General features: G+C 32.7%; 7 protein-coding genes across 9 annotated transcripts; 2 read left to right on the top strand and 5 right to left on the bottom strand.

Annotated features, from left to right (window-relative positions):
- Positions 1–43,105: 43,105 nt before the first annotated feature.
- LOC135950217 (chitinase-like protein Idgf3) lies at positions 43,106–44,793 on the top strand. The gene is made up of 3 exons (XM_065499746.1): positions 43,106–43,267; positions 43,328–43,870; positions 44,037–44,793. The coding sequence occupies exons 1-3, from the start codon at positions 43,159–43,161 to the stop codon at positions 44,696–44,698; spliced, it is 1,314 nt and encodes a 437-aa protein (XP_065355818.1). The 5' UTR covers positions 43,106–43,158; the 3' UTR covers positions 44,699–44,793.
- A 13,284-nt stretch (positions 44,794–58,077) lies between these two features.
- LOC135951222 (chitinase-like protein Idgf3) lies at positions 58,078–59,633 on the top strand. Its single transcript, XM_065500828.1, has 3 exons — positions 58,078–58,206; positions 58,270–58,806; positions 58,870–59,633. Exons 1-3 carry the CDS (start codon positions 58,098–58,100, stop codon positions 59,577–59,579), a joined length of 1,356 nt encoding a protein of 451 aa, XP_065356900.1. The 5' UTR covers positions 58,078–58,097; the 3' UTR covers positions 59,580–59,633.
- Positions 59,634–65,283: 5,650 nt separating this feature from the next.
- On the bottom strand, positions 65,284–66,733 carry LOC135951384 (chitinase-like protein Idgf3). Its single transcript, XM_065501025.1, has 3 exons — positions 66,614–66,733; positions 65,993–66,550; positions 65,284–65,933 (listed from the first exon to the last, which is right to left on the bottom strand). Exons 1-3 carry the CDS (start codon positions 66,720–66,722, stop codon positions 65,290–65,292), a joined length of 1,311 nt encoding a protein of 436 aa, XP_065357097.1. The 5' UTR covers positions 66,723–66,733; the 3' UTR covers positions 65,284–65,289.
- Positions 66,734–73,468: 6,735 nt separating this feature from the next.
- Positions 73,469–75,069, bottom strand: LOC135951598 (chitinase-like protein Idgf3). Its single transcript, XM_065501281.1, has 3 exons — positions 74,887–75,069; positions 74,230–74,781; positions 73,469–74,162 (listed from the first exon to the last, which is right to left on the bottom strand). The coding sequence occupies exons 1-3, from the start codon at positions 74,993–74,995 to the stop codon at positions 73,528–73,530; spliced, it is 1,296 nt and encodes a 431-aa protein (XP_065357353.1). The 5' UTR covers positions 74,996–75,069; the 3' UTR covers positions 73,469–73,527.
- A 5,260-nt stretch (positions 75,070–80,329) lies between these two features.
- On the bottom strand, positions 80,330–82,133 carry LOC135950102 (chitinase-like protein Idgf3). Its single transcript, XM_065499615.1, has 3 exons — positions 81,941–82,133; positions 81,320–81,871; positions 80,330–81,248 (listed from the first exon to the last, which is right to left on the bottom strand). Exons 1-3 carry the CDS (start codon positions 82,047–82,049, stop codon positions 80,590–80,592), a joined length of 1,320 nt encoding a protein of 439 aa, XP_065355687.1. The 5' UTR covers positions 82,050–82,133; the 3' UTR covers positions 80,330–80,589.
- A 5,031-nt stretch (positions 82,134–87,164) lies between these two features.
- On the bottom strand, positions 87,165–109,060 carry Idgf2 (Imaginal disc growth factor 2). 3 transcript variants are annotated; one of them, XM_065502020.1, is made up of 5 exons: positions 108,848–109,031; positions 108,227–108,778; positions 91,388–91,945; positions 90,795–91,327; positions 87,165–87,360 (listed from the first exon to the last, which is right to left on the bottom strand). In XM_065502020.1, exons 1-5 carry the CDS (start codon positions 108,963–108,965, stop codon positions 87,241–87,243), a joined length of 1,881 nt encoding a protein of 626 aa, XP_065358092.1. In that variant the 5' UTR covers positions 108,966–109,031; the 3' UTR covers positions 87,165–87,240. The 3 variants fall into 3 exon arrangements, with proteins under 3 accessions (XP_065358092.1, XP_065358091.1, XP_065358090.1); XM_065502019.1 differs by lacking the exons at positions 108,227–108,778; positions 108,848–109,031 and adding an exon at positions 104,391–104,609; XM_065502018.1 differs by lacking the exons at positions 87,165–87,360; positions 90,795–91,327; positions 91,388–91,945 and adding an exon at positions 105,212–105,947 and having other exon boundaries at positions 108,848–109,060.
- A 6,300-nt stretch (positions 109,061–115,360) lies between these two features.
- Positions 115,361–118,384, bottom strand: LOC135952179 (chitinase-like protein Idgf1). The gene is made up of 3 exons (XM_065502016.1): positions 118,224–118,384; positions 117,635–118,159; positions 115,361–116,257 (listed from the first exon to the last, which is right to left on the bottom strand). Exons 1-3 carry the CDS (start codon positions 118,348–118,350, stop codon positions 115,527–115,529), a joined length of 1,383 nt encoding a protein of 460 aa, XP_065358088.1. The 5' UTR covers positions 118,351–118,384; the 3' UTR covers positions 115,361–115,526.
- Between the last annotated feature and the right edge of the window lie 25,795 nt (positions 118,385–144,179).

The following is a 144,179-nucleotide window of genomic DNA, read 5'->3' as shown; positions in this document are numbered from 1 at the left end:
CCCATTGTTTGCAATTATTTTAACAACATGCTCATCATAGAAGCCACGAGAACTATGGGAAACGCATAGCGAAAGCTTAAGTGAAGACATTCTCATGCAATCATATTTTATATTTTCAACCAAGCTCTACTGCTGATTAAGTATATCACAGTGAATGATCAATAATAAAGTCTTAACTGACCTGGGAAAGCCGGCTTTAATACAAAACAAGTAAGAAAGTATGGTCGGTCAAGCCCGACCATATAATACCCTACACTAAGTAAAAGAGCAAAACAAATTTTTCTTTTAAAATTTCAATAATTTATATTTTTGAGTGATTTTCGGGTTATATGGGGGCTATAACCAATTATGGACCGATCACCATGAAATTAGGTCGTGTTATTTATGTCTATATTAAAGTTAAATATGTTGAAGTTTGTGTGTTTACCAACATTTTTAAGCGATTTATGCACGTTAAAGTGATTTTCGGAAGCGAGTCTATATGGGAGCTATGACTAATTATGGATCGATCGTAACAAAATTTGGTGACATGAATTTTGAGTATATAAAACTTATTTGGAGCGGAATTTGTGGAAATACATATATAAATAACACATTTATGACCGATAAAGTCCAATTTCGGGAGGACATTTGTATGGGGGCTAGGTGAAATAGTGAACTGATTTCAGCCAGTTTCAATAGGCTTGGTCCTTGAGCCAAAAAATAATATGTACCAAATTTGATCGAAATATCTTCAAAATTGCGACCTGTACTCTGCGCACAAGGTTTACATGGACAGCCAGCCAGCCGACCAGACGGACGGACATCGTTTAATCGACTCAGAAAGTGATTCTAAGTCGATCGGTATACTTTAAGGTGGGTGTTAGACTAATATTTTTGGGCATTACAAACATCTCCACAAACGCATAATACCCTCCCCACTATGGTGGTGTAGGGTATAAACAGTTGTTATAGACGAACATGCGTGTACATTTGCTGCAATACCCTTCTGCTGAAACATTCTCAAAACAACGGTTGGACAATGGAAAAATTCCAATTCCCCAAGTCTTACAACCAACTGCAAAAATTCGGATTGGCTGATGATGTTAATAATCTGAATGATCAAATTCAATTGAAAATGCCTGGCGACACAATGAAATACAAATCGATTGACACAGTGATGAACGAAGCCGTCAATTATCGTACTGACTTTTTGAATTCATTTGAACCAGCCGGAATGCCAACACATGTATTAACATTGAAGATTGGATCACCGATAATGCTTTCCCGCCAAGATTGACCATAAAAAATATTCACCAAATTTATTTGTAGCAACAATCATCGGAGGCAGATTCAAAGGCGAAGATGTACTGATTCCACCCTTACCGATGATTTCCAACGAATTTCCATTTGAATTCAAGCGGCTCCAGTTCCCGTTTCGTCTTTCCTTTGCTATAACCATTAACACCATTGACTATTACTGGCTTACATTTGGAAAATTCATATTTTTCACAACGGTCAATTGTATTGCTCCCGAATTGGTTTTAAGATGAATTCATAAATGAGAAGCCGCAGAACAAAAGGAATTTTGTCGATTTTTTTTACAAATTGCTTTTTTGGTATTTTTATAATATTTGGGTTGAAATCTAAAAAGTACCTTTTGTTCTGAGGCTCCTCATTTTTAAATTCATCTTAAAGCCAATTCGAGAGCAATACAATTGACCGTTGACCGTATAATATCCCATTTTCCTTAAATACATTCGTTTCTTTTTTTAAGGTCATTGCATGGCACTGTACTTATAGATACATATCTGCTACAACTTTGTCATATGACCACCTCATCTGTCGTCATCTGACTACAGATAATAAGTGTTTCGGGTGCGAAGTCAGATCTGAGTAGTCCGTTCTTTAGTTTTTTCCGACACTGTATATTAAAATCTAGATCGAGATGCAATATAAAACAGATGATTTCTAAGGGCCAGCAATGCGGACCGTGTTCAGCTAGTTTTATCATGAAATACAAAATATCAGCTTTCTCAAAAAATCCAATTATCTTGGTGTATCCAATCCAATTATCTTGGTTGAGGACACTTGGTTTTTGTGGAAACGTATTGCTAAGAATTGTACGATACGATGTTTACACTTTTGGGAATATATGGGCTCTTAAACCGAATATTGTACACTGGATGTTCACACCGGTCACTAGATCAATCCTTGATACATCGTCGTCTATGCTGGTCTACTTAAGAGGTGGTAGAGACCAAAACTCACCTCTCTACTCTATTAAAAATGCAGAAATTAGTATGTTTTTCGAACATTTGGTGATGAGCTCTAGTACTCGAGCGATTCTGGAGACGATGCTGAACAGATTCGCCTTGATATTTTCATTAAAAACACTTATGCTAATCTATGCAATGGAAGAATCTGTGACGAGAAGATACATCCCTTTGGTGGCGATACACAGTGCGGCCAAAGGCACCTATGTCCGGCCAAAAGTCGAAAAAACAAGTTTTTAGTTGGGGGTTTTTTGTCATTGTGTTGGTTAAAGAAATGCTCTAGGAGATGAAAAATTATCATAGTAAGGTCCCTTGCCTCAAATGCCCTTCATAATTTCAGTTTGAATGAGGCCATCACACGAATGGCACACTACCTTAGGATAGATCGACTAGTAGGAGTTTCCGTTAAACACGTGTCAAAGTTTTTGTAATCAAGCAAATCAAACGAAACAAAATGGATTCTACAGCTGAAGGTAAGAACAATACGTAAAATCAAAATCTGAATGTAAATTTCTAAATAGTAAATTGTTAGAAAGAGATATGTAAGGACTATTTTTTATTTTTTATTTTTAAAACAAAATTGATGTGATTGAGTGAAACATTTTTTTCCTGCTTTTTCCTGCTCTCTAAGCTGTTGGAGGTTATAAGTCAAAGTATTATTTAACAAATAAAATAAAATTCAGTTGCAAGTATTTGCAAGTTGCCCTACGTTCGGCAAAAAAAAAATAATTTTTTTTGGTAACTGCCTTGAAAAATACTTTCTAGAGGGTTAATGACGCATTTTGTTTGGCTTGTAAGGTGGTATGCTTTGATGTACATGAAATAACATAAAATACAACACCACATTTATATATAAAATGCAGTAAACTCTCGAAAACGTGAACTAAGGTAGAGCTATACAAATACGTATGCATTTTAGTATGTAACATCGCCATATTGCATTTCACCATTGTAAATTTTCAATTATATACCCTAATAATATCAAAACAAAAACTTTTAATCAATTAGCAAATTCATTAAATTTTTTACAAGTTTTTTTCGTATGAAATGACGCCATATTAGGTCGGCCCCAGCGACCCCAAAAACCCCCATATACCAATTTGTGGATCATTTTGTACATTTTTCGACTTTTGGCCGGACAAAGGTGCCTTTGGCCACACTGTGCGATATCGGAAATGATCGGCTAATGGGTAGAGTCGGCATATCGCTTGTCACTGACATTTGTAGAATTCAATTTGGCCTCTATACCTAACTTTTTATAATACCATTAAGAATTAATTAGCAACCGCGTCGATGTAATGCATAGTCTCAAATAATGTTATGAAAACGAAAATGTATTGATTAAAATCCTATCGTTTTATGTAATTCAGATCAGCCTGATTTTTGTCCAAAATATTTTAATTAGTTGAATTTCAAAAAGTCAAATAGCCTTCTTACAAATATTTTTTCCGAATCAGTATTATCTGTTGGAAAGGTTCGTGATCATAATAGGCATACAAATTTTATTTATTTCACCATCTTCTCATCTTATTTACACACATCCGTCATTAATTTAGCCCTTTATTACACAAAGGAAGGTTCAATGTTACTGCGGAAGTAAATATTCCTTCCCGTTATTTTTTTTTTAAATTTGAGATTTCAGTTATATTTTAATAATCTTAATGTAAATGTATTCGCCCAATATAAAGCTTCTTTTTGGAGTTTTTGTAACAAAATTATAAAAAACTACATAATCACAAAATAATTTTCATGAGCACTAGCAAGTCACTTGCGGAAGAACCGAAACTTGCGGAAGTCTGCTTCCAGCTTGTAGTAGAGTTTCCTTTTTATACGACAGTATAAAAATGTCTTGAGATAAAATAAGATTGGCAACTGCCATCGCAGCATAATTAATTAAAAAGAAACAACAAATTCAATAAAAGAAACAAAAAGATGTTTTTGGGTGATAAATTGGGTGCTCCGACACGTAGATTTAAGTTTGCAAAATATTGTTACGAAATTGTACTTGAATTCAAATATAACGATTTGAATGGCTGATTTAAAAGTAGCATAATGCTTTCAAATAACAGTGCTGTAATAGCAAACTTTAACATATCTGTGGGCATTATTAAATAAAAGCTTTCAGTTGATTTGATCATAAGTTGGCAACGCTGTATTCGAATTCGAATATTCAGTTAAAGAACATTGTAGAAAGTACACCACAGATGGCGTATGTATTAGTAAGATCTAGAATATTCGAATTTTGACAGTTAAAGAACAATCTAGAGTGCAGATGGCAGTGTTATAAATAGTGGCAGAGGTTGCAGTCGTGAGTCAGTTTATCAGAGACGCTTTTCGAATAAACATCAACTGAGTGCCTTAAAGTGTGTCGTGTTTTTAAAGTAAATTCGTGTACATTATAAATTGTGACTGTATTTCTGCGAATTTACAAACGTGTATAAAAAACATTGAGTGACTATTTAATTCTGTTGTTGTTGTACATTTGAATAAATAAAGAGTTGTTACCAGCGTTTTGAAAAGGTTAAAACGTAACAATATATTACTTCAAGAATTTCGGACCGAAAATTCCATGCACTGAAAAATTTCTTGAGAATGTCTAATCATGATCTCGAATACATTTTATCTTTAATTCAAACATGTTTTCAAAAGCAGTATACTAAAACGAGATTGGCTATACCTCCAACAGGTCGGCTTTTAGTTACTTTTCGATTTTTGCAACAGGTAAGAAAAAAACAAGAAAAATATTTTTTAATTTTATTCTTATAGTCTTTTGAGGATTACTTTCTTGTTTTTCAATTTTTCACTACTTCAAACGAATTTATTTTTGTCCATTTTTATAAATTTGGAAAAGAACTAAAAAAATCAAAACAAAACTGAAAATAGAAGAGAATACCACAAACCGTTTACCCGACTTCTGCAAGTTTTCAAAACACTTGCAGTTCACAGTAAGTCGTTCAAGTTACTTCCAGCTAGCAACAAACAAGTGTTTCCAGATAATTGCTGATAGTAACTTCTACATGCCGTGACTTTTTGAAGGCGACTTGTAATACGTATTTGCACGACATAAAATTCTGGAAGTCACTTCTGGAAGCAACTTCCGCAAGAAAACTTGGTAGTGGAAACACGGCTTAAGATTGATGGTAGATGGAATTGAAAGTTATTAGCCTTTGAATTATCAATATCCTGTACGTAAATGAGATACATATGTATGTCTGAGAAGGTATCTGGAACATAAAATTCCTTAGAATACAATGGATAATATTTTACTCTTTACTTACCACCCCTATGAACCCCGAATATTGGGAAAAGGTTCCGGAATGGCGCAGCCAAAAATTTTCAACTTAACGACAATTTTATGAACTCTGGAACTGAGGAAAATCTCTCGAACACAATAGAACTGATACAACAACATTATTATTCTTGATCTCCGTAATCAGTGCTATCTGTTTAACATTTTACAAATAAACAAAAAGTAGAATTTCAAATCAAGTCCCTTGATGGAGAGTTTTCAGAAATTTATTCAATTTCCCAGTTACACCCTAAATTTCATAATGTTTGTTTCCTCATAAAACAAAAAAACATTTCCGTTTCTTAAACTCACGTGACTCAGATGTTGAATACAATATCTACATTCAATACATATGTACACCTTTTGGAATCACACAACACATTTGTAGTGTCGTCCGTCGTCAACTCTTTCAACCACTTTGTTACGTGCCAATATTTCACATTTATGTCAGCACTGATTGTGTTGCATGGATTGTTTGTTTTTTTGTGTTGCTTGCAGTATCTCTCGGTACGTTTGTTCCATCGTATGTTCATTTGTATGTACGAGTATTTACAAAATATTTAACATGATTCTATAAATTTTGTAAAATGCCATATGTTTTGTTGTAGTATGATGATGTAGTTGTAATTGTTGTTGTTATTTGTGGTGTTTCTATTGAATGCGATACGACTAGTACGTATGTATGTTGCTGTATGCAACTCGTTTAGTACACAGCAGCACAGCAGGTTGTCGTTTAAACATTCGTGCGCACGCGTACAACATCAAAACAAATTAATACTCGTACGATATTGAACTGATTATTTAATTTTCTGAATTGAAAAAAGGAACTGCAATAGTGTACGAGTACGTACGTACGAGTGAGTACTCATACACTCATTCTTACTGTAGTGTGATTTGGTTTCATTTGCTTTATGGCAAAATTAATTCTTTTTAGTTTTTGTTTCTCAACATTTTCTGGGTTCAGGTTAAACACACACGCACATCAATTATATTCCGTTTTTTGGCATTTTATCATTATTTTATTTCATCTCTTCGACAATTGTTACGAATCGATATATTTTCAATAACATATCTCGGCATGGCACGCAATATTAGTTGTTGAGTGTCAGTTTGAAATTGTTTTGTGTGTAAAAATTATGATTTCTTGTTTCTGTTTAGGGGAACTAAAAGGTTTAGCTATTGAGCTATTTACACATGAAGATGAGTGTTCTACAGATATTTATAGATGCTAGAGTAGTTGTAAATGTGAGTAATGGTTATCTGTGAAATTTTTGCAGAAAAATCTTTTGTAAATATCTTGATGTTTTGGAAACAAATACAGTTTCTTTGATCGAATGATTCAGCTTTATTGATCGATTTTTTCAGTTGTGTTGAGGTTACAAAATTGTGTTTCTTTCAAACTTTCTGTAGCTAGAACCGAAAAAAAAATCTGGGTAAACAATCGAATCATTTGATTGACACAGCGACACTGTTTTCTCTATTATTCCTTCTCGAAATCTATATACTATCTTTCAAACTGAGTTCATTCTCGAACATGTCAGCCATAGCTATGCATAGCAATGAACGAAGTCATCCCTTATCAGCCCAATTCTGAAAAGTTCTAACAGTCAATAAAGCTCGGTTTTTTATAACAACATACTGCCTTCTTCTGATTGAGTCATTGAGATTTTGGCCCACATCAACAACACTCGTAAGTCTGAATAACTTAGCCATGCCTCAGTTGTCAAATTTAGATCATAACTAAATTAATGTAATGTGAGCATTGGAAAGACAAACAGACGGTTCAAAATTCAAATGTTCACAGGTGTTAAACATATGTTCAAATCAATTTAACATTATCATGTGGGTAATTCAAAAATATTTCCAACAAAAAAAATGGAGTTTTAAATTTTTCTCTTGTTTGATTTTGTTAAAATTCAAATAATTTAAATGCCATATCGACCATATGGTTCATATATAGTCTTCTAAAGTTGGACATTTTTGTGAAAATTCACTATTGAATAACTTTGGAACGGGTCTTTGTGGTGTTTTTTGAAAGGATTCAGTTTCATCTTTCTATTGGGTGAATGACAATAGATGGCGTATCTTTTGAACGCGATTTTTGTTTTTAATAATTTATATGTCATTTTGAAGGCTACATATCTGTCATTCTCATTTAGTTATTGAACATTATAGTGTAAGCAACAAAGTTATTTTTTTGCTTGGAAAATGTATAATTTTGTACCAACGAATCGTCATATACGGGAAGTTTTGCTTTATTTTTTTAATTTGAAAAATTATGCTAAAGCACACCGAAGCTTAATGTGAATGTGTTCAATCAGTTTCAATTTGCGAGAGATGGCGTGTGTGGTTCAGAAGAGGTGATTTTGACATGGAAGACAAAGATCGCCCAGGCCAGCCAAAAATGTTTGAAGGCCCAGAATTGGAGACATTACCCCATGAAGATTGTTGTCAAACTAAACTAGAGATTGAAAAATCATTGGGAGTTACTCCAGCAGCCAACCAGCCGAATCGACACCATAGCCAAATATTCATGGCGCTAAGCTAATTCTCTGTATTTGGTGAGAGTATCTATTATGAGCTGTTAAAATTTGACCAGACCATGACAGGGAACCTGTACCGAGCGCAACTGATTCATTTGAGGCAAGTGTTGGCGGAAAAACTCTCAGAATACGCTGCCAGGCATGAAACCGTAATATTCCATCATGAGAACGCTTGGCCACATGTTGCAATACCTGTTAAAAATTATTTAGAATGAAATGTTTGGGAAGTTTGGTCTCACCTGCTTTATAGTCCAGACTACTACTCTCTTCGGGATAAGCTTCACTATGGAACAGAGTATCCGATATTGGCTTGATTCGTTCTTGGCCTCAAAAGATGACAATTTCGTTTGGCTTTGAATCCTTATGTAGCCAGAAAGATGACATTTGAAAAAATTCCGAATTTTTAAGTTATACACATAACACTGTCCTACAGCATTTTTGGAACAGACTAGCGACCCTATAATTCTGAAAGGGCATTTGGAACATGAAAAAAGGGCCATATTTTTTACGTTTTGTCCCAAAAAAGTCCCTATATTTATACCCTACACCACCATAGTGGGGAGGGTATAATGCGTTTGTGCAGATGTTTGTAACGCCCAAAAATATTAGTCTAAAGTATACCGATCGACTTAGAATCACTTTCTGAGTCGATTAAACGATGTCCGTCCGTCTGGTCGGCTGGCTGGCTGGCTGGCTGGCTGTCCATGTAAACCTTCTGCGCAGAGTACAGGTCGCAATTTTGAAGATATTTCGATCGAATTTGGTACATATTATTTTTTCGGCTCAAGCACCAAGCCTATTGAAACTGGCTGAAATCTGTCCATTATTTCACCTAGCCCCCATACAAATGTCCTCCCGAAATTGGACTTTATCGGTTTAATTTATATAGTTTTATATACACAAAATTCATGTCACCAAATTTTGTTACGATCGGTCCATAATTAGTCATAGCTCCCATATAGACCCGCTTCTGAAAATCACTTTAACGTGCATAAATCGCTTAAAAATGTTAGTATACTCACAAAATTCAACATAGTAAACTTTCATGTAGACATAAATCACACGACCTAATTTCATGGTGATCAGTCCATAACTAGACATAGCCCCCATATAAGGCCCACTTCCGAAAATCAATCAAAAATATAAATTATTGAAATTTTAAAAGAAAAATGTTTTTGCTCTTTTACTTAGTGTAGGGTGTTATATGGTCGGGCTTGACCGACCATACTTTCTTACTTGTTTTCTTATGTAGACAAAAATTTTGGCCATTTTTTCAAATTATTTTTTAGAAATCAAATATGGTCATTTTTTCATGTTCCAACTTTGGATGCGATAACTGTTAGCATGTTATTTTTATTGTTTTCGAAATTTTATATCAAATATAGATAATATTTAAAAAAAATTTGAACCTTCGTAGGCCCGCCATATCTAAAAAACCAAAAAAGATCGAGAAGAATTAAAAAAAAAAATTAATAAACCTAAATATCTCTTGAACTAAAAGAGATACATATTTACATATATTTTGAAAATTTGCTTATGGACTATTTATATTTTAAATTTCAGCTCATTCGGATCATACTTGGATTTTTGGAGATATTTTTAAAAGTTGTAAGACCCGATATGGCGTGTAATTTTGCTAATTCAGCGTAAAGGGCTCTATTTAAAACTTTTGTGTCTTTGGTGAACCCCAATGAAATTTTACGGCAAAAAGTTTCGTAGAATATTTTATTCCTTAAATGTCCTTTTTGAAAGGACTTTTTTCGATTTTCTCAAATAAGGGGTCAATTTGAGCCCTAAAGATAGGAGATAGGGGGTTAAGATCTTCCACAAAAATTATCCCCATAAAATTCCACAATATAACTCTGACAATAAGAATTCTCTCAGATATTAACTTACAACATTTTTTTCAGTTAGTATAATGTTACCTTCGATCAAAAAATTGAAACTTTGACCCACTATAAAAAAATTCAGACCAGCTGGGCTATAAGTTTATTCTACAAAAATGATCTACTCAATATGCCCTTTGAGAATTAGAGGGTCACTGTTCTGTTCCTATCAAAAAGTCTCAATTTGTTGGACAGTGTAATTAAATCAAATGCTGGCAAAAGTGTTCATTACAAAATAATTGGCAAATTTAATGGAATTTTTATAGGAATTTGGATTTTTAAATCACCATGATCTGTAAATTTAATCCGAGTAGCGTTTTTAAAACGAATCCGCAAATTTTTGTGTTCTGTAAATATTAATCACATAATTTACTAGAGTAAATCGAATCCGTAATGTGCCAGTTCGTAAGATTTTCGGAATACCAAATTTATTTGTTTTTGAAAACCATTCGGTTTTGAAATCGACTCGGATCACAAAACATGCTATGACGGGCTTCACGTATTATCTCTTATGCCTAGGGATATTCGTAATGGATTCATTTTTCATCGAAAGTAATGATTCGGTGCAAAAATTATTTTCTTTTCTAGCCCTCAAACATTATTTAGGACATTCAAAATTGTTTTTCAAGGTCTCTCGGCTTCAATTTGTATGGTACCCAATTTCCCTGCTTTTGGATGAATTTTGCTGCTCGCAAACGTTTAGCTGCTTGATTATCTCCCATTTCTCGCAAGTTGTAACCAATGGAACACATACACCAAACAACTTTGTTGTTTACACTATAATTTTCAATAACTAAGTGAGAATAAATAACACGCTTCAAATCCTAAAGGAGCTAGATTTTTTAATTTCGATCAGGGAGCGAATGTGTTGTTTGGTATATTCCAGGATTATACACCACATTATTATTATATACTTAAGCTGCGTTTCCGCATACACCGTAATCGGCATCGAAAACAAAATTCCATACATTTGCACCGAAAACTTCGTTTCAGAAATCGGCAACGAAAATTGGGAACGAAAGACACCGCTCAGTAACGAAAAACCTGTTATTTGGTGCCGGAACGAAAACAACTTCGAGTAGGTTGTTTTCGGAGCTTTAGGAATGAAATAATTTTAATTATTTTTTTATTTCAAATTTAAAGAAAATCAAAATGAATAAAAAAAATTAATTTTCTTTATTGGAGGAGGAAAAAATATGGATTTTGTCACAAATAATGAAATGCTATTTAATGTGCGACACCCAAAATTAAAAAATAATTTCGTTTCTGTTTTATGCCGCAACGCACCCAACTGAAACGAAAACAATTCAGAAACGAGACGGTGACGAACACCAACGTTTTTCAGTTTCAGTTTTCGTTATCGGCACCGATTACGGAGTATGCGGAAACCCAGCTTTAGCCTCTTATTTTCTATGATTTCAAATTGAAAATATAAATAATATTGATGTCATATTTATGTTTGGGAATCAGAAATGTAGTCAAAATTTCATAAATCGATTACTTTTCTCACCAACTTAGACAATATTACCCCCGTGTTTTTCTTTACCACAACAGAACAACTGCTACATTTTAATGTAGCATCGTAGTACGTTCGTTTTTATTAAGTTTCAGTTTTTTTATTGTATATGTTCTATTTTTTTTTTTTTGCAAATCATGTTATAATCTCAGCTGCTTAAAAAAGGATTTAGTTGATGTTGGTTTTTGTTTGTGTGTTAACTTCCTATAACTGGAAAAAAATCCAAACAGCAAATACACAATATTGCAAAGATTTTAAATTTATTCATATCTCAACTGTCAAATTAGCCAATCACGATGATGTATCACTTTCACACACACACAACATTTGTCAAAAAAGCAATAGGGAAAGAGTTGTTAATAAATGCAAGGGTTGTACGAGTAACGGTTTTCAAATCAAATATTTGAAATAGATTGAATGGATTTTTTAGCAGTATGTTCAACATTAACATTTCAAAATTGATTTTCACAGATTTACGTATGAAGGATTTCATAAGAAATTAAAAAAAACTACATATCGTCATCTACAATGCAAAATGACGTAACATCATTTGAAAAATGTTTAAAATGATGGGCAAAAAAAACTTTGCACAATGAAAAGTATCTCTGTTATAAACTTCATTTCTCCTATTTAAAACAAAATGAAACACACATTTCCAAATTAAGATTTTGTTTTTTTTTTGCATTTTAGGTGAACCAACTTTTGAAATCCATGTCTTCCAATCGGGAAAAAAATTTAATTTTTTTTAATTTGTTTTTCGAAAGATTGAATAAATAGATATCTAAACTATTTGGGACACATTTTGCTAAGAACAATAGGTAATATGTTACATGGTTGAGAAAAAACACCCGTTTGGCCAAAATGTCAAATTTTGACCCCCTCTAACTCAGAGAGTTCTTAACCGATCTTGTTGAAAAATAGTTTTCTATCTCTATGCCCTTTAAAAGTATTGGGTTAGTGTTTGCAGTGGCGATTCTGAGCGACTTGGTTTTGGTGATGTTGATCTTAAGCCCGACCTACTTGCAGCCAATCGAGTTGAATGCCATCCATTTGACATAAGGCATACGTCATCTGCACAGTCAAGGTCAGGTAGCCGTTGGTTCAGGTAACCATGGATCACATTTGTTGCCTCGTTGTTTGTCTGACGGAGAACTGTGTCCAGAACAGAGAGGAAAAGCACAGGTGACAGCGTACATCCTTGTCTCAGGTCGGTGTTAATTAGGGTATTCAATCGATTAACCGTTAATCGGTTAACCGATTAATTTTGGACGATTAACTGTTCGAATAATTTAAAATTGCCGATTTTCAAATAACAAATAAACCGATTAATTTGTATCGATTAACCGATTAACCGAAATTCCTTTTTTTGCACTTTAACATACATAAATTTTTGTATTTATTTTTCCGTTTAATTCAAATACAAATTTCAAATTAAAATTAGATATTTTTTTGAACATCCAATAAACATGTTTAGTGAGTATATCAACTGACATATTTAATTTACATGTATGTATTTGAAACTTTGTTTGTATTTACATGTATAGACGAAACTTTTTTTAAATGAGTCTTTTATCAGAACTAAACGAAACTATTAAAAGTATTCAAAATCTAAAACAATCCAAAAAGGACTCCAATGGTATAATTAAGGATTTTATATGCTTAGAAAAAAACTAAAAAAAGAACTGAAATATTGAATATTCTTTATCATACTTTTGATTTCTCCGACATATACAATCAGCGAGAGAGTTTTTTTCCAAGAAAAATTTTATTAAATCTAGAGAAAAAAATCGTTTAATTATTCGGTTAACCGAATAATTTTAAATTAACCGATTATTAACCGAATAAATCTAAACTCCGATTAATTATTTGCTCGATTAACCGATTAAACTAGAAAACCGATTAATTGAATACCCTAGTGTTAATATCAAAAGCCTTGCTTTCTTGGCCTTTGAAACGCGCTTTACATGGAGCGTTTCGGTATAGCTTCTTTATAAGGAATATAAGATGGTCAGGAATTCCAATATGTACCAGTGTAGACCATACTGCCTGTCTATTGATAGTATCTAATGCTCTTTCGAAGTTCACAAACACTAAGAAGAGCGGAGAGTTGTACTCTGCGGATTGTTCGATTATTTGGTCTACACATGATCGATTCTGTCTAAGTTCGCTCTGAAAAATTTTTTCAATGGTTGGCGAAATTCGGTCTAAGATGATCATTGTGATAACCTTCTGCATGGTGTTCAACAGAGTTATGCCTCTCCAGTTCCTACATTCGGTTAGGTCACCCATTTGGGTAGCATTCTTTCTACTACTTGATATCCACGCTTCTTTAACATGTGGCCATATATATGTTATGTAGTCAGGGCATGTTTTCAAGAACTCGGGTGGTATATTGTAGGGACCAGCAGCTTTACTGTTCTTGAACTAGTAGCAGCTCTTTTTATTTCTTCGATAGTCGGTGGTGTTGTGGAGATGTGTCTTCTTAGATTTCTGCTAATTTGTCGCTGAGAAGGTGGACTATGTGAGTCTGTGGAGACTCGAAGAATTCTTTCCATCGTCCTAGCTGGTTCTTATATTTGGTGTGGTGTCGAGTTTGGATCCGCTTAACTGCTTGATGGCATTTCAGGTCTCTCGTCTATTGCAGCTGCATATTAGGCCGAGCTAGCTATATTTTTTCTGATAGAGCCAGCGGTCAGCTCGAGCCATTTTCTTCAGCTGTTTTTCGGCGTTGTTGTAACGATGACTTATTTAATGGAAATTGGAGTTCTGCTGGGATTAGTTCCATTTTAATGACTTTCCTTTCTGGATTTTCTCCCATGTTGCGTCCCTGATTAATGGTGAGGTGTGTATTTTGCAGTTTTATTTTTTTCCAACTCGGTTGTTGTTGATGTGATTCCAACTCTGGCTGATGGTTTTTTATCAAGTATGTGGTGACCGCTGAATATGTTCGCTCCTCTGATTGTCTTACATTCATCAGGCAACTCAGCAACTTTCTGCTTATCATGAAGTGGTCTTCTGTTAAGTGAATTTCATAGACCATGGATCATAATACAGTTGATCATATTTAAGGAAATTATATTTAAATTTCTACATGCTTTCTGAAGACCAGGGAGCTACCTGGCCTCTTCAAATAAATGATTCTGAGTTGATATTTTCAAATAAAGTTGGCTGAAAAAATCACCTATATTTATCAGATCTTTTGGATACAACATATGGCGGGTCAAAATAATTTTTAAATAAATTAAATAAACTAACAAAGTCTAGACATTTATTATAGTTCTTAGAACTTAAACATACAATGTTTTGCATTCCATATAAATGTACTTTGTTTGGCAAATAAAATGTTTCCAAAAATTGTGCCATTTGGCGAATTTCTTTTGAATAACAATAAATCTAACAAATATTTTCTTTAATTTTATTAAGAAAAGCGAAACAAAATGCTATTAAAATTAGAACTATTTATACATAAATAAATTAGCTAGCTATTGTGTTAATTTTGAAATAAACGATTTTTATGATCTATTAGATCATGTTTTTACACAACAAAAATAAACAAATAATAAAAAGTCGTAAAAAAACGTTTATCTTGTTTTTTTTTTCTTCTCCCATTCTTAATCATGACGATACAAATGTTGCTACAAAATTTGTTTTTATTTGTTTATTTTAGTTCGACACAATGAGTTTTGTATAGTGTGGCAGCAGCAAGAGCAGAATCAACAGCAATAATAATAACTAAAATTCATACATACCAAAATAACACATGCACTAGCTGCTAATAACAACGAGGACAGTCTAAGAAATCCTTTTAATAATAAGATATTTCTTTATACACGTAATATTTTTTTTAATTTTTGTATTGCTACATCACCTCTAGGATTTTTATCCTGGGAATTCCCGGTAATTTTACTAATTTTTCACTACCCGATTCCAGGAATTTTTTATCGGGTATCCCGAGAATTAAAAACTGATGAAGATACAGAGAAAACAAGTTGGAACTCTAATTTTCTCACAAAAAATGTGAAGAGCTCTTTTTTACAGTTTTTCGCTTATATTCTCGGCAATTAGTTATTTGGGGTTTTTGGAATGTTAATCAAAACAGACATACGGACATCGCTCTATCGTCTTCGCGATATGAAAATGTGCAAAGTGCTATGTATATACGTCATACGTAAAATTAATGTTTTCATTAACATAATGGATCGAAAGCCCTTTTTTCAAAATTTCATAAATATTTAGAGCTCATTCATGGAGTATTTTTGGATAATTTTAATTGAATTTTTGTACAAAAATGAAATTAATTAAATTTTAAACAGGAACCGGAAATACTGCTTTCGGGACATCTAAATTTAGATCCTACTCACAACAAAATTTCCTTTTGATACCACAATGATATATTTAATTCAATTAAGACACTTTAGTGACACTTCGATAATAAAACTGGAAAAATCTGCATTTAAATAGCATTACAAGAAGAAATGGTATATATTTCATGCAAGTTTATCACCTCTTGGCACTAGTATCTTAAAACAATTGTTATATTGTACAGTTTTTAGTTTCGGTGGATTAATTCAAAACCGAGAATTTTAAAAATTTAAAAAAACTTAAAAAATTCAAAATTTTGTTACAAAAATCTCAAAAAACTCATTTTGATAATTTCTTTTTCTAAATTGACCGATGAACACGCTATGCTGCCGTTTATCCAATAAATTTGTGTTGGTAACAATGACAAGGTTGTACAAGATTCCTCATTTCTCACTTCCCCGATTAAATAGTATTGAATTAGTCCCCTCCACAATGTAGAAATTTAAGGGCAGACATTTTTCTCATTTTCTTTTGAACTAACTTAAACCTGCGTAATACACACTCTAACTCTTCAACCCCTCGCCAACAAACTTCGTCTCTCTGCCTTTCAATTTCTGCATTGTAAAAAGGGGATTTAACCCTATCGAATAGCGCAAAATACTTGGGAGTTATTCTGGATAGTAAACTATCCTGGAAACCTAATACCCTTTTAAGGACATCAAATGCCTTGACAACAATGTACAGTGAATGTCACTTAAAATCGTACACCATCGTAGTCAAATTTTATTCATTAGTTTTAGAAAGTTGATGTTTTGGAAATATTTTAAAATGCTATTTTTATATTGTGTGTGCTATTACCTATCAGAAAATTGGGTATACTTTTAATTGCCCTTATCCACATATAAAAAAATTGGTTAAGACTGTCAGTGTCCAGAATATCAACGCTTCATTTAAAATCGTAAAGGCACTAAAAAATAGCAAATGATACCCTAAAAAGTATTAGGATTATTTAATATTAAAATTTTTTTTAATTTTTAACGTTTTAATTATAATTTCATATAATTGTACGAATTTAAGTGAAATATGAATTTTGTGATGTTCTTTAATTTTCATCAATATTTTTTTAACGAATTGAGGTTTTGTTAACTTTTTTGTTGAAATACATATTTTTTGTTCCAATTAATAAAATGACTTTTAATTTTTTATATAATCACCTATAATTGCCTGTATAATTTCATAATATTTAAAAAAAAAATATGTTGTACGATTTTGAGTGACACTCACTGTATGTCTGCAAGAAAGCCATAGGTGGGGTATTAGACCCCAGTTTGTTAATTGTTTGTTACGGTCAGCAAGCCAATATTACTCTATGGAGTCTCTGTGTGGTGGAAGGCACTAGACAAAGGCTCAATTTGTATGCTATTCGAGATGGTCTTAAGGAGAATGGCAATCATGATAACAGGAGCTTTAAAAATGACTGCAACAAAGTCGCTCTTTACAATATTGAACTGGATCCCTGTGGATATAATGGCCAGGAAAATGGCATTCAATACATGTGATTGGTGCATGGAAACATGGTCCATATGGTCACGCCAGGAAGTATAAAGAATCTTCCGTATAATATTGATTACTGTATCTCTAGGCTCTTTCTATCAAGGAACTTCGGTTTATGCAGGAATTCGAAACTAAGCTGTATTTTAGAATTCCAAATGAATGCAGCATTATTCAAGCTGAAATATCGGTCATTAAAATGACGGCTAACTGCCACAAGTATAACAAGACATCGGACAGAGATATAAAATCTCTGACAAGTGTGAACACAATATCTAACTTAGTCCAGAAATGCCGGGCATTCTTAAACAGGATGTCGAGACATTCAACAGTCGTACTCATGTGGGTACGTGGACACGGAGATATTACGGGCAACTGTGTTGCTGATGCTTTGGCCAGTAAAGGTGCCATGTTGCCTGACGGAGACATAGACTTCCTATGCGGGATTCCGTTATCTAATTACAAGCTACAAATTAATAACTTTTACTATGAGCTCGCTCAGACAAGATGGGGCTGCGAATCCACATGTACCATTACCAGAATGATATGGCCCCGACTAAACCGAGGGCGGACAACTTATCTTCTTTTGCTGAAACACTCATAATTTAGTATTATAGAGGCGGTGATAACCGGTCACTGCACATTTGGCAACCATGCGAGAAGACTTGGCCTACCCTATAACGACTTCTGTAGATGTTGTCAAAATAAAGAGGAGTATGAGACCATTGTTCATCATCTTTGTCATTGTCCGGCATTAGGACATCTACGCTTAAGGTTTCTGGGATATCGTTCCTTAAATAGTCTTTCTAAGCTCTCGGACATGAGGCTAGAGTGCATCAATGCCTTTTATCAGGAACAGCAATTGATTAATCAGGCCAGATTTGGGAATCTCCGCGGACAGACCTAATATCCGTCAATAGACTGGTACATAATAATTTCCTCTCCTCTCTTTTTCGTACCTCCTTCCTCCTCACTTCTTAAACTTCTCCATTTATCTGACTGTCTATACCCTTCTATCTTTATTTTCAGATAACACAAAGGGACCTATTGCCTGGACCCAAGTGGGCTGCACTCTTTCCTGTCTCCACTTCGCAGCTGCTTGAGAACCTAACCTAAAAATTACAGGGCTTTAGAGTGTTTTGCAGACATTGTATTATGAATACGTAGTCCTCTTGATTTTGTGAATGAACACCAACCAACAAATCAAACTAATTTAGTAAATTTCATCTTTGATTTTTTAAATTTTATGAAAAGTTATTTCTAAAAAAATTATAATGAAAATATATGGAACATTTTTTTATAAAAAATACAAAGTTTCAGAATTCTATTGCAAAATTTGTGTATAATATGGCGATGTATAAAAGTCGATAATATAATAATAATAATATTTCTTCAATATTTCGATTTATAACAGTGTGCTAAATTCCGAAGGCCTACAAAAATGCCTTATATTTTTGTCCAATTGTTATATGAAAACGAATCACTGTGCGTAGTAACGTTATTTTTTTCTCCTAGATCCATTTTCTTTTCAAACTAATGAAATGTCTCGTTGTAAAGAAATTTGATTTACAAGGATTTGAAAAGGAGTAAAAAATTTGGAAAAAGATTGAAAATGTGAAAGATTTAAAATTTTTGCTTTGCAAATAATTCTAAGTCTGTCCTCGTACAGAGACATACAAACCTACATAAATACATGTCTACAAAAATATAAATATCTTATATAGACACACTCTCTTAGACATTTATCACCCACGATGGGTGGGCATATTAAGTCAAATGCATTTTAATCTCTCCTTTCATTTCGTTTACACTACAAATTAAAGTAACAACAACAATAAAAACTGTAACAACAACAGCAACAATTCAATGAGCTGCATTAAAATTAAATGCCATAAACAATTTTTATTATTGATGTTGTTTTCTTCATTAAAATGATTTTCGAATTTAATTTTTCTGCTTTTCTTTTAATTAAGCGCAATACAGAAAGAAGAGATGGGAGCACGATAACATATTTCAATATTTTATTATCCTGTTTCTACAATATATTTATGTGTGTTTGTGTGACTATTAATCTTTAGATATTTTGTTTAAATTTGTCGCGTCCGATTGTAAAACGTAACGAGAGAATTGATTCGTATTTAAGAATCGTTGTATGGCTGGTTGAGACAGACATATGTAATCAAAATGTATGAATGAGGGTGCCTGCAATGTTCATTTTGACGATGGTGGTGATGACGACGATGATGATGATGCCTCTCAACATTTGTTGCTAAAACCACAAAATCGGAAGAATTGCAAATACAAAAATTTTATATTGTTTTGATTTCTGTGCTCGTAAACATTTGTGAGGTCGGCCTATTTTAAAATAGAAATACGCTGATATTTGTTAAATGAAATAAATAGGAGGGTTGCTTGAAATTGACTTTAGATTCAAGTTTCGAATCCATATAATCTATCAGTCAGTTCGTTAACTGCCAGAAAGTTGGTCCGAATATATTATGTTTTGAGTTGGAAAATGTAAATGGATTTTATGAGCATATGTTGAAATCCTTGGTTGTATAGAAAGTATATTTTGAGAACTCAATAAAGCCGAAAAATTTAAAATATTTTTACAAAAATACATAGATATCCTCGATAAGGTAACACAACTTCCAGAAACTTTCCAAACAAGTTATCAAGAAATGTATAAATACGATTTGTAGAATTTAAATTTTAATATACAATAATTATATTCTGGACCCATATCGTCACTTTCCATTCTCAAGCATGTTTTTAGTTCAAATAAATCATACACGCCTCGTAATATCAACATAATTTCAATGAAATATTTAATTTTGTTAGGGTTTTTATTAGACATTCTTTTTTGGAAACAGCATATGCATGTAGATATCTATGTAAGTCGCTATAGACCAAAAGAATTTTTTTAAATCAAAAATTTAAATTCAAATATTTTATGTTTTTTTTATTAAACACCTTGTTAAATTGTTTGAGCTGTATACATTTTTCTGGCAGTAACTGTATTTATTTTCCATTGGTGTTGTCAGTTCTTATATGAAAAGAAAACATTGTGGTCAAAGTGTTTTATGATGTGTTTGAATATTTCAATATTTGTTTATTTAATTACACACGCAGAAATATACATTGAATTTTACATATTCTAGAATGAGTATAATAAAATATATATATATTTTTTGAAGTAAAGAAAAGTTTCATTGAAGACATTGCTACGGAAGATATTTAGATATTTATACGAGTAGCGGGCATAATTTTCTTGAAAATTAATTTAGGTAGGATGGTTTTCAATCACTCAAAAAAATTAAAATATGCACATAAAATATGCTCAAAAATAAATACACTATTAAATGAAATATTACCAAAAATATGCATTAATAGAAAATTATGCACTAAAACTAAAAAAAATATTTTAAAATACTTTAAAAAAATTTATAATATAATTTTAAAAAAACAAAATATTTAAATTTTGGCACAAGTTTTAGAATGTAAATTAGAGTGTCCCAAAAACTTTCTTTTTTTGGAATTTCGGAACGCATACCCTCTAATTTTTTTATATATATAAAACTATAGTTAAATATGAAATTTTGTCTTTCTATCATGATTGTAACCCGTGCCGACTTGCGATTTAGTTTTGTGGTGCATTTACAAGGGGGAAAAATGCAATTTTTTCAGTTTTTGTAAAATTTTTGCCATTAAATAATCACTTTTGCAATTTAATTTAAAAGAATCGATATGTGTACGTAATTGTCGTTCTAATAAGATATAAAAATTGGTTAAAAAATGTTAAAGTTATTAAAAAATCGACGGGCCATTAACGTGTCTCAGGCCACTAGAACAAGAAACGTAGGAACAAAATTAACATATTTTGAGAAATATTAAAATAAGAGCTTACTTTTACTTAAAATATATACATATTTACTTGTATATGAGTTTTTGTCTTCGTAGGATACCCTTAACCTATTCGCAGGTATGACCAAAAAAAAATATTTTTTTTAACGGCAGTTTCAAAACTCCAATTTCAAATTTTTAAAAATTTTGTTAAACAAATTTCAGAATTTGTTGATCATCACTTGGGGATTTATTGTCAACATAATAGGGAATAAAAATATGAAAAAGCTATGTCATACCTCCTATAGTTTTTCCGTACCTGCGATTTTCAAGAAAAACTAATTTTTTGTCCATATTTTGGCGAATGAGCCGAATTTCCTTACTGTTATGATTTGTAAGTAAAAGCTATTCAGAATATTATAGTCCATGTAATTTTAAATATAGTCTGAAAGTTTTACTAAAATCGGAAAACGTTAACCCTTAAATCGAGAAGGTCAAAGGTCTAATTTTTCAATATTTGGAATTTCTCATGGAAAAATAGCGAAATGTTATATATTTTTGGTCCGATTTTGATGAAACTCAAGAAAAGTATAACATGAAGTCTAGCACAAAAATGGTAATTAACCCTTAATAGCACTTGGGGTTAAAATTACCCCAAACTTCTAAAACCAATAGAAAATAGTCCATTACGTACACATATCTTTTAAAGTAAATTGCAACACCATTGTACTGTGTAAATTCAACACCATTGTGAGAGAATTATACACATCAAAAGTCTCGAAATTTTAACTATAAAATGTGGAATAAATATAGTTTGATACACGTAAATTCACTAACACACATTATTTTATAATTTTTTTCAACACATTTAGCACTTTTTCTTTTCCAAAGCACGTCCATTTTGCACAAACTAAAAAATATTTTTTTATTAATTTTGACGTTTAATTTTGTTTGTGGTAGGTTTTAAAATATAGAACAGAGTTTAAATTTTTGGTATTGAAAATAGAACAAAATTTAAATAAATTAAAATTTAAACATTTTTTAGAACATTTTTTAGAAAAGGCACCAACACATATACATTTTTGTTACTAACACATATTTAGATTTAGGTACTTTTTCACTAACACATGTATAGAGTTAGGTACTGCTGTCAAAGAGTTGGACTACTTGTTATACTTTGGATAAAAACATCATTAATAGTGCAAACTTTGAAATAATTTTTAAATGAAATTTTTATTTCTATCCACATTTTTTTACTTTTTTAATTGTATATTAAGGCGCAATAAGTTTTTATTAAATTAACAATGTGTGAAATATGCAATAAAAATTTTAAAATATTCAAATTATATGCACATAAAAGTAAAATATACAAAAATATGCACTTATAACAAAATATGCAAACATTAAATCCATGCCATTTTGTTCCAAATCATCTGATTTGGATAAGTTATTGGTCAAAATAGATTTTGGGTTACTGACTACAAACATGCTGTGTTGATTCTATTTTTATAATTTTTTTTTTTTTTGTGATAATTCCTATAGATAAATCCATACAAATACGGCACAGTGGGAAAATTTGTGACCACTCTATTAGAATACAAGCAAAGTTCACTACATCTGGTTTGTTAGCCAGTTAGAGCTCGTTACTTGTACAAAATTTTTTCTATTGGAAGTATGACATAAAAATGCGGAATTGTTTTGCTTTTATTTTGAAACATTTGTCTATATCGTTACCTAAAACGCAAAACACACTAACTAACCAAAATTTCAAAACCAATTTTTTGTTGGTTAGGACATTTTACATTTTAGGTAACGATATATAAAACATAAAAAATATTTCTACTTATGTGTGTTATAGACTCTGGAACCATCCAACCGATGACCACCAAACCTGTTTCATTAGAAAGGCAATTTTGTGAAGATGGTTTTTGACACCTAAAACACTACATTAGGTCCATTCGTGAAGTCGATTTTCATTTTGAAATTTTGGCACCTCTCCCGATGTGCCACTTAAATGGATCAAAACATGTAAAAAATAAGTGGACAGGGTTTTGGTACTTTTTGATTTTGTACTTTAAAGCTAAGTATTGTTCAAAATTTCATGCGAAATGCTGTCAAACTACATATGAAATATTTGGAATGAAATATTAGTAGTATTCTCTTCTTATTGTGAAAAACACGTGAAATAATCTGGTAACCTTATTTTTCAACTACGAAAGAATATAAGCAGCACTTCTTTTGAACGAAATTAAAACTAACAGCTGATCATTTGTTGCATATAAAATTTTTCCCATGAAAATTTTTTCGCAAATATGAACAGAGTACTAGGCTTAAGGGGATAAAACGGGTGAAAACCGGGGTTTGGTACTTTATTGTATCCCAAATTAAATTTAAATGTAATTGAGTCCTTCTAAAAATATATAAAATGGATGTTTACACTTTTTGGAACTTTGAATGGGTGTCATGTCACAGTGTCCATTGACATAATATCCATGAACATTATGTCACTCCAAAAGGTGACAATAATGTCCATGGACGTTTCACTTCGTTAGTGTCATAATGTCCATGTGTAATGTGTCGTAAAGTCCATGGAGGGACATAATGTCAATGTATTTAAAAAATAATTTAAGTATTTATGTTTTAATTTAACTTCTATCGAATTTATAGTTGTAAATTTAAAGTAGTAATAAGACGATAGCTTCGATTTTTAGTTATTATCTGAATTTTGTGGAGTTTAAGATTTAAAGTTTAAAAAAGTAAAAGAGTATAAATGGATAATGTAAAATATAAATATGAATTTAGGAATGAATTTGACAAAAAAAGAAAGTTCAATCAAAAATTTACGAACTTTCACTCCAACGAAATATTTTTTTTATCATTTATTTACAAGAAAAACTTTATTTAGCGAAGCCGCCTGCCGCGTTATATGGAGGAGAAAGTCCATAAGAGCTGCCGCAGGCTCGCCGCGCAGAAAAACTTTGTTTGCAAAGACAAGTATTTTTGCACTCAATAGCATGGCGAATAACTATTTGGTTTCGCTGAAAAAGGTTTTTCTTATTGGAGGCCTGCGGCCGCTCTTAGGGGCTTCTCCTCCATGGAAGGCTGCAGACGGCTTCGGTACATGAAGCTTTATAATTATATGAAAACATAAACTGTTACTGAGATCTTGATTTGCTAAAAAAAATTTAATAAAAATGAGTTTATCTAAAAAAAAATTTGGACATTATGACACATCGGCATCGTTACAGGAACATAGATCCGAACGACATCTGGTTTCAACAAGACGGCGCCACCTGCCACACTGCGCATGCAACATTCGATTTATTGCTGCAACGATTTAAAAACAAATTATCTCAGAAATTCTGATGTCAAATGGCCACTAACATCATTTCTATTTTTTGTGAAAAAGTGAGAAAAATTTATGGGAAATTTCATGAAAACAGTCTGTCATCAGAGCCTTGGGCCATTTGACATTTATTTTATTCCATATTTAATCGGAACATGTCTTCTTTACAATCCAATAAAAAATTACAACTATCTCCAAAAATGAATTCTTACAGAGATTCAAAGTAAAGAGATTCCAAGTTTTGACCATTGTTAGCTATGACCTTTTCATAAGAAATGGCAAAAGAAATGCTCATTTTTTGAGGCCAACTACGAATCAAGCCAATATCGTATATTTGTTCCAAAGTGAACGTATCCCATAGAGACAGTTCTGCATCGATCGAAACAAATAGTAGTCTTTTTAATACGTATTGCAACGTGTGGCCGAGCGTTGTCATTATGTAATACTGGTTCCATTTCCGTCCGCATATTTTGGGCGTATTTCGGAAAATGCTCACTTCAAACGAATTAGTTGAGTTCGCCACATTTTCCATGTAATGGTTTGGCCAGATAGGACCATTTGCTCCCACCAAATACAGAGCATTACCTTAGCTCTTCGGGTTATCGTAATTGATCTATTTTTCATCCCAAGTAATGATGCGGTGCAGAAACGATTTTCTTTTATAGCTTCAAGCATCTTTAGGGCATGCAAAATCCTACAAGGTCTCTCGGCTTCAATTCTTTTTGCACCCAATTTACCTTATTTTGGATGAATCCTGCGGCTTGCAAACATTTGAAATTGCAGCTTGAGTAACTCCCAATGATTTTGCAAGCCCTTGTTGAGTTTCACAACAATCTTCAAGGAGTAATGACTTCAATTCTTGGTCTTCAAACTTTTTTGGATGGCCTGGGTGGTCTTTGTCTTCCGTGTCAAAATCACCTCTTCTGAACTGCACAAACCATCTCTCGCAGGTTGAAATCAAAGGAGCACATTCACCATAAGCTTTGGTGAGCAATCCGTGTGCTTCTACGGTTATTTTATTCAAATTAAAGAAGTAAAGCAAAACTTCCCGCATATGACGATTCGTTGGTGCAAAATTCGACATTTTCGAAGAAAAAGGGACTTTGTTGTTTACATTTTAATGTTCAATAACTAAGTGAGAATAAATGACACTTTAAATGTACCCTTTAAAGTGACTTATAAATTATTAAAAACAAAAACCGCCTTCACAAGCTACGCCATCTATTGTAAATTCTGCATTTTTATGTTATACACACAATAAAAACATTCTCTCATTTCTAATAAGCTCCAAACCAATTAAAAGAGTTAAAATGGCGTGAAATAACTCAGTAAATGCTCAGTTGATTGAAGCAAACAATTATATTAGAGTGAAATAAATTTGAATTAAGAAAAAAAATATACCCATGATTTAGAACTTATAAAATAACTACAAGACACTTAGCTTATTTTCTGTTTAAAAATATGTCTAACAAAGATTCTAAATCCTCAACGCTTTCAACAACTTCACAAAATAAAATACCCCATGTCACACTTTCAACAGGTATCACACAGTAGGGACTCCACCGGAGCTAAACGCGAAAAATACAATTAACAAACCTTAGGGGAAAAAAAATGCAACAAATAAAATCAAAGTTAATGGACATAAAACAATAACTTAATTTAGTTTAGGCTGCTGGAAAAGTAATTCCCTACAAAACTTTTTTGCAGCTATGAAATTGTAAGCAAGTATTGCACCCAATGAATAAAAACGATTACAACTGGATGCAGTGCATAAAAAAAGAATATACCTGGTGGTATGTCAACAATGCTTGAAACGACACAGACGACACGTTTTAAAGTACATGAAATAAATAGTTTCTTATTTGAGTTCAAGTAACAAGTTAGTATTACATACATATTAAGCTGGTGATGAATTTCCAAGGAGTACCCTACTTGATCTGATAAATTGTCGATTTCCTATAAAACCCTTAACATAATAAATTCACTCGAGTTATTCAATCTTATCACTTCAGTCCTACGAAATAAATTAAGAGCCATTGCAACTTAAAAAAACACAAACTGCGAAGCATTTCGTTTGTCTGCAGATACACTCAGAGTGGCTGACGGGAATCGAACCCGCAAATCTCAGATTGATAGCCCAGTACACTATTGTGTAGTCCATCGGAGCACCCAACTAGTCTAAACTAGATTTGACAATGGCGTCTTAGCCAACTTAATGTGTCAAACTGACAAAACTCAGATTTTTTAGTAGATAACTACTACGAGTACTACTGCAGTCGTTTTGTAGGGTATTTATTCTTACAAAAACAATCGCACAACAGGTAAATTGTTGCAAGTACTTGCTTCAGCCACCAATCAACTTACATACATACTTGTTGCATTAAAATCCTACTATTTACCACAACAATAAACTGAGACAAAAAGCTCTAAGCGCCAATTACAAAAGTCTACAATCCTAAATAACCACCTTAAATTTTAGTTAAAAACCATTTGAAACTGCGAAAGGAGTGAAGGAAGGGAACAATTTGACAAAAAAACCAAAGTAAGATCTCGTAATTTTGCCAGAGATTAAGCAGCAGCTACAATTTTCTAACAAACCAAAAAAAAAATCAGTTTCAGTTAAAGTAGCCGACTTCAAAATGCTTTAGGTTTCTGATCTCTTTTTACATTTGCTCGCCAACAAAAGCCAAGTAGTTGGAATTATTTTCTGGCCGTGGGCGCCAATAATTCAAAAAACAGACAATTAATGTTTAGACAAAATAAAAAAAAACAACAGAAATACAAATCCAGTAGTTGTTTTGTTTGTTATTGCTTCTACTCTTGCTGTGAATTTATTTACGCTTTTCAGCAGAAAAAAACAGTTCTAAAAACAAATTCAGCTGCAATCGTAGTTTGTGTCTTTTGTCGTGGCTTTCAAACAACTTTGTATTGTAAGTGAGTGGAGGACTGGCTAAATTGAAATTAATTTGCAAGTATTTCGTTTAGTTTAATTAATTGGTTTTGGGTTAGTTTAGGCGTAGTTTTGTTTAATTTTTCAAACTACCCAAGCGAGGTATTGAAGTTAAAGGTGTCATAAGCTGAACAAAATATCAATGATTGAGATATTAAGTTGTAGATACTAAATACAAAGAATTGCTACATGTTTATAAAGAAATTTGAAATGATGAACTATGCTACTATGCGGTATATTGTGTTCTTTATAATGGAAAATATTGTTACGAAATTGTACTTGAATTCAAATATAACGATTTTAACAGCTGATTTAAAAGTAGCATAATGCTTTCAAATAGCAGTGCTGTAATAGCAAACTGTAACATATCTGTGGGCATTATTAACATTGAATAAAAGCTTTCAGTTGACCATTGATCGTAAGTATGGCAACGCTATTTGCTGCGACCATATATTCGAATTCGAATATTCAGTTAAAGAACATTGCAGAAAGTACACCACAGATGGCGTATATATTAGAAAGCTCTAGACAGTTAAAGAGCAATCTAGAATGCAGATGGCAGTGTTATAAATAGTGGCAGAGGTTGCAGTCGTTAGTGAGTTTATCAGAGACGCTATTTGAATAAACATCAACTGAGTGCCTTAAAGTGTGCTGTATTTTAAAGTGAATTCGTGTACATTATAAAGTGTGTCTGTATTTCTGCGAATTTATAAACGTGTATAAAAAACATTGAGTGACTATTTAATTCTGTTGTTGTTGTACATTTTAATAAATAAAGAGTTGTTACCATTTTCAAACTACTAAACGGCTTTTATTTGCAATCAAAAGTATCCGGTTTATTTAAAGGAAATAAACAAACGTTTTGAAAAGGTTAAAACGTAACAATATTAAGAAATAAATAAATTAAGTTGGAATTTTATTGTGGTAATCATTAAATTTTCAACATAAAAACTTTAATGTTCTTCTGAAGAATTCTTTTAAGTCATGAATATCCTCTCTACTAATAACTTCTGTAGGAGACAACACGCATACGTTAAAGGGAGGTTGCTGGAGGCAGCCTTGCATGACTTTGTGGAAACTATCGAGGGGACTCTTGAGAACGGAGTATGTTATGGCATCTTTCTTGGATGTGAACATATCCGCAATAGTCGATGCACTAGGTTACTTAGGTGTTGATCAGCGAACTGGACAGGACATATGCTTAAAGCAGGGCAATAAACTCATGGGTATTGGTAGGACAATAAAAGTTGTGACAGGGGCTACACCACAAGGTGCTGTCATCGCTTCGCTATTATGTAATCTTATCGTAAATAAAATCCTTTTCAGGCTCAGTAGAACAGCCACCAAAGTAGTTGCACATGCTGATGATGTTGTGCTCCTTATTTAAGGGATGTTTCTTCCCACAATAAGTGAACTCACGGACTCTGCTGTTACCGTTTTGCTACCATGGACCAGGGATAACGGTCTAGGTGTCTACCCTGTCAAATCTGAATTGGTTCTTTTTACCAGAAAATATAAAATTCTAGATTTAAGAGCTCCACGAATAAGCTTTCGTGGAAACGTAATGCAGAGAGTCGAATGAGGAAGGCATTATGTAATTTCCTCCGATGAACTGGGCATTTTGATATCTCTTCGATTGCCCAATACCTGTACGGTTTTCCAGGCAGAGATCTACGTTATCGATACAGCCGCGAGGGGAACCCGTGAACTGAATCTCGAAAATACGACTACACATACCTACTTGGACAGCCATGCATCAATCAAGCCTCTTTACTCCAACGTGATTAGGTCGAAATGTCTTCTCAATTGTATTCATTCCCTGGCACAACTAACACGAGGACATGAGGGCATTCGGTGAAATGAAGTATCTGCTGAATGCGCAACCAAAAGGAATATTCACACTCCCTTGGTGACCCTATCCAATTTAATAGATGAATTGGCGTTAAGAGAGAATCAAATTTTTTTGGAAATAAATCTGGCATTTCTAAACGGCCGATCGGGATAAAATTTTACGTGGATGTAGCCAAGCAGTATTCTAATTTAAGTCATTAAAATGGGCCATGGGGGCTCAAAGTAGGGTACCTTTGACATGTAAAATTTTTAAACACGTGCCATTTGAAAAAACATGCTTGTATGTGCTATTTATCTCGTATAATTTCCGAATTTTTTTTATCTTGGCCCCCGTTTTTAAAAATATAGGGCGTACTTTTGTACCGAACGGAATCGAGTTTTTCGATTTTTAATTTAAAAATTCTAAAAATAGTAGATTTTTGCTGTTTTTGAGGCGAAAAGGTGACTTAACTCTTTTTTATTAAAAAAAAAACTTTCTTCAAGAACTTATAACAATTTTATGTTTTTCTGTAAGGTATCTTTACGGAGAACATTTTGGTATAAAACCATGTCTTATTTTTCGAATATGTCGCACGCTACGCCCTTCGGTATTTGACCTATTATTTATAAAAATTTCAACTTGGGCCACACGTTCTAAAATCCTAAAGCAGGAATAAGAAAATGGAAAACAGTTTTGGAAACCTTGATGTGATCCCTATGTATCTCCAAAGTATTTTTCCTGGTCGAAGGAAATGTAAACCCTATGGGCAAAATTGTAAATAATACCCTTTTTGGAATTTTCGCTCCAATTTTTAGGAATTGCGGGAATCTCTTTGACCTTTTGACAAGTTTTTTTACATATATAGAATGACAAATTTAAAAAATGTTGAACATTTTATTGAGTTTGGTTTCAGTTTAGATTAGTTTGGAAGGGGTGTGCACTATGTGAACTTCCACTTGGAGACCGTAAGGTCAATTGCGATTTAAATCTATGACCCTGTTGCAGTTGCACATAATATGCTCTACTGTCTCTTGCTTCTCTACATCCCAACACACCCTACAGAAATCCCATTTACCTATGATGGCCCCAATGGAGCAATGATTATCACTTCTTCTACAAGGTGGTGCAAAAGTAATCCTCCTATCAGAAAATGCTATAAATTTTGCGATTGGACCCTAATGTCAGTTCTGTTTTGACATTTGTGTAGTAAACACATGCGAAATACACGTTAATAAACAATTTCACCAATAATCGGTCGGTGACTTTGGCACAACGTGAATTTCGTCGCAGATGAGTGATGAGGCCCATTTCCATCTTAGCGGGTACGTAAATAAGCAAAATTTACGCTTCTGGGGCACTGAAAATCCGCGTGTAACCCACGAAGAGCCATTACATCCGCTCAAAGTCACTGTATGGTGTGCTGTTTTCGCTGGATGAGTCATCGGACCTTTATTCTTCGAAGACGTCGCGGGCCAAACGGTTACTGTGAATGGTGAGCGCTACAGAGCAATGATTAACCAGTTCTTTTTGCCGCAACTTGATGAATTGGGATTGGAAAACATGTGGTTCCAACAGGACGGTGCAACGGCATACACTGCACGTGCCACAACAGATATGCTGAAGGATACATTTCCCGGCCGCCTAATCTCATTGGCCAGCAAGATCGCCTGATTTGACCGCTCCAGACTTCTTTTTGTGGGGTTTTTTGAAGTCGCGGGTTTATGTCAACAAGCCTCAGACTCTTGCAGCTCTTAAAGACAATATCCGTCAAGAATGTGAGGACCTATCGCCGGAAGTTTTGGCCAAAGTGATGGAAAATGCCATAAAAAGGGCTCAAATGACAATCAACTGTGGCGGCGGCCATTTACATGAAATCATATTCTCGACTTGATGTAAAAAAAATTAAAAGACCAAATAAAAATAATCCACAAGAAGAATCAAAGTTTTTAATTTTTTTTTTTAATTACAGCCAAAAAACATCGTAAGTTTACTTTTGCGCCACATTGTAGAATTCTGAGCCTACACCTATCCAACTCAATCAGTGTTTTGGTTGCATTTGCATTCAGTTTTCAACAAAATGCACTGGACGCTTTGAAATCCGTCCCAGGATTGGTTGGTGGAGTCACAGTATCTTTAAAATATTAGCCTGTAGTGGTGACCCCCGCTCCCTAGTACCATGATCTGAATTAGAACCATGTCTGGCAAGTTCATGTGCTACCTAATTTCCCTGTATATCACAGTGCCCCGGTACCCAACACAATCTTATCTAAAATCATCCAGTAAGCTGGAATATACCAAATGACATTTCAGAGCCTTAAGTGCCGCCTGACTGGGTACGTATATAATCACTACAGACCCCACATTGACGTGTGCCTTTATCAACTCTGTGGCTTTCCAGATCGTGAAGATCTCTGCCTGGAAAGTTAAAATAGCATTAACGGAAAGCCATTAAAATTTTGTTCTTGCTAACTATGCCCCACAAAAAATGGAGAATATTATTATATTAAGGGGCGAACATTTTAGACCGCTCTCCTTAGACTAACTAATATTGTTAACTTCTCATAACCGTTTAATGACCATAGCCTTTATCGTCAAGAATTATGGGATCGGAATATATAATATTTCTCAACATAGAACTGATAAAAATACTCCCTTTACATTATCGTATTCCAATTATTCCCATAAAACATGATCAGTTTATTTTAAACTGTCACGCACCTTAACTGAGTTTAACCTTTGCTTTTTTTTATTTTTTACATTTTATCTGATAACACTGTTTAAACTTTTGATTTTGAAATATTTTTAAACAAATTAATCCTTTATATTCCTTTAGTTTAGTTTTTGTTTGTTTTTAATTTTCTGCAGAAAACTTACTTACAATACAACTTAAAAAAAAAGAAAAAAATGCTTCTTACTACTGATTTCCCATCAGATATGGTCGAAATGTCTGCATTAACTTTGCATGATCTTATTAAGCTCGCCTTTAATGATTGTGTCTTTACTCCCAGTGTGTGTTTGTAGCTGGCTGCGAATGTGTGCCCCATTTGGGTTCACTGGTACAATTGAGCCATAATGGAATCCCAGGTATGTCATTAGGCTTACAAAATACAAAAGTGAGATACAATTTTTCTTGTGTGTTTGTTTAAATTCATAAGTAAGTAAATTAACTAAACTAAACAGTTTAAGTATTGAACATCTACGAGTAATCGTACGTACGTTTATAAATCCGTAAGGGGACAAATATTGAACAATACTATTTCAGTAGGATTGCCAAATTTTGTTGTTGATTTAGATTTGAGGGATTTAGGTTTGCTATAGACTCTTTCAACGGCATACACGATTACCGCACATGGTTTGATAAGCTGCATGTTTTCTAAACTCAAAGATCGTCCAATTAAGCGAAGCGTAAGAGATCGTATGTGAAGCTCGGCCAACCAGCCGAATCGACGTTAAAGCTAAATATCATGGCGCTAAGGAAATTCTCTGTATTTGGTGGGAGCAAAGGGTCCTATTATGAGCTGCTGAAATCTGACCAGACCATATATGGCGGATTATTCCCAAGACTCTTGTGAATTTCTATATAATCCTTTAAATTTCCGTTTTTTTGGCAACACTGTCACCAAACTGATTACGAGTGTACAAAAATTTTAGTTTACTGAAAAATCGAAAAACATGTTGTAAACAAGATGTAGCACATTATTGTCTGTTTTAACGATCGATTTTTGTTGTTGTTATGCTGTGGGTTTCTTGAGATTTTTTTTTTATTTCTTTTTTACAGATCTTAAAGGATTCTCACTCACAGTGAGACACTGGCGCTATAAAAAGAAGAAAAATACAATAATTGTCTATAGATATAAAACAAGCCATAATACAATCATGTAAACTACAACAACTGCAATGACGACAAACATACAATACAACAACGAATATTCGTATATCTGACATAATAAGCCTTTTTTTGTTTGGTTGACCAGACAAATATCTCAGATTGCCATGTATGTAGAATGTCGATGATCGGGTGAGTGCATGTATGGGATGCGATCGAGCAAGCGAGTGATCAGTTTTGTTGCAATGTTGGAAAGCGTTGAAAGTTTTCAACAAAACAGTTTGTTGTCGCTTTGGTGTGCAGCTAGCTAGCCAACAACATACATACAAACATAGTGTACAATTGATTTCGATGTCGTTTTAGTATGGGTTGCATTTTTAAAGATCATCTCATTAAGTTTAACATAAAAATTGTTGTGTTGCATGCAAGATTTTTTGTTGTTGTTATTATTGGCACTGTTTTGGCACAGGAGATGTAGGCACCAAACCAACAATAACATTAAGAAGTATTTAAAGGATCTTTATTTTGGTTTGAGAAGAAGATGAACAAAAATAAAACTACAAATAAAAGATGCATTCATCGATGCTAAAGATCAATTTTTCGATACTTACTTAGTTTAACATGAGTCACACACAGTCAGGATTGTATGAATAGATTTGTTTTTTTTGTGTGTTAGCTATAACTTGAACAGAGTTGGGAAATAATATTTTGTGGTGTACAGAGCGTTAGCCTAGAAGCATATGTCTAGAAGGGATCTAATTGAAATAGAGTGGACATTTTTCCTTTTCGACATACATACATACGACTCCTGTGTTACGAGAATTGCTCAAAAGGACCGTTCCTTTTTGAATTTCCGGTTCTTAACTGAAAGGGCAACACTGTTTCAGTCAAGAAACTCCTGTGAAAATTTTAACAACCTGTGTCATTTAGTTTATGTTGGACAGCCATTGATAGTAGACTATATCATGACTTGAGTATCAAATAAAGGCTAAGCTTAAATACCATGGGAATTCTTCATTGTGGCCGAACAAGTACGAAAGATGCCAAAGTTGTGGTCTATAAACCCGAAATAATTGAAAAATCACGATATGGTGTTGGCCGATCGGAGATTGAAAGTGCAAGAGATTGTGGAAGACATCGGCATCTCACATGGCTCAGTGGTTTCAATTTTGAATGATATCCTGGGTATGAAAAAGCTTTCAGCAAGATGACTGCCACGTTTGCTTACAATTAGGTGCACCAATGTGTACACACATGTTCAGTTTCCATGGCAAAAATTAGGCTACGAAATGCTCCCTCTTTCACCCTATTCTCCAGATTTAGCGACGAGTAACTATTGCCTGTTTCCAAACCTGAACTACTTTTTAGGACGAGAGTAATTTGACTCCAACGATGAAATCATCTCAGAAAAATACAAATTTTGATGACCTAAAAATTGGTATGTTTAGTTAACCCTTCACTATTGATGGGTTAACGTTGTACTATTGATTAAAACTATGGGAGTATATTTAGACTATAATATACTGAAAGAGTTTTATTGAAAAATAATAACTATATAGAACATTAAAAAATTTCAAAGTAAGAAAGGCCATATGATACCCTACAGCGAAAAGAGTTTTATTTAAAATTTATATAGAATTTATTTGTATTGTATTAGGATACCAATATTTTTAAGAAATTTATGCTAGTTAAGTGATTTTCATTTTGCAATATGGGTAACAACCATCGTTCTTCGATAGGATCAGGGAGCAGGTCATTGATATTACCGTGGTAGAAAACACTGACTCAGTTAGAATTCTTGATTGGAAAGTATCACTCGAGTGCTCATTCTCCGATCACCAAAGGATAGTTTATACGATACAGCTTACACTTAATAAGGAAAAACCCTTTAGAAATCCTAGGAAAACCGACTGGTACCTAGGAAATTCCGGCAACCATGGTTGAATCCTAGACCAATGCAGCTAAGGAAGGAATATAGAAAACTTTTTAATAAGGCGAAGAGGGACGAATACTTGTTAAGGTGGGACGATTATCATAAAAGCTTTAACACTTTCAAGAGGAAAACCAGACGCGCAAAGAAGGAATATTGGGAGCGTTTCTGTGAGGAACTGGAGAATACCACGGAAGCATTGCGTCTACGAAAGGTACTATCCAAAGATCCTGGAGTCCTGATGAAACCGGATGGTAACTTTACTGAAAGTAGTACCGAAACTTTGGAACTGCTTATGGAGACACACTTTGCGGGTAGCAGGGATGCTGAAAATGAGGGCTCCGCTTCGGAGCATCTTGCAGCTTCTCAAATCCACATAAGTGAATTTGTTAGCTCCATTGTTAGCGTGGAGAAAATTACGTGGGAGGTGTCATACACTTTTGGTTCAAAGACAGAAAGAGGCATGGGCTCAGGAATTTTCTCAGATGTACTAGACCTTCTGTTATCTCTTCGATTACCCGATACCTGCACGGTTTTCCAGGCAGAGATCTATGCTATCGATATTGCCGCGAGAAGAATCCGGGAACTTAATCTGAAAAATTCGACCATACATAACTACTTGGACAGCCTTTCATCAACCAAGGCTCTTAACTCCAACGTTATTAAGTCGAAATGTTTTCTCAATTGTATCAAATCATTGGCACAACTGACACAATATTACGTCGAGTTGATATGGGTTCCAGGACATGAGGGCATCCGGGGAAATGAAGTATCTGATGAATGCACAACCAACGGGTCATCCCTAGACGTATCTTTCGATACGATGGGATATTCACACTCCCTTGGTGACCGTATCGAAATTGATAGATGAATGGACTTTGAGCGAGACGGAACTCAGGTGGTCAAATATCATCACTTGTAGAATATCCAGAATGCTCTGGCCCAGTCTGACAGAGCATAGAACTAGGACTCTTTTGTCTCTTAGTAGGAATTCGATTAGGCTTCTTATGAGTATAATCACTGGGCACCGCATGATTGGATACATGTAGGAACGTATGGGTTACCCACGTTATAACTTTATAACGCATTATAGCTATTGTAGAAGTTGTTTGGATGAGGAATAGAGCATATACTACTATATCTTGGTAGAGCTCTTTTCCATGATGTAAATATGATCAGATTTATTAGAGATACCGGCTGGTTCCCACGGGGACCACAGGAATCACATAGTCAACGAAATTAGGTAGGGAAACTATTCTCACTTTATGTATGAATTCTCAGCATAAGGAAATAGTGTTTCTAAGTGTACCACAATGGGCCACAAGGGCTCCGAGTTAACTCGCTAACTTGCGAGCAACCCACGTAACCTAACCTAAGTGATTTTAAGAAGTGCGCCTTATATGAAAGCTACGGTTAATTATTAGATGATCATCACAAATCATGTATGTAAGTTAATTGGTAATCGGATAGTTGATTTCAACATACAGACGGATATACGAACATGTCTATATCGCTATCTATGTATATCGATCCGGAATATACAGTGAGCCTCAAAAGTGAGTAAACAGCAGCGAATTTTTGGAGTTTTTAAGATCATGAAAATCATTATAGTCCGACTTAAATCTAAATTTTTCACAACCAAAGATATTATTCAAGCCAATCTCTATCAAACCGAAACTTTAAAATTTTAATCGATGCATAAATTTTAGAATTTTCATTATCTTAAAAAATATCCAATAATTTTTGGTGTATACTCACTTTTGCGGCTCACTGTATATACATATATGATGGTCGCAAATGAAGAATTTAAGAAAATTTCAAAAACAGATTCTTATTGCACTCGCTAACACCTACTAGAAAAATAGTATCACTTCCGAGGTATTGATAAATTTGTTGTTGTTCGCTTTTGGGAAAGCTAAAGATACTATACAAATAAAACTATTGAGCGAATGAGAATTACAGACACTCAAACATTACCTTTGAAAATATCATAGCCCAGACAAACACGACCATTGAGATGGACCAACGAAATCGTAGTCTAGCCAATGCAGTGGAAAAAGGGGCAGACCCGCTAACACCAGCAAAAGACATTTCGAAGCAAGACAGACAATATCTGGACCGACTGAAATGTTTGAAATGGAAGGAGCCATTTGTTTCACCCTGGAACCATTTGTACATACCAAATTTAATATTTTGTTTACTTTTTACCTTATTTGTCACAATTGTAGCCTCTGAAAGGCTACAATGAAATTATTTCCCACGGACCTCCAATTAAACTGAAATCCCCAACGTTGGTCATACCTGTTGCAAAAATGAAAACACATTCAGGCAGACTTACGAGTATGTGATGACAAATATGTGCGCCACCGTACACGACATTACTTAAGTACTTTTTATCGTACTTATTTGCCTTCTTTAGAAGCTGAAAACCAAAATTAAACAAAAACCAAAAAAAGGAAAAAAAACAATATATTTTTAAATAAGTTGTTATTGTTTGTTTTTAGCTGTTTAAAGGCTCATTATGTTGTTGAATTTTTGTCTCCTTCTCTGTTTGTTGATGTTGCTGCTGCAACTTCAATGTTCATTTAAACAGATGAAGTGTTGCTGATTGCATGCCATTGTTGCTGCTGTTGTGATTTAGCAAATGTTTTTTTGTTGTTTTTGGGAGGGAATTTCAGTACGTGAAGTAGGAAAGCAGTAATCGTGGTCAAAAAATGTTTTTGGTAACGCACGTTAGTTAAAATTTTGTATTTAATGATATTTTTTTTTTGGAGATTTTCTTAAACTTTTTTTTAGTCTTGGTGACTTTATTGTTTAACATTACATTAGCAATAAGCAAAAGATTTCACTTAAGAGATCCATTAAGTTAAGATTAAATCTAAGAGATTTAAAAGTTTTATTTTTTGTTTTTTGAGAAGATTTGTATTTTAAAATAAAATTTTTTCAATATTTGATGGCATTAACTATATTGATTCATCCCAAAATAAGAATACTATTTGAACATTTTTTATTTATGTATGTGTTCTATAGTTCTATCAAAATAATTAATTGTTTCAGATCATTTAACATTATTACACACAATTCACATAACAAATATTATAACTTTAAATGAATTGGAATTTATAAATTAACCCCCATATGCATAAACAATTTTTATACCCTACACCACCATAGTGAGGAGGGTATTATGCGTTTGTGCAGATGTTTGTAACGCCCAAAAATATTAGTCTAACCTTAAAGTATACCGATCGACTTAGAATCACTTTCTGAGTCGATTAAACGATGTCCGTCCGTCCGGTCGGCTGGCTGGCTGTCCATGTAAACCTTGTGCGCAGAGTACAAGTCGCAATTTTGAAGATATTTCGATAAAATTTGGTACATATTATTTTTTTGGCCCAGGACCAAGCCTATTGAAACTGGCTGAAATCGGTCCATTATTTCATCTAGCCCCCATACAAATGTCCTTCCGAAATTGGACTTTATCGGTCATAAATGTTTAATTTATAAATGTATCTGCACAAATTGTGCTACAAATAACTTTTATATATACAAAATTCATGTCACCAAATTTTGTTACGATCGGTCCATAATTAGTCATAGCTTCCATATAGACCCGCTTCCGAAAATCACTTTAACGTGCATAAATCGCTTAAAAATGTTGGTGTACTCACAAAATTCAACATAGTAAACTTTCATATAGACACAAATCACACGACCTAATTTCATGGTGATCGGTCCATAATTGCTCATAGCCCCCATATAAGGCCCACTTCCAAAAATCACTCAAAAATATAAATTATTGAAATTTTAAAAAAAAATGTTTTTGCTCTTTTACTTAGTGTAGGGTATTATATGGTCGGGCTTGACCGACCATACTTTCTTACTTGTTAAATTTATCAAAGGTTTATAAAACAAAATTTCCATACAAAATTTTATTTATAAAAAATTTATTTATATGAGGCTAAATTTATAATACGTTAAAAGTTTTAAATGAAACTGTTGAAATCGGTCCATTATTTCACGTAGCCCCCATACAAATATACTCTGGACTACATGTTGTTAGAAATGAATAGTTTTTTGGCTAAAAATATAGTTTGAAATCAATCGAAATTCACCATACCTTTTCAAATCTATCGATTTTTTTTAGATCTATTCAAATAAAGTCAGTCATCCTTACAAACATTATACTACCCTGATCCATTTTTTTTGCATAATAAACAATTAAGAAAGTACAGTCGGTCAAATCCGACCATATGATACCCTATAACGAGTATATATGTATAAACAATCTATATATAAATAAAAATCAAATATCGTTTGTTGGTAACGGCTGGACCGATTTGGAAAACTTTTTTTTAAATGTTCATCAGAGTCCGTCATATTTTTTTACGGAAAGAAAAATTGATCACGCCCACCTTTTTCGATTTATTTTTAAATGTTCGTAGTAATCCGATTTAAGTTTTTACTGAAAAATTTACCACTTTTTTCGATTTATATAAAATCGGAATACGGCAGCACCGATTTGGATATTTTTTTAAATGTTCACAATAGTCCACAAAAATTTTTTACAGAAAGAAAAATTGTCCACGCCCACTTATCAAATACATCTGCAAATATGTAACCAAAGGCTGTGAGAATTCCAACGATGAAGTCACTCAATTTCGAATGGGCCGCTATGTTAGCATTAACGAAGCAAAAGACATCCAACTGTTGTTCATTTAGCCGTACATCTGAAAAATTATCAAAAAGTGTAATTTACTAATGAGAATGTATTACAATATGTATTAGTCACATTGGGTAATTTCTTTTGCATGTGTGTTTTTATGATGTGTGGATATAATTCTCATTTGGTTAAAAATATTTTATATACAAGTAGTTTTGGTTTTGTCAAAGGCTTACAAAAATATGTGAATTGTCTTATAAACAGATAATAGCATTTTTTAATGTTTTTCTTTTCTTTTTTATTTGTAGTATTTTCTTATTTTTATTTTTAATAAATTTTTTATTGGTGCTATACCAATTTTGATTAAAAATATTATTTAAAACAGACAAACTTTTCACTGAATCAGTAAAACTAAGAAATTCCAGAAAAACAGAATCAGTGAAATTTTTGTCTGTTTTAAACAAATATTTGTTCGAAATTGTGTGTAAATTCAAACAAAATTTTTATTCAATATCATATTTTTTTAATTGAAAAAATATTGTTTTTTTTTCAATTAAATTTTTGCAAAATTTTGTGTTTGAATTTACAAATTTTGTGATAGGTCCTAATTCAAACAATATTTTGTCTGGGTGAATTTCTTGATTGAATCAGAAATTTAATTCTTTCTGTGTATAAACGACAAAAAAAAAGATCCATGTCTCCCAGTTTTGCCCAAAGTCATGCAATTTATTTTAAAGTGCATGACTTTTTTGGTCTTTTATCACGTAGTGGTGTCCGTATATGGTTATTTTTTTCGCGTTGCACTGTGCAATTATCTCAACTTCCTGCTTCCCATCAAAACGACTGATTTGTGAAGCAAATACAAAGATGCCATGTTATGATATTTTGCATCAAATGCGTATTAGAACATCAAATCCAAATTTGCAACTGCTTGATGAAGTCGAAAAACGCACAAGTGCGTTGCACAAAATTACAATTGGCTTTGCAGCGAATAACAATGATGTCGACGAATTGAATTTTAAGATTCATAGTCAAATTGCTGTCGACTTATTGACGTACAAATCGTTAGTTCCCAAGATGATGTCGGCAACTATCCAAGCGAGTTTTTAAACTCGATGAAATTACCAGGATTATAGCCTCACAATCTCCAACTGAAAGTCGGATCGATAATCATAATGTTACGAAATATAAACTAACGTCTTTCTAATGGCATCCGACTTGCATTAAAAAACTAGATGAATAACGTCATACAGTGGTATGAGAAAAAAAGAGGGAAATAAATCTGTAACTTCTAAACCCTTTGTCCAATTTGAATGAAATTGAAAGGGCACCAGGTCCATTCAAAAAATGCCTATTTTTTATGTAAAATTGAATTTTAGAGCAAAAATTCTTAAAGCGCATAGTCGACATCAAATTATAATAATCTATTTTAGATGGCCCAATATGTTCTTAATTATTTTGTAAAGGCTTCCAATAACCTCGCCCTTAGTATGGATATTATAGCCAAAAAACAAAAAAAACCATTTTTGGAATTTTTCAATACTTTTTTGGGAATTGCGGGATTTCAGATTACAAATTTCAAAATTTGTTTTCATTTTTCCATTTTCAATAAAAAAATCTATATAAGTGTAAAATTTCATTACAAAATATTCATAAATAAAAATTTTATTTCAATTTGAAAAATTTGTATCTATGCCAAAACTTTTTAATTAGCATTTTTTGTCATATTTTTCAAAAAAGTATTCCATGAACTTTTTTATTGTCAAAAGATATACTTTATTGGAAAGTAGACAAAATCTTCTATCCATTGATATATAACATGTCTACCTTATATTTTTTACGTGGAAAATTAATTAGGGAAAACTTAACAACTCGCGGATAATTTACCTAACATCATAAAAAAGCATGTTGCCTACATAACAAAATTTATATGAATGTAAATAACAGTGCTAGGTAAATTCTCAGCGAGTTGTTAAGTTTTCCCTAATTTATTTGACAAGTAAAAAACATAAGGTTGACATGTTATACATCAATGGATAGAGGATTTTATCTACTTATCAAAAATGTATATAACTTTTGACAATTAAAAAATTCATGGAATACTTTTTTGAAAAATATGACAAAAAAAGATTTTTATTGAAATTTGCATTGATACAAATTTTTCAAATTGAAATAAAATTTTTATTTATGAATATTTTGTAATGAAATTTTACACTTATATAGATTTATTTATTGAAAATAGAAAAATTAAAACAAATTTTGAAATTTGTAATCAGGAATCCCGCAATTCCCAAAAAGTATTGAAAAATTCCAAAAATGGGATTTTTTCGTTTTTTGGCTATAGTATCCATACTAGGGGCGGGGTTATCGGAACCCTTTAAAAAATAATTAAGAACATATTAGATCATCTAAAATAGATTATTATAATTTGATATCGACTATGCGATTTGAGAATTTTTGCTCTAAAGTTGAATTTTACATAAAAAATAGGCATTTTTTGAATGGACCTGGTCCCCTCGGTATCAAAAATTATAATTGTTTTTTCATTTAAAATATTTGATGTAAAGTTAGCTTTTCAAAAAGTACAAATTCATTATACAGCCTCTTACAAATTTTTTAGATAACTTAAAAAGAATAAAAGTACTTTTTTCCCCAAAAAATAGCGAAAAATCCCCTTTTTTTATTTTTTTAAGTTCAAATGCATGTAACTGTGGACTCAGTCATGATTTTTAACCAATTCTTTCTTTATTTGATATATACATCTGTTGCTAATCCTATAAAAAAGAGTGGAGAAAATCGGTAAATATTTGGAACCGCGGTCATCAAAAAACTGGAGTAGGGTGGGTAAAAATGTTGAAAATTTAATTTTCAAATGAGAATATCTCCTAAGCTATAAAAGATAATTGATAGCTATAATAATTGATTCTATATAAGTGTTTAGAAGTTACAGATTTATTTCCATCTTTTTTTTTCTCATACCACTGTGCACCGTCGATATGGACTACCAGCCAGCTAGATGGTCAGACGGACGGATGGACAGACTTCTTTAACTGGACTCAAAAAGTTTTTCTGAGTCGATGGATATACTTAGGCCACGTTAGGCTAATACTTCAGCACAAAAGCATAATACCCTTTCCACTATAGTGGGCGTAGGGTATAAAAACGCGTTTGCGGTTGGTCATTTATTTCAGTATTTAAGAGCAATTGTAAATATAAACATATATCAAGAGAAATCAAGATTTTCTGTAGAAAAGTTCATTAGTAAAACCACAAAATTGTTTTCACCACAATTACTGACAAATTATGTATAAATTTATAGCAAACATATTTACTATAAAGGTTGTGTAAAAAGAAAATAAGTTAGTTTCTGCTGACTTTCAATAAAGACACAACTTGTTTAGTAAAACTAAATAAAAATAATAATAATATGAAACTATATTATTATTTAGTGGCGATTTTTATCGCCTGTCAACTTCCCTGGACCAAAGCCAGCAAAATGGTGTGTTATTATGACACCACTGGAGCTGTCAGAGAAGGTTAGTTTTCCAAAAATAAACTACTATAACTAATATAATAAATAAAATGTTTTTTAATAGGTCCTGCCAAGTTCACTCCCAAAGATATGGAAACAGCTTTACAGTTCTGTTCCTATGTAATTTACAGTTACAACGTTATTGCGCCCAAAACAGTTGTTGACTCATCTCTGTTACAACGACAGCAACAGGAGTTTCTTAATGTGGCCAAAATCAAAACTAAATTTCCAAATGTTAAATTTCTATTTAGTTTAAGTGGTCACAAAGATTTGGCAGATACCGGAAGTTTTCTGAAATTCCTAGAAGCCGATCATAAAGCTCAAAATACGTTTGTCACTTCTGTCGTTGAGATATTGCGTAAATATAAATTTGATGGCTTGAGTTTGGATCTTCCACTACCAACAGAGAAGCCCAAAAGAGTGCAATCATATTATGCTGCCATAGTGTCTGGTATTAAGAATTTATTTGCCTCAAACTCGCCGGAGGATGCAAAGGCATCAGAGCATAAGAAGCAGCTGACCGATTTGATAGCTCAACTGAGTGCGGCGTTGAAGGTGCACAATTTAATGTTGAGTCTAACGGTTATGCCGAATGTTAAGTCAAAATGTAAGTAGAAAGAACTCAGATAGGTCTCCTTGGGGGTAGGGACCAGTTTTAGTTCGAACACTTTATATGAAAGTGTCTTGACTTTCACAAGTCACGTTCTAAACAATTGACACAAGTTTCCCACAGGGTTCATCTATTCATTAGATTACCTACCCTTTCTTTTCAGCATATTTCGATACTAAAAGCATTATAAAGAATCTGGACTTTGTTATACTCTCAGCATTTGATTTCTATACCCCGGAACGTAATCCCGAAATAGCCGACTATGTGGCACCCATTCATGCTCCCATTAAAACCGGTAATCGTTTGCCACAAGCTAATGTCGATCAGTTAGTAGAAGAGTGGTTAAAAACTCTAAAAGTACCAGCCCAGAAATTAATTGTTGGTATACCGGCTTATGGACGTTCTTGGAAAATGAGTAATGAATCGAAACCATCGGGACTACCACCTGTTTCATTTACACAAGGACCTGGTCCCGCTGGAAATCAAACACATCTGCCTGGTTTTCTATCATGGCCTGAGGTATGCGTACAGATTCCAAAAGCCTCGAGCAAAGTAAATACTTTAGTTACCGCTTTACGTTCTGTTATTGATCCAACTAAAAAATATGGTAATTATGCCTATCGTGCGGCAGATAAAAATGGTAATGCTGGTCTTTGGATTAGTTACGAGGATCCCTCGACAGTTGCCGCCAAGGCTGAGTATGCTAAACATCACAATTTAGGGGGCGTGGCTTTGTTTGACATCACTTTGGATGATTTACGTGGCCGTTGTAATGGTGACACATTTCCAATGCTGAGATCAATTGTAGCTAAGTTATTGCAGTGAGCTTGTATCTTGTGGTTTTGTTTTTTTTTGTATTCATTTATAAAGTGTAGAAATTTATTAATTAAATAAAAATAATCACAATGGTCAGAAAATAATTGATTTTTTTTTAACCACAAACTAGCTTTTCTCATTTAATAATCATCAATATTATATGCGAATCGATTGTTGTGCATTTTATATAAAAACATTTACATATCTGGTTGACCCGACTTGGTTAGTTTTACGATTTCTAAACGAAGCACAGTTGCTCATTTGCGTTTTTCATCGGCCAAAACTCTGTAACTTTTGAACCGATAGATATATTTTAGAAACTTTTGGTGGACAGATAACTTCTTGAATTTTTCTCCAGTTTTAATTTCATTAAAATCGGTTCAGCAGTTGTTGCGCAATTAAAGTTGAACTTTTAATTTTTTATAGCATTTAGTATGAAAATGCAAATTTTTTGTTTTTTGAATCAGCTATACTTATTAAAAAAGTTATCAGCAGATAAAAACAAGTAAGGAAGTATGTTCGGCCAAGCTCGACTATATAATACCCTACACTATACTTTATTTTCGTGAATGATTTTCGGAAGCGGGTCTTATATGGGAGTTATGACTAATTATGGACCGATCGCCATGAAATTAGGTCGTGTGTTTACGTCTATATGAATGTTATTTCTATTGAATTTTATGTTTATACCAACAGTTTTAAGAGATTTATGCTCGTTAAAGTGATTTTCAGAAGCGGGTCTTATATGGGAGCTATGACTAATAATGGACCGATCATCATAGAATTAGGTGACATTAATTCAGTTTATATAAAACTTATTTGGAGCAAAATTTGTGTAGATACATATATAAATTAACCATTTACTACCGATAAAGTATAACTTCGGGAGAACATTTGTATGGGTGCTAGGTGAAATAGTAGACCGATTTCAGAAATTTTCAATAGACTTCGTCCTCGGGCCGAAAAAAATTTATGTACCAAATTTTATCGCAATATCTTCAGAATTGCGACTTGTACTTTGCGCCAGTCATATGAACAAATAAAATAAAAATAGAACAAAAATTTGGGAGTAATTTCATTCAAATGAAAAAAGTGTTCAACAAACAGGTCAAAACAGGTCAACAAGTATATATCAGGTATAAACAGTACAATGACAAATCATATCAGCTCTTAAAGACTATTGTCCTACCAATATAACAAAAGAAAAATAGTCCAATTATCTATAATAGTTTGAGAGTAATGATAATTTACTTCTGATCAAATTTACAAAAATCACATTTTATAAAATTACATAAAATATTTGACTTTAACAGCATGCCACACTGAAAAAACCATGATAAAAATATAGAAGGTAGTTTCAATCAAAATTTTTTTTTTCAAATAAGGTTTTTTGAAGTTTCCTTATTTTGTGAGCATTATAAAAAGCGTTGCCATATTCCTAAAAATGATTTTTATTTTAGAGAAATTTTTTACAAAAAATGTGTAATTTATAATTTAGTATGTAAATAAAAATGTATTAAGTATGTTGTGTTGGAAGTTAATGATTCAATTCCTAACATTCGCTATATAATTTGGGCTACCTGACAAAGAATTTTCATTAAATTTTAAAAAAATTTAATTTAAACGTTCCAAAAGGCTTAAAAAACTGGTGTTCTGTTTGTATAATCCACCCTCTGACAAGTTTTACATACATCCAGCCACTGTTGTCGTTTGTTAGGTAATGTAGGGACTTTATAAAAATTTACATTTGAATTTTTGCAAAAATATTTGGTATTTTCGCAGTTGGGGAAAATGCAACTCATGTTTGTTAAATCTTAAAATAATGTTCACAAATTAGCTTTGAAATATTTGAAAATGAAAATCTTACCTTTGATCCCAATTTGATAGTAAATATTTTTTATATTTTTTTTAATATTCTTCAAATTAATGAAAATTATGTATTAATTTTTTCACAAACTTCAAAGAATATATGGGAAAATTTTTAATTAATATGGTATTACTATTTTAACGAAAACGTCAAAATCCTTAAGCATGTCAGACGTAGAATTTTAAAAAATAAAGAGAGAATGAAACTACCTTCTATTTTTCTACTATGGAAAAAACTATTTCTTAAACCGATTCAATTCAAATATATATCACATATTGAACTGGTTTCAATTATTTTATAATTGAATCAAGTATTCATGTGCTCAAAAACAAAATTTTCTGATATTTTCTATTGAATTTTGAGTTTTGAATTTGATAATTTTGACAATTGAATATACAATTTTCGTTATTGGTTGAAATTTAAACACAAAAATTATTGAATAGATAATTTTCGTAATTGAAAACACATTTTTGTTATTTTTTGTGTTTTTAATTACGAAAATTATCTATTCAATAATTTTTGTGTTTAAATTTCAACCAATAACGAAAATTGTATATTCAATTGTCAAAATTAAGTAGGCACCTGAAAGACGTAGTATCATTTTCAAACACTCATTTCATAGGCTGATCAATTATCTATCATATGCTTTTTAAATTTTTTGATTATCTCAATTCGTTCAAAAGTTATGATTTTTGCAACGAAAACACTCAAATGACATCACTGCACAGTGGTTTAGAAACTTTTTTTTTGGAAATAATTCGGTATCTTGGGAACTATTGGAGATGTGTGTTTTCGAGTTGATTTACGTTTGTTCAGCTTTCTTGGTCCAATGGGGCCAGTGCGTAGCCCCTCAAAGTTGGTCACCTCGGGTCTCAAATTTTTTAAAAAATCGTAAAAAATCCATTTATGACCCGAATGAGCTGAAATGTAAATGGTCCTTGAGCAGATCTACAATTTCAGGTTTACTGATTTATTATACCCTTCAGCTTCGTGAGAAGGGTATATATAAGTTTGTCATTCCGTTTGTAATTTCTACATTTTTCATTTCCGACCCTATAAAGTATATATATTCTGGATCCTTATAGATAGCGGAGTCGATTAAGCCATGTCTGTCTGTCTGTCTGTCTGTCTGTCTGTCTGTCTGTCTGTCTGTCTGTCTGTCTGTCTGTCTGTCTGTCTGTCTGTCTGTCTGTCTGTCTGTCTGTCTGTCTGTCTGTCTGTCTGTCTGTCTGTCTGTCTGTCTGTCTGTCTGTCTGTCTGTCTGTCTGTCTGTCTGTCTGTCTGTCTGTCTGTCTGTCTGTCTGTCTGTCTGTCTGTCTGTCTGTCTGTCTGTCTGTCTGTCTGTCTGTCTGTCTGTCTGTCTGTCTGTCTGTCTGTCTGTCTGTCTGTCTGTCTGTCTGTCTGTCTGTCTGTCTGTCTGTCTGTCTGTCTGTCTGTCTGTCTGTCTGTCTGTCTGTCTGTCTGTCTGTCTGTCTGTCTGTCTGTCTGTCTGTCTGTCTGTCTGTCTGTCTGTCTGTCTGTCTGTCTGTCTGTCTGTCTGTCTGTCTGTCTGTCTGTCTGTCTGTCTGTCTGTCTGTCTGTCTGTCTGTCTGTCTGTCTGTCTGTCTGTCTGTCTGTCTGTCTGTCTGTCTGTCTGTCTGTCTGTCTGTCTGTCTGTCTGTCTGTCTGTCTGTCTGTCTGTCTGTCTGTCTGTCTGTCTGTCTGTCTGTCTGTCTGTCTGTCTGTCTGTCTGTCTGTCTGTCTGTCTGTCTGTCTGTCTGTCTGTCTGTCTGTCTGTCTGTCTGTCTGTCTGTCTGTCTGTCTGTCTGTCTGTCTGTCTGTCTGTCTGTCTGTCTGTCTGTCTGTCTGTCTGTCTGTCTGTCTGTCTGTCTGTCTGTCTGTCTGTCTGTCTGTCTGTCTGTCTGTCTGTCTGTCTGTCTGTCTGTCTGTCTGTCTGTCTGTCTGTCTGTCTGTCTGTCTGTCTGTCTGTCTGTCTGTCTGTCTGTCTGTCTGTCTGTATGTCTGTCTGTCTGTCTGTCTGTCTGTCTGTCTGTCTGTCTGTATGTCTGTCTGTCTGTCTGTCTGTCTGTCTGTCTGTCTGTCTGTCTGTCTGTATGTCTGTATGTCTGTCTGTCTGTCTGTCTGTCTGTCTGTCTGTCTGTCTGTCTGTATGTCTGTCTGTCTGTCTGTCTGTCTGTCTGTCTGTCTGTCTGTCTGTCTGTCTGTCTGTCTGTCTGTCTGTCTGTCTGTCTGTCTGTCTGTCTGTCTGTCTGTCTGTCTGTCTGTCTGTCTGTCTGTCTGTCTGTCTGTCTGTCTGTCTGTCTGTCTGTCTGTCTGTCTGTCTGTCTGTCTGTCTGTCTGTCTGTCTGTCTGTCTGTCTGTCTGTCTGTCTGTCTGTCTGTCTGTCTGTCTGTCTGTCTGTCTGTCTGTCTGTCTGTCTGTCTGTCTGTCTGTCTGTCTGTCTGTCTGTCTGTCTGTCTGTCTGTCTGTCTGTCTGTCTGTCTGTATGTCTGTCTGTCTGTCTGTCTGTCTGTCTGTCTGTCTGTCTGTCTGTCTGTCTGTCTGTCTGTCTGTCTGTCTGTCTGTCTGTCTGTCTGTCTGTCTGTCTGTCTGTCTGTCTGTCTGTCTGTCTGTCTGTCTGTCTGTCTGTCTGTCTGTCTGTCTGTCTGTCTGTCTGTCTGTCTGTCTGTCTGTCTGTCTGTCTGGAGGAGAGTGGGGAACAGGCTAGAATGTCTTGCTGTTACTGGCTTCATGAATTCTACTCCTCAGGCCAGTCTTGAGACAATATACTCAATATCTACACTAAGTTGTCTCTGCTAAGTCTTTTCTGAGATAGTTCAGACAGACAATAAGTTAATATTGGGTCTGCGACCAGATTATATAGAACCTGCAGCGAACGTTGATAGGTTTTGGCTACGTTGATAGTGTAGGCATGATAGGGCAAATAGAAAAGGACTTAGGGGAAAAAAATGTGTCATTCCGTGCCTAACATATCGAAACTTCGGACCAAAATTTAGAACCAATGTCTGTCTGTCTGTCTGTCTGTCTGTTGAAATCAATTTTCTGAAGGCCCCAGATATCTCCGGGATCCAAATCTTCAACAATTCTGTCAGACATACTTTCGAGAATTTTGCTATTTACAATCAGCAAAATCCGTCCATAAATAACGGAGATATGAGCAAAAATCCGAGACAACCTCTGAAAATTTCATCAAAAAACACAATGTATTGCATGCTTTGACGAAACAGCAACAAAACGTATGGTTGGATGTGCAAGCTTTGCGTATTTTGTTTTTTTTTGTGTTTTGTTTCTTTTGGCGTTGTTGTTGTTTTTTATACAACTAAACGTTTGTTTGGTTGTGTGTTGGTTTTTTTGACAAAAAATTAACAAATCGTATGTTTGAATGTGCATGCTTTGCGTATTTTGTTTTTCTTTTGGCGTTGTTGTTGTTTTTTATACAATTAAACGTATGTTTGGATGTGTCTTGGTTTCATTGGCTTGCGTATTTTGTTTTTTCTTTTGGTGTTTTGTTTCGTTTGGCGTTGTTGTGGTTTTTTGTGTTCTTGATAAATTTAGGATGCTGTACGCTGAAAGTGGGCAATGTACATACATATATACTAATTATAAAAAATAATAATGCATCCACAACAAAGGTGAAGGGTATATAAGATTCGGCATAGCCGAATATAACACTCTTACTTGTTTTTTTTTAATTTTGCTCGATTTTTTTATTGTTTTTTAGATATGGCGGGTCTACGGAGGATCGAAATATATTTTTAAAATATCAGCTATATTGTCGATATTGATATTTTAGTAAAATTAAATAATTTTATAAAATTTGAATTAATGTAAAATTTTAACAATTAAAGATAACATAACAGAATTTAGAACAAATATACACTAAAATGTCCTTAAATTAATGGCATTCGAATTTTTGAAATTTTTTATTTTCAAATACTGAAATTCCTAAAACGGGGAAAATGTGTTCAAACTGAGTTTTTTTAGAAAAACTGTGACGTTATTTACCATGTGATAGTAAAAATACTTAGTACGTATTTAAAAAAATATGGGGTTATACAAATATAGAGCTTCTTCGTGGATCGGTGCTTTGCCTTTTTAGAATTTTTTACTCAAACCGAAATTTTTTTTTTTTTAATTGGCCAAGTTTGGATAGGACTGGGGGTGGTATGTCCGTTTAAGTGAGCCAGGTTTTTCTTTACACGCTTTTGCATTAAGTTATCTTTCCGGATCATATAAAAATTATATATAGTCCCGAAGAAATTTTTTTTCTACAAAAGAAAAAATATATGGGCTTTTTTGGGGAAAAACGTAAAAAATGCGGTCCTTTATTTTATTTAGAATTTTTTCGCCAAAATAGCTGATATTTTATAAATAAATTTCGACCCTCCGTAGGCCCGCCATATCTAAAAAACCATAAAAAGATCGAGCAAAATTAAAAAAAAATAAATCAATAAACCTGAATATCTCTTCAACTAATAGAGACACTTTTAAGCGTATTTTTTGTATATCTTCTCAAGGACTATTTATATTCAAAATTTCAGCTCATTCGGATCATAAAAGGATTTTTGGCGATTTTTTTTAAAAATTTGAGACCCGAGGTGACCAACTTAGAGGGGCTACGTACTTGCCCCCATTAGCGCTAGGAAGCTGAACCATCGTAAATCAACTCGAAACACCTCAGCTCAAACCATGTGAAATTTCATTCCCTTTAGTTAGTTCTTTTAGGCACTATCCTGTTAGACGGACAAGCTAGTTCGTCTTAGAATTTTAAAAGGACCCAATATAAATATGTCTGCGTGGAATGACGATATAATTATATATTGGGGGTATATTTTTGATGGAGAGTAATGTTTTTTTCCAGTTGTTGGCCGTACTATATATTTGATGATTATTTTGGTTCAATTTAATTTCAATAACGAAATTTATTTTTGTATGCTTTTGCTTATCTGTTTAATATTTTGGTTCGAAAACGATATTTCTGAAAATATTTATTTACGGCCGATCTTCATAAAATGCGGTATGGAATTTTATCTTGATTTTAGGATGTGAACTTTATATGGGGGTAATGCTCAACAGTAGATCAATCCAAACCTAATATTATTTTGTGAATTCTTTTAAATGGAACTTATTTTTGCCGTATTTTGTATGGATACTTCAATTCTATAGAAATTAATTTACAAACAAACTTAAATTAAAATTGTTTGGGAGGTTGTCCCACATTTTAGTCCATAACTATGGTTACATTAGTCCTTTCCCATAGGCTCTATCGTGGTCTTCAACATACACACAGACGGACATGGCTAGATCGTCTTAGATTTTTATAGGGATACAGAATTTGGTTCTAAATTTTGGTCCGAAGTTTCGATATGTTAGGCACGGAATGACACATTTTTTTCCCCTAAGTCCTTTTCTATTTGCCCTATCATGCCTACACTAATTATAAATGACCTATCAACGTTCGCTGCAGGTTCTATATAATCTGGTCGCAGACCCAATATTAACTTATTGTCTGTCTGAACTATCTCAGAAAAGACTTAGCAGAGACAACTTAGTGTAGATATTGAGTATATTGTCTCAAGACTGGCCTGAGGAGTAGAATTCATGAAGCCAGTAACAGCAAGACATTCTAGCCTGTTCCCCACTCTCCTCCAGACAAGAGTACCATAGGTCAGAATAGGACTGTTGATCCCATGCAATGTATGGTTTGAGACCACAGCTCTTCATTAGACTTTCAGCATAACGGTTCCACGAGAACATAGAGTCTAAAATTACGACTAGATGTTTGGCTTCTTTCGAAAATTTCAAAATGGTACCATCTAATCGTAAATTTATATCTTCCGGTAAAGAGTACCAATTGAACCTTTCCAGGTTGACCCAAGATCGTTTTCTGAGGCCAATGTTAATAGAAAGTTGAAAATGGTAAGAATTGGTCAATGATTTATACCAGTCCACATACAAATATCTTCCCGGAATATGGCTCTATGGTTAATGAATATCTATATAGTAGCTGTCTCCATATAGAATTCAGCATATATAAGTTATATCTAACAAGAAATCACTAAACTAAATTTTATTTGGATATGTCCATATTTTATTATCCTCCATTTTCCTCATTTCGTTTGTAACGTACTGAAATATATTATGAGTCCTTATATCCATCTGCTGGGATTTATTTCACGGTACCCAATCCGATCTCATTATGAAATTTTGTGTACTGAATCTTTAGATATAACTTGTACTTTCTTAATATCCGAAAAACTCTCCAATGAATAACTTATTGCCATTCTGTTCTGTATTTTGAAAGTTTTGAAGCTGTTATTATATTCGTCGCAGTTTTTAAGTTTCTTACAACGAGAAAAAATTAAATAATTGAAAACATATTTTAAGAAAATAGTGTATTTTAACTAGAGATGCTAAACGGGGAATCCCGTTCCCATAAGCGTAGCTAGACTATTATTCTGTAGTAAAAATAAACAATTTTTTTTATGAAAAAAAAAATAATTTTTTATTAAAACTAAACTAAAATCATAGAGAAACATAGAGCGGAAGCTAGAAAAAAACTCAAACAAAAAAATTACTCAAAATAATCACACATACGAGTGTTGTTTTTGTTTTCACATAGTTTTTTCTACTAATACATTCTCACCACTTAGGTTTCTGACAACTGAGTTAGGTGTTTGACATGAGATTTTTCGCTCTATGTTTATTCTAAAAAATTATAAACTATTCTATGACTAAAATATCACAAAAATTCAGTTTGATAACATAACTACTTCATTTTCAATATTTAAAACTGCTAATTTATTTTATAAAATATTTTTATAATTTTTTTTTTTATATTTAATGGGGTTTTTTACAAATATTATTATAAATAAAAAATTGAGTTGAAAAAAAACTGCTAACTTTAAAATCGTTCCTACGCATAGCTGAGAAACTTCTTTCGCAACTAGCTGAAGTAATAGTAAGGCTTATTGCCACTTGTAAAAGTATATAAATGCTTGGAGAGATATTGTTGTCAATTTTGGATTTTATCATATCAAAGTTTAATTGTTTTTCGCTGAATATGTGTTTCAACTAGTACTAGTGCGTCAGCTTTCATAGAATCAGAATCAATTTGCAAAACATTTTTGTAATTAATAATGAATTCATCGGCGCCATCCAAATCTAATTTAAAGAAATTGTTAACAGCTTTAGGTAATGGAATGTTTTGGAATCGGTATTCGATATTAAAAATTGTGCTATCTATTACTGGAATACATATATTTAACCTCCAATTACAGCGTTTTATACTGTTCTGGTTTCGAAAACTGAACGCATAAAGACTCTATGCTAAGAATGTTTGCGCTGATGATAAGTGTGAACACGATTCCACAATAACTAAGTTTAGCCTGTCGGATAAACAATGAACCAAAATGGCTTGCGGATTTGACTCCTTTATCTTAGCTTGTAAACCGTTTTTAAAACCAAACATTACATGTGCTCCGTTGTACGATTGGCATTGGAATATTTTTTAACTTTTTGGGTTCCAAAACCCCATGATTAATGTTCTAGGGCACTGGAATCTCTTAACGGAACAATCTACAAATCCAAAAAATCTTTCTGCGAATTTCCAAATTTTTATCTGGGGTGGGCAGATGCGAGTCTGGGGTGGTTTTGACCACCCAGCCCCCACCTATCTACGCCAATGCCCGTTCCCGATTTAGCATCTCGGGATTTTCCAAATCCCGTTTTTCATAAATAAATAAGGGAAATTGTCATTTTTGTGCCTTTTTCATGCATTTTGACATTCTACATGCCCGAATATTGCAAAGTGATGTTTAGCAAAGTTGTTAACCTCAACTTCTACAATAAAGTTAATGGTATTTTTGATTTTCCTTGAGTGGGGCTTTAGAAAATCAATTCTTCACCTTTTCTTGTATGTTGTCTAACAAAATTCAATTTAAATCCTCTTCAAATTAAACTGATTTTATCTCAGATGAAGAGCTCGAACAAAATTTCTTATAATTTTCGGGATTTTAGATTTTTCGAAAATCTTTACCAAATCCCGAAATCCCGAATTTTAACATATTGCTCTGTTTTGTATCGAAATCTAATTTTTCATGAAAAGTGGACTTAGCACATTTGATCACTGTTATTTAATATATTTAAGTCGAGTTTTATTTCTGTACCAACCATCTTGTATAAGTAATAATGGAATCTTATTATAACTGTGAATAAATACAATGAATCAGATGTAGCCATTAATATAGTTTTTATTTTCCGTATTTTAATGTGTCAACACCATTCATATTGAGTGAAACCATATGCGTTTTACATTCAGCATGTAACATTTATAAATATTCACCCAAGGCCATATGAAAATATTTCAGTCTATGTATGTATATGGGAAAATCTGAAATAAAAATTTATGTTTTTAAAATGGCGCTACGAACTAAGTACCCAAACCGCAAATGAATTAAGGCCCCAACATTTTATATAGAAAAAACCAACAACTAAATTTAGGGACTTAGTTCATTTTTTGGGGATTTATTTCATTTCTAATGATACACCCCACAGGAGAAAACCTGTAAGCAAAAAGTTTTTAGTATGCGAAGACGGTTTTTTTTTTTAATTTGGTTGGGGGTTTAGTTCCTTTGGTTGGGGATTTATTTCATTTAGAACTTTTGGGTTTTAATTCATAATGAATTAAGGGTTTTAATTTTATTAATTAATTAAATTATTTTAAAATTTATTTTGATCGTAAAACGTCAAGTGTGTACTAGTCTACATATGTAATTCGGTAGCTCGTGAAGGATTGGAGATAATGCCATTCCACATAGTCAGTGCTGAGGTGTTTTTGAATTGCTTTGTATTTACGGGGGCTCTTAGTTGGAATGAAGACAATTTGGTCACTTAATTTTAGTGTATGACATAAAAATGCGTGATTTTTTTTTAAATTTTGAGTTTTTTTTGTTAAAATATTTGTACAATATAAATTTGTTAAATGTATTGGCCATTGCACAGTGGTATGAGAAAAAAAAAAAAGCTGGATATAAATCTGTAATTTCTAAACCCTTAGTCCTATTTGAATGAAATTTCACATGCGCAAAGAAGAAGTGTTGTCGAGTTTAAGTTTTGAATGGGCCCTCCGCATGGGCCCTCCAGGGGTGCGCCAGGGTTCCCCAAAGTAGGAAATTATCAATTATCTCTTATACCTAGGAGATATTCGTATTTGAAAATTAAATTTTCAAAATTTATACCTACCCTACTCCAGTTTTTTGATAACAGCGGGTCCAAATATTTCCCGATTTTCTCTTTTTCGTTTTAAAAATTGAACATACTCGAGGTGTCCTAATTTGGGGAACCCTGATCGCACCCCTGGAGGCCCCATGCGGTCAAAATTCAAAACTTAAGCTCAAAAACACATCTACTTTGCGCATGTGAAATTTCATTCAAATCGGACTAAGGGTTTATAAGTTACAGATTTGTTTCCCTCTTTTTTTTCTCATACCACTGTGCATTGTTGGCTATGACCTTTTCGAATCTTTCTGGCAACATATGGTATCTGAGCCAAAAGAACTGATAATCTTTTGATACCAAGAACGAATCAAGCCAATATTGGATACTCTGTTCCAAAGTGAAGCATATCCCAAAGAGAGCAGTCGGACAGTGCACGGTCTGAACTATAAAGTGGGCGAGGCAAAACTTCCCAACCACTTCATTCTAAATACATTCAGGTCTCGTTTTATGCGAAAGATGCGTTCCAAAAAAAATCAACAAAAATATATTTATTTAATTTACTTAAACAATAAAAAAAAGTACGTTAAAAAAAATAAACAAAAATATTTATAATTACAGAAAAAGTGAAAATGATCCAGCTAACACATTTTTTAAAGAAATTCTGTAAATATGCTTGATTAATCTGAATCACTGAATAATTGTCTGCATCGGTTTGGAATTGGTTCAACGTCACTTTCATCACTAGATGATATAATCATATTGTCATCATATGGTACACAGGGAAAACATATTCGTGATAGCAACCGAATTTGTTACCAATCGAATGATTCGGTTGCACACATCGAATTTTTCGATTCTATCAACAGAAAGTCAGTTGATAAAGGAGAATTTCGGTTGAAGCAACCAAAATTTTGTTACCCCTTCTAAAATATTGTAGCCACAACTGCAAAATTCGGTTACAATGGTAGAATCATTCGATTGGCAACAAATTCGGTTGCTATCACAAATCTGTTTTCTCTATGTAAAATATCATTTTCTTCACTAGAATTAATCTAGTGAATAGGGGACGAAATCGAAGAATTTTTAGGAGCTTCAATTGCTTCTTTTCTTGAATGTTTAAGATGCTTATGCAACTCTTGATATCCGAAAACAGATTAGTCAGTCCGCGATGAATCTTTAATTCTTTTTCCGTATCGGAATCTATATTAAGAATTTGATTTTGTAAAAAACAAACTATAGCCATTATATCAGTGATGCAAAATTAGTTTAATTTAAAAATGGTAAAAAGAAGCATTAAAAAATAATTCAAAAAAAAAAAAATTTATTTAAAAATCGCATAAATTTGAATCCGCATAAAACGAGACCTGAGTGTACTAAAATGTGGCATAGCTTTGTCATGATGGAATGTTACGGTTTCATGCCTGGCCGCATATTGTGGGTGTTTTTCGGCAATTGCTCGCTTTAAACGAATCAGTTGCGTTCGGTACATGTTGCCTGTGATGGTCTGGTCAGATTTCAGTAGCTCTTTTGCATCACATCGTCTTTCAAGGTCCCTCGGCTTCAATTCGTTGCTTGAGATTTGACTTTTACAACAGTCTTCATGGAGTAATGTCTCCAATTCTTGGTATTCACAAATTGCTGGCTGGTCTGGACGATCTTTGTCAAAATTACCATTCGACATTATCGAAGCAAAAAAATGTTGTTGTTAACACTGTTACCCAAAACTAAATATATAAGATATTTTTGGAACATATCTTAAACCGTTCGAATTTTGTACTTTTCTTCATGAAATTTCATATTTTTTTGGTAAATGTTTGGATAAATTTTGTTCTTAAAAATGTAATTCCTCTAGTCCTATTGAAATAAAATAAAATTCAACACAAATAAGTTTCATATGTATATAAATCATGGCACCTAATTTTATGACGACCCATCCATAATAAGTCATAGCTCCCATAAAAGGGCCACTTCCGAAAATTACTTTAAAAATAATAAAATTACATACATATATAACCGCTACTTAAAATGGCTATAATTTATAACTCATTCGCCAAAGTGATGCATGACGACATCGAAAAAGGAATTACATTTTAAAATAAAACTCTTTACTGTTACTCATATGCATATCATATGTACGGGCATGACCGACTATACTTTCATGATTTGGTTTTGATTATGTGATTAAGAGTGTGAGATTCAGCACAGTCGATTATAGTATTGCAATTTATTTTATACTTTGAATAATAATACAATTTTGTAAAAGTAGAAAAATCATTTAGTCTTCTCTAGATATTTGCTGTAAAAGTTATTAGAAAGAAGATAATGAAATATTTTGTTTGTACTACACTTGTTCTATTTGCAATATTTTTGTCATGGACACAAGGCTTTAAATTGGTCTGTTATTATGATATAACCAGTTCAGGTAGAGTGGGTATGTAACATTGATGTTCATTCTGTATAAATGCTATTATTAGCTATTTTTTTTTAATGATAGGTCCTGCAAAATTAACCTCTAAAGAAATGGAACTTGCTTTAAGTTTTTGTACCCACATTGTTTACAATTATGTGACGATAACAAATGAATTGTGCCTGACAGTTCAAGCACCCGAGCGGCAAAAGGAGTTGGCCAATGTGATAAATTTCAAAAAGAAATATCCGAAAGTTAAGTTTCTTTTCAGCATTAGCGGTGCAAATAATTGGAAAACTACAAATAGTTTTTTTGAAATCTTGGAACATGGACGCGCCAAGAAAATGTTTATTAAATCTATTATAGAGATCTTAACTAAATATAAATTTGATGGCATAAGTTTGGATATCCCCTTACTCACACAGCAGCCAATACAGACTTGCACATATTTCGGTAAGATGTGGCAAAAAGTTATACATTTTTTTAAAAGAAAGCCTGAGAAAGATTCTAAAGCTATGGAACACAAAAATCAGCTAACAACTTTGATACAGCAAATCAGCTCACATTTGAGGGAACGCAATGCTATATTGGCTTTAAACGTATTGCCCAATGTTGATTTCAAAAGTGAGTTGTATATTATGTCCTGTTTCTATAGTTATGTATATAGTTCTACCCTAATGTTTTCAGAATATTATGATATCGCTGAGATTATAAAAAATTTGGACTTTGTAATACTCTCAGCCTTTGATTTTTATACACCTAAACGTAATCCCAAAGAGGCTGATCTCATGGCACCCACAAAACCTTTGGAGACAAATGACAATTATCTACCTTTGGGAAATCTTTATAAATACGGGAATTCGAAACAAGTATCGCGCTTCAATTACAATCGTTTGCCTTTAACAAATATTAAAGATCTTTATAAATACTGGCATTCACAAGATGTACCACGCCACAAAATCGTTATTGGTGTTGCTGCGTATGGTCGTGCCTGGAAAATGACAAAAGACTCTAATATAAATGGTGTCCCACCGATTTTCTATACCGATGGTCCGGCTGCCGCTGGTCCACAAACACAAAGGCCTGGTTTCCTGTCGTGGCCGGAAATATGTGAAAAGTTGTTAAGAGATCCTAAGTTAAGACGTGTTACTGATCGTAAAGCTAAATCTGGAGTCTACGCTTTTCGACCAGCTGATAGTAGAGGTAATTATGGCATTTGGATTAGTTATGAGGATCATATAACGGCTGCTGCTAAAGCAGAGTATATACGCAATCACAACTTGGGTGGTGTGGCCTTATTCGATTTGAGTTTGGATGATATCCATGGTGTGTGTGGTGGCGAAAAGTTCCCCATATTGAGATCGATTAATTTTAGATTATCTAGATCTCTTACCTAAGACTTATTTATGGTAGAAATTTTATAATAAAAACTACTTAATGTTTTATTTAAATATTTACTAATTCACACTTAATCGTGGTTTATTTGTATAATTTATTTTTACTTACCGAATAAAAATGTTTCATTTTATTAATATTGCTTGTATTTTATGAACGAATACTTGCTAAATCAAGAAAGAGTATTAATTATACTATTTATATGCCGAACCTTATATACCCACCAATATTAAAATTCGGTCACCAATTTTTGTACATTTATCTGATTCATCTTATACTTTGATTCAAAGCTATTTACCGGTTCAAGCTATTTTTTATTATTTTTTAATTCATAATTTAGCAATTATAACTATTTTCTGTTGTCTAGGTCTGTTCGTTTAAGTCTTACAGGATTTTAATCTCATTGTAATAAAGTAGCGTATTTGAAATCGTTTGACGATTTCCTGTAAAACAGGTTTATTTAATATTTTTAGCGGAATATACTATTTTTGCAACCTCACTTGTTCTACGGGCGCCACTGCGGGTTGCACAGTGGTATGAGAATAAAAAAAGATGGAAATAAATCTGTAACTTCTAAACTCTTACGCCGAATGCAATTTCACATGCCCAAAGAGGAAGTGTAGTCGAATTTAAGTTTTGAATTTGGACCTCATGAGCCCACCAGGAGGGGGACCAGGGGTTCCCAAAGTAGGACACCTCGGGTATGTTCAATTTTTAAAATGATCCTATTTCATCGTTTGTGTTCCGATTTCAAAAAAATTACACACATAGTATCTCCTCATCGAGCACTACATAAAACAAGTGCTATCAATTATCTCTTATTCGCATTTGAAAATTTAATTTTCAACATTTTTACCCACCCTACTCCAGTGTTTTGGTGACCACGGTTCCAAATATTCCCCGATTTTATCCATTTTTCTTTTATAGGATTAACAATAGATCTATATATCAAATAAGGAAAGAGGTGTGTAAAAATCCAAAGTTACATGCATTTGAATTTAAAAAAATTAAAAAATGCGATTTTTCGCAATTTTTTTTGGGAAAAAAGTACTTTTATTCTTTTTAAGTTATCTAAAAAATTTCTAAGAGAATGTATAATGCATTTGTACTTTTTGAAAAGCTAACTTTACGCCAAATATTTTAAATGAAAAAAACATTTATAATTTTTGATACCGACGGGACCAGGTCCATTCAAAAAATGCCTATTTCTTATGTAAAATTCAAATTTAGGGTAAAAATTCTCAAATCGCATACTTGATATCAAAACATAGTAACCTATTTTAGATGGCCCAATAAATTCTTAATTATTTTGTAAAGGGTTCCGATAATCCCGCCCCTGGTATGGATATTATAGCCAAAAAACGAAAAAATCCCATTTTTGGGTTTTTTCAAGATTTTTTTTGAGAATTGCGGGATACTTGATAACAAATTTCAAAATTTGTTTTTATTTTTCCATTTTAAATAGAAAAATCTACATAACTGTGAAATTTCATTAAAAAATTTCAGAAATAAAAATTTTATTTCAATTTGAAAAATTTTTATCTATGCAAAATTCAATAAAAAGCATTTTTTGTCATATTTTTCAAAAAAGTATTCCATGAATTTTTTAATTGTCAAAAGTTATATACATTTTTGAAAAGTAGACAAAATCCTCTAGCCATTGATGTATAACATGTCTACCTTATGTTTTTTACGTGTCAAATAAATTCGGGAAAACTAAACAACTCGCTGAGAATTTACCTAACATAGAAATTCATTAAAAAGCATGTTGCCTACATAACAACATTTTTATGAATGTAAATAACAGTGCTAGGTAAGTTAAAGTTATTTAGGTTGAATTTGATATAGTTAAAGTGATTTTCGGAAGCGGGTCTATATGGAAGCTATGAATAATTATGGACCGATCGTTACAAAATTTGGTGAAATAAATTTCGTATATATAAAACTTATTTGGAAATTTATGGAGATACATATATAAATCAAACACTTATGACCGATAAAGTCCAATTTCGGGAGGACATTTGTATGGGGGCTAGGTGAAATAATAGACCGATTTCAGCCAGTTTCAATAGGCTTCGTCCTTGGGCCAAAAAAATTATATGTACCATATTTTATCGAAATATCTTCAAAATTGCGACCTGTACTCTGCGCACAAGGATTACATGGACAGCCAGCCAACCAGCCAGCCAGGCGGACACCGTTTAATTCAGAAAGTGATTCTAAGTCGATCGGTATACTTTAAGGTGGGTGTTAGACCCACCGTTACACACATCTGCACAAACGCATAATACCCTCCCCACTATGGTGGTGTAGGGAATCGGTATCGGTCCATTATTTCACCTAGCCCCCATACAAATGTCCTTTATTGGACTTTATCGGTCATAATTGATTAGTTTATGTATGTATCTACACAAATTTCGCTCCAAATAAGTTTTATATATACAAAATTCATGTCACCAAATTTTGTTACGATCGGCCCATAATTAGTCATAGCTCCTATATAGACCCGCTTCCGAAAATCACTTTAACGTGCTTAAATCACTTAAAAATTTTGGTATATACACACAATTCAACATAAATAACTTTCATATAGACATAAATCACACGACCTAATTTTATGGTGATCGATCCATAATTGGTCATAGCTCCCATATAAGGCCCACTTCAGAAAATTATTCACGAATATAAATTATTGATATTTTAAAAGAAAAATATTTTTACTCATTTACTTGGTGTAGGGTATTATATGGTCGGGCTTGACCGACCATACTTTCTTACTTGTTTTTTTAGGTAATTTGGAATCAAAAACATCACGCACCAACACTAATTTCTAAAATAAACCAAACTTTTTTTCTCTGAAAAATTATATAAATAATTTCATAATTTTTGTTGCAAGTGTGAGGAATACTTCCCTTATTTAAAATAATCTTTTAAAGTATGTTCGCAGTTATTATTAAAATAAAATATATTGTATTTCAAAATAATTGAAAATATTTCATGAAAAACTTTAGTGCGTTTGGTGCGTGAACTTTTTTAACAGCCGCGAAAAAATAATACCGTGGTTTTTTATATTTTTTAATGCTCTATTCGACTATGCTATGCCAATATGCATATTTGCAAAAATAGTCAATAGTTATATGGCTAATGCAGCCCAATTCGATATTAGTCCTGAGGATGTTAATAGAGTAATTAGAAATAAATTAGACTTGTAAAAATCACCGGGATATGATTTAATAACGCCATCAATGATTAAGAACCTACCAAATGTGGCAATAATTGTGCTATCTATATTGTTTAATGCGATCTTGAAACTAGGAATTTATCAAAAAAATTGGAAAATTTCTCAAATAATAATGATACCTAAACCGGGTAAAGATTTAACCCTGCCATCTTCTTATAGACCTATTAGCCTACTCCCTTGTTTGTCGAAGCTATTCGAGAAAATATTCCAGGAAAAGATAATACCTTTTTTGAATGATGGAAACATTATCCCAGTACACCAATTTGGTTTCCGTGAACATCATGGCATCATTGAACAGGTCAATCGTTTAACTGGAGAGATTAGAAAATCTTTTGAATTAAAGAAATATTGTTCTGCCTTTTTTTTATACGTTGCTCAGGCTTTTGACAAGGTATGGCATAAAGGTCTAGTACATGAAATCAAATGTTTACTACCACTATGTACTCATAAATTGCTGGAGTCTTATTTATCGAATAGACTTTTCAGAGTTAAGTACAATGATTATGTGACGAGAAAATACAAGATTGGAGCTGGCGTTCCACAGGGAAGTGTACTAGGACCTACGCTATATTTGATTTACACCTCCGACCTCCCTACGTGCGATAAACTAACAATTTCAACATTTGCTGATGATACCGCCATTATTAGCTCAGACGAAAACCCACTCATGGCATCTAGTCACCTACAGAATTACCTCGTACGTGTGGAGTCATGGTTGAAAAACTGGCGAATAAATTTAAATGAGCTGAAAAGTAAACATGTTACGTTCGCTCTAAGGAGAGGAAATTGCCCACCTGTCACACTCAACAACGTTAATATACCGCAGTCTGATTATGTCACCTACCTTGGTATTCATCTAGATAGACGGCTTACTTGGCGCCGACACATAGAAACCAAGAGACTTGACATGAAGTTAAAAGCCTCTAGCTTTCATTGGTTAATCAGTGACCAATCAAAATTAAGCCTTGAATATAAAGTCATCCTGTATAAGACCGTTTTAAAACCAATTTGGACATATGGAATTCAATTATGGGGAATGGCTAGCAACAGCAGTATTGATCTTATACAGAGGGCATAATCTAAAATTCTTAGGACCATGATGGGAGCACCATGGTACATAAGAAATGAAAACATCCACAGAGACATAGAAGTGACATTGGTAAAGGAAGAGTTCAAGAAAGTCCGTGAGAAATATATTGTGAAGCTGCGAAACCATCCCAATACGCTTGCATGGCAACTTGTGCAGACCCAAACCCGATCCAGGGTCCATAGAGCAGATCTACCACCCCGCTGAGATGAGTGACAGTTTGCCATTATGGCTCTCTTGTTGAAGAGCAAATAGTTTTAATTTTAGTTATAAGATTTAAATACTTATTGTAAGGTCGAAACAGACAGATTCAATAAATCAATAAAGCGTTAAAAAAAATAGTTATATCCCTAATGTAATATGTAATAAATTTATTTATTAACAAAACTCTACATTCAGTTTAAAGTGTAAAAAAGCTTGTCAAAAGTTCAAAGGGAATTCCTAAAAATTGGAGTGAAAATCTCAAAAATGGTATTTTTTACAATTTTGCCCATAGGGTCCACATTTCCTTCGGGACTGGGAAAATACTTTGGGATAAATAGGGAACACATCAAGGTTTCCAAAGCTACTTTCGGTTTTCTGATCCCGGCTTTGGGATTTTAGAACATGTGGCCCAAAGTTGAAATTTTGATAAAAAAATAGGTCAAATTACAAAGGACGCAGGGGCGACATATTCCACAAATAGGACATGTTTTTTATATCGGAATATTCTCTACAAAAATACCTTACAGAAAAACATAAAATTGTTATATATTCTTAAAGAAAGTTTTTTTTTTTAATAAAAAAAGTGTTGAGTCACCTTTTCGCCCAAAAATGAGCAAAATTCGACTATTTTTTTTAATTGAAAATCGTTTATTTTTGGATCTATAATTGATATTGCTCTGAAATCTCTTGTATATTATAAGTAATTTAGTTGTCTAACTAACAAAAAAATTCAAATCCACAAGTACGTCCTATATTTTTAAAAAAGTGGAACAAGTTATGGCCAAATTTAAAAATTTCAATTTTGAAATGCCTACAACACGGAGTTTGTAAGAGATAAATACACGCATCCAAAAATATAAAAATCTTTGAAATCGGATGGAAACAAAAAAATGGAACGTGTGTAAAAATTTGACATGTCGAAGGAACCCAACTTTGAGCCACCATAGCGCAGCTCCTGGAAATTTCGTAGGACCTATTTTAATAATTTATAATCAAATACTCCTTGGCTAGGCTCACGTAAAATTTTATCCCAATCGGTCCAGCCGTTTAGAAATGCCAAATTAATTTCCAAAAAATTGTGGTTCTGCCTCACTATGCGGTTATTGAAAAGCACCAAATCCAGCCTACAAAGTGCTGAAATTTAATTTAATGAAACGAAACCACCATTCTACAGTTGTACTTATAAAAACGTATATTTAATATATCTTAACATCGGAAATGTATCACCATTACATAGGCCATGAAAATCGTCCAAACTTACATCGTACAAAGCGATGCCACCCAAATGACGACGTTTCACATAGGCAGCTTTGACGGCTGCAATCCTAGGATCATCATAACTCACCCACATGCCATATTCACCATTGGCATCAGCAGCACGAAAAGCATAAGTCACAAAATCCTTATGAGGATCTAAAACGCTGAGCAAGGGGGCCTGCGGACCGGTTTTATTGACATTTAGAGCATTTGGTAGCATCGGACAAATTTCTGTCCAAGTAAAGATCCCGGGTAGTTTTGTTATATAGCCAGCTGGAGCAGGACCATTAGCAGCTAATATCTTGGGATAGCCATCCGTTCTAGAAGCGGTAGTAATTTTCCAAGCACGGCCCACATTGATTTTGTTGTGTGAAATACGCTGGGAAAGCCAATAATTCACCTGATAGTCCACACTATGCTGAACATTACGATTGCCCTGCACGGGTAGGGAATACAAAGGAGCAGTATAGGTAGCCTCTGAAGGACTTAACTCGGGTGTGGTAAAATCAAATGTTTGCAGATTAATGAAATCCAAATTTGATATTAAAGCAGATGCATTGAAATACTCTGAAACATACAATTAATATAGTTTAAAATTAATTCATGTATAGAATTTGCAGACTTACGGGAAGCATTTACATTGGGCAACACCGTCAAGCTCAACATTAGATCATGTGGCTTAAAAGCCTTCTTAAGATTTTGTACTAATACGGAGAACTGAGTTCTATGATCTTCTTCTTTGTTGTCCGTTTCATTAAGTCTATTTGCAAATAGTTTTCTCAACGATTTCCAGGGGGCATTTATGATTCCTTTAACATTGTTATTATTACGCGGAAATTGGAATGCCAAATCTAGACCATCAAATTTATAACTACGCAACAAATATAGTGCAGATTCTATGAACGATTTCTGTGTTTCAGCACCGGCTTCCAATAGCTCTATGTATTTATTATTTAAATCCAAATCTATATCTTTATCGCCTCCCACACTGAGTAGAAATTTTATGTGCGGGTATTTTTCCTTTAGAGCAGTAACTTCTGAAAAGTGCCGCCTCTCTATATCACGTGCTGCATTGAGGCTGCTCATTTGCAAAGATAGGGTGTTGATGCCGGCATAGCCATAAATGACATGAGTGCAAAATTCTAGGGCTTTGTCCAAATCCGCTAAAGAGAAGTGAGCAAAACCTGTAAAGAAAATTCGTTTAGTTTTCTAATTAGAAAAAGTTATTTAGAATGAATAATACATACCTTGTCTATCCTCACTGCTAGCATCATAATAACAAATAATATTGTGCTGCACTGCCAGTGTTAGTTGTCCAAATTGTAGAATTAAATATATTATTAAAAGAAATTTCATGTTTTGTTTTATTTTTTGAGTGGAGAAATGTGTATTTCTTCTTGGACTTTAAAAACTAAACTGAACTGTTTATATTCATATGTATTAAATGTGCTCTTAAATCTGAATACAAAAACTTATCAGTTTTATATTGTACATACACTATGTCGTTGTCTTTAGAACGATTATTATTTTTTAGCTGATTAAAATCTCACATGCCACCAAATATATAAAAGAGAAATTTTTGGTAAAAATAACGACAAAACTGATTAAATTCAGTCAAACCAAGTGGACAGTTCAACACATTTTGAGTGGATATACTGCCATAATATGTAAGAGATTTATAACAGTTTTTGTAGAAGGACTGGTCGATCTCTCTCTGTTTTAAGATTTAATGTCAAAATGTCTATCAAAGTACTATAAAGTCCCACCGTTACTTATAAAATTCTTATTATGGAAATAGTTTCGTGGTTCGTGAGCCATTATAGATATGTATGTATGTTAATAAAGGTTTACACAATCATAGATGAATTGTTCCTGCATTGAATTGTATTTGCAAGGTTTCATAGTTGGAATGGTGGCTAGTGGGTGACTCGCCAAATTTGACTTCTTCGCACATTGAAAATTAGGGTGATCGGCCCGGTTTTTATACCCTTCACCATGAGTGGCAAGGGTATATATAAATTTGTCATTCCGTTTGTAATTTCCACATTTTTCATTTGCGACCCCATAAAGTATATATATTCTGGATCGTTATAGATAGCGGAATCGATATAGCCATGTCCGTCTGTGTGTTGAAATCAACTTTCCGAAGCCCCAAATATTTTATATACACGATTCATACATCAATATCTCCGAAATTCTTCCGGCTCGGTCGCTATTTAAAATCGAGAAAATCGGTCCACAAATGGCTGAGATATAAGGAAAAAACTAGGACAGCCTCGATTTATGACCTATTTTTGACCTATATCTGGATTACTAAATCATTAATATAGGCAATATGGATATCTAATAATAGATATTTCAAAGACCTGTGCAACGACGTATATAAGACCATAGTCATTTGGAAATCGGAAAAAATATTTTTTAACCCGAATTTTTTTTTCATCAAAAAATTCTTTTTTGTCATAAATTCTTTTTCCAAAAAAATTAATTAAAGAAATTAAAAAAAAAAATTTTGAAAAAACTTTTTTTAAAAAAAATTAAAAAACAATTTGGAAAAAAAAAATTTTTTTTAAAAAATTTTAAAACATTAAAAAAAATTTTTGATTTTGTTTAAATAAAAATATTTTTAAGTATAATTTGGTGAAGGGTATATAAGATTCGGCACAGCCGAATATAGCTCTCTTACTTGTTTTGGTTAAGTCGGTTTTTTGTAAAGCCATGTAAACTGTGTTTTATTCCTAAGAGATTATTTTAGTCTTCATAAGGGGTTAAAATTTACTGTTAACGATCTTCGGGTCAAATTTGACCCAAATAGAAAAAATATTTTTTTTGTAAATATTTTTTTTAAAAACCTAACGTAGTTGTTGACATTTTAAATTAAATAAAATTAAATTTTAATTTCAAAATGGGTCAAATTTGACTCGAAGTCCTTGTGAAGGTTAAAAAAGTAATCAAAATTAGAATTTAAGTCTTATTTTATGTTATTAGAATACATGTTTATTCTTTATCATAATTATATGATCTCTTTTTTTTGTTATGTTTTTCCATGAACTTAGTTTTGTTTTAAAATAAATAAATAAAACTTTTTTTCTTCTTATTTCTATGAAACCGAAAACCGGTTTCTAAAAAATGTCGAAGAATCTATCACCGTAGTTTAAATAGATCTACAAAATATTGCACATATTTTGTATATTGAATTGTTTTTCTAGCCTCCACCACCATAAGTGGTGGATGATAGTATAATAAGTTTGTAATTCCATGTTTAAGATCGAGAAATATTCATTTAAGACCCAACAAAGTATATATATTTCTTGATCCTTATGAAATCCTTAGTCGATTGTGCTATGTTCGTCTTAAAGTCTGTGTAAATTCTGGACCAAAATATGAGACAGCCTCCTAATGAGAGACAACTTCCAAATGAGAGCCAACCTACAAATCTGATATTTTTCACATATTTATACCCTACACCACCATAGTGGGGAGGGTATAATGCGTTTGTGCAGATGTTTGTAACGCCCAAAAATATTAGTCTAATACCCACCTTTAAGTATACCGATCGACTTAGAATCAATTGCTGAGTCGATTAAAAGATGTCCGTCTGACTGGCTGGCTGTTCATGTAAACCTTGTGCGCAGAGTACAGATATATGGATAAAAGTTGGTACATATAATTTTTTCGGCCCAAGGACGGAGCCTATTGAAAATGGCTGAAATCGGTCTACACAAAATTCGTTCCAGATAAGTTTTATATATACGAAATTTATTTCACCAAATTTTGTAAAGATCGGTCCATAATTAGTCATAGCTCCCATATAGACCCGCTTCCGAAAATCACTTTAACGTGCATAAATCTCTTAAAAATGTTGGTATACACACAAAATTCAACATAAATAACTTTCATATAGACATAAATCACACAACCTAATTTCATGGTGATCGGTTCATAATTGATCATAGCTCCCATATAAGGCCCACTTCCGAAAATCACTCACGAATATAAATTATTGATATTTTAAAACAAACATGTTTTTACTCATTTACTTAGTGTAGGATATTAAATGGTCGGACTTGACCATACTTTCTTACTTGTTCTTTTTGCAATTTTGTTTAAACATATTGCAGATAATAGCATGAAATTACACACCTTGTTTTTATGACAAAAAAACAAATTTTGATGAACATATTGTAGTATGCATCAGTCCACAATTTCTCCTAACCACCAAACCAATCTCTTCATGGAATATGGATGGTACAATGGTACATAAATACATATTCAGTTAAAATAAGTTTCATGTAAAAATAAATAACGAGACTATGTTTTCGGTGGATTCGGCATCTTAAGCCATCACAGATTCAGTTATATTTATGCAAACATCATTCTTCCCCTATAATGTCCACTTCCGAAAATCAACTAAATACGGCACAAACAATTCTTAAATATATATAAAAATCACCAAACATAATTTTATGAAGATGGGCCAATTAATCTTCATAAGTATCTTACAAATAGTGGTATCTATCCAAAGTTTTACACAAATCAGTTTTATATATGCAACAATCTGACTTCAGGATTTTATGAATTTCGGTAAACCTAAATATCTCTTGAACCAAAAGAGATAACCTACATATATAAGATCTTTCAAGGACAATTTAAACTTTAAATTTCAGCTCCCTCGGATCATGAATGGATTTTTGGCGATTTTTTTAAAAAATTTCAGACCCGAGATAACCAACTTTGAAAAGCTGAACTGTAAATCGACTGGAAAATAACTATATCCAATACTTGCGAAATAAAAATAGTCTGTGACACATAAAACAACCTGTGAATCCGAAATCTTAGGCATTAATCCTTGACCTCTCAAGAGTTTTTTCATTAATTTGATATCTGTACTCACAATTTCTAACTTACAGATTAAATCCAAAATACATAAATTAAAGTCACAAGATTGTGAAAATTTGTAGAGCTTATAAATAACACGGTGCTACGATGGAAAAAAACTTGGAAAACGACCTAGCGTGGGTTATAGGCCTTGCTGAGAACATTACAAATTATGTCAAAAATTTCAGGAACACCCTCAAATTCAGAAGTTATTCTGAACAAACCGTTTTCAGTGATGTTCGTCAACTTATTTCGTCAACTTATCGACCTATAACTCTGTCAGTTTTTGTCCAACAGCATATTTATGTCATATTTTGCGTTTTTAGAGCATATTTTACTGTTTAATAGCATATTTTGAGTTTATCAAAAACAAATTTTGTCTTACTTATTTTTCGCTGTTGTGTTACAGGTTTTTACTTCCTTTGTTTAAAATTCAAAATTGAAAAAAGATGGCTTTTCACCAAAAAAAAATTTAAAAAACATAAATTTTTTTTTAAAATTTAAAATAACAATTCGAAAAAATTTTTTATCCAAAATTGAAAAAACTGAAAAAAAATTTTTGTTCACCTAAAAATATTTAAATTTTTTTATTTTGAAGTATAATTAGGTGAAGGGTATATAAGATTCGGCACAGCCGAATATAGCTCTCTTACTTGTTTTAATATAAAATAAGCACTATTTTAATAATAGCTCCATCTAAATATCAAATTTTAGTTCTAATTCAAACTTAACCGTTCTAAGTGTTAAAGAAATATTGTCTTTTAAATTTGCTCCTGTAACATCAGTTGATGTCGAAAGAATATTTTCTATATTTAAAAATGTTTTCAGATCCAATAGACAACGATTTTTATTTGAAAATTTAAGTAAATTTTTTTTGGTTAAAAATTATGTAAAAGTTTGTTTTTTTAAGAGCATATTTTTTAAATTTTAAGAGCATATTTTAAAGTTTTTACTGCATATTTAAAGCGCCTAAAACCCTTTTTTTAGAGTATATTTCCGGTTTCCCTGTTAATAACTTTTGCAAATATAAACCGATTTTAAAAAGTAATATCTCGTTTTTGTCTATATAAAATTGTCATTAAAACACTGTGCAAAAAAATAGGTTTTCATAGAAAGTAATTAAAATAACTATTGTTTAATTTGAAAAATTACGAAAAAAATAAAATAAAATTTTAAACTTTTTATAACAACTTAAACAATTTCTTGAAATATACATTGTATGCATACATAAAATGAAAGTCTAATTTTTTGCCTATCCATACTTGTTTAAAAGTTTGAAGTCGGTCTAAAAAACTACAACTCACCCTAAACAGTTTTTTCAAAATTACTCAAAATTTTGAGGGTATTTAAAATTCTTTGAAAACGATTTTATTGTGTCCTCATCTAGGCCTTAACCCCCATTAGGTCGCTTTTCAAGTTTTGACAAAAAGTGTCATTTTGTAGCAGAGTGTAATTATAGTAATATTTATTGGCTGAAAATTATATGGTGATTTACAAATGAAAACAAAATTTAACGCTTTTTAAAAATTTTCACTTATTTTAATAAACTAGCATAACCCGGTGCACTTCGCTACCCCTACCCTAGTAAAATTAATAAAATATGAATGGAAATACGAAAATAACTAACTAATTCTGTGTGGGAGATACCACTCCACTGCTCTGATCCCACCCACTTTTGAACCTTTTATGTAAATATCAATCTTTACTTTAACTTTCCTTTATAAGGGAGAGGTAATTCCTACCAAGCCGATCAGTCTTAGCTAAACTTCGAAAAGGGAACAGGAATAAATTCATTTTTAGCTAACCTCCGTAGAATGGCAATAAATTGCTTGATACAGAGTTTAAATACTTTTAGAATTATAGTTAGTTCTCCAGATATTCAAAATTAATTATTCACTTTGTGCCACAACCACTAATGCAATCCCGACTATTTTCAGTCAATCTGTGTAAAATGGTAAGAGAGCTATGCGGACAAAGTTTGAAGAACCTTGTTATTATTACTTTGTATGGTACGTGACTCACCTCCTTTTCCCACCCCTCCCATTTTGGGTGCTATTCCCTCTAACCTAATTCCGGCTATATTCAGCTAAACTCCGCACAGTAATAAGAAATTAATTCGCTAAAAGTTTAAACACCTTTACAATTATAGTTCTACAGATATTCGAAATGAATTATATACTTTTTAAAGGGTAAGCCACGCACACTATTCCAATCCCGAACAATTTCAGCGAAACTATGCAAAATTATAAAAGAGCCATTTAGACTAAGTTTGAATAATCTTGCAATTATAGTTCACAAAATATTTAGAAATATCTATTTACTTTGTATGGGAGGCAACTTACTATTTTTTCCGACCCGTCTCATTTTTGATTAAACTTCATGCAGTGATAAGTAATTGATTCGTATAAAGTTTGAAAACCGTCACAATTATATTTCTGCACATATTAAAAAATAACTATTTACACATGCATAACATAACAGCATAACAATATGCATAAACAGTTTTTAAATTTGTCAAAGGTTTATAAAAGAAATTTTGAATGGAAATTTTGTTTAATTTAAAAAATAAGAATAACACCTTCAAAATATATTTTTTTAAGTGACTTTAAATTACTAAAGTCTTCTTCTTTGTTTTCTATAACAACTCTCACTTAAAACAGAGCAAAATCAATACAGTTTAATTGTTTCTCTTATTTATTTACTACAACAAATTGGATAAACACGCATTGCTTTGTTCACTTTTTAGCTTAATGTTCACATGTACACGTTTTTGCATATGTGTTAGTAACATCTTTAAACGCTTATAACTCCTAAAAAACTGAACCGATTTCAATAACATATATATTCTGCACTTCTGTGAATAAATCCCTTTAAAATGGTATATTTCTTGCCCAAATTGAATGTATAATTTGAGCGTAAAAGGGGTCTAAAGAAATCAACTTGCCTATTAATATTATGATGATGATTGTGTGCTCGCATTAGACAATTTGCAACAATTTAAATTAGTTCTAAATACCCTGAAATTATACTGTAAAGTATAGTGGAAATTGGGCTACATTTGTCCCCAGTTCCCATACAAATGACTTGAACATTCATAATTATCTTGTTAAACCTCCAATGTTGAAATTGTTCATTCCCGCATTCAATATTCTGAAAGTCTCACGTCTATTAATATTCCAAACAGTTCATTTGTATTTTTTGTGATTCCAAAAAAAAAATTAAAATTGTTAAATAAAATTTTATTCACTTTATTCAATGCAAATCAAATTTTTTGGCCAAACATTTATAATTTATATTTAATAGCCCTCAATATGGGAAACTTATCCCCAGTGCACTGACCGCGAAAATCATCCATACTCAAATCAAATAAAGCCACACCACCCAAACCTTTAGAGGTGACATAAGCCGCTTTAGTGGCCGCTACTTCAGGATCATCATAGCTAACCCAGGTACCATGTTCACCATCCTTATCAGCAGCATGGAATGCATAAGTACCGTGTTTTTTGGTGGGATCAGCAAAACGACGCAAAACATATTCACCTTTGGGTTGCAATTTTAAGCAGATTTCGGGATAACTTAAAAGGCCAGAAACTTTTGTTTGGGGACCGGCCTCAGCAGCACCCTCAGTGGAGGCAATAATGGGGAAACCCTCAGTTTTGGAGTCCAAAGTCATTTTCCAAGCACGACCATAAGCAGCAATGCCCACATTGATTTTAGTTTTAGGGAAACGTTCGGAGGTCCAATGCTCGACTTGTTGATCTACATTATAGTGAGGCTGGCGATTACCCTCTAATGTGGGTGCATACAAAGGGGCGGTATAGTCTGCTTCATGAGGATTACGTTCGGGTGTGGTGAAATCAAATGCAGCCAAATTAACAAAATCCAATTGATTAATTAAAGCGGGAACATTAAAATACCCTGATTGAAAAAAGAAATTGAAAGTTTTAAAAGATGTGCCTATTTTTATCTAAACTTTCTAACTTACATGATGAATTTACATTGGGCAGTACGGTTAAACTCAATAACAAATCATTCTCAGCAAATGATGTTTTCAGATTCTTGACCAATTCGGTAAATTGCTGTTTATGTTCGTCGGCATTTTTATCAACTACATAGTCACCGGTAAATAGTTTTTTCGTAGATTTCCAAGTCATGCCAAAAGATGAGTGAACTTTACGTGGCTTGTTTTGTGGCAATTGGAAGGCCAAATCCAAGCCATCGAAATTTAAACTTCTCACCAAATATTTAGCTGAATCAATGAAATTTTGTTGTTTTTCTTGGCCACCCTCCAACAATTGTATATATTTGTCAGAACCACCCAGATCTTTGTCACCACCCACACTCAATAAGAACTTAACATATGGATACTTCTCCTTTAAATAGGTAACCTTAAGGAAATGTCTACCCTTGACATCACGAGCATTATTTAAGGAAGCCAAACGGAAAGTTTCTGGATTGAGACCCACATAACCGTACACCAAATGAGTGCAAAAAGTCAAAGCTGTTTCTAAATTGTCAAGTGACAATTTGGCTAAACCTAAGAGAGAATGTATTCAAATTGATAACAATGAAAAATAAACAAAATCAATTAGCATTATAAATACATACATATTTATATAGATATTTCCAACTATTTATTTACCTTCTCTCTCCACACTGGAAGCATCGTAGAAACAAACCGTGTATGGCCCTAAAGCGTTTGCTAAATGACACAATATTAGTGTCACACTTAAATTTAAAAATAATTTCATTATTTTGTTTTGTGTTTAGCTCTAACAATTTCCAAGATGTTGCTCTCACTTCGTTTGATAGTCAACTGAATCGTTTTTGAGTCTCTATTCCAAAGTTTATTTATTAGTAATTTAGCAAAACTGACTGATAAGATGTCTTATTTTTTTGGCTACAGGTCACACATTTTTAATATATGTATGTAAACAGTAAAACTGATTTAAGTTTAAAGCTAAATAATAGAAACTTTGCAGAGCTTTTGGAGAACTTAAATAGATACTTATTTTTTCATAAACGCATTTTACAAATTTCATGTGGATAAAAGAGCTGCAACGAAAAGTTGTGGTGAATTTTAGTTGGCAAAATATTGTAGTTTTTTATACCCTACACCACCTTAGTTATGTAGATAAATCCCATCTACCTTTTAGTGTACCCATTTCTCTCGAAATCAGTTCTTCATTCATTGTTATACATGAGTAGTGACATGTTTGTAATAACAACAATTCATTTGAGACCTTATTCTGGATCCTTATATGTAGGTTATCAATATAACAATTTTCGCCTGTCCATGTAACCATTTGTGATTTTGTTCGCATCAATATATCTGAAATATTCAATTCAATAACCAAAATCAGTCCATATATCGAATTCTGAGTTCTGTACCTAGAAAATATGTATATAAACAAGTAAGCGATCAATATCGTCCCCTCAATAAAACAATAGTGTATCATTTTTTTGCCATTTCCAAATAATTGAGTTTAGAATTTTTGTGTTAGTATACATCTGGAAGAAAAGTAATATTTCAATTGATATTTCAATTGATTTTGACCACATATAGAATCAGTTATATAGATTCTTATTATGCAATAATGGTGTATATGCTTATACACTATTGCTTTATTGAGGGGACGATATTTGGCTGTGCCGAATCTTATATACACCAAAGTATACTTTAAAATACAAACTTTATATATTTTAGGTAAACAAAATTTAAATAAATGTTTTTTTTTTCGAAATTGTTTTTATTTTTTTTTTATTTAAAAAAAAAATGTATTTATTTATTAGAAAAAAAAAATCGGGTTCAAAAATATTTTTCTCGATTTAGGCCCAACTTATATATCGAGCCCTTAGCGCCAAATTATCGTAAGCGACATTTTTAAAATTTTAGTTTTATTGCAGAAATTAAAATTTTATGGACCGACTGATGTTTTAGCGTTCTCAGAATAACAAAATTGTTAATAACATCAAAAATATAGGGGGTAAGATTTAATCGTAAGTCAATGTTTATATTTCACAGTGAACAAATTTTATCGTAAGCGACACACAGTGGTATAGAAAAAAAAGAGGGAAATAAATCTGTAACTTCTAAATGTTTAGATTAGTTTGAATGAAATTTCACATGCGCAAAGAAGAAATGTTGTCGAGTTTAAGTTTTGAACGTGGAGCTCATGGGCCCACCAGGGGCGCGACCAAGGGCTCTCAAAGTAGGACACCTCGGGTATGTTACATTACATTACATATAGCATCTTCTCATCGAGCACTACAAAAAACCTCGTTGTAGCTATCAATTATCTATTATAGCTTAGGAGATATTCGCATTTGAAAATTAAACTTTCAACATTTTTACCCACCCTAGTCCAGTTTTTTGATAACAGCGTATCTAAATATTTCCCGATTTCCTCCAGTTTTCCTTTATTGGACTAAGAACATATGTATGTGTCAAATGGAAAAAGAATTGTTTAAAATTAATGACTAAGTCCAAAGTTATATGGATTTGAATTTAAAAAATTTTAAAAAGGCGATTTTTCGCTAATTTTTTGGGAAAAAAGAACTTTTTTTCTTTTTGAGTTATAGCAAAAAATTTCTAAGAGGATGTATAAGGAATTTCTACTTTCTGAAAGCTAAGTTCTCATAAAATATTTTAAAGGAAAACTAATTTCAAAATTGTTGTTACCGAGCGGACCAGGTCCTTTCAAAAAACACCTATTTTTTATGTAAAATAAAGTTTTAGGGCAAAATTTCTCAAATCGCGTATCCGATATCAAAATATAATAACCGCTTATAGGTGGCTCAATATGTTTCTAATTATTTTGTAAAGGGTCCCGATAACCCCGACCCTGGTATGGATAGCCAAAAAACTAAAAATTAAAATTTTTTGAATTTTTCGACACTTTTTTGGGAATTGCGGGTTTGCTGATAATAAATTTCAAAATTCGTTTTTATTTTTACATTTTAAATAGAAAAATCTACATAACTGTAGATTTTATTAAAAACTATTTATAAATAAAAATTTAATTTCAATTCGAAAAATTGTTATCTATGCAAAAATTCAATAAAAAACATTTTTGTCATATTTTTCTATAAAGTATTCCATGAATTTTTTATTGTTATAAATGTTTTTGAAAAATAGATAAATAGCTTGAACGAAATTATATTATATCGCATCATAACATTTTTAATTCTACGTATAAATTTCAAAATAATCAAAAAAAATCTTCTCCTGTAAAATTTGTGTGTTTGTCGCTTACAATAATTTGGCGCTAAGGGCTCGATATATCGTTATATATATAACCTTACATATATCGTTGCAATGGACTTTGAAATATCTATCATTAGATATCCATATTGTCTATATTAATGATAATAAACGAATAGGCGAAAAATCGACTTTTCCAGCAATTTGCATCAAAATGAGCCAATTTCGTATTTTTTTTTTACACAAAAACTTGTTGGCAATCAATTTTGTTATCCATGCAAATATTTTTCTTTATACTCACAACCAAAAATATGCAAATTATATTTGGTTTGTCATTGCGTTCAAAATATCGGTCATAGACCCAGAAAAGTTTATATATTTATGACTAGGGGGCGGATTTATATGCAAATGCATGTTTTTTCTCGAACGTCCAAATACAATGTAGACTAATTATCTATCCGAATCGCACATTTATCTGTAAAATGGCATCGATTTGTTAGTGCATATTTTATTGATAATGCATATTTTGTTATATTTTACTTCAAAATGCATATTTATTGACATTTCAAAACATTTTGCTTCAAAAAAGTTTAGATTTTTTCAAAGTATTAAAAATTCATTAAATGTATCGAAAACATTCATAATTGTTTTCATTGCAATTCCGATTTAAAAGTGATTTCGTTATTTAAAGATTTTGTAACTCCACATACTCATTTATTGCTCCTTACAAGCATTTTCCAGCAGTGACCCAAAATATATAAATTGGAGTCAGCCAAGATATTAGTGACAATTTGTGTCTATAAGGACTACATTTACTACTTCCTTAACTGCTTGGTTATTACGAAATCAAAAATAAGGTTGTATGCTACTTTACATCACGATCAAAATATTGACCATTAAAGTATTCATACCAAGATATAATTAATATATCCATCGTTTTCTCAGAAGAACAATTATAATATTAAAACTTTAGCTATTTAATTCCTGGTATAATTTAAAAATTCCTAACTGCTGGGAACAATGTTGTATTATTTTTTGGACATTGCGCGATTCATAGTTAATTATGTTATGTTTCTGCACAAAAATATAAGTGCATATTTTTTAAATTTTTAGGTCACTATATTTTCCAATAATAAATGTATGAAAATCCGACCCCTATTTATGATCCTAATAAAACTCTTGAGCAATATTCGCCTAAATGCATATAGGGAAGGTCCTAGATTGATGAAATTTTGATGAGAAACAGTAAAAATGAATAAAATAATCCATTATAAATTGTTTGAACAAAATGTCTGTCTAACACTAATTAAAAAAATATTTTTTTTCATGCATAAATTACGACTCCAAACAAGTAAGAGTGTTATATTCGAATCTTATATGCGCAGTACCAATATAAACCGGAAGTGGACTATGACCAATTATGAGCCGATCTTCTAAAAATCAGTGTGACAATCGATACCACACATTTCTGATCAATAAAAAATATTTGAGGAAAATCTCATCCCCTAAGTCCTTAACTGTAGGCCCTATCGTGCCTTCAACAGATGGACGGAAATAGCTAGATAGTCTTAAAATTTTATTACAACCCAGAATATAAATTCTTATGAATAATTCAACAAATGAATGTCAAAATCAATCTTTTTCGTGATGGGTGTAATAACATTAATATTGTTGAATTGCTAATGTATTCTGACAGAAATGAGAAAATCTGTTATATTAATAATACATTTTTATGCAAAATGTGCAAAAAAAATCCATATTTACACGTAATATTACAACTAAGGAAGTTATTTAGCCCCCCATATAAAAGTCACAACAGGAGAGTACTTTTTTGCTCAGAAATATCTTAAATATTCCAGAATGTTAATGAAGGACTTCATGTCAAGTGAATCAACTTTTGAAATCGATGTCTTCCGATCGTGATGAAATTTGCACCAAGTTTAGTTCTATTGGATAGTAATTCACACAATTTTTCTGAGTTAGAGGGGGTTAACATTTTACATTTTGGCCAAGCAGGTGTTTTTCTCATCCATGTAATTTTTTACCTATTGTTCTAAGCAAAATGTGTCCCAAATATTTTAGATAGCTAGTTCTTCAATCTTTCAAAAAAAAATAAAAAATGTTAAATTTTTTTTTCCGAAATCAAAGCTTCTTTGACTTTTTTCAAAATGAGCCCTTTTTTCCCAAAATAAAGCTTAGATATTTTCCTTGAAGACCTATTTGGTCGCTTAGTGGGATGCAAGTTGGATATCTATCAAAATAAATGTTTTGAAACTCATCACATACAATTTTTGACTTTTTTTTGCAAAATCAAAAATTTTGTTGACTATTTTTTTCAAAAGTTAGTTGGCTTTACAATAACAAATCAGAGGTTTATTTCCAGTATACCATTTTGAACCGAAAATTCTATGTGACTGTAAAGTTAATTCAAAATCCAGGCCTTGGAGGGTACAGTTTTGGAATTGAAAGCTTTTAATCACTCTGCGCCAGATCACGCAACTAACCCAAACATACATGTTCTCTCATGGATAGATACTTGTTTTAAATTAATTGATAAACTGATATCATTTTCCAACAATAGAAGATGTTAAATAAAGTCATATTTTCACAAGACAAGATGTTAGTGCATTTAAAACAATTGAGACAAATCAGACCCGGAGGCTGATTTCGCACCCTAACAGCGAAAAAACAATATATTAATGAAAATCAGTAATATAGAGTGTTTAGAGCATTATATACAAATTTATTACAGCTCTATAGTCAATTATAAGCCGATCTTCCCAAAATTCAGGAGATTTTTTTTTTGCAATGACATTCAATCTACCCTTATTTAGTTATTAAAAACCTTAAATTTTAAACAATCACAAATGATATTTATCAATTTTAATTATAAATTGTTAACGTGTTTTTATTTATTAATTTATGTACAAAAAGTTTTTTTAATTTCTAAGAAGTTTAATTCCTATTAACATTTCTTATAATTTCTAAGAATTCATGTAAAAGTTGTTTGTTATAGATGAATGCGATATGCTTTTTTGTTAAAATTTAGCAAAAGCTTTAAACTTCAAACTTGGTTCACATTTTAAGTGATATCATTTTTTGTTTAGCTTTAACAATATTTTATAAATAACAAACAGATATTTACAATAATCTATATTTAATGGCTCTTAACATGGGGAATTTATCGCCCGTACACTGGCCATTGAAATCATCTAGACTTAAATCGAACAAAGCAACACCTCCCAAACCACGAGTCTTGGCATAGGCAGCCTTAGTGGAAGCAGTATCGGGATCCTCATAACTCACCCACATGCCATGTTCACCATTCTCATCGGCGGGACGGAAAGCATAAGTACCGTATTTCTTGGTGGGATCAGCAACACGACGTAAAGGAGCATCTGCACCCGTTCTGCCGACATTGGAGGGGTTAGGTAATTTTAAACAAACTTCAGCCCAGTCCAAAAGACCGCCTTGTTTTGTTTGTGGTCCGGGATCAGCAGCACCATTTGTGTTTGAGACAATGGGAAAACCTTCAGCATTTGAATCTGATGTCGTTTTCCAAGCACGACCGTAACTGGCAACGCCAACATTAAGTTTGTTATGAGGGAAACGCTGGGAAATCCAATAGTCAACTTGGTAATCAACATTGTAATGAGGCTGGCGATTGCCTTCCAAAGCAATGGGATAAAGAGGGGCGGTATAATCAGCTTCTTCGGGATTGCGTGAAGGAGTGGTGAAATCAAAGGCAGCCAAATTAACAAAATCCAAATGACCCGCCAATGCTGGAGCATTAAAGTACCCTGAAACAAAGATTTTTTGCAATTTCAATAAACAAATTTTTAAATAACTCAATTAGATTTCAATAACTTACAAGTAGAATTCACATTTGGCAAAACGGTTAAAGAGATCATCAGATTATTCGAATTAAATATTGATTTTAAAGTGCTGACGAAATTGGTAAATTGTTCCTTATGTTCATCAGCTTTTTCGTCCACCACAAAGTCACCAGTGAATAGTTTCTTGAAAGATTTCCAAGCACTACCAGTACTAGAGTGTACCTTGCGTGGTTTATTACGGGGCAATTGGAATGACAAGTCCAAACCATCAAAATTATAACTACGCAATAGATCACGAGCTGATTCAGCGAATATTCTATGTTTCTCAGCATCACCTTCCAACAGTTGCACATATTTTTCGGGGCTTTCAAAATCTTTGTCGCCTCCAACACTCAACAGGAATTTAATATGAGGGAATTTCTCCTTTAAATCTGTGACAGTGGCAAAATGACGTCTCTGCAGGTCACGTTGTGTATTCAAACTTTTTAATTGGAAATTCTCGGAATTAATGCCAGCATAACCGTAGATTAAATGGGTGCAAAATTGTAGAGCAATTTCAAAATCTGCTGTTGAAAACTTAGCTAAACCTGAAAATACATTAACAATAAATTCATTACCATCGACTTTTGGGGTTTTATAAATGTAAACTAATTTACCATCTCTATCGACACTGGATGCATCATAAAAGCACACCATATTGGGACCCAAAGCCATTGCCAGCTGACACACGGCCAGTGCCAAAAACACACTCAAACAAAATTTCATTATCTTTTCTGTTCACTTCACTGCTTATTGCGTTCAATTGTAACTCGAGTTGTGATTTCAATCACTGTTTAACTGAAACTAAATTAATTATTGCGATTGCCAGTCAACTCGGTCTGGTTTATATGACAAGTTATCAGTACGTTTTTTATTTCGTTCTGTGTTTTGATTTCTATGAGGTCAAACATTTGTTGAAATGTGCTGTGCGGGGTTTGACGGGGGATTTTCTATGCGAACACAAAAGATTTGTTGTGATTTGTGTGTGTAGACAATTGAAACGTAAATAAGTAAACAAACAAATAGACTTTTAGAGAATTTTAAATGTAAGCTGAGCTTTTGGGAATATTAATGTGAGGAATAAACTCAGAGAGTTAAAGCTTCATTAATACAACACTCGCATTTAAATGTAAATCACCAAACCCGTTCTATATGAACAACGTCTACATACATATATATTTTTGAATTATTATCGATTTAAAATTGCAATAAAATTGTACAATAAAATCATGCTTATCGATCTGAAGAATACTAAAATATTTATTAGAAATTATAGAATTTGGTTTGACAAGTTTTTTATAACCAAATTTTATTATAACTACTAATTACAGCATACTGCTACGACGTCTTGCTTCCCCATTATAAACAGCAGCTAAAAGTATTATCTAGTCATAGTCTAGTCATAGTCTAGTCATAGTCTAGTCATAGTCTAGTCATAGTCTAGTCATAGTCTAGTCATAGTCTAGTCATAGTCTAGTCATAGTCTAGTCATAGTCTAGTCATAGTCTAGTCATAGTCTAGTCATAGTCTAGTCATAGTCTAGTCATAGTCTAGTCATAGTCTAGTCATAGTCTAGTCATAGTCTAGTCATAGTCTAGTCATAGTCTAGTCATAGTCTAGTCATAGTCTAGTCATAGTCTAGTCATAGTCTAGTCATAGTCTAGTCATAGTCTAGTCATAGTCTAGTCATAATCTAGTCATAGTCTAGTCATAGTCTAGTCATAGTCTAGTCATAATCTAGTCATAGTCTAGTCATAGTCTAGTCATAGTCTAGTCATAGTCTAGTCATAGTCTAGTCATAGTCTAGTCATAGTCTAGTCATAGTCTAGTCATAGTCTAGTCATAGTCTAGTCATAGTCTAGTCATAGTCTAGTCATAGTCTAGTCATAGTCTAGTCATAGTCTAGTCATAGTCTAGTCATAGTCTAGTCATAGTCTAGTCATAGTCTAGTCATAGTCTAGTCATAGTCTAGTCATAGTCTAGTCATAGTCTAGTCATAGTCTAGTCATAGTCTAGTCATAGTCTAGTCATAGTCTAGTCATAGTCTAGTCATAGTCTAGTCATAGTCTAGTCATAGTCTAGTCATAGTCTAGTCATAGTCTAGTCATAGTCTAGTCATAGTCTAGTCATAGTCTAGTCATAGTCTAGTCATAGTCTAGTCATAGTCTAGTCATAGTCTAGTCATAGTCTAGTCATAGTCTAGTCATAGTCTAGTCATAGTCTAGTCATAGTCTAGTCATAGTCTAGTCATAGTCTAGTCATAGTCTAGTCATAGTCTAGTCATAGTCTAGTCATAGTCTAGTCATAGTCTAGTCATAGTCTAGTCATAGTCTAGTCATAGTCTAGTCATAGTCTAGTCATAGTCTAGTCATAGTCTAGTCATAGTCTAGTCATAGTCTAGTCATAGTCTAGTCATAGTCTAGTCATAGTCTAGTCATAGTCTAGTCATAGTCTAGTCATAGTCTAGTCATAGTCTAGTCATAGTCTAGTCATAGTCTAGTCATAGTCTAGTCATAGTCTAGTCATAGTCTAGTCATAGTCTAGTCATAGTCTAGTCATAGTCTAGTCATAGTCTAGTCATAGTCTAGTCATAGTCTAGTCATAGTCTAGTCATAGTCTAGTCATAGTCTAGTCATAGTCTAGTCATAGTCTAGTCATAGTCTAGTCATAGTCTAGTCATAGTCTAGTCATAGTCTAGTCATAGTCTAGTCATAGTCTAGTCATAGTCTAGTCATAGTCTAGTCATAGTCTAGTCATAGTCTAGTCATAGTCTAGTCATAGTCTAGTCATAGTCTAGTCATAGTCTAGTCATAGTCTAGTCATAGTCTAGTCATAGTCTAGTCATAGTCTAGTCATAGTCTAGTCATAGTCTAGTCATAGTCTAGTCATAGTCTAGTCATAGTCTAGTCATAGTCTAGTCATAGTCTAGTCATAGTCTAGTCATAGTCTAGTCATAGTCTAGTCATAGTCTAGTCATAGTCTAGTCATAGTCTAGTCATAGTCTAGTCATAGTCTAGTCATAGTCTAGTCATAGTCTAGTCATAGTCTAGTCATAGTCTAGTCATAGTCTAGTCATAGTCTAGTCATAGTCTAGTCATAGTCTAGTCATAGTCTAGTCATAGTCTAGTCATAGTCTAGTCATAGTCTAGTCATAGTCTAGTCATAGTCTAGTCATAGTCTAGTCATAGTCTAGTCATAGTCTAGTCATAGTCTAGTCATAGTCTAGTCATAGTCTAGTCATAGTCTAGTCATAGTCTAGTCATAGTCTAGTCATAGTCTAGTCATAGTCTAGTCATAGTCTAGTCATAGTCTAGTCATAGTCTAGTCATAGTCTAGTCATAGTCTAGTCATAGTCTAGTCATAGTCTAGTCATAGTCTAGTCATAGTCTAGTCATAGTCTAGTCATAGTCTAGTCATAGTCTAGTCATAGTCTAGTCATAGTCTAGTCATAGTCTAGTCATAGTCTAGTCATAGTCTAGTCATAGTCTAGTCATAGTCTAGTCATAGTCTAGTCATAGTCTAGTCATAGTCTAGTCATAGTCTAGTCATAGTCTAGTCATAGTCTAGTCATAGTCTAGTCATAGTCTAGTCATAGTCTAGTCATAGTCTAGTCATAGTCTAGTCATAGTCTAGTCATAGTCTAGTCATAGTCTAGTCATAGTCTAGTCATAGTCTAGTCATAGTCTAGTCATAGTCTAGTCATAGTCTAGTCATAGTCTAGTCATAGTCTAGTCATAGTCTAGTCATAGTCTAGTCATAGTCTAGTCATAGTCTAGTCATAGTCTAGTCATAGTCTAGTCATAGTCTAGTCATAGTCTAGTCATAGTCTAGTCATAGTCTAGTCATAGTCTAGTCATAGTCTAGTCATAGTCTAGTCATAGTCTAGTCATAGTCTAGTCATAGTCTAGTCATAGTCTAGTCATAGTCTAGTCATAGTCTAGTCATAGTCTAGTCATAGTCTAGTCATAGTCTAGTCATAGTCTAGTCATAGTCTAGTCATAGTCTAGTCATAGTCTAGTCATAGTCTAGTCATAGTCTAGTCATAGTCTAGTCATAGTCTAGTCATAGTCTAGTCATAGTCTAGTCATAGTCTAGTCATAGTCTAGTCATAGTCTAGTCATAGTCTAGTCATAGTCTAGTCATAGTCTAGTCATAGTCTAGTCATAGTCTAGTCATAGTCTAGTCATAGTCTAGTCATAGTCTAGTCATAGTCTAGTCATAGTCTAGTCATAGTCTAGTCATAGTCTAGTCATAGTCTAGTCATAGTCTAGTCATAGTCTAGTCATAGTCTAGTCATAGTCTAGTCATAGTCTAGTCATAGTCTAGTCATAGTCTAGTCATAGTCTAGTCATAGTCTAGTCATAGTCTAGTCATAGTCTAGTCATAGTCTAGTCATAGTCTAGTCATAGTCTAGTCATAGTCTAGTCATAGTCTAGTCATAGTCTAGTCATAGTCTAGTCATAGTCTAGTCATAGTCTAGTCATAGTCTAGTCATAGTCTAGTCATAGTCTAGTCATAGTCTAGTCATAGTCTAGTCATAGTCTAGTCATAGTCTAGTCATAGTCTAGTCATAGTCTAGTCATAGTCTAGTCATAGTCTAGTCATAGTCTAGTCATAGTCTAGTCATAGTCTAGTCATAGTCTAGTCATAGTCTAGTCATAGTCTAGTCATAGTCTAGTCATAGTCTAGTCATAGTCTAGTCATAGTCTAGTCATAGTCTAGTCATAGTCTAGTCATAGTCTAGTCATAGTCTAGTCATAGTCTAGTCATAGTCTAGTCATAGTCTAGTCATAGTCTAGTCATAGTCTAGTCATAGTCTAGTCATAGTCTAGTCATAGTCTAGTCATAGTCTAGTCATAGTCTAGTCATAGTCTAGTCATAGTCTAGTCATAGTCTAGTCATAGTCTAGTCATAGTCTAGTCATAGTCTAGTCATAGTCTAGTCATAGTCTAGTCATAGTCTAGTCATAGTCTAGTCATAGTCTAGTCATAGTCTAGTCATAGTCTAGTCATAGTCTAGTCATAGTCTAGTCATAGTCTAGTCATAGTCTAGTCATAGTCTAGTCATAGTCTAGTCATAGTCTAGTCATAGTCTAGTCATAGTCTAGTCATAGTCTAGTCATAGTCTAGTCATAGTCTAGTCATAGTCTAGTCATAGTCTAGTCATAGTCTAGTCATAGTCTAGTCATAGTCTAGTCATAGTCTAGTCATAGTCTAGTCATAGTCTAGTCATAGTCTAGTCATAGTCTAGTCATAGTCTAGTCATAGTCTAGTCATAGTCTAGTCATAGTCTAGTCATAGTCTAGTCATAGTCTAGTCATAGTCTAGTCATAGTCTAGTCATAGTCTAGTCATAGTCTAGTCATAGTCTAGTCATAGTCTAGTCATAGTCTAGTCATAGTCTAGTCATAGTCTAGTCATAGTCTAGTCATAGTCTAGTCATAGTCTAGTCATAGTCTTGTCATAGTCTAGTCATAGTCTAGTCATAGTCTAGTCATAGTCTAGTCATAGTCTAGTCATAGTCTAGTCATAGTCTAGTCATAGTCTTGTCATAGTCTAGTCATAGTCTAGTCATAGTCTAGTCATAGTCTAGTCATAGTCTAGTCATAGTCTAGTCATAGTCTTGTCATAGTCTAGTCATAGTCTAGTCATAGTCTAGTCATAGTCTAGTCATAGTCTAGTCATAGTCTAGTCATAGTCTTGTCATAGTCTAGTCATAGTCTAGTCATAGTCTAGTCATAGTCTAGTCATAGTCTAGTCATAGTCTAGTCATAGTCTTGTCAAAGTCTTGTCAAAGTCTAGTCATAATCTAGTCATAGTCTAGTCATGGTAGTAAAAAAACATTATTTCAAATTAAACATTAAACTTTTCATCTTTATTAACACATTTACTGACACATATTCAGAATAATTTAAGCGATTACAAACGATATTTGACTGCTCTCAGCAAAGGATATTTATCACCCGTACACAAACCACGGAAATCATCATAACTTAAGTCAAACAGTGACATTCCACCCAAGCCTTTACTGCGTACATATATATATATAGTTCCTTTTATTTATACATATAAATGAATTGATATTATACATATCGGATAAATGTATAAAAGTTCATGTTGAACATAGGGCGTCCGTAAATTCTCTCCATTTGGAACGATCATTGGCTAGAGCTTTGACTTGGATCCACGACTTGTTGCAGCTTTCGACTTCTCTTCTTACCATCCTCACCCAAGTGTTTCGTGGGCGTCCAGGCAGGCGGTGACCTTGCGGATTCCAATCGAGTGCCTCTCTGCTAATTTCATTGCATGGTCTTCGTAGAATATGGCCAATCCAAGACCATTTTCGACGTTTAATTTCTAGCTCGATCGGTACACATTTGGCCATGTACAAAAGTTGTTGGTTAGTCACCCAATGTGGCCAGAATATGCGGAGAATTTGTCTAAGGCAACGATTCACAAATGTTTGCAACTTTTGGAGTGTGGTTTGCGTTGTGCTCCATGTAGTGCAGCTGTAGAGTAATACGGATTTTACACTGCAATTAAATATCCTAATTTTTGTAGGAATAGATATATTGTTCGCTCGCCAAACTTTGTTTAGCGAATGAAATGCGACTCTGGCTTTGTTGATGCGGTCCGTTATGTCCATACCAGAACCGCCATCCTTCGAAATGCGACTACCCAAATAGCAAAAAGAGTCAACATCCTCAATTGTAGTTCCATGTAGTGAAAGAGGAGTTGAGTTGATGGTGCCAATCCGCATGAGTTTCGTCTTGTTTACGTTTATCTTAAGACCAACTTTCCTTGCGTTCTTATCAAGGCATAAAAGTTTTTGTTGTATATCCTCGAATCTGTGGGTAAACAAACATATATCATCCGCATAGTCTATATCGTTTAGACGTTCGCTTAGATTCCAGCGTATACCATGAGGAGCATCGATGTTTGTTTGTTCCATTACCCCATCTAGGAGGATTAGGAATAATGTGGGAGACAAAACGCAACCTTGTCTAACACCTGCGGTGTGTTGAAATGAGCGACTTTCGTTTCCATCGAACCTCACTTTAGATTCAGCCCCATTATAAAGCTCGCGGATCAGGACAACAATCTTTTCTGGTATACCTTGGCTCCTAAGGGCCGCCCATATGGCAGGTCTGTATACGGTATCAAAGGCGCGTTCAAAGTCAACAAATAGCATATACAAGTGACTATTGTACTCTTGAGACTGCTCGATTATGATGCGGATGGTGTTAATGTGGTCTGCACATGATCTTCTGGGTCTAAAACCGGCTTGCTCCCGGCGTAATAGTGGTTCTATAATTGGCGTGATCCTTTGTAATAGGAGCAGAGCAAATATTTTGTTGATGACATTTAGTAAAGTTATTCCGCGCCAATTTTTGCAATAGCTGAGATCGCCTTTCTTAGGAATAGTTACAATCACTCCAGCCTTCCAGCTCTCTGGTATTTGATTGTTCAGCCATGCATATTGTAGAAGCGGTGTAAGTGCTTCGGCAACAGGTGCAGCCCCATATTTTAGCAGTTCAGCTTGCACAGCGTCGGGGCCTGCGGCTTTAGAGTCCTTTAATTTCAGCAATATCGACTGTATTTCGTGGTATGTTGGGGGAGATGTTGATATATCTCTCCGCGGATTGCGGCGACGAGAAAGCCAAGGGCAATTATTGACATTAAAATCTGTATCATTCGGAGTAGGGGCAGAACTGAAAAATTCCTGCCAACGTTGTAGTTTTTCCTCGGGTGATGTCAGATCGATGTTATTCTCGTCCTTAAGCATTGTGGTGTTTTTTATGTTCTTGCCGCCAAGATGTTTTATTGCCGTGTAAACACCGCGCATGTTGCCAATGTTTGCTGCTTGTTCTGCTTCCTCAGCTATACTATTATAGTGTCGCTCACGGTCAGCACGTACCAGGGCCTTTACGGTTTTTGCTGATTGTCGATAGTTTCCCTTGGCCACCATTTTTGCGTCCGCTGTTCTCGTTCGAGTTGCGATATTGTTAAGGCGCCTTCGATTTGCGATTTCAGCCCAAGACTCTTCGCTAATCCATGGTTTATGGTTTCCCTTTCTAACTCCAAGAATCGCTTTAGCAGTCTGAAAACAGCTGTTTGTAATCGTAGACCACGAGTGCCTCTCACTACTTCGGAGTGAACCACTGATGGCAGAACAGTAACGTGCGGCCACTTCCGGGTTACGAAGACGTGACGAATTATATTTAATGGGACCCTTTTGCAGATTTACTGATGCTGGGCGTAGTCTGAAAGTTCCTACCAGTAGTTTGTGATCGCTGGCTATATCTGCACCGCGCATAGTTCTCACATCTAATAGGCACCCCAGGAACAGTTTGCTGACCACTATGTGGTCAATTTGGTTGAACGTAAAGCCATCAGGGGATTCCCAGGTATATTTGTGAATATTTTTGTGGATGAATTTCGTACCGCCTATAAACAAACGATGTCTAGCACACAAGTCCACTAATCTTTCGCCATTTTCATTTCTGATATCGCCCAGTCCTTGGGACCCCATAACAGACTGGAGATTTTCGTTGTCACAGCCTACCTTAGCATTAAAGTCTCCGAGCAAGATCTTGATATCGCCACTTGGGATCGCTTGAATAACCGCTTCAAGTTGACTATAAAAGACATCTTTAGCGTCATCATCGCCTACCTCCGTTGGCGCGTAGCACTGTATCACAGATATTTTGCGAAACTTTGAGTGGAAACGTGCAGAGATGATACGGTCACATACTGCTGTATAGTGTATGAGTGCCTTGCTCGCCATTGTGGAGAGTATTAGACCAACGCCGTTTATACGTTTATCGCTGTGGCCAGAAAATATGAAGGTACTGCCATTTTCTGTGCGCGTGGAACCGTTGTTCAACCATCTAACTTCACTTAGTCCGAGAATATCGATGTTGTAGTTGCACATTTCTCTGCAAACTTGTTCAAGCCTTGATGGATCCGTAAGAGTTTGAACGTTCCATGTTCCAATCTTTATCCGTTGTTTAAAGCCAAATTTCGTCATCGTGGTGGGGGATCGTGTTGAATTTATTGTAGACGTTTCAGTAATAAGAGTTTTTTTTTCCGGGAGAGGGATATTAACCCGCAGCCCAACCTGCTTGAAGGCGAGGGACCTGAAATAAGTATTCCTTGGCATTGGTTATTAAATGGCGCCAATATTTCGCCATGACGATTGGAGCCTCTACGGCACTCAGAACTTAAAGTTACACGTTGCCAGGCGTGTCCATCTGAGACCCTCTTCTCCAATCCGCTGATTTGTCCGCCACTGCTTATTTAATTCGCAGTTACCCTCCATACTACATGGTAGGGTTCTCCGCTATCCGCAACCTGCGGAGGCGTCCCTTAGCACATCAGCTATGCTTTCCGAAATGATTCTTTTATATTTATATCTACGTAGGAAAAAAAAATCCCGACGAAGGAGAAATATAAAAAAATCTGCGTACATAACTGGCCTTATTCGAAGCAGATTCAGTATCTTCGTAACTGATCCAAATGCCATTTTCACCACTGTCATCAACTGGACGATAAGCATAAGAACCATAACGTTTGGTGGGATCACCAACACGTCTGAGAGGAGCATCGGCACCCTTAAGGAAAGCATTGGCAGGATTGGGAAGTTTTGCACAAATTTCTGGCCAGCTCAAAAGGCCGACAGTTTGACTTTGCATGCCAGCCTCAGCTCCACCTTCTGTTTTCGGTATGACCGGGACACCAGTAGATCCGGAATCTGAAGTTAGTTTCCAAGCACGGCCATATGTAGCCATGCCCAAGATAATTTTATGAGCAGGACATTGATTTTGCAACCAGTACGAGACTTGGAAATCGGCATTATAGTGAGGTAAACGATTTTGGTCATATAGTTCATACAGTGGGGCAGTGTAATCGGCTTCTTTGGGATTGCGTTCGGGTGTAACAAAATCGAAAGCGGCCAAGTTAACAAAGTCTACCATGCTGGAAACAGCCGGTACATCAAAGTACCCTATATTAAGAATAAACATTACATTTACATTTTTATATTAGAAATTGTTAAATAACTTACAGGTCGAATTAACATTGGGGAGAACAGTTAAAGTCAGCAATAAGCCATCAGGTTTTAGAGCGTTTCTCAAATCTCTCACCAACGTTGTAAACTGTTCCTTGTGCATATCCGCATTGGGATCCACAATAAAGTCACCAGTAAAGACTTTCTTAAACTTTTTCCATACAGAGCCAATGTCTGAATGAACTTTGCGTGGTTTATTCTTGGGAAACTGGAAAGCTAAATCGATGCCATCAAAACCATATGAACGTACCATTGAATAGGCGGTATTTATAAAGGCTGTCTGTTTGACACGTTCACCCTCCAATAATTCAATATATTTATTTGCATGATCGGCATCAATATCTTTGTCACCACCAATACTGAGTAAAATCTTTAAATGGGGAAATTTCCTTTTTAAAGCGGTTATTTCAGAGAATTGATGCCGGTGTACATCCAAATCTTCGTGTAAACTGTAGACCTGATAGAGATCGGGTTTGATGCCCAAATAACCATAAACCAAATGTGAACAGAATTGCAAAGCTATTTCTAGATCGGGATTTAACATTTTGCCCAAACCTGTTTAGAAAAGAGAACAGAAATGTTGTAGGTGATGAATTTATAAATAAATAATTAAGTTGTTAGATTAAAACATTTTAATTAACACTATTAAGTTTGATAAATTGCGTTGGAAAACATTTAAAATGCAAAACACTGTGACATCATTGGATAATAGTGTGGCAAATTTAGCGTTTTTATATTGGATTGAGGTTTTTTTTAAATAGCGAAATTAGAAAAAAAAATCTGCTGCATGCGTTTAATGAGATTAATTCTTTTGGCAAGACAAGTGATAGTTGCTTTTATTTTATGTTTAATGAGAACAAAAATTGATTTTAAAAATTAAGTAAAAATGGCATAACATGTGTTCTTTTGTTTAAAATGAATTGGACAGTTGTACAAACATTTAGTATATTTAAAGTGGACCTACTTTGTTTAGAAATATTTACCCATATGGATGGCCAAGCCAACCTTTAAGAGTACGTATTGCTTTACTGAAAATATAAAGTTTGTTTTAAAGTTTAAAGTGTTTTGCTGCAAATTGTACATTATCATTATTATAATTGGATCTAATTCATTCAACTCAAGTGAAAATAAATCTTAATAAGCGTTTAAAACTATTGCAGCATTATTAGCATATTTATGACTGCTCAAACAGTATTCCGTGGGGACATTTATATGCGAGCTAGATGTTGCCCATTTTCAATACCAAACAAACCTTACCAACAGAGAGTATTTGTGGAAAGTGTCAGCCAGTTAGATTCTTTCGTTTGGGCCCTATCGTGTTTTCAACGGACGGACGGGATCGTCTAAGAATCTTATGAGGACCCTGAATATATACTTTTTGGTTCTATGATCAATATTTTGAATGACATGATCAATATATCCCCCTTTTTATGGTGGTGGATATACAAAAGGGTTCCCTTCACATTGAGAGATATATATGTTAATAGTATGATGAGCTAAGAGAAATACTTAAACGTTCAAAATCACATTAATGAAATAGAAGCAAAATCAAGCAGTTGACAACACTGCAAACCATACAAACGATGTAAACAAATGTTTAGCGTTTTAAACACTTAAATATCATTAAAATTATACATATAATGCCTGTAAAAACTTGAGTATTGTATGATCGTATCTACAAATTAACATCTAAATTTGTCTCTGAATCTCTTTTCTTTATTATTTCCGATGATCTCTTACAAGCTCAAGCGACAACTTGATCGTTAAATATTCATTTAATAGTTGTCATGATTTATTGTTGATTGTTCGAGGGAAAAAAGCGATACTCTAAGCAATTTAAATGAGTCTAAGTAGATACAAGTTTTATTTCCGACTTTGTGACTCATTTAAAACAGTTTTTTCTACAAACGTATCAAATGCTGATCATGTGCCAAGCATCGTGTTCATATTCTCATTGAAGTACGAGAATTTCAATTAAATTTTAATAACATTTAATTATTCAATTTGTTGATGTTTTAACACACTATCAACCACAAAATATGTTTATATTATTCACTATATTTATTTATTTATAAGTATTTATTTAGTTTGTTTAGTTTACTTTTAGCTTAGTTTGCTTATTCAGTCTGTTTTTACTTTCATTGTTGTGAGTGAGATCGTTTAGTGGGGGGACTTTTTGTTATTTAAATTCAGTATTTCTCTAGAATTTTATAGTAGTCTCCTCCATCAAGCTTTATTTATTTGTATTTATATATTTGTTGTTATTGTAAGTTGAACAACAAATTGATAAGCTACTGACCTGTGTTATTCGTAGTTCATTGTATGCTTTGTATTGTTCTACATACTTGACTACACTGGGTAACAAATAAAAACCCCATTTTCAAATTAAAAAGAAAATCCCCAATATATAGACAAACAAATTCATTTTGTATTTGCAAAAAATTATATTTTCAGAATATTACCTATAAAATTGGCCATATAGTATGTAAGGAGTGAGATCGAAAAATTCTTAACATACATATATGTTTATAAAAAAGAAACCACTAAACTTACAGCTTTAATTTTTTTTTTATTTGATTGAAATTATTATTACAATTTACAAAAAAAATTATTTTTATAGTTTTAATCACTAGTGATGAAATTTTGAACCTTTTTCGGAAACCCTTCCATTAACGTTTTTATAGTGCTTTCTGTCACTTTGCTCGAACATGTAGTCCATCTCCGTTTAAAATCTACCACACTTTTGGACACCTTTTTTGTACTCTTCAATTCTCTTTTAACAAGAGCCCAATATCTCTCCACTGGCCTTAGCTCCGGGCAGTTTGGAGGATTTGCCTCTCTTGGTACAAATACCACATTATTGTTCTTGTACCACTCAAGGGCTTGTTTGCCATAGTGACAGGATGCCAAGTCAGGCCAAAAATAAGTGGACACATTATGAAGTCTTATGAATGGAAGCAGCCTTTTTTGTAAACATTCCTTGATGTAAATTTCGGTATTTATAGAGCCCGTTGTAACAAATGAGTGGCTTCTTTTGCCGCAACTGCATATTGCTTGCCATACCAAGAACTTTCTGGGAAATTTTGTCTGCTTTTGGGTCCCAAACTTTTCTTCAACATTCCCTCGAGCATCAGCAACATAAAATTTTTGACCTGGAAGTTGCGAAAAATCTGCCAGAACATACGTTTCGTCATCCATTATACAGCAAGAATATTTTTTTATAAAACTTGACTTCAATTTCCGTGCTCTGTTTTTGGCCTCTAAATTTTTAGTAGCGTTCCTGTCAGGAACTTTTTGAGCCTTGTATGTTTTTAAACCTGCATTAGCTTTAACTTTTCGTACCAAATAGTCCGAGCACTGAGCTAACCGGGCTGCTTTCCTACCGGATGTGTTGGGAGCTCTTTTGAAAATGCGTTCTATTTTTTTGGCTTTAGAAACATCATGTGGACCATTCCTTCTACCTGAACCAGGTTTTCTATCAACTGACAAGTTCTCCCGGTACTGTTTAATAACATTGGAAACAGTTTGACGGCAGACCTTTGTATGCTTGGCCAACTTTTTGTAAGACCAAGTTGGGTTTTGTTGAAAATATTTAATAATTTCAGTACGCACTTTTTTCTGGTCACTCATTTTAATCAGATTAACAAAAAAATTAATATAATTGACATTACACATAATAACTGACATGTTTTTCAAAGGTAACTTGATCAAAAAAAAATTCAAATAATACTTGGGTTAAAAAATGTAATGAAAAACGTGTGTTAAGAATTTTTCGATCTCACTCCTTATTATCAGCTCTCTATATATATTTCAAGTAGTAGATTGAATTTATTCGTTTGTGCACACAAAATTAGTCGAGTAATGCTTATACGAGTATTTTGTAGGTTGCCTAATTTCCTGAACTTTCTGAGGGTATTATGGGTTCGTGCTGATGTTTGTAATGCCCAAAAATATTAGTCTAACACCCACATTAAAGTTTATCGATCGATTCGGAATCACTTTCTGAGCTATTTAAACGATGTCTGTCCGTTCGTCCATCTCACTGGCTTACTATCCATGAACAACTTGTGCGCAAATTACAGGTCGCAATTTTGAAAATATTTCGATCAATTGGAAAATTACCTTTTTAGTAATATTTTTAGAATTCCGTTCACTATTTCAAAATTGATAAATTGTGTTTAATTTATTTATAAAATGTATACAAAATTTAGTTTTCAATAAATATTTTACTGTCTGTAAAGTAAACTAAAATAGTACTTTTTTAAAGGAAAAATAGTACCTTTTAAGTTCTAGTTTCTAAAATTCGTTAAATGATGAAAATTTATAAATTTTTTTTTAAAAAAATAAATAAGTACTATTAAGTACTATTTTCAAAAAATTGGTAAATGATGCAAAATTTATAAAAGTTGTTTAATTTCTTTATAAAATGTATAATAAAAATAAATTTTTGGCAAATTAATAATAAGAAAGTACTTTTTTAGTAAAATTTCATAATTTTTTTTATTATTTCATTGCAAACCATTTTTTTTTTGGTAAAAAAATAATGGTGAAGAAACCAAAATATGATTGAAAAAAATATAACTTCCTCTAAATCAAATGTAATTGATAAAATTTAATGGAGACTAAAAAAAGTACTTTTTTACTACTATTTTAAATAATTCTTTAAATTTTGTAAAATTTATGAAATTTTAAAATATTATTTTTAAATGCAAAAAATAGGATATATTTGACAAAATGTATCCATTAAATTAAAAAACTACTTGTTTAGTACTTTTTTCAAAAATTCATTAAATGATAAAAAATTTATAAATTTTGCTTAATTTCTTTATAAAATGATAAAAAAAAAAATTTTTAGCAAAAATTCAAAAAGTACTTTTTAGTACTACATATTTTCAATATTTCGTAAATGTTTAATTTTTATATATATCTACACAGCTTTCACTTAATATTATTATGATCAGTCGGTCCATAGATAGCCATAACTCCCATATCAGGCCAGCTTCCGAAAATAACTGTAGTAAGCATAAATTTCTTCAAAATGGTAATATACACATACAATTCAACAGAAATAAATTTCATATAAACATAAATCAAACTGCATAATTTAATGGCGATCGGTCCAAAATTATTCATAGCTCAAATATAAGACCCGCATCAGAAAATCATTCTCTATAATAATTTATTGAAATTTTAAAAGAAAAATATGTTGTGCATTTCTTTAAGAACTTAAAATTTCAAATTGTATTAAGTCGACTTACTTAAAAAATAAATTTTACTGGAACCGAATTCGTGATTGAAACAGCTATCGTATCGAATAACAAGGTGTGGTCGTTTGGAAATTCCAATTTTTGACTCTGTCAGATAGAAATTTTGATTTAGTTTCTCATTTTTTGAAAAAAACATGGTAACTCCATATATTCTTAAAAAACTGAAAAATTAGAAGTTTAAAATAGAACAAATTCGGGTCTTTGCACTGTGGTTCCAAATCAAAATCTAGGTGGACAAAATTATGAAAATCGGTATCTTCAAAATTTGGAAAAACTAAGTTTTTTCGGAAGCTGACAATCTGCTCTCCTCCAATACAAATGGGTTTTTCAATTGGACTTTTCATTTTCTCGACAGAAGCGCCAGAAGTTCAACAAATTTTGAATCATATTTTCGTTAATTATACCCTTCAGCTTCGTGAGAAGTTTGTCATTCCGTTTGTAATTTCTACATTTTTCATTTCCGACCCTATAAAGTATATATATTCTGGATCCTTATAGATAGCGGAGTCGATTATGCCATGTCCGTCTGTCTGTCTGACCGTCTGTCTGTTGAAATCAATTTTCTGAAGACCCCAGATATCTTCCGGATCCAAATCTTCAATAATTCTGTCAGACATGCTTTCAAGAATTTTGCTATTTAAAATCAGCAAAATCGGTCCACAAATGGCTGAGAGATGAGGAAAAAACCAAGACAACCTCGATTTTTGACCTATTTTTGACCTATATCTGGACTACTAAGGCATTAATAAAGACAATATGGATATCATCTAATGATAGATATTTCAAAGTCATTTGCAACGTATATAAGACCATAGTAACTTGGACCTACAATGGGTCAAAATCGGAAAAAAAAATTTTAACCCGATTTTTTTTTTTTTAAAAAAAAAAATTTAAGACAAAAAACAAATTTTACAATTTAAACAAAAAATTTTAAAAATTTAAAAAAAAAAAGTTTTAAATTTAAAATAACAATCGAAAAAAAATTTTTTCCAAAAAATTTAATTTTGATTACCTAAAAATATTTAAAATTTTAAGGTATAATTTGGTGAAGGGTATATAAGATTCGGCACAGCCGAATATAGCACTCTTACTTGTTTTTTTCTAAGAATGTAATATAGCTTGCCAAAAAAAAGACCGTCGAAGCCCGTCCAAGGACTATATACATCAGTTAAAGAAACTTCTGGGGAATGTCTTTGTAGAAAAATTGTAGCCGCCAGCACCCGCCGAAATACTTTTTTTTTAATTTTTACGGAATGGAATTTTTAGAAATATTTCTTTATTTATTATTGATTTTTATATATCTAGACCCTACTGTAACTTGAAATATAGTAAATACAGATCTTTTTTAAAATTTAGTTTCAGAAAGACATGAAAACGTATTTTTTTAATTTTTTATTAATGTTTTTTATATGTATATCTAGACCCTACTGTAACTTGAAAAAAAGTTTATATTGATCTTTTAAAGATTTTTTTGGAATCGGAGATACCAATTCTATATAAAAAGATCGCCAAATAATTTTGTCCACCTAGATTTTGATTTGGAACCACAGTGTTTTGGGGTAAAATTTTGAACCTAAAACAAGCAAAACAAGTATATACCCTTCACCAAATTATACTTAAAAATATTTTTAATTTGTATTTAAACAAAATTAAATTTTTTTTCCAAATTTATTTTTTAATTTTTTTAAAGAAGTTTTTTTAAAATTTTTTTTTTAATAAATTCGGTTTTAAAAATATTTTTACTGATTTAGACTCATTGTAGGTCCAACTTACTATATACATACATCGTTGCAATGGACTTTGAAATATCTATCATTAGATATCCATATTGTCTATATTAATGACTTAGTAATCCAGATATAGGTCAAAATTCGAGGTTGTCCAGGTTTTTTCCTTATATCTCAGTCATTTGTGGGCCGATTTTTGTCAATTTTAAATAGCAACCGAGCCGGAAGAATGTATTGATGTATGAATTATGTATTATGTATGTAAGTTATTTGAGGACAACGGAAAGTTGATTCCAACATACAGACTGACATGGCTATGGGGTCTCTAATGAAAAATGTAGAAATTACCGACAAAAATTACCCCGGAATTCCCGATTAGATACCCTAGTATTTTGACAATAGGTAGTGTATAGTATATTCATATACATACATGTAGTATATGGGCAAGTGGTCAATACTTTATCTATTACTTTTTTATAATTGAATTTTAATTGCTGTTTAATTACACAATATTTAAAAAATTATTTAAGTGACGGTTGCTGAAAATACTAAACAAATAAATTAGCTTAAAACTAATTAGTTATGACACAGTACTATAATTGTATATTTATTTTAAAGATAAAATTTATTTACTTATAAAGGGTGTCTCAGTAAGAATGCACTTTTTCATTTTAAAATAGAAACACGATTTTTTTGAGATAGATGTGATTTTTTTTATTGGATTGTAAAGAAGACATGTTCTGATTAAGTATGAAATAAAATATACGTCAAATGAACCACATAGCATAAAAAAAATTACACTAAATTTAAGATGTGCACTCTTACTGAGACACCCATTATTTTAAATAATTCAATGATTTGTCGTTAAATTCTTTGTTATTTTGGGAATACCCCCAAATAATACCTAAAATATATTTTGGTGTAGTTTTTTTTTTTTTTTAATTGACAAACTGTTTTTATAATAATTTTCATTGTTATAAGTTGTAAAATTTTAGGTTTTTTTAATGATTTTGTCACTGTCAAAAAATGCAGAATACGGCGGATAGCTTCATTCAATTAACGGATAGCTTCATTCAATCAACATTGTGTTGTTCGAGTTTTGTTCGAGTAGAGTTCGTCTTTATTGTAAAAATTCAGATCTTTTATTATATTATACAAAGTAATTCTCACAGATCTGTGATTCCAGAATTTTTTTTTGTAACTCAGACATTTATAGACTAAGGCCGGGTAACTTATCAAAATTTTAAACATAAATTAAATATATTTTGTTCATACAAAAAAAATATTTAAACATTGATTAAGCTTAACTACATATCACTGTGGTTCCAAATCATAATCTAGGTGGACAAAATTATGAAAATCGGTATCTTCAGAATTTTTAAAAACTAAGTTTTATCGGTAGCTGACAATCTGCTCTCCTCCTATACAAATAGGTTTTTCAATTGGACATTTCGTTTTCTCGACAGAAGCGCCAGAAGTTCTACAAATTTTGAATCATATTTTCGTTAATTATACCATTCACCTTCGTGAGAAGGGTATATATAAGTTTGTCATTCCGTTTGTAATTTCTACATTTTTCATTTCCGACCCTATAAAGTATATATATTCTGGATCCTTATAGATAGCGGAGTCGATTAAGCCATGTCCGTCTGTCTGTCTGTCTGTCTGTCTGTCTGTCTGTCTGTCTGTCTGTCTGTCTGTCTGTCTGTCTGTCTGTCTGTCTGTCTGTCTGTCTGTCTGTCTGTCTGTCTGTCTGTCTGTCTGTCTGTCTGTCTGTCTGTCTGTCTGTCTGTCTGTCTGTCTGTCTGTCTGTCTGTCTGTCTGTCTGTCTGTCTGTCTGTCTGTCTGTCTGTCTGTCTGTCTGTCTGTCTGTCTGTCTGTCTGTCTGTCTGTCTGTCTGTCTGTCTGTCTGTCTGTCTGTCTGTCTGTCTGTCTGTCTGTCTGTTGAAATCAGTTTTCTGAAGACCCCAGATATCTTCGGGATCCAAATCTTCAATAATTCTGTCAGACATGCTTTCGAGAATTTTGCTATTTAAAATCAGCAAAATCGGTCCACAAATGGCTGAGATATGAGGAAAAAACCAAGACAACCTCGGTTTTTGACCTATTTTTTTACCTATATCTGGATTACTAAGACATTAATATAGACAATATGGATATCTAATGATAGATATTTCAAAGACATTTGCAACGACGTATATAAGACCATAGTAAGTTGGACCTACAATGGGTCAAAATCGGGAAAAAAAATTTTGAAACCGAATTTTTTTTTTTTTTTTTTAAAAATTTAAAAAACAAAAAAAAAAATTTTAAATTTAAAAAAAAAAAAAAATTTTAAAATTTAAAAAAAAAAAATTATAAATTTAAAAAAAATTAAAATAACAATCGAAAATTTTTTTTTCCAAAAAATTCAAAAAGCAACTGGAAAAAAAATTAAATTTTGTTTACCTAAAAATATTTAAAATTTTGAAGTATAATTTGGTGAAGGGTATATAAGATTCGGCACAGCCGAATATAGCACTCTTACTTGTTTTTTTTTAATATTTTACTGCTTTACTAAATTAGATATATCTCAATGGTTTTAGCATATAGAAATTCATACTTCAAAACATAAATAAACATTGATATAGGCTTTTATTAAATGTATATCTTATATTTATGGGCCTCTCGATTTTCCTGTTATAGTCCTTTAAACTTGGTTCTCAAATATACTGATATTTTTTTTTTCTAGAAATGTTATATAGCTTGCCAAAAAAAAAAGACCGTCGAAGCCCGTCCAATGACTATATACATCATTTAAAGAAACTTCTGCGGAATGTCTTTGTAAAAAAATTGTAGCCGCCAGCACCGCCGAAATATTTTTTTTTTAATTTTTACGGAATGGAATTTTTAGAAATATTTCTTTATTTATTATTGATGTTTTATATATCTAGACCCTACTGTAACTTGAAAATTTAGTTTCAGAAAGACATGAAAAAGTATTTTTTTTAATTTTTTATTAATGTTTTTTATATGTATATCTAGACCCTACTGTAACTTGAAAAAAAGTTTATATTGATCTTTTAAAGATTTTTTTTGGAATCGGAGATACCAATTCTATATAAAAGGATCGATTTTGATTTGGAACCACAGTGCATATGTTTAAAATTTTGATAAGTTACCCGGCCTTAGACATATGTATATATAAAGAAACTTTTTTCAGGACCACGTCTAATATGTACATTAGAGTGACAATCAGTTGTATGGAAAAAAATTTTTGTTAAAATTTTGAAGAGTGCCGGGTGGAATATTGTGACACTAGGCCTAAATGTTAAGTGCTGAAAATTTGAGCCAAATCGGGCAACGATTTCTGGACGCGCATCGAGGTCAAATTTCAGATATATGCTAAATTTTACTGCTAATATGGAATAAATAGGTGAAACTCGTTAACTTTCTGCATTGTTTTCTAGAAATATGTAGATGTATTTATATTAATGAATATTACATTAAAAAAAATTTTGGAAATTAACCCTGTATCTCCTTTGGTTCAAAATGACCCAAAAACTGTATTATCGCCAAAATTAGAGAAAAATGCAAATTTTTCAGTTTTTGAAAAAATTTTGCTACTAAATAAATACTTTTGCAATTGAATGCAAAAGAATCGAAATATGTACGTAATTATCGTTGTAATGAGATATAAATGACAAAATTTGATTCAAAAATTTTAAAGTTATTACAAATTCGCCAGACCATTAACGTGTTTCAGGCCACTTGAACAAAAAATTTAGGAAAAAAAATTAACATATTTCGAGAAAATTTAAAATAAAAGCTCATTTTTACTTAAAATACGTCCATATTTACTTGTATATGAGTTTTTGTCTTCGTAGGATACCGTTAACCTATTCGCAGGTATGGCCAAAAAAAATAATTTTTTTTAACGGCTGTTTCAAAACTCCATTTTCAAATTTTTAAAAATTTTGTTAAACAAATTTCAGATTTTTTCGATCATCACATTGGGGTTTATTGAGATCAAAATAGGGAATAAAAATATGAAAAAATTATGTCAATACCTCTTACAGTTTTTCCGTACCTGCGATTTAAATTTTGCGTTTTTCAAGAAAAACTAATTTTTTGTCCATATTTAGGCGAATGAGTCCAATTTCCATACTGTTATAAATTTTAAGTAAAACCTATTCATAATATTATAGTCCTTGTAATTCTAAATATGTTCTGAAAGTTTTACTAAAATCGGAAAACGATAACCTTTGAATCGTGAAGGTCAAAGGTCAAATTTTTCAATATTTGGAATTTCTAATGAAAATATACTGAAATGTTACATATTTTTGGGCCGATTTTCATGAAACTTAAGGACTTAACATTTAACCAAGAGGAAAAAAACAAAATTTTAACAAAAGACGGGTGAAAAGGGTAATATTGGCACTCAAAGCAAGGATAAAAAAGCAAAAAACTTTAAATATAAAAAGCAGGTTAAAATTTTGAATTAAATTATTTATTTCGTTAGCGTGCTGAATTCCCAATAATTGATAAATTCACTGAAATTTATTGTTGGGGGATAAGCTAGTTCCAATGCGCATTTCACTGGTTGCTTAGGCCAGATCATCAGGAAACCTTTTCCCAAGACGCTTTAGAAAAACTAAAGATATTATACAAATAAAACACTAAAGTGAATGAGAATTACAGTCACTCAAACTTTATTTGTAAAAATATCAAAGCTTAAACAAAACACCAACAATAAACAGTGAGTTTATCATTTCTTACATTCCCTATTTATTATTTACAAAATCTTAAGAAAAGTAACAATTCAATAAATAACAAAATAAGGATAACTTTTTATAGATAAACAATTTCATTTTTACATACATCTGTTTCATAATTATCATCATCACCGCTCCACAAAACGATTTTAATGAAATTTCAGGTGTAAAATTTTCCCAATCGTAATCGAAATAAATTTCAAACGATTATTAGAACTTTCGACTGCTGTAATTAGTCCCCAAAAACGTTTGTAAGTTTGACTTGTTACAAAAATATGGAAAAAGCGTCAAAAAATACCCTTTCCTAAAACAGGATCTTTGCTAAAAATAAAAGGTTAACGAGACCAAAAAACCGTCATAAAATACCCGAAAAGCGTCTAAATGGCAACACTGAATGATTCCCTTAGTCGGGACCTCGTGACAACCTCTGAATGGGATCGTGGGAAGAGGGTCGATTTCAACGCTCGCAAGACTCAGTGTGGCATGTTGATACAAATACGAAAGACAGACCAAGTCACTTCATTTGTATGTATGGGTGTGTAAATGCTGTGGAATCAGACACTCTTGATATTTTGGGTATGAGAATACAATGTAATGCCCGCTGGTCTAAACATTCAAGTTTCTTGGTTTTACGAAACGGTGTAGGAATTACATCACTCCATCTGATCTCCTCTCTATTTACACCACCTAAATATATCCGACCGAAAATGGAATACAACTCCCATATATGGGCCTTTGGTTCAAAGTCTATTTTGGAGCTGTTCTCTCGGTACTACAATGGAATGTGTTCTGATGAAATTAGGGAATTTGTTCCACGTTTTTCATCAAAAAGACATCCGTTTGTAGTCGATTGGCAGTACGCCGAACAGTCCGTAAGTGGAACAAACTTCACGCTGAAGACTTTCCTGTCATTTTCAATGTAGGAAAGTTCAAATCGACTGTCCATAAACTCTACAACCTCTGCCCTCTCTTCCATTACTATCTATTGTCGTTTGCGAGCCCGGAAAAATTTCAGACAAAAATTGTTCATGCTGTTCTATGAGCAAAACGTTTCGATGTTCTTAATTTTATTTATATCTTTCAATTTCGATATAGCCGTGCTGACCTGTATTAATTTTAAACTTTTCAAATCAAGATTTTTTGTTTAAATTGCCACTCACAGTAGATAATTATTTGCCAATATATGAAGACTTATAACAGGTATAATTAAAATATAATTTCTCTAAAACAAGATATGTATTTCAAAATTTACCTTCACGTATGAAACTGCCCGAATCATAATAACACATGAGATTAGCGGTGCTATTGGTAGCGCCATAAATACCGGCTACCAGTGATAATAAAATCAACAATTTCATGATGTTCTCGCGATCGTTTAGTCAGTCTATCTGGACGTTAATACTTATGCACTGTTATGGAAATAAAAACTAAAACAAAACAAAAAATCTAAGAGACGAAGTGATGCGCTACAACACAACCGTAATCTCAAAAAGTTTAAATGACACTAAATTACTTAAAGTAAACTAAAGCTTAAATGGAGCATTTAAAACTGTAATTTATTTCATACATATATAAATAAACAATCAAGAAGAACTTTCTGAGTTAAAGCTTTTTTTATGTAGAACGATAATGGTAATGAGCTGATAATATGAAAAGATGCTGAGCACAATAATATTTACATTTGTTTGTTTGTTTATTTTGTTTAAAGTTAAGAGAATAGTGACAATGACAGCGTCAGCGCCAATGTCAGCTATAGCGATCACGTCACTGATTTGTATGCCAAGTAGTCAGTCAGTCAATCAGCTTATCACGTAATTCCAAGTAAACGAAATATATATTTTTTTGTTTTTAAAGTTTTTTGGTACTTAGTACGGGGAATTACGATTGGGGAAGTAAATATTTAAAGTTTGAAATTATTTATTACTATTTCTTTGTACATATACAAAGCAAACACATAGATTTCATTTAAAAATAAATATTTAATAATATAATCGCTAAAACACAAGTTTAGTTTAGTATAATTGATAAAAATACTCACACTTAAGGTCAAGCCTTAGCAAATTGTATAACGAATTATTAGTTGGCAAATTTAATAAAATATTTTATTTACATTTATTTAATTAAATTATAATCTAGAAATTTCCTTAATAAATAACCTATAAATAACTTTTAACTGAACGCAAAATGGGATATTTGGCTCCCGTACATAGACCTCTAAAATCATCATAACTTATATCGAACAGGGCCACTCCACCCAAACCCTTTTGCTTGGCATACTCAGCCTTAACGCCAGCAAAGTCTGGATCATCAAAGCTCATCCAGATGCCATGCTCTTCATTATCATCGGCTGGACAAAAAGCATAATTACCATATTTACGCTCAATATCAACGACTTTACGCACGGGAGCATTTGGTCCTCTATATTCACCAGCCGGTGCAATAGTTACTTTGCTACATACCTCCGGCCAGCTTAAAATACCCTCCTTTTTCGATTGTAGTCCCGCCTCAGCAGGTCCCTGTGTAGCTGGTACAACGGGTACACCAGTTAAACCGGAATCAGTGGTTGTTTTCCAGGTACGAGCATACGTAGCAATACCCAAGTTAAGTTTATGGGCTGGACAGCCATTCGTAATCCAATGTTGTACTTGATAGTCGATGTTGTAGTGTGGCAAACGATCTTGTTCGTCCTTGTGATAAATGGGTGCTGTATAGTCGGCTTCTTCAGGATTACGTTCGGGTGTTAGGAAATCGAAGGCAAACAGGTTTATGTACTCGAATTCATTGTGGATTTTGGGAATGTCAAAGTACCCTGGAAAATTTAAAAGAAAGATATTTTAAATGTTTAGAAAGTTAATGTAGATTTTAGATATAAAATTTAGTTTAATAAAGAGATTATATCTGAACTAAATAAAGCGGTATATCAGCTCCGATTAGCCTAGTATTGTTACAATCGAAAGAAACCATTATAATGTAAGGGAAAGAAGATTTACTGGAACCTGCATTAAAAATACTTAAACGTGATTAGTCCGGCCAATCATTTATATGTTCTCATAGCTAAAGGAGTTATATTTAGGTCAATACCAAGAATTGTGTACATAAACACTGAAAATCCATCAGTCTGTGCTTCTGATATGTTTCAGATTGCATGTCGTGATCCAAAAGGATTTTCTGAATATGATCCAATCCAGGAGAGCCTACATTCCGCCCTAAATCTCTCTGTACCTGATCGTTCTATATAAATATCATGTGGCTAACAATATTGTCAGATAAATGTACAGAAAATATCTTACAATCGAGTGAACTTAAAATGTTTGTCTGTCAGAGAAATCATTGTTTCTTTGTTTGTTTCATTTAAGATAATTCTTGTCCTAAAATAACGCCATAACCAGTTACTGCTTATGCCTAAATAAGTCTCGTCCAGGATCAGTCAAATCGACCTATAACTTTGTATAGGAAGTCGGAATTCTCGACCTCAACTTCTGAATTTTATGGTCTCCACCAAAATCTAGCTTGAGTTTTGTTTGGTACTCCATCAGGACAAATTATAAACAAAACGAATGCATCTGGTCAATGCGAAAACTTCGGGAAATCGTAACGCGGAACAGTTAGACGACGACAGCTGCGAGAGTGAAACTCAAAACTCTCGAAGGCAGCGAAAAAATAACGGCCTGGCAATGACGCACAAGTCCTTCCTCCAGACAGAGCTGAATTACGAATCAGAAAGCATAAAAAAGACCGTTTTGTCAATCGTGTGAGCACATTACGTTATAATTCTCAAAACATTGTCAGATTCGCGAGTTTTTAACATCTAAGAACTGCATCATTGTCAGATAAAAAAACATAAATAAAGAAAGTACCCTGCGAAATATCAATTCTGACAACCGTGTTAACTGACAATTTGTTTGCCTGACAACGTTGTCAGATAATTGTCTTACTATGGAATGACAGATTTTGTGACAAATGCCTGTAATCGTGTGAACTGATAAGCTAAATTATGGGGGCAATTTTTCATTGTCTGTATTGTTAGATCTGACTATCGTCTGAACAAAGCTTTAGGAATCTTATACCTCTTATGAGAATCTCCAGTTGTGATAGCATTATTAGCTCTTTGTCCACAGATGTCTCTTGTTAGTAGATAATTAATGTTTTTTCTTAATCCTATCAATATTATGATATAGTGGTCCATGCGATCTGATGTAAACTTAATTCCCTGTTAATCATTAGAAATATGATTTCAGCAACAAAGGGGTAGAATCAAAATACTTAGGAAATAAATCTGTCTGTGACAAAGCTTTAGGAATCTTATACCTCTTATGAGAATCTCCAGTTGTGATAGCATTATTAGCTCTTTGTCCACAGATGTCTCTTGTTAGTAGATAATTAATGTTTTTTCTTAATCCTATCAATATTATGATATAGTGGTCCATGCGATCTGATGTAAACTTAATTCCCTGTTAATCATTAGAAATATGATTTCAGCAACAAAGGGGTAGAATCAAAATACTTAGGAAATAAATCTGTCTGTGATCCATGAAATATTGCACGACAATCGGAACAGCCAGTTCGAAATTGCAGATTTATTTCCAAAATATTTTGATTCTGCCTAACTGTGCACCTTCAGAATATCATGTGTTTAACCTTGGGTCTTTCCAGTTTGAACGTATTCGGCAAACGGTTGCAGTTCTTTAGACATTTTCATTTTTATTATTTTAAATTTCGAAAAACTCGCGATTTAATTCACGATTTTAATTTGTTTAAAAATCAAAATCAAATGTTCCAAAAATTAAAATCGCGAATATAATCAGTTTATTGAAATAAAATTGGAAATATCCAAATGACTTTAAAGAATATGTGTTTACCGAACTAAAAGACCCAAGGTCAATTTGTTTATGATGTCTTATGGAATTCATGATATATTTTGTTATTATCCTGTACCGAATCTCATCATATATTCATTGTCATTTGATCGAAGTATTTTACATAATCTAACAATTCCACAATTTTCTTTGAGGAATGATTTGACAATTTAGATTATTGATTTCCCAATACTTTAAAAAACCACTTCTTAATTAAAATTTTCCTACTTACATGTCGAATTAACATTCGGCAGCACTGTCAAGGTCATTGACAAATTCGCAATGACAAAGGCATTCTTCATATCAGCCACAAATTCCGTAAACTGTTGCTTATGGGTCTCGGCTTCGGTGTCCACAATATAGTTGCCCGTAAACAATTTCTTAAACTTCTTCCAAACCATACCAATCTGTGAGTGAACTTTACGCGGCTTATTGCGTGGAAATTGGAATGCCAAATCCAAACCATCAAAACCATTTGTCTTAAGCAGATTAATCGAGGAGTGTATGAAATTTTGATACAAAGGTTTACCGCCCTCCAGAAAGTGTATATATTTACTAGCATCCACTTCATCGATGTCCTTATCGCCACCCACACTTAAATAAATTTTCAATTGAGGAAATTTCGCTTTCAAGGCGGTTATCTGGCGATAATGGAACATATCACGATCCACATTCAAACTGAAAATATCATAAGTTTCACGTGTTAAGCCAGCATAGCCGTAGATAAGATGGGTGCAGAACTGTAGACCATATTCCAATTCATGTTGTGGCAATTGGGCGAACGCTAAGAGTTATATAATGATATTATTTATTAAGCAGTGCACATTATTTTTAATTTTATTTAAAATCTTACCTGGTCTTATGGAACTTTCTGAGTCGTAGTAGCATACTACTCTTTTATTTGCTTGTTGTCCCAAGGCTATTTGTATGCAGCACAAAAGTGCTAAACAATTTATTAATAATTTTTTCATTTTTTATTAATTGTTATTTGCAATAATTATTTGTTCTCTGTGTAGTGTTTCGAATGAGTTTTAAATTGCAACTGATATTTGAACGTAGCTTTGTTGGCTAAAATATAATGTTAGTTTAATGTGCTATACGAGATTTATTCAAGACAAGTTTCTTATCAATTTCGAGGTTTGTTTTTTTTTTAATATTTCTGATTTGTTTTTCTTATGATTTAGTAGAAAACTGGTATAACCCAGCGAAGTTATTTGAAAATTGTTTACAAACGGGTATTTTGAATCAAAAAGAAAGACGGGGGGTATATTGATTTAGTCATTTCGTTTGTAACATATCGAAATATTGGACGTAGCACCAATTCCTGGGCCCTCATAAGATTTGTAGACGATCTAGCTATGTCCGCCCGTCTCCGCAATATATATTTCTGTGTTTATCGTACCTGATGTGATTGGCTTCTTTTGCCACAACTGCAAATTATTATTGAACATTATCTCGTGCATCAGCCATATAAAAATCTTGACCGGAAGTTCTAAGATCCTGCCAGTACATAATTTTTATCATCCATTATACAACAAGTGTATTTTTTCCTCAATTGTTTCGCTCGTTCTTTTGCTTCTATGTTCATTACCGCATAGCTATCTGAAACATTCTGAACTTTATACTACTTCAACCCAGTATTAGCTTTAGCTCTGCGCACAAAAGAATCAGAGCATATATCTTTACGAGCTGCTTTTCTGACAGAAGTGTTCTGTGCTCTTTGAAAGAGTTGTTCGAGTTGTTTTGCCTTACCTATATTTGTTATACCTTTGTTTCTTCCTGATCCAGATTTTCTTTCAATGTTCAAGTATTCCTTATAAGAAGGATACCTTCGACATGTAACATTTTTAAACACGTGCAATTTTTTTTTTGTTATACCCCCCACCACCATAAGTGGTGAATGAGGGTATATATAAGTTTGTCATTCCGTGTGTAACATTGAGAAATATTCATCTGAGACCCAACAAAGTATATATATTATTGATCCTTATGAAATTCTAAGTCGATTGAGTCATGTCCATCTGTCTGTCTCTGTAAAACACGCTCACGTCCAAAATAGACAAACAAAATTGGTAGACTTGCAAAAAAAATGTTTATTGTTCTCCCAAACAGTTCGGTATTGAAAATCAGCAAAATCGGTTCAGTGGAACCAGAGTTATGAACCAAAATGTGAGACAACCTAAAAAAAACTTGATAATTTTAACATAGTTTTCCTTATTTGTGCAAATATATTGTAGATAATACCATAAAATTTTACACACGTTAGGCTTATGTTAAAAGGACTAACTTTGGTAAAAATTATAAGAATCGGTGCATGATTTCACCTAGCCCCCATACAAAGTTCTACCCGAAATATGGTTCTATGGTCTGTAAATGCCTACAAAATTGCAGTATCCACACAAAATTCAGGAAAAATAAGTTTTGTGCTTAAGAAAATCACAACACCAAATTTTTTGTGGATCGGCCCATATTTGACCATAGCCCTCATATAAAGTTCACTTCCGAAAATCACTTAAATAAGCATAAATGTCTTATAAATATCGATATTAACTTGAAATTTGCCATAAATAGTCCCCATATATACCAAAATCGCTGTACCTAATTCTATGAAAATCGGCCGATAATTGGTTATAGCTCCCATATAAAATATCTAAAAAATATCAATATCAAAATAAAATTATACATAGATCCGTAATTTATATTTAGAAATCATACTACTGGTTTTTGTGAATATCGGTCCATATTTGACCATAGCTCCCATATAAGGTCCACTTCCAAAAATCAGTTAAGTACTCATAAATCTCTTATAAATACCTTTATCATGCTAGAGTTCGACACAAATAATACTCATATATATAGATATCACTGTACCAAATTTTATGCTGATTGGCCGATAATTGGTCATAGCTCCCCTATAAGGCCCATTTCCGAAAAAGATATTAACCTTAATAAATATTTAAAACAAATCGATATCAAAATGAAATTACTCACAGATCAGTAATTTGTATCCAGCAAGCATAATACAGGATTTTGTAAATATCGGTCCATATTTAGCCATATCTCTCATATAAGGTCCACTACTCACATCCTAATACATTTCATAAAAATATAGTTATCAGGTTGAAATTCGAAACAAATTTGTTCAATATATGCTACGATTATCCACTTCAGGAAAACACAAAAATTTTATACCGATCAGTAATTTGTATCCAAGAATCGTACTACAAGATTTTTTAAATATTGGTCCATAATTCGGCATAGCTCCCATATAAGGTCTACTCTTGTTAATAGAGTTGTTTATATGAAATTCAACAAAAATAGCCCTCAAATACTTAGGCCCATAATAGGTCATAGCTTCTATATATTGAACCAGAATAGTAAAGAGATCAGTAATTTGTATTCAAAAATCATATTACTGAATTTTGTGAATATCTGTTCATAATTGGCCAAAGCTCTCATATAAATACATACAAATCACATTAAAATATTTTATGACAATCGACTCATAATAGGTCATAGCCCGCATATAAGTCCCACAACACAATATTTTGAAATTTGTCTAAATATACCCTAAATATACTCTCTTTCTTTACTTGTGGTTAATAAGGAAAAATGTTGATTCAAACGTTTAATATTAACCAATTATTAAGTATATAAATTGGTAAATTTCATACTTTCTAATAGGAATTTCAATAAATAATTGCTGAATTAGATAAAATTGTACATTTGAAATAAAATATCTTCTGCGTAAAATAGTCTTTCTAATAAATGTTATATTATTTCAGTTGTTATATCATCATATTTAGGTGGAGGGTATTTAAGATTCGGCACGGCCGAATATAGTACTCTTACTTGTTTTCCATCCGATTTCAAAGATTTTTTATATTTTTGAAAAGCGCTAGGCTAGGTCTTGAAATAACATTTATATCTTATAATTTCCGAGTTATAGGCATTTGAAAATTAAAAAATCTTGCCATACCTTGGTTCGCTTTTTTAAAAATATAGTGCGTAATTTTTAACCGAACCAAAAATATGCAAATCTTTGAAATCGGATGGGAAACAAAAATGGCACGTGTTTAAAAATGCCGCCCCTGGAGCATTTGAAGGGCCCATTTTAATAATTTATACTCAAATGCTCCTTTTGTACGCCTAAGTCGATCATTTAATCCCGATTGGATCAGCGATTTAGAAATGCCAGATTTATTTCCAGAAAATTTTGATTCTGCACCACGGTGTATACGTAAAAGCACATGGCGAGCAATTAAAAACTTTGCTTTAGACAAAATAAAATGGAAAGAATTTCTTAGGGAAGAGCATAGGCCTTAAGAAATTCTCGACAGGTATAGCCTGCATCTACGTCTACCAGTCGCCTTTACGAATTAGCCGGTCTACGTCTTCTCTGACTACCCTGAGGATTCCAATTAGTGTTTATAAAAAACCGACTTTTTAAAATAAACCGGTTTGTCGGTTAACCGAAAATTGGCCTTTTTTAAAAAACCGGTTTTTCGGTTAACCGACTTTGAAAAAACCGGTTAACCGACATATATATGCAGAAAACATAAAATGTCCAATAAAGTATACACAGCTTCTAAATATTTGGTTTTTAGTATTCAGGAATAGTTAATATTAAATAACTATAACTATAAATATGCAAAAGCAAACGCAATTCTTATATAACCTGTGATTATTTGTCATTATAAATCTTACCAAATAATTAATAAAATTCCATTATCAGATTTCAAAAACCGATTATTTCTGAAAAGAAACTTTGTACACTAAGCTAACGAAATGATTAAAAAAACAAGTAAGAAAGTATGGTCGGTCAAGCCCGACCATATAATACCCTACACCAAGTAAATGAGTAAAAATATTTTTCTTTTAAAATATCAATAATTTATATTTTTGAGTGATTTTTGGAAGTGGGCCTTATATGGGAGCTATGACCAATTATGACCGATCACCATAAAATTAGGTCGTGTGATTTATGTCTATATTAAAGTTAACTATGTTGAATTTTGTGTGTATACCAACATTTTTAAGCGATTTATGCACGTTAAAGTGATTTTCGGAAGCGGGTCTTATATGGGAGCTATGACTAATTATGCACCGATCGTAATAAAATTTGGTGACATGAATTTCGTATGTATAAAAGTTATTTGGAGCGAAATTTGTGTAGATACATATATAAATAAACATTTATGACCGATAAAGTCCAATTTCGGGAGGACATTTGTATGGGGGCTATATGAAATAATGGACCGATTTCAGCCAGTTTCAATAGGGTTCGTCCTTGGGCCGAAAAAATTATATGTACCAAATTTTATCGAAATATATTCAAAATTGCGACCTGTACTTTGCGCACAAGGTTTACATGGACAGCCAGCCAGCCAACCAGACGGACGGACGGACGGACGGACGGACATCGTTTAATCGACTCAGAAAGTGATTCTAAGTCGATCGGTATACTTTAAGGTGGGTGCTAGACTAATATTTTTGGACGTTACAAACATCTGCACAAACGCATAATACCCTCCCCACTATGGTGGTGTAGGGTATAATAAAATTTTAATAACAAAACACACTAATGAAGTCAAATTTATTGAAAGAAGGTATGTATATCAAATTCAGTTTAACGTTTAGTAAAATCATTCCATTTCGTATCGGATTTCTAATGATATTGGTTCCTGATGCGTTTTTCGTAAGCAGCTGCAATTCTTTGTTGACTGCGTTATATGTTTCGCAGCCGTAAATAACCAACAATTTCTTTGTTTCTTGTGATGTATGTGGGCTTCCATATCATCTCGAGAGAGTAGCGTCGTTTGGGGTATAACATTGGCTAATATGATATGATACGGTCTGTATGGGCTTTCCATTCTGTCAGAGCTCCATATGATTCTTTTGATAGACAAAGTCTAACCCCACTATCTCTACTTTGTTCTTCTCGTTTTCCTGAGAATAGCATTTTTAACCTTTCCGGGCAGAGAATACACCAGTATCGGGCCATCTGGCCTTGGCTATACCAAGAAGTAGGAGTCTAAGCTGCGCTAACTTGGATGTTTCCCGTAGTGTTTCATAGATCACGAATGTTCCAATTCGTGATCCATGTTTCAGACTAAAGGTCGTCAACAGTTTTATTGTGACAGATACTGCATCTCAAACATTCTAAGATGGATGGCCAGCTTGTCCACCTACTCATTATTGTAGTAGTTTATATGTACAGAAACCCAAACAAGTTGATGTCAGACAGACGTCCTACCCTGAACTGATCTTTCTCACATTGTCAGATTTATGTAGAATATATGGTATATTATTTAAGCACAACGAAAGTTATTTCTCTCTAATTGCCCGTAAGAGATTTATCCTGAAGATATCTTGAGAATTTTTAACCTATTTCATCACAAAAGACATCCCACAACTCTCAATCACAATTTTATATATATTTATCATGTTCTTATGTAATATCAATGTTCATTTCCGTCTGGAAGGAATAAGATTTGTGAACATTCGTTTTACAGCATCAAAAGCAGATATTCCACCGCACTACAGATGGATATATTTCCAAATAAGATCTGAAGATGGGATTTCATCACGTCAACAACTATCTGCTGGTGTATCCCTGTTAAGTATTCGCAATGGTAGCATTCCCATATCAATAGTATATGTCAGAAATGACCTCGTTCGTGGTCATTTCTAGACTAACACATCCACCTTTGCGCCGAAAAAACTTTTGAAGGCATTAACAAAAATGTAGCGATAGCTTCCGAAGAACTCCAGTCTCACATTAATGATATGGAAAAGTGGCTGGCCAAATTAAAATTCCTGCATATAAGTAAAATCATTGGCCTCGATGTAGGAGCATTTTCATAATAGTAAATATATCAGCACAAACTTCCAATATCATTCGTTTGAAAATCATCCAATTTCTAACCTAAAGATTTTGCTGGGTTATGTTAAAAATTCAAACACATTTCACGTCATCTAGAATATCATTCAGTACTTGCTAATTTATATTTGTTTCTTTTCTTTGTTTAAATTTGTTTGTGTTTTTAATTTCAATATCAATACCCGTATAACTCTTTCCAGAATATTGATATGAATCAGACAAAATTGTGTTTTGTAATAATTTAATGAGTGATTATGTACTACGTACTTAGTATTCTTACTGATTAGAGCATTATTTTAAATTTAAATTATGGAGAAATATGACAAAATTTTTAAATAATTTTTAGAGGTTTTTAAAATACAGAATTCATAGTAAATTTAAACTACGTAAAGAAGACACACACAGACACAATTCCCTTGTTAAAATAAAAATTTAGCAAATGATTTCTAAGGAAATATGCAGTGTCTCTCATAGGTATACGAATTTATTTAGGATTTCTGGTTTTTAAATTTTATTAAATTGAGATACAAATCTTTAATATTTTATAGTTAATATTATAAATTAATTTGTAAAAATATTGAATGTCATGATGTATACTTATGTGATACACTGTACATAAATACATATATTTTGAGTTTAAATAACAACATTAAAATAACCTAGAGGGATAGGGTTTCTTTAGAGCATATTCCGGATACACTTGATTTGTATATGTTGGTCCTTTCAAATTATGTTTGTGCACTTGATGTAAAATCCCTAAACCCTGGCTTATACGTGACAATATCGGAAAGGCTGGACCCATGCAAAATCGTTGAAAATCATCATGATACAAATCGTACAAGGCCACACCTCCCAAGCCACGCTGCATAATATATTCCGTTTTAATGCCTGCAAATTCGGGATCATCGTAACTTATCCAAATGCCATCGTTACCATTTTTATCAGCCGGCCGAAAGGCATAATTGCCATATTTACCTTGAACATCGACGACTTTTTGTAACATATTTTTGGTGTCTAATTTTATGCAAATTTCGGACCAACTAAGAAGTCCAGGAGTTTGTGTTAATTTTCCTTTATAAGCAGGGCCTGCAGTGCTTTCAACTACCGGCTTGCCAGATAAACCCGAATCGGTTGTCATTTTCCAAGTACGACCATACGTGGCAATACCAAGATTAAGTTTATTTGCCGGACAGCCATTTTGTATCCAATGATTTACTTGATATTCGATATTGTAGTGGGGCAGACGATTGGCATCGTTTTTGAAGTAAATGGGAGCGGTGTAGTCGGCCTCCTCTGGATTTCGTTTGGGCGTGAGAAAGTCAAAGGCGAAGAGATTGATGAATTCAAAGTTTTTATGAATTTTAAAGATGTCAAAATACCCTATAAAATAAAAACATACATATTTAGCATAATTTAAACAAAATATTTCAAAAACTGAAATGAATCAGGATAGGTTAATGCCGACTTCTTGCTTAAATTACATGTGACGTTGCCAAATTATAGAAGGGGTTTCTAATAATGTGGAGTCTGCATCTGTAGGTTCATTCAGTACAGGATCATCTGTTGAGAAATTTAAACGGTTTCGATCTTTACTATTGTGTCTTCACTATTGCTCAGTCTGCTCAGAAAATTAGATTCTATGAACTATGATGTAGCGGTGGCAGTTTTGAGGATTTCCTTGAATAGGATATCACAGATACTAGTGGCGACACTCAAAACTTTAAGTCGACGAAGCAAGGATGATGTTCACTAGAGATCGAACAGATAATTTGGAGAAGTAAACCTACACAGAGAAAACAGATTCGTGATAGCAACCGAATTTGTTGCCAATCGAATGATTCTGTCTTAGTGACCGAATTTTACAGTTGTGGCTACAAAATTTTGGAAGGGGCAACTAAACTTTGGTTGCCTCAACTGAAATTCTTCTTTATCAACTGACTTTCTGTTGTTAGAACTGAAAAATTCTATGTGTGCAACCGAATCATTCGATTGGCAACAAATTCGGTTGCTATCACGAATCTGTTTTCTCTGTGTAGGTACGTAATCACAGGGATAATGTAACTTGGACCAAAACGATCAGATCTGCGCAAAGTGGTATCGAATATCACAGGGTTAAGGATTAAAAAAAGGGACATTACATATCATGTCGTCTGACCTGCGCAAAGTGGTAACCAATATCAAAGGGGAACAATTTTAGAAGACTCGGTTTATGAAAAGGGAGACTATATATATTATCTTATCGTCTGGGAGATCTATGTACTTAGTTTCTTTGAACTCGTTTTATTAACAATCTTCCTGAATTATCGAACACAGGAATAGTTCCGGAACCTTTAATTGGCAATGTTAGGTGACCATGAACTCATTGAATGACTGAACCTTTTCAATTTATCTAAAACTCTTTAAATTATATTTTTCAAAAAAAGACATTACATGCACGGAGAAAACAGATTCCTGATAGCAACCGAATTTGTTGCCAATCGAATGATTCGGATGCACATATAGAATTTTTTCGGTTCTATCAACCGAAAGTCAGTTGATTAAGAAGAATTTCGATTGAAGCAACCAAAGTTTTGTTAGCCCTTCCAAAGCTTTGAAGTCACAACTGTAAAATTCGGCCACAAATGTATTATCATTCGATTGGCAACAAATTCGGTTGCTATCACGAATCTGTTTTCTGTGTGTGAGAGTTAAGGGCAATTATGAACCAACATTGATATTACAACTCCAATTAAACCCATTATTATACAAAATACTTACATGTTGAATTAACATTCGGCAATACCGTCATCGACAACTGCAAATTCGCTTTGACAAAGTCATTCTTTAACGCCCTAACAAAGTTCGTATATTGCAGTTTATGATTGCCCGCATTCGCATCAACAATTTCATCATCAGTAAACAATTTCTTAATATTTTTCACTACTCTGTCGAAACCAGTATGAACCTTGCGAGGTTTATTGTGAGGTAGCGGAAATGCCAAATCCAAGCCATCAAAATGATTGAGTTTTAAAAATGTTTTAGCATTTTCGTTGAATTGTTTCTGTTTGACAACTCCGGCTTCCAAGAATTGTAGATATTGTGATTTTAAATTCAGTTTATCACCACCCACACTTAGAAAGATTTTCAAATGTGGAAATTGAATTTTCAAGTCTCTCGGCTTGGGTTGCACTCTAAACTTGCGTATTTCGAATGTTTGTGGTAGGATTTGAGCAAAACTGTATACGAGGTGAGTACAATTAGATAGAGCTTTTGGAAAATGCTTTTCAAAATAGTGAGCGTATTCTAGAATTTTAAGAAATTTGTTTTAAAAAAACTGTCTATTAAAAACGTTGTTTAAAAGCCTCACCATCTTTTACTGGATTCAGCGCATCATAGTAGCACACTAGTCGTTTTGGCGTCTGTTGCCCCAACACAGATTTAGAGTAATATAAAATACCCACAATTAACAGTAGTAGAATTTTCGTTTTCAACATTTTATCACTTTTGTACAAGTTGTCCTTCGAAGCTGTTTAATACAACTGAAATGATTATTGTATTTTGTAAAACAATAAATTAACTTTATATCAAGATGCGTCAGATTGTGGTTTTAAAGCAGAAATTATAGCATGATAAATCGATTCACGCAACTCTAGAATGCTATAGAAACCGCATTATTTTTAAAAATCGAGTACATTACCTTGCACAGAGCACAGTTTTTAATAGAAAATTGTATTTATTTTTATAACAGGAAATAAATGATTAATTTTTTTATATTTAATTTACTTAATAACCGATTTGTTAGTCTTTTATTAGGATTTTTTTCTTAACCCGTGCATTGCCTCTGAAGTGTGAAAATGTTTTAGCACAATGAAATTTACCACAGTTATTATGTATTGCAAGTGTTGAACACTGCACAGAATATAAGATGGTTGTACAGCAGAGACTATATGAGACTGCACAGAATAGGTGGACTAAAATTTACAAATTTTGGAAACCCATTCATATCATGTTTAGATTAGATGCGTCTTAGATCGCATACTCGACATCAAAAACAATGTAGACATATTATATATCAATGGATAGGGAATTTTGTCTACTTTTTAAAAAATAGGCATTTTTGAATGAACCTGATCCAGTCGGTATCAAAAACTATAAATGTGTTTTTCATTTAAAATATGTTGCGTAAAGTTAGCTTTTCAAAAAGTACAAATTCATTATACATCCTCTTAGAAAATTTTTAGATAACTAAAAAGAATAAAAGTATTTTTTTCCCAAAAAAATTGCGAAAAATCGCCTTTTTTAATTTTTTTATATTCAAATGCATGTAACTTTGGACTCAGTCATGATTTTTAAACACAACTTTCTTTATTTGATATATAGATCTATTGTTAATCCTATAAAAGAAAAATGGATAAAATCGAAAAAATTAAAAATGTAGAAATTACAAACGGAATGACAAACTTATATATACCCTTCTCACGAAGGTGAAGAAGCATATAAGTAAAAGAGCTATATTCAGCTGTGCCGAATCTTATATACCCTTCTCTTTAAAATAAAAATTTTAAATATTTTTAGGTAAACAAAATTTAAATTCTTTTTCAGTTGTTTTTTAAATTTCTTTTTTAATTTTTTTTTTAATTTTAAAATTTTTTTTTTTAGTGTTTAAATTCTTTTTTTTTAATATCGTTCTCCGACTCATTAGGACAAAGTTCATCATATAACATTCTAGAAAAAGGGTCATTTGCAAATTCTAGTGCAAAAATTAGTTTTAGTTTTCGTACTATTCTCCATAAAACTATTGCTAGAAGGGAATGTTTACGAGTTGAGAAATAAATTGTTTATGTTTAAAACTATATTTCTATATAAAGTTTAAAAAAAAACAAATTTCGGTTAATCGACACAAATTAATCGCTTTATTCTGTTATTTGAAAATCTTAAATTTTGAATTATTCCAAATTATTCGGAATTAATCGGTTAACCGATTAAAGGTTAATCGATTGAATACCCTAGTAAATATACATATATCTCCAGATATTCGATAATACCTTAGGCAATTGGAAGAACGTTTTATACCGTAGCCTGAAGTAGGATTTTGTCCCATAATTCCCAATAAATAAACATCCACCGATCCTATTATCCCCTTTAGAGCCTTTTAGAGTGTGTAAACTTATTTATTTTCGTGAGTTATTTTCGGAAGTGGGCCTATCGCCAAGAAATTAGACCGTTAGACACGAACCGGATGCTATACGTATGAAACTATAAATCAAATGGAGAAAAACTGCATTTTTAAACGACTTCAAAGTTTCAAAAAAAAATACTCCTGCTGATCCAACAATGACAAATTTTATGTCAAAGGAACAAGAGAGTGGTAACATATTTTGTATTATCTTTATTTTATCCTGTAAGGATCAAAAGATGTCAAAAATGTCCTTTAAAATTTTTATCCTTTAAGATTGCCAATAAATTCCTTTTAAAAAAATAGTGCGTTAAAGACCCAAATATTCTATACTAAATGTTAAAATTTCATTAAGAAAAGTGCATGTTTATAACTTACACTACCATAGTGGGGGAGGTATAATGAGTTAGGGCTGATGTTTGCAACATATAAAAATATAGTCCCAAATCCTCCGAGTCGACTAAGCGATGTCCGTCGGTCCATGTAAACCTTGTAATCAAACTACAAGGACAAAGCCTATTGAATTTGGTTAGAATCGGTCTATTCTTTCTCCTAGCCCCCATACGATTGCCCTATTTGAAAATAGTTAAGCTCTCATAAATATCTTAATTATAAACATATTCAAACTAAATTCAACACTCAGTTTTATAAAAGCCGAACTCTCACGATCAAATTTTGTGACGATCGTGACAAATATTCTCGTTAGATTTATGTATATTAATGACAATATACATAAATCTATCAGTATCCAAATTCAACACAAATATGTTTCATATATTCGCAAAGCATCCCACCAAATTTTGTGGAGATTGGTCCATAATTAGTCATAGCTCCCATATAAGGCCCACTACCGAAAATGTTGGTATTCAAATAAAATTCAACACAAATAAGTTTCATATCAAAAGAAAACTCTTTATAATCATATACTCGGTGGTTTTTTACTGGTTTATTAAAAAGTATTCTTCGTAACCTTTCACAAAGATTTTTGTTATATTTTTTTCGAATGGAATATTAAAATAAAATATAATAAATCAATTAATGCAAATTTAAAAGATTATTTAACACTTAAGTAGTGAAGATAGAAGGATGAAATTTTGGCATGTGGATTTGGATTTTTAACTATCTATTTAAAAAAAAAAAATAATAGAAATCTAAAAGTATATTCAAGGATAAAAATTTGAAAGGACATTTTTGACATATTAAAATTGTATATCTCAAGAATTGACCTCTTTATTGGGTGTATGACTTAAAAATGCGGGAAAGCTTATGCTGAATGTGCAAGAGATTGTTGCTTGATCGGTTCAGAAGAGATTTTTTTTGTATGTACGAAATTATGTTTGAACGCTATATTTTTTAACATTATGATAACCCGAAGCGTAAGAGATCGTAAGTAAAGCCCGGCCAACCAGCCGAATCGACACCAAATCCAAATTTCCATGGTACTAAGGTAATACTCTGTATTTGGTGGGACTAAAAGTGTCCTATCTATTATGAGCTACTGAAATCTGGCCAGATCTTCACAGGAAACTTGTAGAGTGCATTGGTCGATAAACACCCAGAATATGCTGTCAGACATGAAACTGTAATATATCATACGGATAGGGCAAGGCGTGGACTTTCTAACCACTTCATTTGACAACACTTGTGGCCATCCGGATGATGTTTGTTTCGATCGAAGCAGATACGCTTGGCCTTAAAAGACGAGCAGTTCTGTTGGCGCGGAATCCGTATGTTGCCAGATATCTGAATTCTCATCTAAATCTAAAAATATTAAAAGTTTTTTAAATGTTGGTAAAAATGTTAAGATTTTTTTTTAAATTTTGAAATATAATTTTTTAAAGTAATTAGTTTAAATTAATACGTTATAAGATTCATAAAAATTCAACGAAATGGCTTTTTTCGTTTTTTTAAATTCTATCTATTCGAATTTTATTTGAAATTTTTGAAACCTGTTTTCTCCCCGATCTGACTTTAGCTAGATGTTCAATACGATTACAATATGAATGAACATCCATATAAGCGACGAGATAATCAGCATTGTTTGGTTTGATAGAACCAGATTTATGGACCAAATATTGAGACAACATCCAAAAAAGTTGATGCTTTTCACAATATTTTTCTTAATATTATGTTCAAATTTCCGCTACAAATGTCTTCTTAAAAAAAATTATATAAATTAAAGCCTGCATAAAATATGCATTGGATTATTTCTGAAGTTATTTGGCAATCTCAGGCAATTTTTATTACCAAACTTATTTGTCCACCTCGTTGGATGCCTACACCAGAACTTTCCCTTTGTGATTTTTTAATCTGTTTAATATTTTTTTCGCATTCTCAGTGTTTGCTCTGTAATAAAACCAACATATTTATTTTGTTTGCATAAAAAACTGAAATTAAAAAATCGTTTCAATTATAATAATTATTAATAACTCAATGCGAATGGCAACGAAAAACGAAAAAATAAAAAAATCTCAATGAAAGAAACAACATTATAAATAATAATTAAAGGCCTTTGAAAAAAACCACATGAAACTTTTATACACGACAATATTGAATGGAATAAAATAAAATGAGACATTAATAAATATTTTAATTTTTTGTTTGCAGTTAATGCTAAAGCCAGTGAATCACAATTAGTGGCTGGGAAATTAAAAAAAAATTATAAATCTATTTTATTTATGGTAGACTTGTAACTACTTGAATGTTTTCACATTTTTTTTTTAATTTCTAGTGTTTAAATTTACAATATTTAAGAACCTCTGCTTAATTTAATATGAAAAATATTCACAGCAAAAAAAGTGTGAAAACAAATTTACAAGTGAATATAATTTAAAATCATAAATATAATAATGTTACAGCACCGCCAGCCATATTCATATGACAGAGTATTCGACAAAAAAAGCTCCAAAACGATAAAAAACCCTTAACTGAAAGCTATGAATTTTTTATATTAAACAAATGTTTTTTAATTACATTAAAAAAAATGTGTACAAGAATTAAGTGTTAACGAAAAAAAAGAATTATTTAATAGTAAAATATACAAAAAATAAATTAATATTAACATTAATAACAAAAAGTACATATGAAATATACATACATATTAATAAGGTATTTTTTAACAGAGGCGCCATGTTTTTTTTACTTATTTTTTATAATAGAGCGGATTATTTCAATGGACCGAACTAGTTCAATTTTTAAACTTTCATTTGTATTTCAGAATTTTATTTTTTCTAAAAGTATTTAAAAATTTTCTAATTGTATTTCAGAAATTTCCAAGGCTCCTGAGACACTAATAAAATATATTCTCAGCAATTTTTACAACTCTGTTAGACTATTATATTTCCAAAGAATCAATTCATGAGTAAAGCTATCATTGTACATGATAATCTGATTGTCAGCTATGGTATATTTATTTTCTGTGGAAATATCAAACATGATTCTGTAATATTCTGTAATATTGAATCTATTGGCCCGAAAATAAGTTATTTACAGTTTTTCAGAATATCACTTAAATTTAACATACTAATCGTCATAAGCGAAACTCCCTTAACGATAGATTATACGACAAATAATAGTCTTCAATTATATTCTCAACAATATATATAAATCAGGAACAGCCATATTGTTGCATCTGTCGAATTGGTAATAATTTATTTAGTTTCTTTTGCCAAATCTTCATGCCGGATATGGGCATTTGCGTTATGGCGTGACGTGACATTTGTACGACAAAAAGTAAAAAAAAAATAATGAAAAAGTAAAATTTGTAAAAAGTTTTTTTCTATATTTGTAATTAAGTACCACTTTATTCAGAAAAACTATTGCAACAATTGACCCTAAGGAGTTGAAGATATTAGCAAAAATGTGAGACTGCGTGCCCAAAAAGGGCAAGACTTTTTGTATAAAACGTTTGTAGTAGGATTAAGAATAAAGGATTAAAAATCGTTCCTTGTTTTCTATTTGTTAGCTTTAGTATCTGACGTGACGTCACATGACGTTACGATATTTCCATTTGATATATTTTATGTTAACCCATTTCGCTCCGCTGTTCGATTTTTCTAACAGTAAAAATAAAATTCTTCAAAAAAATTTTATATCTGAAAAAGGTGGATTTTCTGAAAAATTTTGGTATGAATCTTAAGACTCATATTTTAGCTAATAAAAACCTATATCCCGACGTGACAATCCCCCTCCCCCTCGTTGCTATGGGCAAATTTCTACAATTACATTAAATTAAAAAAAGTGTCTAAAAATTATGAATTTTTTAAATTATTTTTTTGAAAATAGTAAAAAAATAAAATTAAAATAATAAACATGAGGAATTCTTGCCAACAAATCTCGTTCAACAATACTGTATTAACTCAAAATTTTTAAAAAGTCACTTTTTGCAAGTAATCAACTAACAACATCAATATCTATCTATTGTAAAAATTTCAACGTATTCCGATTACTCTTTCAACTCGAAAACCACATTTGAGACCATTTTCGTGATAATTAGTGACTGAGTTAATACAAAAATTTAAATAGAAATGCATACATCGTATATTTTCATAAAAAAATTTATTATTTTGAATTGAGCCTTTATTCCAGTTAAAAATAATCAAATTGTTTTATTTAAATTTGGTTATATTTTGAGTTGATACTTACTGTTTTGTTGATAAAATAATACAAAAAAATATCGAGAAGTTTCAGAAAAATGGTATTGACTCAAAAAATATATTTATTTTGCAATAATTTCAAAAATTTAAAAAAAAAACAATGTAAATATATTTTCAAATGGAATTTGCTTAATATGATGTATTCGGATTTTCAAATTCTCTTAAAATGTAATCACAAACAGTTTTTGGCCTCTACTGAACATTTTAAAATTTTGAGTTAATACAGTATTGTTGAACGAGTGCGATATGTAACTGTTTCATAAAACATAGAAACCATGATTTACATGCAAATGCTGGACATCACATATGTTTAAACTTAACTGTTCGAAATTTTGAACAGGCTTTTCTGGGGAAACGAAAAATCGGAAAATTTTTTGGACCAGATATTTGCAATCAGGTCATAATTACCCCAAAAAATTATTTTTTTTAAAAAAATAAATAAAATTTTATCTGGGAGCAAAATGGGTTAAGAAAGTATGGTCGGTCAAACATGACCATTTAATACCCTACACTGAGAAACATTTTTATATTTCAATAATTTATTTTCGTAAATTAATTTCGGGCGTTATACGGGAGCTATGACCAATTATTTACCGATCGCCATGAAATTAGGTCGCGTAATTTATGTCTATATGAAATTTTATGTGGATACCAAAATTTTTAAGAGATTTATGCTCCTTAAAATGATTTTCGGAAGCGAGCCTTATGTGGGAGCTATGACTAATTGCACTATGCGACAAATAGTAGGCTCAGTGAAATTGTAATTCTTTTGCCTTTTTCATGCATTTTGACCATCTAAAAGATGTTAAGGTCCACGCCGGCTACAACATAGTCAATAAAGAAAAGTGGTATTTTTGGCTTTCATTGAGTGGAACCCTGGAAAATCAGTTTTTCATAATTATTTTCATTAGTTGTCTTACAAAACTCAATTAAAATCATCTAATACTGTATCCAAAGAAAAAATATAGTTGTACAAGTTCTTTGGATACAGTATTAGATGATTTTAATTGAGTTTTGTAAGACAACTAATGAAAATAAGGGTGCTACTTTGCAAATTAGCTTTATCTTCCAAACGGGTGACCCTATCGAAATTTCAAGTCAATCCGATTATCCAATTCAGAGCTACAGCATTTTAAAAATGCAAAACATACCCAGGTATGTTGCCGTTGACTTAAATGTTAAATTGGGTGGTCTTACAAATTCTACACATTTAAACCTATTGGTCCACTGTTATTTTCTGTCGAATCAGAGTTCCCCCCGTTTTGGCATCACTAGCCCGTTGGTACCAGCTAATGTCCAACATGTCATCGAAGACCATTTGATGTAGATTTCGTATTCAACGAAAGAAATTAAAGTGTTCAATAGCCATTGGCCCAAGTTTTATACCCTTCACCATGAGTGGCAAGGGTACATATTAGTTTGTAATTTCTACATTTTTCATTTGCGAAGTATATATATTCTGGATCATTATAGATAGCGGAGTCGATATAGCCATGTCCGGTTGTAAATAATTGAATTCGGAAGTGAAAGCTCTGTTTGTGTATTATAGGCGTTTTCAATTTCAAAGATATCACTGATGAGATGCCTTTCAAAAAACATAAACACCTTACAAGTTCCTTAAGTAACTACTTAGGAAGAAAAACATCGGCCAAAAAAGATGAAAATTCAAAATGTCGTTAATTTTCAAATTCAAAATCTATTATTTTTGGAGTGAAAAGCCATTGCTTTAAAACTGTTTTCGTATTATTTTCTTATTTATTGTTTAATATATATGGCAATGTATGGTGACCGATATTATATAAAACAAGTAAGAGAGCTATATTCGGCTGTGCCAAATCTTATATACCCTTCACCAAATAATACTTTAAAATAAAAATGTTTAAGTTAACGAAATTAAAATTTTTTATTTTCAAACATTTTTGTTTAGATTTTTAAAAAAAAATTTTAAAATTTATTAGTGAAATATTTTTTTAAAGCGGGTAACAGTTTTAGATACTATGATATATTCCAAATGCTTATATTATTCATTTACCAGACACGGAACAGAGCTTCAGATTATTAATAAATTCAATATAAGAATAATTCACTAAAATCTTTATTCTCGAATTGAAAAATGTTAGTAATTCATTCCCAAACAACTAATTCATTAGCTTCATTCATAGGATTTCATTTGAATATAACTCACTCATTGTTGAATTAATTCATAATGGAAGTATTTCATAACAGAATTCCTTCTACTTTTGAATGATTAAACACCCAAAAGATATTAGTCCAACACCAACCTTAAGGTATACCGATTTCCATAGAAGCCTCACTTTCTGTGTCGACTACTCGATGTCCGTCCGTCCGTCTGGCTGGCTGTCCATGTAAACTTTGTACGCAAAGATCGAATTAATATAATTCGATCAAATTTGGTTCATAAATTTGTTCGGCCCAAGGACGAAGCCTATTGAAACTGGCAGAAACTATTCCATTATTTCACATAGCCCACATATAAATGTCCCCGAAATAGGTCTTTTTTGTCATATCTGTCTGATTTATATATGTATCCACAAATAAGTTTTTTTTGGATCAATCCATAATTACTCATACACAGGGAAAACAGATTCGTAATGGCAACCGAATTTGTTGCCAATCGAATGATTCGGTTGCATACATAGAATTTTTCGGTTATAGCAACTGAAAATCATTTGATAAAGAAGAATTTCGGTTGAAGCAACCATGTTTTGGTTACAAGTTCTAAAATTTTGTATGCACAACTGTAAAATTCGGTCTCCAAGGCAGAATCATTCGATTGGCAACAAATTCGTTTGCAATTACGAATCTGTTTTCTCTGTGTAGCACCCATATAAGGCGCACGTCCGAAAATCGCTTTAACGATCATAAATATCTTTAAAATGTTGCTATCCACATAAAATTGAACAGTAATAAGTTTCATGACTTTTCATGGTTGAGGGTTTCCTAAATATTGAGAAAATTTAATGTAAAGAAGTTATTTCAACATCGTGAAACGTTTTACAACCAATTTGAATTATGTCATTTATGTAAAGTCGTCCAATAAAGAAATTGTATTAGTTGTCACATTATTAATAGGTTAATGATTAGAATGGTTCATCTACTCCTTATCATTTCATGTAGCGCCCCTGATAGAATCCATATTTTTTAGATGAAAAAAATTTTACAATTAACACAGAATCTGATTAAATAAAAACAAATTAAGTGGTTTGTAAATAAATTATATGAAAATATTAAATACATTTTTTCACTAATAACACATTTTTTTCAATAAAATTTATTATTAAAGTTTTAACAAAATTAATTAAATTTTTATAAGCATTAATTAAAAACTTAAATCTACTTAGAAAGAAAAACCATCACCTGTTTTTAATCTCAAACTCTCATTAATATGTTGCAACTAGAGGCAGACAGCACATTAAGCAGTATATAGTAAAAGTGGCATGATAAATTCAATACTAAACCCTTTATTCGCTTCTTTGCAACAAATACAGAAAAGCCTTAAGGTTTTATTTCGTTGGGTTTATTTTTGTTTATTTTATAGACATTCTCAAATGAACTTTTTTCTTCTTTTAAATGTAAGTTTTTACAAATGTACTGAACAACATGACTGCTCAAGTACGAATAATGTTTTCATGTTGTAGTCATATTTCTGGGGAATCTTATTATAATGTTGCCGTTTACTGCCCTTTTCCTTTTGGTTGTAACTATTTAATTCCAAAAAGTTAAAATAATATTTTCATTAAAATCGCATTCATTTGAAAATCGTAAATCAAAGTGAGTACTCTATAAATGATATTATTGGTTGAGTTAATAAAATGGAAACTGGTTACCATAGCAAAAAGGGGCAAAATTAAAATAATTTTTGAAATAAATCTGTTATTTTCGAAAAAAAAATTAAATCCGAAATTTCGACATAAAATGAGTAAAAATGGACACATTTTTATACCCACCACCAAAAAGATGGCAAGGATATTGATTTTGTCATTCCGTATTCTTCTGGGTCCTAATAAAATTCAACGTCGCGTCGTCTGTATGTCCGTCTGTTGAAGGCACGGTAGGACGTCGAGGGAAAGAGTTAGGAGGATAAAACTGTTGATCAATATTGGTATTGAAAATGCCAATTGATAGTTTTCAAAATTTGTTTGCTATTTTCGTTAAATATATTGATGAATTTTTAAGGACATTGTTCCTATGACAACAGGACGATCGCTGTTAAAAATGGCAAGAATCGCCCATAATCTCTACCAACCCCATACAAAATTCTTCATGTAATATGACTCTAAGGTACATAAAATTAATATTGTATGAAGATAATTAGTCACAGATACCATGTGAAGAACACTTTTGAAATTCGACATCAATAATACACATGCGCACAAAAGCCGTCTTACCACATTTTATGAAGATCAGCCCATAATTGGTCATAGCTCCCAGTTAGGAACCTCTTCTTATGCACACAAATGCTCATAAATCTCTTATAAATATAGTCCAAGTCCGGAAATTCATGGACTGCATATGATGAGCCGCAGAACAAAAGGTACTTTTTCGCTCATTTCATATTCTTGAGAAATTGAGTTTTATTTATTTCGACCCCTTAAAAAACTGCATGAGCCTGGAAACGATAACAAGTTTCTTACTTATCAATAGATACATCTAACTGCCATAAGTCGCCACATTAAATGTTAAGGATGTTTGATATAAAAATAATGCTTAATGAGCAGACAAATTTCTAAGTCATGATATAGTTTGCTATCAATAGCTGTTAAACAGAAACTAAGTGACGCAGCTTATTAAAATTTTGAGAAGTCAACTGACAAATGCCTGTTGACAGGAGCAGTGTTGCCCTTTCAGTTAAGAGCCGAGAAATTTAAAAAATCGGGGACTTATTGACCCACCCTCGTATATAGAAATCGCCGCACCAGCTTTTGTGAAGATAGATCCACAATTAGACATAACCATCCTCTTCCGAAAATAAGTACACCAACCATAAGACTCTTGTAAATATCGTTAAAAATCAATTAAAAAAAGCTCAGAGTGTTTATTGTACTTCGAGTTCAGTATTACTTCCTCATTTTGTGTTTCTTTGGCTGTCTTGCGCTATCAAAGTAATATTTTATACTATAATCTTTGATAAATAACGTATGTTATAGAGTGGTTAGATTACTAACCACTATGACTGAAATATGTTTTATATAATGTGTCTCTCTACATAATTTTATGTTATTTTGTAAGGATTCCGAATATTTCGGATGATGAAAGTGACTTCCCAAACGTATGTGGTGGAACCAAAATTTTTTTCATAATTATTTTTAATGTCAATCGCCATGGTGGTTAATAGACTAACAACCCGATTCCATAAAAACATTTAGCTGAGTTTTTATATTTTCATATTTTTTATAATAAATTAACCTAATATATACATATATGTTCCTTTCACTCCTCGAGGGAGCATAGGGCCATAACAAGTTGGTTCCAATAAACTCGATGCTTGATTTCGTTCCACTTCATCAGCAATCTCGAAAGCTCTGTAATTAGTTGTCGCTTCCAGGTATGGGCTGGTCTCCCAACTCGTCGGCTTCCCTGCGGATTCCAGTCTAAGCATTTCTTTGCAATGTCATCGTCTGGTTTTCGGAGAGTGTGACTTATCCAGCTCCATTTCCGCTTTATTATTTCTGTTTTAATAGGCTGCTGGTTTGCCTCCACCCAGAGTTGGTTGTTGGATATTGTCACAGGCCAGAAAATCCGTAAAATCTTGCGGAGGCATTTGATGAGAAAAACTTGAAGATATTGTGTATCACGTGATGCCATGTTCCAGGTCTCACATCCACACAGCAGAGTAGATTTTATGTTGGAGTTAAATATTTGGATTTTGGTTCGTTTCGAAATTATAGATGATTTCCAAACCGGATTTAACTGGGCAAATGCACTCCGTGCCTTATTAATTCGACTGGATATATCTGCTGCTGAGCCACCAGTTGTATCAATTGTGCTTCCCAGGTAGCAGAAGGACATTACATCCTCAAGATCTTGGTCGAATACAAAAAACGGCGATCTGTATTACAATTGATTCGGAGCGATTTTGTTTTGGGTATATTTATTTTCAGCCCAACTAGTTTAGCGATCTCACTGATGGTGGAAATTTTTGACTCCATCTCTGAGAATGAGTGGCTAAGTAGACATATGTCATCGGCATAATCTAAGTCTTCCAACCGTTCTTGTAAGCCCCACATAATGCCTCTTCTCTGATGGATTGTTGCTTTCAGCATCGAGGACGCAGTTAAAAAGAAGAGGTGATAATACACAGCCTTGTCTACTCCAGATTTGACTACGATCTTGTCGCTCAGCTTTTTTTCATGTAGCACACGGCAAGTGGCATTTTTGTACAAGGCTTTGATTAGCTGTATTATTTTCTCGGGTATACGCATGCATACCAGCGAGTTCCATATAGCATTATGGTTGAGTGTGTCAAAGTTCTTCTCAAAATCTATGAATACGAGGTACAATGGTGATCTCCATTCCACTTATTGCTCAACGATAATCCTATGACTATTTACCTGGTCAACACAAGATTTTCCGGAGCGAAAGCCAGCTTGCTCATTTCTTATTTATCATGCTTAATAAGGTTATGCCTCTCCAATTCTTTCTATTGGTTAAGTCACCTTTCTTGGGAAGATTTATGATGACTCCATCAGACAAATCGGCAGGCAAAGATTCTTGAGCCCAAAATTCTATAATAATGGGTTCCAGCAGTCGTGCACTGGTTATACTATCGGCTGTAAGCAATTCTGGAGAGATATTATCCAAACCAGGTGATTTGTTTGGTTTGAAAAATCTTATCGCTTCGCTAATTTCGCTTATTTCTGGACAATCAGTGGAGATGTTACCATTTGGTGTATGTGAAGAACATTCACAAATGAGTTGTCATTGAGCAGTAGATGTTGATAGCATAACGGAGTAAAAGCTTTCCCATAGTATAACTTGTTGAGATTTCGATGTTATAACTTCTCACACGTCGTTTTTTAAAGGCTTTCCGGTCGATGATTTCTTGTTTATCAGCTTGTTGACAGACATATACAGGTCCCTTACACGATGGGTTTCAGCCGCTGCTTGAAGTTCCTTTGTTATGTTGTTGACCCAATTGCGTTTATCTCTCCGGGCACTGCGTTTAACCTAATACTTTCTAGTAATAGAAAATATAAAGCTTACCAAATTGGATGAACTAGATAAATGTTTTTGTATTGGTGGTGAGTATATAAGATTCCTCACAGCCGAATACATATGTGAGAAAAAATATTGTGAAAATTGAAATACCCTCGGCAAATTTTTGGGCCGCTATTCCCAAAATAACAAACAAAAATCCCAAATTTCTAATTTTTTTTAATTTTGTCCACATTTGTTCCAGGGCTGGTAAAAGAAAAATAAAAATTTTGACCAAAATTAATTTATATTCGGAGTATATTTAAGACGTTTTCTATTTTAAAGCTATACTTGTTGAGATACCTTCCAAACAATTTTAAAAACATTATAAGTATCTTAGAAAGCTTTTCTTCTACGACGGATCGCTCAGAACACTCGGGAGCGGGGGCGTGGCCGTGGAGTTGCCATAGTCAGACATGTTCGCAGTGGAGTTTAACAGCCTGACCCACGATGTCGAAAGAAAACTGATTTGAACAAATTTGTATGAAAACTATTCGAAATAATTTTAAAAACTGAGTGTTTTTCATACAAATTTGTTCAACTCATTTTTCTTTCGACATCGTGGGCCAGGCTGTAAGTTAATAACTTATAAAAACAACTAAATATAAATTTATGAAAAGTAGACACGATTTCATTAGGACCCACTGTGCATTCGTGTATTAGGAATTACACTGTCAATACTTCTCCAGAATCCATCAAGTTTCAAAACTTGTTTCAGTCTTCCTTATTAATTAGTATAACTGAAGCTCTTCACATAGTCGACCAAAACTATACTCTTCATTAAATCATTTCAAATGAATAATTTGTTGAATGGTTGAATTGGAGAAGCACCACTTAAAACTCTTAACAATTGAATATTCCATGAATATTTCCTCTGTGTAGTTGTCTAATGTTACTCAAAGTGCAAAATTCTTTTCTGAAAATACAAAAATAAGTAAATTTACCTTTTTGTTGTTTTTTCTACGACTATTTTTCTATGCAAATAATGTTTTTTCTTGATTTTTTCTTTTTCTAATGCTAAAAGGAAAATTGTAGACCAACAACCCTTTAACATTTTCATTGTAATTGTTGTTGTGTTATTTTTTTGTTAACCCCTTTTCCATTTGAAATATAGAATATAACTTTTGCAATTGTCAGTATCTCATTGATGGCGCGACAGCAAGACTTTTATATTTGTGTTGCTACATTAGCAATACATTAATTTATAATGATTTTTAATTGTTGTTTTAAGTTCTGTGTAAAATTTTCCACAAACTTTGGTAAGATTATTACTTCGAGTACATAAACAGTTGAGTGAGCGTCTGGTCCTTTTATAATGTTCCTGCTATAAATAAGAATACTTTTATTTAATTTAAGATTCATTTACCATTTCCAAGTTGTGGAGTTTTATTTGTTATGGTTTAAAATAAAGTTTAACCAAGTGTATAATTTTCCTTGGAGATTTTTTTTTGGGAAAATCTTAAAAATAACATTGGCAACAGGAACAACAACAATAGGAATATTAAATATTAAGTACTTAGGTAGGAAAGTACATTTGTTCTACATAAACTGTTAAAGTATTTAGTACGTTTTCTGTTGTTGTTTGTCTTAAGTGGATTTACTAATGGATTCAATAATTCATTTAAATTTATTTCCTTGTTTTCTTTATGTTAAGCCTTTGAAATAATACGAGTATGCAGTAATAATTTTGATTTAAAACACATTGTGTTATGAACAAAATTCGTAAATGGGACGCAATTATTTGCTGAAAGGATTAAGGGCAGGCATAATGTAAGGGAAATTAAGCTTTGAAGTATATTCCGATCAACTGATCAATGAAAATCTATTAGAAAACAAAATTACTGCAGCTTTTTTTAAAAGCAAAAAGTTACATGGAAGTTGGAATTATTGTAACAATAAGCAATTTAGAGATATTGCATTTATCACACATAACACCGTGCAGTATAGAGCTCTTTCTCTCGATCTGAATTCTAGAGACCAATATCTTGAAGTTCAGAGTATTGCAGTCAGATCGGAAGATACGGAGTTGGAGCTCTAAATAGTCTACAAAATGCCAGTAATCAGCTGTCCAACAGAATACCGTCCCGACATTAGGACCTTATTGGATGGTGGTACTCATTTGGTCCTAGGGGACTAAAACGCTCATCACCAACTCTGGCACTCAAATCTTGGGGAAGACCAGAGAGGAGAGTCGCTGGCAGAACATATTGTCGAATCCACCTTCTGCTAAGTAAATGATGGTCCCCCACACGCATTATGGGTAATTGCGCTAGATCGCCAGATATCACTATAGCGAGTCCTGTAGTTTGTCTGAATAGACCCATCGATTTTATCGTCTCTGAAAGCCGAACTTACATCAACCAGAAGAAAGCAGACTAACACGGCTTCAGAGAATTTACCGACTGCATCTTCAATGATCTACCGATTCTCTCCAACATACACAAATCAGAGAGGAAGTTTCGCGAAACCGTCATCGCTTCATTCCCGCTGGAAGAATATCCACAGTACAACCCACTTTCCAGCAGAAACAGCGAGACTCGTAGATGAGCGTCCGAAGTACCAACCCTAACGACCATAGGATCGCCCAGCTGAACCGCGATATCAGCAGGTTGGTAAATGAGGACAAGCGAAAAAAATGGTTGGATCATTTGAAGAACTGCAACTTGAGTTCTGGAATTTTCAAGTTGTGGTCAACAGATTGGTCACTCTTCAACAAATGGCTGGATCATTGAAGATAATGCAACTTAAGTTCTGGAATTTTCAATTTGTGGTCAACAGTTCGGTCTCTCTCCAACCCGACAAAGATGGATGATAGGCGATTAAGTTTGCAGATACCACAACATCCGACCATAAACGGTGAATGACAATTTATTGAGCACCCTGAGAGAGACAATGCGAAAAGAAGTATTGTCCGCAAACTGAATGATCTCCCAGTCTCGGTGTGTCCGATACGCCAGCTGAAGTTGCAGAAGCCATCAACACAGCTAAACCGTCAAAGGCAAGGACAAGCGTACTGGCCGATTTCCCTTCTGTCACTTGTAGCGAAGTCATTCGAAGCTCTTCTCCTCCTCGGATGCAGAGCACCGCCACAGCATTATCCGCCATAGTCACTCAGTTACCAATGGCCTTGTGAACGTACTGTCCTAGTGGCAGTTGATCTGTCAAAGGCCTTCGGCAATGTCAGTCACCCCACACTCTGCCAGGACATCCTGCAGTCCACACTGCCCAGCAACACGGAGAGATGGATAGTGAACTATCTGAGGAAAGCAGTCATTCATATAGTTTAGGGAAAAATGCTCAAAACCCAGTAGAGTTAAACAAGAAGTCCTTCAGGACGGGGTCCTGTCACCGCTCGTGTTTAACTTCTACCACTCTAAACTCCCAGTGCCCCCACATGGCGTGGAGGTAATCACTTATGCGCACGACAGCACTATATTAGCAACAAATCACAACGTTGATGAGCTTTGCGGTATGGTAAATGGTTATCTCAATGAAATACACAACTTCTTCACGTAATCTGAATTTATCACCAACGAAGTCATCGGTAACACTCTTCACCACCTGGACGAAGGAGGTAAAACACAAGTTAGGCATTATGGTCGACGGCGTACAAACCTCCCGAAAATCTTGGGTGTCACTTTTGATAGCCTTTTTACTTCCTCAGCACACGTTACTGCAATCACGCATAGATTGCGAAATAGGAACAAGGTCCTCAAGGCACTAGCCTCAGTGGAGAAATATCCAAATACAAATGTCAAAACGCAGCCTTAAGGAACGTCACAGGCTGCCTTCAAATTACCTGCGAACACCTCCTTCACGTGGAAACCAAGGATCAGCATATGGGCAGAGTCCTCATGACTCCACATATTCAAGTGTTCAGCCTTGTTAATTTTTGTGAACTTTTTTAGATCGAAATTACCTTTACCGCTAAGCTACCGTTACTGAAATATCAGCAGATACCGTTCAAGCTATGCAACCGTTACCGAATTAATCCAAATTAGCTTTACCGTTACGTAAAACCTTCCTGCTGATCGGCGAACTTCTTCAAATTTAAACTCTATGTGAAATTTAGTGTAAATAGGATAAGACAGTTAGAAATGGTTGATTTATATTTCGATTCTGCTCCACTCCTGTGCAGTTCACGTTTAACAACATAAACGTTTACCATTTCTTCTCAGCTTTTTATTTTCACAATCAGGATCCCAAAATTTGTCTAAGTGCATATTTCATAAGGCCGAACGGTAAAATGACCAAATAAAACAAGAAGAAAGTGGACAAGTAGACAAAGTGTTCATGGCAAAACAAGTGTTTACATGTATGAAATTTTACACTCAATGAATTTTGTTAAAAATAGACCCCATTATTTATTTGAGGTTTAAATGGGTGCTGCCATGTGTGGAAGTTTGTATATGAAGTCCACAAAAAAAGGACAATTTTTATGAATCCGTATTTTTTTTCTATCTCTCTCTTATTTGCACCAAAACAACAATAGACTTTCAATGAGTAAATTTGTCGCTTTTTTGTGTTTAATTTTCATACACGTTATTATTATGTGTGTTTTAATTATTTACAGTGAAATGAATTAAGTTGAACAGTTTTTTTTTTTCAATGTAAATGTGTGATTTTTTTGTTTGCTTTTTTGTTATAAATGAGTTTGTGCAAATTTGTGTGCACACATTTTCATAAATGAATGGTCAGAAAAACAATTATTCATAAGATAAATTTAAATAACCACAGGCCAAAAGGATCAGTTAATTTGCTTTAAACACACACACAGTTTCATACACACTTAATTTTATAGGTCAGTTACTTTTGGCGGCAGGGGAAATATGATGTAATAGAGTTTTAAAGCTGATATTTATATTTGAAAAAATATGAGATGTTTTAGTTATAAATTTAAAGTTGAAAATTCCGATTTCGAAATTCAAAATTTATGAATTTTAGATATTTCTAACAAAAAAATATAGTTTATAAGTATATAGTTTAAAGATTTTTGCGATTTTGATCTTGAAGATGAAGTTTTTTTTGATTTTATATGTTTCTATGTTTGTTCTTTATGACAAGGGTTACTACTATGCTTCAGAGTAAAGCAAATAGGGTTTTTATTTTACTAATTTTTCACTACCAGATTCCCGGGATTTTTAGTTGGGAATCCCGGGAATTAAAAACTGACGAAACTACAAAGAAAACAAATTAGAACACTATTTTTTCACCAAAAAAGTGAAAAGGAATTTTTTACAGTTTTTCACTTATATCTCGGTTATAATAGACCGCTTATTATTATTATATATTTGGGGTTTTTCGAATGATCGACTACGCTATCTATAAGACATCAGAGTATATACGTAATTATATTATGTGTATTATGAAAATTTGGAAATACAATGAAGAAAAACTATTTTAACTCAATTTGTAGTAAGTAGATATGAAGTAACAAAAATGTAATAATTCAAAGGTTGAATAAATTCTGTTATTAATTAACTTTAAAATTAATTCAACTAATATATAGAGAATGGATTTATGGAAGAAAGGCTGACATTTTTTATTAAGAATTACGATTTTAGTGAATCAAACTCAAATGGAATTAATGAATACGAAGCTCTGATATATGTATAATTGGGGTATTTACACGGTCTGCAAGTACTCATATTGTCATAATGTCCTAATATATTGTAATAGTTGTTTTTGTATTTTAAACAAAAAAAGTATTATTTTATGACAAAACAATAAACATAGTTCAAATAGTGTTATTAGTTTAGAACTTTTTTGTTTGAATACTCCAAATGATTATAACACTCAGTTTTTATATGAAATTTGGATATACATTCCTAATTTACATTATCATTATTAATTTCGGGAATACTCAGATATTCGGGAATCAAAAAAGGTCTGGAAATTAAAAGCCCTACTACACACTCACAGAAAATGTGGTTTCGTTGCCCCTACAAAGTCTATCATGGTTTGTATTTTCTAAAATATCTTTGGTCTAAAATTAGCAGATTTTTCAAAAATTTTAAAATACTGTCCAATGGGGTTTTTGATGAACATTTTTTGAGAATTTCGGTAATAATATTCCGACTCTGAAAATCTGAATTAAATCGGATAATGCTAACCCGCACACAGTGGGAGAAAACCCTAATTTAGTGGAATTAAACGCTTGGCCAAATTAATTTCATTTATATGGAAGTATTGCAGGCAAGGGGGTAAGCTAATAAAGTAATGCAAAATGGGTACTGCTACTTCAGAATAATGAGCGGGAGAGGCTGCTAAACTACACTACCTCGGAAGAAATTCTATACTATTTTCAATTCTAAGAAATTATTTTAATATAGCTTTCAAAAAATTTAAATTTTATAAGTAATTTTATTTATAGCAAGTAACTATTTAAATCTATAGATTTTGGACATTTACCCTATTGCCGGCATAGGTCGAAATATTCATATAAAATTTAACTTTGTTTAGTTTTATTAATAAGTTTATTTTTAAAAAAGAATAACAATTAGACCCGTTTCACACTAGGCAATTTAGTTGCGCAAGTCTCTTGCCCAACAACAAAACAGCATGCTTTATTTTCTTCTCCTTAACCCGACATTACGTCTGGCATATACAAACACAAGAGACTTGCGCAACTAAATTGCCTAGTGTGAAAGGGGTCTTACACTGTGCAACAACCAAAATCGGAATGGAGAAAATCGGGAAATATTTGGACCATCTGTTATCATAAAACTGGAGTCTGATGAATCACTAGGAAGTAATGGATCCAACAAAAGTTGCATAACATCTTTCGATAACGGTTCCACTTTTTTATAGCTTGCAGAAGAAGTTCTGAACAATGTGGATATAACACAGCGTTAAAACAAATATATTAATATTGACATAAAACGCTTTGCAAATGTTATATTTTTAATCTAAATAAAACACTACCATATTTAAAAGGACTCATAATTTTATGTCAAATTTGGTATATGGGCATTTGTTTTTAGCAACTTGTAAGTAGTTAGAATTACATAAATTTAATTTTTGTATAATGTAATTACCAATAGCATTTCTTATATACAATCTTAAAAAAATAAGGAACAATTTAGTACGAGATTTTACATCGTCCCAACGATAATAATTTCTTAAAAAAATTATATAAATTCACCTCGCATTTTTTCGCAGCTAAATTGTTCTCCACATGTAAATGCATCTCACAGCATTAGTAACTGGCAACCTTCCGAAAATTCAAAAAGAAAAAAAAAATTCTATAAGAATGTGGCTATTGGTTATCACAAACACCGGAAAATATATTTTTATTTTTCTGATTTATCAAGCCTCATATTCCATCTACATAAAAAAAGGAAAAATACCACTTAAAGAAAACGTTTACTATCCTGCTTAATAACAACTTTGAAAACAATTCTTCATAAAAAAAAATTTCTGAAAAATTTTTTACATTTAAATAGTTGTCAATACCAAACCACTGAAGTTATTAATAAATGTTAAATATTTTTAAGTAGATCAACAACTATAGATTGAAACTACATAACAATAAATCAAATATGCCAAAGTTTTTTTTTTATTTTGCGCCACTAAATTGTTGATTTCTCCCACAGTGCGGCATCGTAACTAATGTTTAGAAATGTGTTTAAAAGGTGAAATTTAATTTTACTTTTTATTGAAACAGAATTTACTTCTTATGTTAATTTTGCAGTAACTGCAATATGAAATTGTAAGAATTTCAGAAAAATAAAAATTTTTATAAAACAAACTCAGAATATTTTAACTTCTTTCATAGGAAATACATACTGAAAATTTAATTGGTATCGGGAATCGTTAACGCTTTCATCGCCAGGATCAAAGTTCGCCATTTTTAATATTTGACATTTTTCATATTCAATTGATCAATTGACGAATTCGCAAACGTTTCAACCGTTCTACACAAAGTAATTATTGATCAATAAATTTGCGGTGCCATCTCATATAAAGTATCTATGCGACCTATATCCTTGCAATCTTCTTATTCATTTTAATTTCAAACATTTAAAAAAAGTCTTCTAATCATCATAATGTTCAATATGGCGTCTTTTGACTTGCAGCTATAAATGCAAAAAAATATATATATTGTATATAAAATATTTAATATTCTTCTTACTCATCCACCAAATCATCATCATCCTCATGAGTTTCATTATTATCAAGTTATGAAAAATACAGAGAAAACATCCACATTCTAGCGTCAACGGTATCAATATTTCTCATACCAGCAGCTCTTGCAAATATCATCAACAGTCAATCAAAGTTTTAGCGCTTGCAAGTTCATTATTACCACCGTTTTTCTTCTGATTTCTTTCTATATAGAACTTTTTGTTGGTTTGTTGCCGCGTCTGTTCTCAGTGGATGCTGCCTGTTGTCGTTTTAGCTGCATTATATGTATTCTTACTAAAAGAATGTTTTGTAGTTATAAACTTTAACATTCTGTACATACATCAATATTTTTCACCTTATGTACAGTGGGACAATATTTATCTGCGGACATAAATATTTTCACAGAATTAAAAATCTGAACTGACCCTACAGAAAAGATCTTCCCAATATGGGGCCCCACAGACTGGATATATAATGAAATTTCACAATAATATATTTCGCGATTTCTCCTGGCCAGTCGAATACAAATAGAAGAACTGTTGCCAGATTTATAGGAATGTGCGATTTGCCGATTTTTGTCCTCAAAATTACGATTTTATTTCAAGATTTTCAAGAAAGAAAATGATATATAAAAATTAGAAAATATAACATGGAGTCTAGTATTTACAATAACAGTACAAAAATGGAAATGACTGTGTTTTTCGTGATTTTAAAAGTTCACGGCCATTTGGACCCCAAGTGCTATTAAGGGTTAATTTCCATTTTTGTACTGTTATTGTAAATACTAGACTCCATGTTATATTTTCTTAAGTTTCATCAAAATCGGCCCAAAAATATATAATTTTTCGCTATCTTTCCATTAGAAATTCCAAATATTGAAAAATTTTATCTTGACCTTCACGATTTAAGGGTTAACGTTTTCCGATTTTAGGTAAACTTTCAGACTATATTTAGAATTACATAGACTATAATATTCTGAACAGATTTTACTTAAAATTAATAACAGTACGGAAATTGGGCTCATTCACCAAAATATGGCCAAAAAATTAGTTTTTCTCGAAAATCGCAAAATTTATATCGCAGGTACGGAAAACCATACTTTGACATACTTTTTTCACATTTTTATTCCCTATTATGTTGTAAATAAATCCTTATGTGATGATCAAAAAATTCTGAAATTTGTTTAACAAAATTTTTAAAAATTTTAAATTGGATTTTGAAACTGCCATTAAAAAAATATTTTTTTTTGGTTATACCTGCGAATAGGTTAACTGTATCCTATGAAGATAAAAACTCATATACAAGTAAATATGGATATATTTTAAGTAAGAATTGTTTCAATATTTCTCAAAATATGTTAATTTTATTCCTACATTTCTTGTTCTAGCGGCCTGAGACACGTTAATGGCCTGGCTATTTTTTAATAACTTTAACATTTTTTAACCAATTTTTGTCTTTTATATCTCATTAGAACGACAATTACGTACGCATTTCGATTCTTTTAAATTAAATTGCAAAATAAATCATTTAATGGCAAAAATTAAAAAAAAAACTGAAAAAAATGCACCTCAAAACTTAATCGAAAGTCGGCACGGGTTGCCCTTCTTAGAACAAGATAACAATTTTTTTGGTGGTATTTTAGGTCATTACGAAAGTTTTCAGCGGGTACCGTTTCAACATTTTAAAAAATTTAATTCTAAGCGACACTCTATTGTCTAGTTATTATAATATATAATAATATATTATACCCTTCACCATGAGTGTTTGTCATTCCGTTTATAATTTCTACATTATTATTCTGGATCGTTATAGATAGCGGAGTCGATATAGCCAAGACCGCCTGGATATTGCAATCAACATTCCGTAGCCCCAAATAAGTAACATTCTCCCGGCTCGGTTGATAAATAGAATCGAGAAAATCGGCCTACAAATGGCTGAGATATAAAATAATCTTCAAGTTATTTTCTGAGGGGGACCTTGTATGGGGAATATGGAAAAATGTTGCTCCATTTTCGTCCGATATTTACAGATAATTTCAAAGTACTTAGAACTTATTTGTACAAAATTGTATCAGGATTGCTGCATAGTCAACATATTTATGACTGCTTAAACCGTATTCCGGGGGGACATTTGTATGGGGGCTAGATGAAATCATGAACCAATACCGTATAAACCTTGTCAACAGAGATTATTTGAGTAAAATTTTAGCCAGATAGCTCTTTTCCTTTGCGCAACGGACAGACCGACGGAAATAGTTAGATCGAACCTGTACCGAACGCAACTGATTCGTTTGAAGCGAGAATTGTCCGAATCTGGCCGCATGAATCCATTATGCAATACCTGTTTAAAACTATTTAAACTATATAAAAAAATGTGAAGTGGTTTAGAAACGTTTTTTGTTTGGAAATAATTCGGTAGCTCGGGAACTATTACAGATATTATTACGAAGTTTCCCATAGTTGGAGCTGAGGTGTTTTCGAGTTGACTTGCAGTTGTTCAACATCCTAGCTCTAATGGGGGTCAGTGCGCTGAAACTCAAAGTTGGTCACCTTGGGCTTAAAGACGCTAATCGGGTCTGATTTTTGAAAATCCCGGGGATCGGGATTTGTTAAAGGGAAATCTAAAACCCCGAAAATTATAAGAAAGCAACGTACATAATTATGTCTTTACAATTGAAAGTAATTTTTTTATTTAGCAATTAATTTTTATTAGACACGAATAAGCATACTATTGCATCTATGGTTTCGTCTGCCATTCTGGAACGAATTTTGTTTCCGACATATGCTGCTGCCGAAAAATATCTTTCATATTGGCAAAACCGTTTGCAAATACTTATAACAAATCTGCAAGTATTTGCATCTTGTTCCTTCAGAAATAAAGTGATCTATATCTTTTGCAAGTTGCAAATATACATTATAACTTGGTTTCGTTAATGTTATTTGGGTTTTTTAGCCTTTGAGTAATCGAAATATTTTCATTTTGTTCGAGCTCCTCATCTGAGATAAAATCAATTTCGTTTGAAGAGGATTAAATTGAGTTTTATTAGATAACTTGCAAAAAAAATGTGAAGAATTGATTTTCCAAAGCCCCACTCCAGGAAAACCAAAAATACCGTTTTCCTTTATTAACTATATTGTAGCAGGAGTTAAGCTTAACAACTATGCTGAACATCACTTTGCGATATTCGGGCATGTAGAATGTCAAAATGCATAAAAAAGGCACACACAAATGACAATTTCCCCTATTTATTTATGAAAAACGGGATTTGGAAAATCCCGAGATTTAAAATTAAAAAATACCGGGCTTCGGGGTTTAAGAAATCCCGAAAACCCCGGGATTTTCGGGAACGGGATTCCCCGTTTGGCATCTCTACTTGGGCTTTATCAATCTGCAATAGTTCCCGAGATACCGAATTATTTACAAAAAAAAAAAAATTTAAACCACTGTGCACCGTTCGACTACGTATCTCTCTATGAGATACGCTTCACTTTGGAACAGCTTTATTTGCTTGATGCGTTCTTGGCCTCAAAAGATGAGCAGTTCTTTTGGCTCGGAATCCATATGCAGCCAGAAAGATGTGAAAAGTTCATAGCTACCAATGGCCAATACTTTTAATAAAATTATATTATACACTGTAAGAAAAACCTTCGTAAATACAACGTTTTTCTGCGTTATATTAATGATTTTGTTCTTGAAATCAGTCCGATTACCGGTGTCATTGCATTAACGAAAAATGTTTCATTAATCTCAAAATTTTCGTAAATATAATGAAATAATGTCATTAATATAGAATATATAAATAACGTCACCATACGTGTTTACAATGTCAAATATCATTAAACCAATGATACAATTTCGTCAATATAATGAAAGGGTTTCATTAAATTAATGAATCTCTTTCAATACTAATATGAAAAAAATCATTAATTTAACGATTTTGCATTAATAGTATAACGACATGTTTCATTGATGTTAAGAAACTTTATCATATATGCAATGAATGTTGACATTGGTTTAATGACATTGCTTCACTAATATAATTATATCCTACATTAATGGAACGAAGTTTTTACATTTCAAAAATGAATTTTGTCATTGATTTTCCTACATTGTTTCGTAAATAGAATGTGCTCCTTCATTAATGAAATGA

This window comes from Calliphora vicina, chromosome 2, assembly GCF_958450345.1.
Source record: "Calliphora vicina chromosome 2, idCalVici1.1, whole genome shotgun sequence".
Taxonomy (NCBI): Eukaryota; Metazoa; Arthropoda; class Insecta; order Diptera; family Calliphoridae; genus Calliphora; species Calliphora vicina.
This window is presented reverse-complemented; position numbering and strand designations above follow the sequence as displayed.

What these genes read in the sequence shown, in the direction of transcription:
- LOC135950217 (XM_065499746.1), top strand. Translation starts at nt 43,159, where the DNA reads ATGAAACTATATTATTATTTAGTGGCGATTTTTATCGCCTGTCAACTT. An exon ending in CACTGGAGCTGTCAGAGAAG is followed by an intron (nt 43,268 to 43,327) that starts GTTAGTTTTCCA and finishes GTTTTTTAATAG; the next exon opens with GTCCTGCCAAGTTCACTCCC. An exon ending in GCCGAATGTTAAGTCAAAAT is followed by an intron (nt 43,871 to 44,036) that starts GTAAGTAGAAAG and finishes CTTTCTTTTCAG; the next exon opens with CATATTTCGATACTAAAAGC.
- LOC135952179 (XM_065502016.1), bottom strand. Translation starts at nt 118,350, where the DNA reads ATGTTGAAAACGAAAATTCTACTACTGTTAATTGTGGGTATTTTATAT. An exon ending in GCTGAATCCAGTAAAAGATG is followed by an intron (nt 118,160 to 118,223) that starts GTGAGGCTTTTA and finishes TTAAAATTCTAG; the next exon opens with AATACGCTCACTATTTTGAA. An exon ending in GCCGAATGTTAATTCAACAT is followed by an intron (nt 116,258 to 117,634) that starts GTAAGTATTTTG and finishes TTTATTTTATAG; the next exon opens with GGTATTTTGACATCTTTAAA.
- LOC135950102 (XM_065499615.1), bottom strand. Translation starts at nt 82,049, where the DNA reads ATGAAATTTTGTTTGAGTGTGTTTTTGGCACTGGCCGTGTGTCAGCTG. An exon ending in ATCCAGTGTCGATAGAGATG is followed by an intron (nt 81,872 to 81,940) that starts GTAAATTAGTTT and finishes ATGTATTTTCAG; the next exon opens with GTTTAGCTAAGTTTTCAACA. An exon ending in GCCAAATGTGAATTCTACTT is followed by an intron (nt 81,249 to 81,319) that starts GTAAGTTATTGA and finishes TCTTTGTTTCAG; the next exon opens with GGTACTTTAATGCTCCAGCA.
- LOC135951384 (XM_065501025.1), bottom strand. Translation starts at nt 66,722, where the DNA reads ATGAAATTTCTTTTAATAATATATTTAATTCTACAATTTGGACAACTA. An exon ending in TAGCAGTGAGGATAGACAAG is followed by an intron (nt 66,551 to 66,613) that starts GTATGTATTATT and finishes TTTTCTTTACAG; the next exon opens with GTTTTGCTCACTTCTCTTTA. An exon ending in GCCCAATGTAAATGCTTCCC is followed by an intron (nt 65,934 to 65,992) that starts GTAAGTCTGCAA and finishes TGTATGTTTCAG; the next exon opens with AGTATTTCAATGCATCTGCT.
- LOC135951222 (XM_065500828.1), top strand. Translation starts at nt 58,098, where the DNA reads ATGAAATATTTTGTTTGTACTACACTTGTTCTATTTGCAATATTTTTG. An exon ending in AACCAGTTCAGGTAGAGTGG is followed by an intron (nt 58,207 to 58,269) that starts GTATGTAACATT and finishes TTTTAATGATAG; the next exon opens with GTCCTGCAAAATTAACCTCT. An exon ending in GCCCAATGTTGATTTCAAAA is followed by an intron (nt 58,807 to 58,869) that starts GTGAGTTGTATA and finishes TAATGTTTTCAG; the next exon opens with AATATTATGATATCGCTGAG.
- LOC135951598 (XM_065501281.1), bottom strand. Translation starts at nt 74,995, where the DNA reads ATGAAATTATTTTTAAATTTAAGTGTGACACTAATATTGTGTCATTTA. An exon ending in TTCCAGTGTGGAGAGAGAAG is followed by an intron (nt 74,782 to 74,886) that starts GTAAATAAATAG and finishes ATTCTCTCTTAG; the next exon opens with GTTTAGCCAAATTGTCACTT. An exon ending in GCCCAATGTAAATTCATCAT is followed by an intron (nt 74,163 to 74,229) that starts GTAAGTTAGAAA and finishes TTTTTCAATCAG; the next exon opens with GGTATTTTAATGTTCCCGCT.
- Idgf2 (XM_065502020.1), bottom strand. Translation starts at nt 108,965, where the DNA reads ATGAAAAAATTATTAATAAATTGTTTAGCACTTTTGTGCTGCATACAA. An exon ending in GCCGAATGTTAATTCGACAT is followed by an intron (nt 91,946 to 108,226) that starts GTAAGTAGGAAA and finishes TTTTCTAAACAG; the next exon opens with GTTTGGGCAAAATGTTAAAT. An exon ending in CTGCTTCGAATAAGGCCAGT is followed by an intron (nt 87,361 to 90,794) that starts TATGTACGCAGA and finishes ACTATATATATA; the next exon opens with TATGTACGCAGTAAAGGCTT.